The sequence below is a fragment of the Cibotium barometz genome, chromosome 3 (assembly GCF_041138505.1).
Source record: "Cibotium barometz isolate CiBa-2024 chromosome 3, ASM4113850v1, whole genome shotgun sequence".
NCBI classification, from domain to species: Eukaryota; Viridiplantae; Streptophyta; class Polypodiopsida; order Cyatheales; family Cibotiaceae; genus Cibotium; species Cibotium barometz.
This window is the reverse complement of record NC_141048.1, coordinates 21,786,713-21,930,891: the sequence shown is the minus strand read 5'-3', so window position 1 is coordinate 21,930,891 and position 144,179 is coordinate 21,786,713. Positions and strand designations below refer to the sequence as shown.

The window sequence follows — 144,179 nt, the reverse complement described above, 5'->3', positions numbered from 1 at the left end:
AATAAAGACAGGAATTTTTCTTAAAAATTGTATGTTGGTACAGTTGCAAGATAGGAAAATCATTAAAGGACACGAGTAGGTATGTCCTTACAAGTTTTTAATGAAATTTGTTGGTACAATATTAGGTATGCCTACCTCCAGACTCATACCTCCAAACTCATGTTTGTTAACTTGCCTCCAGACTCGCACCTCATGTGTCTACACACTGATGAGATATCAAGCTCAACTAGTGCATATATGGGGACACACTAGGATAATAGCTCTACACTTACACCACCAGCATGGTTGGTGAGATTATGGGTGCTATGCCACCAGTGTTTTAAAGGTTGTATGGTAGTCACTTTGATCCATAAGAGGTATGGCATAGTTATAGCACCAACTCATGTAGTCGGGTTCACACTATGGACCGCGACCTTTGTATGTTCTAGTAGGAGAGTACTTTCCCTTGTATATACTCTTATCATTATGTTATGGTTGTAGAGAAGAGAAGAGAAGAGAAGAGAAGAGAAGAAAACTCAGCCATCCATCACTCTTATGTGCTTGTCTACTTTTCTATATGTGTGTTTGCTTGCAAGGAGCTTAAGCTCACCCTCTCTCCCACATTCATCTCATGGTATCAGAGCATCAGCTCGTGGGAAGAGATCAAGAGGCAAGTAAGAGACAAGCAAAGGAAGTGGTACACGAGTAAAGATAACTCCATCTATTTCCCTTTGATTTAGAAGTAAATCTCCGTGATAGCTGCTTGGCAAGAGTAGCAGACATGCACAACAGTAAGGTGCTACCACATGAAGTAAAGAGGAATTATATTGTGTGGGTACTGTCCATAGGATCTCAGTGATTCAAATTTTGGATTCAAGGTGTTTTGACTCTACAAGTTTTTTGCAGGCACTCTGTCAAAGTGTCAATTTTGACTGTGTATGCCTAATTTATAGTTTCAAAGTTGCAACAAAAAACTTACAAGAAAGCTTATGCAAGGAATATGCGATTTATAGATTGTTAGTGGATGTATGTTTATGTGATTGTTCCATATATACTTACAGTAGTATAACAAGTTTACAATACTATAGGATGTGATTGTGTTAAAGATTACAGGTTGTTGTAAGTGTAGAAGTTTACACTACATAGAAGGTGATTGTGTTAAAGATTACAGGTCGTTGTTGTAAGTGTAGAAGTTTCTACAAACAAAGCACTATTTGGTAAGTTACTAGGTAATCATGTCTAACAGTGTATCCTAGATTGTGAGGACAAGAATAACTTCCAAGCATGGAAGTTCAGGATGAGAAACTTCCTCATGGAAAAAGGATACTCAGAGTTTATTTCAGGTGACAAGAAGAAGCCAAAGATTCTAGAAGAAAATATCACTCCTCAAACGGCTTTCATGGCATGGCATGGCATGTGAGAGAGCCAACAAAGTGATGTATTGGCTATTTGTTAGTATGTCGAATGCTATGATTGGTCATATACAGGATGCAGTGACACCTAACGATGTATGGGATACTTGGTTAAGCTATAAGTACCAAGGCAAGGAAGGTGCAATTAAAGCAAGAGGTGCATAATGTGCAGAGGAATGACAAGAGTAGTATTAGTGATTACTCATTGAAATGGGCTTTACAAAGAGTACGACCAGTTTTGGACATCTATCCCAACTTGGAAAAACTTCCCAGACTTCAAGGATCTTATAGCCCTTCTTATCACTGAGGAGATGAATGTCGAGAGTAAATGACATGAGTATTAGTGATTACTCATTGAAATGGGCTTGGCAAAGAGTATGACAAGTTTTGGACATCCATTCGAACTTGGGAAAACTTCCCAAACTTTAAGAATCTTATATTCCTTCTTATCACTAAGAAGATGAATGTCAAGAGTAAATCATCTTTTGGAAATATGCAAAAGCATACCTTCTACACCGACACAGGTAGAGGTAGAGGCATATCTTCATTAGAGGTCGAGATGCAAGTCATTTTGGAAACAAAAAATCATGGACAACAAAACAACCAAAATCTAATGTACAACCATGAGGAAAAGGCCACTCTAAAGGCAAGGGGAACTAGAGAGGCCGAGGTGGATGGCAAATAAATTAGAGTGAAAATAGCATAGATTGCTATTATTGTGGTAAACCAGGTCATCTTGCAAAAATAGCTGAAAATGGAAGTATGTGGAAACATGTGATAATACCCCGCATCCTATTGTGCATGTTAGTAAGGTGTTATTATCTATGTAAGATGGAAAAATGAAGTACCTAGCTAATGTTCCAAACATTGTAAGAACCTAGTGTCTGTCAGGACAAATGGTTGAGCAAGTTATACAAGTGAGATTTAACCCTCATAGATGTTATGTAGAAGATGTCAATAACTAATATCGTGTGGTTACAAAGGGCAACAAAATTTGCAGAATGTTTTCCATTAGATGTAAATATGCTTGAAGTGAAGGCTACAATGTTTACACATGGTACATATGTGATTATAGACATTGGCATTTGGTATAAGCATCTTGGTCATGTTAAAATTCATCCAAGCTAATAAATAATGGAGGCCCAAAAGCATTGTTACAGGTTTGCCAAAGTTCAAAGTATATGGAATGCCCAAAGCATTGTTACGAGTTTGCCTCATTATTTTTTGGACTAAAGTAGCAACTATAGTTTACATTATGAATAGAATAGTGACGCCTAAATAGAAGTTTACTCGCAGAAAATCAAATTTAGCACACTTAAAAGTGTTTGGCTATATTGCCTATGTACATGTGCCACATGAAGTGAGTAGTACATATGCCACATGAAGTGAGAAGCAAAGATCCCAAGGTAGAAAAATGTATCTTTATTGGATTCCTCAAATTTTTCCTATTTGACATTAAGCTCATGGTAAGGCCAGTTTATATGCTCTAGTGCCGTTTTAAAAATATAGATATATGTTCGAGCAGGTAAGATGTCAAGTCATGCAAGAGGTGAAGTGGATGAAACCATGCTAACTTACAAAGTGGTTAACACCACCCCATACCTACCTCGAGACCAAACATAGAAAAAGACAAGCTCAAAGAACAACGAATAATAGAGTTGAACTCAAAGCATCCAACCAAACTTTTTGGGATCCGCTCAATGTGTCTACACATTTGGGAATGCCTGTAATATCAGCCTCACTTACTACATCCTCTATGGCCAACCTCTGGAGCGAGACCTCCTCTCCGACCAATTGTTAGTGCAATACCTCTCCAGCAAACCTCTAAAGCAAGATCTCCTCTTCATAACAACATGGAACTGTGGTCAAGTACCGCCTCGCCCTCAATCACAAGACTTACATCTCACAGAACAAAAATCTCCACCAAGAAAGGACATGATGAAAGTGATCAATGAGCACACATTGCATACTACCACCCGTAGTAGGCGATTGCACAACGATCAACTAAAATGGTGCATCCCTTATCTCCTCCAATAAAATATTTGGGTCATGCGACATCATCTTTTGGGTCACGTCTTTTTGTATCCATTCTAAGTGTTGTGATAAGTGTTTCATGTATTAGATTTTGGGATATCTTCGAGCTTGCAATGTATGTAACTAGAATACCAAGCTTAGGACTTACTTAATGCCAATAGTATATATACATAGCCTAGGATTACTAAGCTTACGACTTGTGTAATGCTGGAGGATTGTCAGAATACAAGCTTAGGACTTGTGTAATGCTAAAATTATATATACGTAACATGGGAAATTAGCTTGTTAGTCTCACACATTCCTTGGGTGGCTAGGCACTCTGAATATGAGGCTTGTATATTTGGTCATTTTAACTAATAAGAAAAGACATAATCCCATTATCACAAAAAGAGTCTAGCTTATCTCCTCTAACAAAATGGGCACATCCCTTATCTCCTCTAACAAATGTACTAGGTTGAGCACCAAGATACTATAGCAAGTCCTTGGACAATACCTACCCACCATCGAATGTAGGTGAGGATGGAAGGACTTCCACACAATATTCTCTCCCTTGTAGAGATTTTTATGGAATTAGTCTTTTTTTTTAAAACAAAGCCTAGAATTAGTCTCAACCTTTTGCTCTCTCCACCTTGAAATGTTCCTTACATGGGTGCTAGTAGACAACCCTTTCTAGCCAACATAAGATAGATTCTTTGTAAACTAGGGGAGCCTATGCACCAAGCCATGGGTAACATGAACGTAACTAATAATGCCATGAATACCCTCAAGTAACACTTTATAATGCCTCAAGTTACTTCCAAGTAAGACTTTATAATCTCTCCAAGAACATTGTCTCTTTTGCAAAAGAGCTTGATCAAAGAATATGTGTGGGGACCAGGTCTAGATCATGTGTGCCAGTGGAGACAACTATAAAGGTTGTTATCATTGTTTTGAATGGATCTTTATTCACTTTTCCTTAAATGGATGCAAGACTCTACCCACAATTACTAACTCTAAAGTATGTGCATAGGCAAAGTCATAAGCTTTTGCATGGACATCCAAGGAATAAAATCCTAGCAATAAAATCCCAGATCGATAATTATAACTAGATTGCGAGCTTGTTTAAAGGTTCTCAATCCCAAAAAAAAATAGCCACCATCAAATTCCCTGAGGCGAGAAATAGTTCCACCAAGACTTCTAATCATCCTTTAATACAAGCATGTTATTTTATCGCCTTTGTAAACATAGATAATGCTCATGCAATCAAATCGAAGTACTTTTGTTTTAAGAAAAATCTTGATAATTGAGAAAATATTGTGTGATTTATTTTCCATCTTTGGCGAAAGGAACATGGTTGCATATGAAACTACTGAAACTAAGGTGTGTGCAATCTCTGCCAAGACATGATATGTCATGTGTGCAAGAGAAAAAGAGACTTCATCATTTGATGGGGCTTTTATCCTCTCTACGTAGAGAGAGAGAGAGAGAGAGAGAGAGAGAGAGAGAGAGGAGGATATACACAATGCTGCAGTGCAACTACCAAAAGCAAAAATATGAAAAGGCACCACTTAGTCTTTGACATTGATTGAATTAGAGAGACTGCATTGCATGCAAACTCACCACTTGTGGTGGGGGATTGCATTAGCTCCAAATGAAAGTGAAAAAACCTTGCAAAAGGGTAACCTTTGGCTTATTAGAAGTACATGAACTAATTACCTAATGAAAAACAAAAAGTGGCTTATTCACACCAATGAAAAGCCACCTTAAAAACACAATACACCTCCAAGTGATAGCCACCAATCCACCTATTTAGAGACAAATATAGGTAGCTAGGGAGTGGGGCATCGGCCATCTTGGCTATTGACAAACACTCTACCAAGGATGGGGTGAGTTCGAATCCTCGCTCCCTTCTCCTCCACAAGATGGGGTGGTGTGAGTAATGTCTCTTCAACTCAAAAAAAATTGACAAGAAGGATAGGTAGCTCTCACCCAAAATCAATATGTCCTCGCTTCTTAGCATGTCCTTAGCCAAGAGGAATTCATTGTAAGGCTTAGTGGAAGGCAATGCACTTATGGTAGAGGTTCATGGTCAAAGGATACATGAAGATACCCCCCTACTCAAATGTATAGTTTTGCTTTTTCTTTTTTCTTTATTTAATGACATAGGAACGTAAAAGTCTCCATGGCCTTCTAAAACAGTGCTTCAAGGTACACCTTGTTTTTTTCAAGGAACCCTTGATTACATATCATAGTAAATATTGCATTTCTGAGGAACTCATTTTTCCAAGGTAATACAAAATTTCAATTGCAAAATGCTTTAGAAAGTTATTTTTTTACCATGATGTGACGTGATAATTTTGGTCATATGGTATTTGTTGGAAAAAATTTATCACTGCCCAAAAGAGTAGGTTAAAATTTGCCTCTTCACTATTCGTCAAGGATGGGTTTTTGGCTATGAATCACGGCACTATTATAGTATAATAATAATAGTTATGCTCTACGAACAAAGCAAATTAAGCTGACTTGTCCTTTGATATGTGATGCATATGGGTTTTGCAAAATGCTTATATTGATTCTTATTTGAAATTGACATGGCATGATTGACGCTAGGGTCCCCACTTGTTACAAAATTAGACTCTTATTTAGAACACTGACACTAGGTCCTAATTATCAACCCTCTCAAGGGTCCCCACTTGTTACAAAATTAGATTCTTATTTAGAACATTTAACACTAGGTCCTAATTATCAACCCTCTCAAGGGTCCCCACTTGTTAAAAAATTATATTCTTATTTAGAATTGGCATGGCAAGCTTACTCAAAATAGAAAACAAAGAAGAGGAGAACCCTGTGTGTCCACAAGCCAAGGGCGTTACCATTTGGGTTGATCTCACCAGCAATTTACCACTTAGTTTAATACAAACAACAAAGCAGAGGACAAAAATGAGCCCTTTAAACAACAAAGCAAAGGAGGACATAAATGAGCCCTTAGGAGAACATGCTGCACTTTACCCACAAAACTTGCAACATGGACAAATCAGCTTGACAAATGCAAATTGGTTATCAAATCTTAAGCCCCGTCCCATGGAATGGGGCTATGAAACTGTGGCAGAGGTCCCACCCATATGCTGGACAAGGGCTATCCTACCTCATGCAAAGAGGAAGGGAAGGGTTCATCTCCACCCAACGTTGCTTCTCACACAATCAAGTCGTTTGGATCTCTCCTGCAACTTGGCCAATCAAATTTCTTCACATTCCATGAGGCAACTTGCTTCTCTCCTACTTTATCTAATCACCACTATGCTGCTCTCTCCTCCACCTGTGAGCTTGTATGGGGTCTACCCTCACCTTTCTCCGGCACTAACCTCAAAAAAGGTTCTGAAGGATAGCAATACTAACCCTTTATATGGATTCAGGCTTTAAGAAGGCAACAAATATGCCTGTAAACACTTCCAATCCCAAGCAATGACTGCTGCTTATACAGAATAGTTTATCAAATCCTACAGTTGTTTTTCCAGCCCTTCCTGTAAGATCAGTAAGCCCAATGAAATTACCAAAAACATTTTTTGTAACATTGGAATTGTATTAGACCTGTAGATAGGCTCCTAAAACAAAAACAGCCAATTGTAATGCCATCATTATCTTTCTACTAACATCTGCATGCAGTCCATAGATGTACACATGCAAATACAGACCCAATATGTAGAATATAATTCTTGTGAAAATACTTCACTCAAGGCAGCAATCTCGCTCAGGAGGTGTTAAAGATGCTGTCTACAAAATTGTCTTAACCGTGAAAATTAAGCTTTTTCATCACTGTGGCGTATGCTGCATGCACAACTGAAGGCCGCCTTAGTTGACGCAATTGCTTGTTTGTCTGCAACCACGACCAAAAATCGGTGTATATTGAATCCTTCAAATTGGTACACAAAAAGAGAAGTGCCCAAATCATGGGAGCAATCACACCTAGTTCACACTTTAAATAGAAAAGGCAATTGGTAGACACTTGATTGCTCATCGAATATATCATCTAGAAGGCATAACGATACCTTTGAATGTGCGTTATGCCGCTTCCCAGCTCTCCATCGTTTATACTCCCCACTAGCTTTTTTTTTGAATCTCTCCTTGTATGACCTTCATACGGAAGAGCGTTGTGAGAACGCTTGTCAGTAGGACATTCCAGAACCACCTACACTTAAAAGAGTGTTTCTACTTTAAAAAAGCAACTAGAATGATACTAACGAGTAGGCTTTGATCTTGTATTTCTTCACTTTGGATGCATACGTCCGCCGCTGTTCCACCTGTAAGACAAGACAGCAAAGTAGGAAAGATAATTAGATAAACTAGCTGTAATTAAGTGACACAAGCCAGTTAACAATCCAAACACTTTCAAGGATGATCGTCCAAAGATCAGTTTGAGATAGATTTTTTTAAATTTGTTTACTCATTAATCAATAAGTAACGAAGGCATGTGCATCAAGGAGACTCCAAGGAGGTTGCAACCCCGACAAAAAAGATAAAAGTAATTCAAGGGGACCCATTCAGCTAAATATGAGATAAAAACTGCACAAAAAAATAGAAAAACGTCTTATTGAAAACACCAATAGGATACCACTTAATCTTCATCCACACCAAGTTACCGCAACTAAAATCCCCAGCTAGAGCATGTACTAGCAAAGTTTTGCCTGAAAAGATGGCTACAGAACCTGAGCAATATGGGATTTATGAGTCAACAGGTTCACACATCATCTGAGTGTGCCCGGGCTTATTATAATTTTGGGCATGTAAATATGGACATGAGGAGGCACCTATAGCAAAAATTCTCTAAAAAAGCTTGGGAAAAGCATAAAACTTATATTTTTGGCACATCAGTTACTTTTGGCCATAAAAGGGAAAAAGCACATCAAAAATAGGGCAAGTTGACTTTATAAAAGGAGGGACAGGCCTTCGTGGAGCGAGGGGGTGTGCGCAGCCAATTTCCGGACTGATGGTACGGATATGGCAGGCTGGCAGCAGCTTATGATCTTCTTCTCTCTCCTACGCTCATATGTCTGTACACCAGGCAGCTTCTCTCTCTTCCCCTTGTGCTGGCCGTACAGTGGGCAGCAGTGCAGCTTCCCTCTCTTCCCCTTGCGCTCGCAGTACAGTGGACAACAGGCTGGACAGCTTCTCCTCTTCCCCTTGCGCTGGCCGTACAGTGGACAGCAGGCTGGGCAACTACTCTCTCTCTCTCTACCACTCCCTCTTGGCCATCGGTTCAAGGGCTGTTTTTGGAGGAATCTAGGACAATGATTTGAGAGCTTTTTCTAGGATTATTTTTGGAGACATCAGGGACCGATTTGAGAGCTTCTCTAGGGCAGATTTGAGGCTCTGTTCTGAGGGTTGTTTTGGCATAGATTTCGGGGCTGGTTTTGATACCATACCGGGCTGTTGTTCGAGGTTGATTTGCACTGGTTTATGGTGTTGATTGGTGCCTAGTTTCTTGAGCAAGTGTTTGGGGAGCTTAGTAGAAAATCCGGTGCAAGACTGCACCTACACCTCGGTTTATCTGTATCTATTTATTCGTTGGAATAAAACAGTTTCTACGAGGGCCAGCCGTTCCGGCTCAGTGTTGTGTGTTGATATTAATTATGGTTATTTCCGTTGTGTTTTCATATCTTTGTTTGGCATCAGAAGTGTTTGTTTATTGCTACGGATCCCCGTCTAGTTTCATTGGTACAAGAGCACAGTTTCTTGCCTATTCTATCTAGGCAGATGATCCTATGGCTATGGACAGGACCTAGAGTTGTGAGGAGCACAAGGAAAGGATTAGAACTTTCGAGCACATGGTGGAACAATACATCAAGATTATCGATGCACAGTTTAACCATCATAACTCTTTGACGAGGCAGCTTCGTCAAGAGCTTCACAAAAAGAATACAAATTTGAAGATGTACCGAGAAGATCCTCGTGTGAGGACAGTTATGGAAAGCAAAAGGGTTACGGAGACCAAGCATCAATGCTACAAATAAATCCCAGGAAGTTGACTTTTCACTATCTTCTTCAGGAAGAGGATATTGTCCCTGATGCACGGGGCAAGTATCAGGTAAAGCCAAATCTGGGGTTGGCTGAACCTCATCAGTCATTGGTGGCAGAGGAAGCTTCCAGATATTCTTCCCGAAAGAGAAAGATGGCTCCTGTTCTAAAACTACCTATTGTTCGAGGTGGAGATAGGCATTCTTTCAAGGAGGCGATGGCTCGGAAGATGTCTCGAAAGGAGCACAACAAACAGAAGATGCAAGTTTCTCTAGTGGAAGATGGACCAACGGGTTGTTCCAAGCCCGATTGTTTTGGGAGCAAGTGTTCCTGCCACAAAAAGAACAAAGTTCTGGAGGAAACTTAGACACTATTTTGGGTGTTGTGGTCTTTGGTTTTCTCCTCGATATTTATGGGATTTTATCCCAGAAATTTTTATTGTACATAAATATATTGGTGACAGGCTTTTTATCGAGATAAGTATTTATGTTTAATGCTTTTCTTTTGCCAATATTTGGGATTTTGTACATGTTGAACTCCCTTGCCGATGCAAGTGGAGAGTGTTTCTCATATCTATTTTGAGAGGTGTTTTAGGAAAATTTATTTTTCTGGAAGGCATTTTCATCGGAAAACATTTTGATTATGGAAAAGGCTTCTCTATGGTTTTGATGAATAGTTTATGGTTTTGGTCTTGTGTATTGGAGGCTGCTAGCATTATGGGATGCTAGAATTGTCACCTACACAAGGATCTCATATGGGGTGTATTCTAGTGGTATGGGACGCTAGAATATGTCGCATATCCAGTTACAAAACTATGAATTATTTATCAGTATCATGGATTGGCTGATTCTAGTCTATGAGTTGTTTTGAAGCGAACATGGCAGGGTTATCCTCGACAAGTGTGCCGATTGAGCTTCCCTGGCTTTTTGGTGTGAATATGTGCCTGTTTCGGTTTTGCGGAGAAGGATTTCTCACATCGATCATGCCATGGCACATTCCTTTTACATGTGTGTGGATGGATCCCCGGAAGGACTCCGATGTTAGCCCACTGACATGTCAACAGGAGTTTATGTCTTTTGCATGTATGTGGATGGATCCCCAGGAAGGACTTTGGTGTGAGCCCACTGACAAGGCAACAGAACATGTGTGGCTTCTGAGGCTTGACAGGGCAGAACATGTGTGGCTTGTGAGGCTTGACATGACAGATCACACATGGCTTGTGAGGCTTGACATGGCAGAACATGTGTGGCTTGTGAGGCTTGACATGACCAATCACGCATGGCTTGTGAGGCTTGACATGACAGAACATGTGTGGCTTCTAGGCTAGACATGACAGAATATGTATGATGTGTGGCTTATGAGGCTTGACATGACCGAAACATGTATGGCTTATGAAGCCTAACATGACAGAACACGTGTGGCTTATGAAACTTAACATGACCAGTACAATATATAACAGATGCAATCTAACATGGTGTGATTTTTCTCAGGACTAACAACCCTAGTGCTCACTTCGTATTTATGTTTTGGGAAGGATTCAACATTCTTGAACATTCAGAAAAGCGGCTTATGGATTTATGAATATTTGGGGGACACTCAAGATATGGAAACAGTTTCTTGATACAGTTGACTCTTGTGCCCGTATCTAACTTCGAATCGTGGATCTGGAATTATGTAATACTACTGATGGATAGTGGATCTACTATATTCGAAGAATATTTCAGTGGTATCAGGCTTATACAGTTGCGAACAACTATCTTATAAGACGGAGGTCGGCCAGCTCTACAGGAGCAATCAGCTTGCTGTATGGACAAAAATTCATAATATTATGCCTTCAATGTTGCCCACACCTTCTGCCATGCCTCAAGTACCTAGTCACCCGTTGATCTCTATTGGCTGCCGCCAGAGTGCCAAGCACTCCCATGATGCTTATGATGATGATGATGATGATGGTGAATGCTACTGATGGTGCTGATGATGTTGAGTTTAATAATGATTGTCTCATACTGATCCTTATGTTGATGCTAATGATGATGATGATGATTCTACTATTGTGGATGACCTAAATGTTGTGCTAACTAATTATCCTAATCACGGATTATGTTGTTCATGCCGAGGATTATGTTGTTCATGCCGAGGATTATGCCATGGCATGGGCGTGCACATGACATCCCCTCCTGCTAAACTTGATGAAGGGGTGGACACTCTTGTCATCCTTCCTCCGAGTGTGTGCAGAGAGAGAGAGAGAGAGAGAGAGAGTGATCGGAGTGTTGCACGACTCAATGATGATTCCCTATTGTGAAGGGCAGTGTTGAACATGATACTGAACAGCTGTAGTAGTAGCGACTTTAGACTAGACGGAGTTTTAACCAATTGTAGAGTTTTAGGGTTATGGTTTACACATGTGCCTAAGGTGGACGGAAGATATCCATGGTGTGGGTGTGTGCAAAGCTACAGATATATATATATATATATATATATATATATATATATATATATATATATATATATATATATATATATATATATATATATAGAGAGAGAGAGAGAGAGAGAGAGAGAGAGTTATATTAAACGTCTTCAAAAGACCCAATGGGTCTATAAGACCAAAAGTGATCCAATAGTGTCCATGTAATCTCATCATGGTACAAAAGAAAACAAAGACTAGAGCTAAGAGCTGGAAAGAAAGAAAAGAAAGACGGGTATATTAACGTCTACAAAAGGCCAAAATGACCTATCATGTAGCATCCGGAAGCTCAATGGAAGAATCGGTAACTTCAATGCTCAGAAATTCAGCAATCGTTCACAACAAAGATAACACACAGCATAGAGAAAGTTGTGCAGAAATAGAGAGAGAGAGAGAGAGAGAGAGAGAAAGAAAGAAAGAAAGAAAGATTTTATTAACGTCTTCCAAAAGACCGAACTCGGCCTATGAGACAAATCGGAGTACCTGTATGGGGTATCCTCTGTCATCCCAACAAAATGAAAAAGTACTGAATAAAAAAGCTGAATCTGGGTGTGCAGGGGATGGAGCTCTATTACTAGGAGAATGCAAAGCTATATGCATGGAGTATACAATCATGATATGCAACCTAGCTAGCTCCATCCTGTACCATACTGGGGGTATAAAATGGTATACATCAGTGAAGGGGGTGTCCACAGCTCCCTGAAGAACATGCCTGGGTGTGCTCTGAAGCGAGCCAGTCGCTCCGCACCCTCTCTGTGAAACTGAGCTCTGATCTCTGTCATCTCTCTCTGGTATAGGCGTGGTGTCCGAAAGCCAGGTGTCCTCTGTCTCCTGCGGGCTCTAAGTGTCTCTGCTCTCTGGAGAGTAATCCCCTGCCGTGTAGGGGCTGGGAGGGGTATGGATCTCTGGAAAAATGTAGTAATCTGTGTCTGTCGCCCCCCCTCTGGAGCTGTCTGAGCCTGTAATAATGTCTCTCTGTGGCGCTGTATGTCTAGAATGTATCTCCCTAGTATGCGCTGGTCTGCTGTCTCAAAGATCTGGCGTAGGGAATGTGGCTCTCTGAATAAAATGGGATATCTCTCTCTGATGGCTGTATATGCTCTGCATCTGCATACATAATGCTCCTCACTCTCCACCTCCTCTCTGCACAATCTGCATACCCTCTCCTCTCGGGGAATCCGTGCTGCTCTGCCAGTCTCAATCTCCAATCGGTGTGATGAAACTCTGAGCTGACCAATAGCCACTCGGGAGCCGTGTAGTAAAAAGCCCTCCATGTATCTAGGCCTCTCTATAAATCCATCATCAGTGATACTCATGAAGTGATCTCTGTAGTATAGCATCTTCGGTGGAAGAGGCTGTGTAGGCGATATCCATGTCTCTCGTGTATAGAGCTGCCATAGATCCTGTCTCAATACTCTGTTCCTCTCACTATGAGAGAGACGGATATGTGGTGCATCCCTGTCATACTGGAATGGTGGTAGATGATCCATGTCTAGGCCATGCTGTGAGAACCAATGTGTGACCTGTGCATACCATGATCCTCTGTCTCCTGCCTCAGCCAACTGTCTAGATGCCTGAAAAGCTCTGTATGATAATCTGTCATGTGGCATCTCTCTGAATCTGTCTAGCAGGCATATAGTCTGAAATATGGCCTCTACCATCATAGGAGGCGCAGCAAACTCTGCTCGGATAATGTCATGAGGTACTGACGGTTTGCTGCGTATCATGCATGCCATCATGAGGGCCTGTGGTCTCTCTATCTGTGTCCACCAATGAGTAGCAAGGCCTGGCGCCCATACTGCTGCTCCATACATCAATGCCGGTGTGACTAATGTGTCAAATAGCCACCCCTTCGTCCGGGGCTCCTGAAAATGCGCCTGGTGGCACTGTCTCTCTAGCATAGCCAATGCTGCATATCCCCGTGTCAATCTAGCTCTGGCTGCTGAACCCATGGTAAAGCGTGTGGCTGCTGCAGAGAAGGTAACCCCTAGGTACACGTATGATGTCACCACCTCCACCTGGCATCCTGCGAGAGTGAATGTCAGCTGACTCCTGCCCTGTCTCGATGTATGAAAGACCATAACCTTGGTTTTCCCAAGGTTCACAGTAAGACCCCTCTGCGTGCAGAAATCATGGAGTGCATGTAGATGCTGCTGTAGACCACCTGGGGACTCAGACACTAATACAATATCATCAGCATAGAGCATAATATGTACTGAGGTACCTGCTAAATCCACTCCATCTCCGCCTCCCCGTGTAATGAAGTCAGCCACCTCATCAATGTATAACCCAAATAGCGTGGGGGAAAGTGGGCATCCTTGCTTCACACCAATGGTGCTAGCAATAGTCTCGGACATACCTCCTGGACATCTGACTCGCCCAAAAACCTGCTCATATAATGCATAGATGCCCCATGTCATATCTGCTGGTATGCCAAGAGACTGCAGGCGCTGAAAGAGCCTCTCTCGTGGTACTGTGTCAAATGCCTTGCGGAAATCCACAAAGCAGCAATAGAGCTTTCTCTTCCTCACTCTGGCCTGATCAATCATACATCTCAAAGTGAATACATGGTCAGTGGTAGAGAAAGCTCTCCTGAAGCCTGCCTGCCCTGATGAGCGTAAGCCTGCTCGCTCAGCATATAAGCTAAGCTCCTGCTCCAGCACTGCACCATAGAGTTTGGCTAGCACGTGGCCAACCATAACCGTCCTGTAGTTGCTCGGATCGAGCATATCCCCTGTTTTGTGAATCGGCACAATGGTGTGCATCGTCCACTCCGCAGGCAAACCCTCTGCTAGTGCCCTGTTAAACAGGTGTGCAAGAAAAGGAGCTAAAGAATCTACTCCATATATGAGATGCTCACCCTGCAGGCCCATATGGTCGGCGGCCCGTCCATGCTGTAGGCGGCGGATAGCTTCCTGTACCATCGAGTGGGTAAAGAAGCTAGCTGTGGTAGGTCGAGGCTCCTGTGGCTGAGGTATAGGTGGCTGCTGTGGGGCATGGTATAGACCCTCTGCATATGTGTGCCATGTCTGTGGGTCTGCAATAGGCGTCGGGGTCCGGGGCTCTCTGAAGTGCCGCCATGAGACAGGGCTATCTCTACTCATGAAGAAATGAAAGATCTCTAGCTCCTGTATCTCTTCGAAGGCCCGCCTTTTGCGGCGAGTAAGTCTCCTCATCTCTCTCCTCGACTCCTGCTCTGTGATGGCTCCCAAGGCTCTCTGTATGCGGAGTCGTGAGTATAGGGCTCTGCACTCGTCATCATACCATCTGTTATGGGGCATAGTCCCAGGTCTCGCAGGCTCTCCTGAGTGTACACGATGTGGGAAGCTCTGTAATGCAGCCGTGTGTAGGAGTGATGCGAGCTGGGCTGTAATGGTATCCATAGATGCCAGGGGATCCATGAGTAGGAGTCCATCCTCTACTCTGCCAGTGTATATGTCTGCCATGTCGTGTGAAGTAGATGGTAGTGTGTGGCGTCGGTATGTGGGGGGCTGGTGATACTGGTGATCCGGCTAGTGAAAATGCCAAGTATGTATGATCTGCTCCAATAGGACGAGGTGGAATGGAGAATGAGGTGACAAGCTGTGATGCCTCCAAAGACCCCATAATGTAGTCTACCACCGTGCCTCCGGTCCGTGTATGACCCCCATGTGGGAAGCATGTCAGCCCTCCTGACCCCGGCCACTGTAGCATCCCGTTATAAATAACGAGATGATGCCTGGCTCCCAACTCTAGTAAGTGGTCCCCATAATGCCCTCTGTCTGGTCCAGTGTCTTCTGATGCCCGACTAGCCCCTATCTCCTCTGGATCCACAGGGTGGAGGATCTCCATGTCATCATAGTCATACACCTCACACTGTCTGCTCTGTGTGTGGGCATTGAAGTCGCCCGTAAGAAATACTTCCCCTAGTGTAGAATAATGCATAATCTCCTCTGACAGACAAGTGTATGGCGAGGCTCCTATCTCCTCCTCCTGTGGCATGTCCTCTGTAATGACGTAGGAGGATCCTGATGGAGAAAAGTAACATAGAGCTATGTATATAACCCTGTCCTGTGAGAGCTGTAAGCTGATCCACATGTATCTGGCCTCTGGATCCTGTGCTACCACTCTCAGTCTCCCCTGTAGCTCCCGTCTGAATAGGACTGCTACTCCCCCCGACCCTCTCGAGGTACCCTGGCGTGTGGTCCTCCTGTATGCTGACTCCCACTGGAATCCCTCTACTCGAGGTAGCCCTCTCTCTGGGCTCTGATGTGTCTCTGTCAGAAGTATGATGTCTCTCCCCACCATAACATGCTCCAGTCGTCCAGGCTGCACCCATAGTGAACCATTACAGTTCCATACTGCTATGTGTATCTCTGTCAGTGGCCTGGTCTGTGTCCCATAGGCCCCAAACCGCTAATCCATGGGCCGGCCATCAATGATGACCCGACCATCTCGATAGAAGGCCTTCTTGCCTTCTCTCCTCGCGTGTAAGACTCGTGGCATGCAAGTTCTCCTATGCTCAAGCTGCATCCTCGTGAGATCATCATCCAAGAAAATAGGAGCTCCCTCTAAACCCCGTAGTATGACCCTCTTCCTCATGAAGGTGACCCTCTCCGTCTCTCCTGCAAACTGTAGGATGAGGGCTCGCTTGCATGTTGAGTCTTTCCCGGCTCTCCATGCTTTGGTGAAGGGGAGAGGGTGCTCTTCCTTGTAACCGAGCTTCATGCATAGAAGCTGTCCATCTTTCTCGGGAGTGGAGTCGGGTGTCTCGGCTATACCTGTGACTCGAATGTTGAGGCGGCGGGCATGCCTCATCTTCTCCTCCTCAATGGTGGTGTGAATGATTTTGGCCAGGTTCTAAAGGTACCAATCCTCCCGAGCTCTCTCGCCTCAGCTTCCGCGGCCATTACGGCCACTCTTGATGGTGTACCCCGGGTCCTTGTGCTTGTTCCTGATCCATCAATTACTGATGATCATGTTATGCTTCAGAGGATGGAGATTGCAGGCAGACCTGACCAGTGTCGGATTTGTCGTCGACAGGGTCACATTGCTAGAGATTGTCCCAGATCAAGGGGCCATGCTAGGAGAGAGCGTGGTCCTGCCCATCAGAGGCCTTCTGCAGATGCCGAGACTCCAGCTGCTCCTTTGCCATAGCAGACCACACAGCGTTGGGTTGTGGTTAGGGATGGCAGGCACCCTTGGACCCCCGTACCTGCCCCTTCACCCACACCCCCTGTGGAGCACCCTAACCCCTATGCAGCTCTTGCCTCACAGGATGTTGATCCTTTTTTGGAGGATGAGGCCTTGCAGGCACATGATCTGGATCCCTCACAAGAGGATGCTGCATTACAGTTATACAGGACAATTGTACCCTTGAGGATGATGTTGCACATTCGCACTGTCATGGTACCTCTCCAGTTCTGAGGACTAGCCCTGGCTTTTCCCCGGAGTGGGAGAGAGAGGTAAGGTTTACATCGTCAGATTTTCCGTCCCTTACCTATGCGAGACGTACTTCCGCCTCTAAAAGGGGTCCTTCGTTGACCACGAGATCTGGTCGTTCCTACTCTGAGTCTTTATGAGGATTGTCTCTTGGAACATTCAGGGTCTTGGGGGTTTTTTTCCGCGTCGACGGAAACAAATTGTAAAAACCCAGCTTCATTGTGCAGTCACAAGTGGACCTACGGATATATTGCTCTTGCAAGAGCATAAACTGGATGCTAGTCAGTGTGGGAGATCAGGTAAGCTTCTCTCGGGACACACCTTTTGGTCACCAGCTGTTGGTACCAAGGGCAGTGTTTGTATCTCTGTTTTAGCTTTGATCTTGCCTTGCATCATGAGACATGATGTCATTTTGCCTGCGAGAGCGTAGTGGATCCTTCTTATGCACGGTACTACACGCATTGGTATTCTCAACCTCTATGCTCCTAACCATAGAGGTGAGAGGATTGCCTTTTGGAAATCTCTCACTACATTGATGCCTCTTGCCGACCATTGGATTATTGGTGGGGATTTTAACATATTTGAGATGCCAACGGATAAAAGAGGTGGGCATGAGGGCTTGGTGCATCCTCTTGAAAGAGCATCTTGGGAGAGGTTTATACTCTCCATTCATGGTAGAGATTGTTGGCATGAGGATGACATTTTGAGGAGTCCATCCACTCTTCTTTATTCATGGTCTAATAGGAGAAGAGATGTAGGATGTATCTATGCACGGTTAGACAAATTTTATGTGGATGATTGGGTGCTTGACAGAGGTGGACATACTTTGATTGCTACAGGCACCTCCAAATCGGATCATTGCCCAATGGTTTTATGTATTAGAGATCCGAATTGCCATGGATCAGCACCCCATGTACGCATCCCTATCATTTGTTTTCAAATGCAGAGCTATCGCGTCGTATGCTTGATATTTGGAGATCTCATGACTTCTTAGTACTTACAAGCCTCTCAAAGCCTGGCCTTTGCTCTCTATGACCCTCAGTCTTGAAACTTCGTGAGGAACTATCTTTGTCTTCGGCTTGGGCCATGCTTAAAGCGGTGCAAAAGGATCTGTTCTAGAACCATCACTTCAGCTTTGTCAACTCTGTCTAGTTCTGCTTCATCTTTAACTTTTGAAAGGATTGTATGGTTTTAGCCAACTGACATGGAACACATCTTGGATAGTCCAACTCGGAGGTAGTTTCAACTTCATTGACACCTCGTTGATCTTTCTCTGGATAGGAAAGAGTCTGAAGCTCCTGAACGACAACTTTGGGCATCGCTTGTCCATCTGTTTTAGTCTTTGCTTCATAATCCGAAGATGAACCCAGTCTCTTTCCGAGAACTTCACATCCCTTCGATCTTTATTGGCCTGTCCAGTGTAGGCCTCCTGCACTTTAGCCAACCTATCTTTAACTGATTCCAAAATCTCCTCGTAAGACTCCATCATTCTGTTCGCTTTAGGTACTGAAGACGAGGTTCTGGTCAATAGCAACTGGAACGGTCTTCCAAATGCTACTTCATAAGGAGTCCTGCGAATAGCTGAAGAAAATAGATCATTCAAAACAGCTTGAACTAAAGGTAAATATGATTCCCACTTACCTTGCTGATCATGGACATAACACTTCAGCACATCAAAGGCCAACTGGTTGTAGATTTCTATCTAGCCATAAGTCTGTGGGTGAAATGCACAAGAAAAGTTCGGTTTAGTACCAAACTTATCAAACAATGCCCTCTAGAAATGACCTCCATAGAATAAGCAAAACAAATTTGCTAAATCTATCAACAATAGTTAAGCACTGAGTATTACGCTTCCCCGGACTGGGAGACAGATTTGTGACAAAATCCATCGATATATCTTGGAAAGGTCCTTCGGGAATGAGTAAAGGCTATAACAACCCAATCTTCTTCCCAAGAGGAGCTTTCACTTTCTTACAAACGTCACAGTGTTGCACATGCGTGGATACATCTCGCCTCATTCTTGGCCAATAATATTGCCTTTCTAGCTTCTCCAGAGTTGAATTCATGCCCCGGTGACCACCAATGATGGCGTCTTGGGCATCGTCTTTCCTGAACTCGTGGAGCTTTTTGGGAGTGCCTGAGTGCCCATCTCTCATATTTGGCCTTGGTTCATTAAAAATAGTCCACCCTGATGTGAACTCACTTATAAAATTATAAGTGTGTCCGCCCACACTTTAAGTGAATGTGAACCCTGCACCCAATAAACCTTAGTAGCATGAAATAATGAATAAATTGGGTTAAGTGTGCACACTTACCACCTGCAAAACACATAAGGAAACCATACGAGTTCCAAACACGTGTGCACACGCGTATCCACAGGTTGTCTAGGCGTCCCCGGTGCCCGTGGACATTCACAGGCAAAATATGAAGCAATGTCCAGGCATCAAAAACAAGTCATCCATGCATGTGCAACTCACATACACATGCTGGTGCACAAACATAGTGGAGAAATCTCCCAACTTACATTGTACATCCAACTAGCCCGTTCACAGGCGCCGTCCACACAGGACCAAAAAGTACTCACCAGGGTAACCACCCTTCCATGAGTCCAGATTCACCAGGGTTACCACCCTTCCATGAGTTCATAAATCATGCCAGAAACTCACACCAGGATACCAATCCTTCCATGGAGCCCTTCCGCATGTATTCAATCATGACATCATTTCAGACGTCTGCCAGAGAAGTGATGACATTCCCCCCGGCTTCTAATCAGTTGCCCGCAACTGAAAAGCTTCCAAGTAGGCCGCAAGAAGATCTCGATAGTCTTTAAAATATGCCTCGTCCATCCACTTCGCATCAAGTGCTGGATAGTTCCTGAACTTCACAAGGTACTTACGGACAAGCTTGCCTCTAGCAGCTTTCCGCTCCTTGTGAAAAACAATCTGCTCAGGCTGCAATACCTCTTCCAGCTCATCAACCTCAGGTTGATCTTCCATAATCGGCTCCACCGGCTCAAGACCAACATATCTCTTCAAGAGATTGATATGGAAAGCATTATGAATCCGCCAATGATCTCGCAACACCAGCCTTTAAGCTACCTCATTGATCTGTTCCAAGATCTGAAATGGTCCATAATACCTACAAGATAGCTTCGGATAGTAACCATCTTTCCCAGTCTGCTTGCGAAGGCGAGTCTTTTGGAATTTCAATAAAACCCAATCTCCAACCTTCAAATCCAATTGCTTTCTATGCTTATCTGCAGCTTTCTTATGCTTATCTTGGGATCTCTGTATGGCTGTCCGGACCTATGCAAAGGCCGTATCCAAATTCCTTACATACTCATTTGTTGCAAATATCTCATCTTTCGTGCGAAGGATAGGTGGCAAAATAATCTTGCCATAAACAATCTCAAAGGGTGCCTTGCCCGTAGAAGTATGCACTGTATTGTTGTAAGCAAACTCTACCAGTGACAAATACTTCTCCCAATCTAATTTGCGATCAGCCACATAGCATTTCAAAAGATCAAGCACTGCTTAATTTGCAATCTCACTCTACCCATCTGTCTCTAGATGATATGCAGAAGAGAAATTCAGCTTCGTTCCCATGTTATCAAACAATGCTTGCCAAAACAAACTTGTGGTGCGAGGATCACGATCCCCCACAATCGTCTTTGGCATACCATGATGCTTGAAAACCTGTGCCATAAATATTTTTGCCATATGCTCTGACTTTATGGTCTTCCATACCGGAATAAAATGTGCCTGCTTACTGATGGTAATACTCTCCCAAGACTGATTCGAAATCGGCAACGGTTGACCGTTGAAGCAACCCCGGAGTCTTATGCCTGTCAAACTTAACTTTCTGGCAAACCATGCATTGGCGCACATAGTCATCTATGTCTTTACACATTCCTGGCCAGAAAAAGTATCTCTCCAAAGCCTGTATAGTGGCAAGGATTCCTCTATGCCCTCCATAAGGCGGTGCATGGCATTCATCCATCACTTTCTGCCTCAAATCCTTATGTACACATAAGCGACTATGAAACATCAAATACCCATCACGTATGGAGTAATTCGGGGCTGCTAAACCCTGCTGAAAACCAGCCCATATATGCTGAAAATCATCATCTGTATGATAAGAATTTCACATATCTGATAAATCCTGATGATAGGCTATTGTAATAGCACTTACTTGAGGCCTTCGGGATAGTGCATCGGCCACTACATTCTTCTTACCACGTGAAACCGGCCTTCAGAAATTTGACGGGCAGTGTCGCACACAAAACACTTCAACACCATCGAGGACCTAGAAAAGGAAAACAAACAGGGGAGCTAGAGTGCTCCTGCAAATAGTACACGGGCACCGATTGGCCCCAAAACGCAGTGGCGCCCCTTGCGGTATTTCTTTACTTGATTAAATTTGAGTACAAAGTACAACTTCTAAAATCCTCCACCAATAGGATCCCTTATAGTTTCACCCTGGTCTTCCACATGAGTGCTTAGTAGGCCTTACCCCATGTCTTCTTCGTCAAGAACCATTCGCAAAGCCTTAACCCTTGATCTTTGTCTTCAAAAAGCCTTCAAGCTAAGTGTTCGACGACCTCATACACATTCAAGGCTCAAGACTTGCTAGCCGGCACCTCTCGTGGCGCCCATGCTCTCTTGTAAGTCTACCTTAGATGTGTCCCATGATCCAAGTCCTTTCACTAGCTAGCCAAGACACTTTTCATAGCACCCTTGCTCTCTTCGTAAGGAGATAAAATCGGCTTTCAAAAGAGCTTCCATCATGGCCTTCCAAACACTGTAGCACTCCAAGACGAACAGATTTTTGTCTCCATAAAGGCTCATGCTGCAGCCCTCTGTGCGTCTGACCATGAAAGGACTCTGTAGTCTACCTCTTAGCCACCTCTCGCCTTCTCAGCCAGTCTCGAGAGCATAGATCCAGAGAGTGCCAAGCAGCCTCTTAAGCTCACGAGGCCCGGTGCAACTCTAGCACAAGGTAGATGAAAGCGCATGTGAAAAGAAGGGAGGGGGGGGGCGAAGGTGATGATGACGATGCCGGCTTGTTCCACGCTGCAGAAAGCCGCCCGCCTGGCTGCTTCCACACACGCAGCCGCCACCAGCATTATGCCTGCTCCACGTCCGCCAGCACCCGCCTGGCTCACTGCTGTGTGCCCATCCCTTGCACCGCCTTCCCAAACATGCGGTACGCCTGCTTGCTTTTTGGCGACTGGCTGCTGCCGTGCACCCCCAACCACGATGCCTTGCTTTTTACCAGGCTACCTCTCTCTTCTCGCCGGCGCCAACACCATGGACATGGCCTTGTCTTGCCTACAGCGGTGCCTCGGTTGCTGTGTGCCAACGACCATGTTTGCTTGTGCTCTCTGGCGACCAGCTATCCAAGAAGGAGCAACCACACGCCTCATCGAATTCCGCCACCCTTCTTTATAAGGAGGCGCCCCAGCCTGCTTTTCTCCAAAAACTAAAAGCAATAGTTTAAAAAAAATGCATCCTTTATTATTTTAAATCATCCAAGGTTTTAAACCCTCATAAACTTTAAATCCTTTTGTCCTCTTGGCCACACATGGGTTTCTTCTCGATTCCAAGCTGATGCCGTTCACACTGTCCATCCCGTGCCCGTGCCCACTTGCTTATGCCCTTCATAGAGTCTCGAAGTGTTAGCTCAGGTTGCTGCAGACTTTGAGCTCAACCAAACCATGCCATTCCAAAGGAGATCAACTCCACAAATAGCATCATCTCAATATCCAATTGACCAATCCTATGGTCAAGAACAGCCTTAACAATATGACAAAGATCAATGTCCCAATCTTCCTCAGTCATACCTTAGTTCCAAAGGCAAAAACCATCTCTATTACCCATAGATGTAGACAGAGTTATCCATAGTTGCAGTTATAGTTCATGGTGCGGCCGACTGTGAACCATACCCAACTTTACCATCTCATGTGACTAGTACACAATATCATAGAAGTCCCATAAGCGTACTGTCAACCTCCAGTACCTTCAGGTGAATACAAAGATGTCACCAAGCAACTCCTAGATGACAACTGAGTGTGTCTGTAACAAGGAAGCGGAGGTGCTACCCCCCTCTTGAGCATCAAGCAATGCTCTAGACCCTAGCTCTGCTGAACCTGAATGAGCCGTCGCAAGAGTTGGCTCCAACTCACAGGCATCAAGATAAAGCTGCAATACCTGAGGTGAATCTGCTAAGCCACCCTCCTCCATCCACTTCGCATCCATCGGTGAACAGTTCTTGAACTTCACAAGACAGGGACGGGAAACTTTACCTTGTACCTTTCTTTCCTTATGTGCCAGTATCTGCTCGGGAATAAGAACCTCATCAAGTTCCTCCACTTCCGGCTGAGCCTCATCTATTACATCCTCAGGCACCCAAAACCCGCTTGTACTCCACCCAAGTGGTAAGCACAAGTCCCCAATGAAGCATAGTAGACCACCACTGCTAAACATAGAAAGAAGCTACCTTCCGAACCAATGAAGCCTCCGTGAAGATACCACCGGTGACAAAGTGTCAAAAGCCATAGCCTTCAACCAATCTCTTGCACCATAACACTTCAGCTGCTTCTTGTTCCTGGCTCACTACTTCCTGTCCTTGGTGTCTTTTCTCCTGAGCTTCATCTTTAGCTTTTGCTCTTCACCTCATATAGGCAAAGACACATAATCTTGCACTGTCTCCTAACACTTCCTTTTCACTTTCCACATGTTGAGGCTTTTGATGTGACAACCACAGGCTCGCCTCCTTGAGAAAGTCGACGATATCCCAGCAATGGAACCATGAAACCGGCCTTCAGAAATTCCCGTGCCCATGCCCACTTGCTTACTATCCAAAGAAAAGCACAAGGTCGTAACACCAAGAGTATGTAAAATCTGAAAATGAAACATAGATAGGAACTTGGAAGTTTGCCCATCTCATATGTTTCTCAGATAGCTGAATCTGTGTAAGAAAATACCGTAGACTCTCATGATCAGTCTTAACGGTAAATTCAGCTCCCAAAAGATAATGCTTCCACATCGTGAGAGCATGAATCACTGCCAATAACTCTTTCTCGTAAACCTGCAAGTAGAGTTCGGCATGTTGCAACCGACGGCTCTCATATGCCAGTGCATGGCCTTCTTGGTTCAACACTGCACCAATACAACTCCCACATGCATCACATTCCACCGAGAAAGGTTTATGCAAATCTGGAATGATTAACACCGGTCCAGTCATGATTGCTTCCTTTAACTTAAGAAAGGCATTCCTTTGCTTGTCACCCCAGTGAAAAGTAGCGTTCTTCTTTGTTAAATCATGCAAAGGTGAAGCAATCTCGGCGAAGAGCTTAATAAACCGGCGATAATATGAGCATAATCCCACAAAGCTCTTGATCTCATGTAAATTCTTCAATTCTGGCCAATCTTTTATAGCCTGCAACTTGGGGGGATCCATACGTACCCCATCGTTGGATATAATATGACCAAGGTAATGAATTTCAACCAAGGAAAAATCACTCTTCTTGCCATTAATGTAGAGCTTATGGCGACGAAGCTCTTCAAACACTATGGCCAAATGCTCCTTATGATGCTCTTCATGTATAGAGAACACAATGATGTCATCAAAGAAAGTACCTGTGAACTTTCTATTGGATTTGAAGATACGATCCATCATACAATTAAATGTGGCAGGAGCATTAGTAAGTCCAAACGGAACCATCAAGAACTCATAAAGTCCAAACTGCATACGAAAAGCAGTTTTGTGAATATCCCGAGGGGCCACCCGTATATCTGATGATATCCACTCTTAAGATCGATGCGGCTAAAACATACTACACCCTCCAACCTATCCAAAATATCATCGATACGTGGTATCAGAAACCTGTTCTTTATCGTCACCTTGTTAAGGGCACGATAATCCACACACATCCTGTACGTCCCGTCTTTCTTTTGCACCAGCAACACAGTTGAGCAATAAGGAGATGAACTAGGGCGTATCAACCCTTTCTCAAGCAAGTCATTAACGTGCGCCATAATCTCTTCTTGCTGACTTTCTTGCACTCACCCTGTAAGGAGGTCTATTCGGGGGCGTACTCCCAAGTATCACATCAATACGATGATCCTCGGGACACAGCCCAAAATCATTGCGTTTACCCCCCGGCTTCTTAGACGAGTTTCCCTTTGTATCTTAGGCATCTTTCTGCTCACTTTTAGAGGGCTGTCCACCCTTTTTCTGGCCATAACCAGCCCGTCTCTTGCCCTTAAATGAATCTGAATTTGACTTGTTTTTAATCCACTTCATATGCAAATTTTCAGCTATGAGTGCCAAGTTTATCGATTGTTGAAGAGTCTGATTTGGGTACACCTGTAAGCTCTCTTGAATGATGGGGTGCAAACCTAATTCAAACTTCCGTTTCTTCTCCCCATTAGTGTCATGTGCACAGTGTGTATCTACCATGTGCTATACGCATGCAAGACTAGTTTCAAGGCTTGGGGAAGCTTGGAACTAGGCAGGCTGATTGACGAGCTGAGTTAGGGAAATACTAACGGGCGGGCACCCAAGTATGGACGGGCGGGCGGCCAAGTGTGGACGCCCGATGACCGGCCAAGAGCCTATAAAAGGGTGGCCAAGGTTAGTTATTGGAATATAGAGAGTCTCGCGAGTTTGTGAGAGCTCTATGGTCTTGGAGCCTGGATCTAGTGCAGACGTGCACCTGCTTTAAGCAGCCGAGGCCGACAGCAGTCTCGAGGCCCGCGAGGGCAGCTTCGTGGCGGTATGGGACGTCGCGAGGAGGAGATTGGTCGGTACGTCATCCTAGTTAGCTCAGCTCGTGGCTCGGTGGGGACAGCCAAGACTGTGGGCTCGCCCACGGCTGTCATGGTTGGGAGAAGAGTCAGGCCTACACCCCCTTGCTTGTTTGTTTGTTCGTTTGTTTGCAAGATTCGAGTTTCGAACCAAGATCGATCACGAGGGGATCCGTGGGGATTTGACAGTGGTATCAGAGCATACCTCGTGAACGAGCAAGTCTGTAGGTGGAGAAGAAGAGGTCGAAGAACGGTATGTGTTAAAAAGCTTGCTGTTTTTTCTGTGCATACTGCAGTTATCAGATTTGGTATGTGTTTTTTCTTCATCAAAGACACCCATGTTGATGGGGAGGTGGTAGTCTAAGTAGGGTTGATTGCTTTGCAAAGAAGAGGCATGTTTGTGTGTGCAGTCATATGCATGAACTGCAGGGAGAGAAACAGAAAAAAACGCAAGTTTGCTTTTCGTTGTTTTTTGGTGAACGAGAGAGAGAGCGAGAGACGTGCTGGATCGCTTATACGCGGGCAGATTGATGCGTTGGCACGTTTGCAGGCAGTGGTTACCGGCGGGCTGAAGGCGCCTAAGGCTAGGCGGCCAAGCGACCAGGCCACGTGGCCTTGTGGCCCGACTAGCGTAGCCAGCCCAGGCGGCGCCTAGGCCAAGCAGGCCGGCGCCCAGCCCAGACTGCGTCGCCAGTCCGGGCAGCACCCAGGCCAGCCCAGGCCTGCGTAGGCGCTCCAGCCAGGCAGGCGGCCGATTCTGTGTTGGTAGGCGGCCCAGCGCAGGTGACGCCAGCAGCCGCCAGGTGAGTTGGCCGACGGGAGACGCCTGTAGCCCGGTGGGTGACGCCAGCAAATTAGGAGGGAAGCGAAAAAAAAACACAAGGAAAGCATTCGTTTTTTTTAGTGCTTTCGTTTTTTGTTTTTTTTAGGGGAGTTTAAAATTTTTTTTAAAGGTTTAAAAGTCCTCTCCTCTCCAAGGTTTCCAAGGTGTTTTATTTTTTAAGACAATAGAATATATATATCCATATATATATATATATATATATATATTTATATTTATATTTATATTTATTTATTCAAGAAAAAAAAACACAAAAGCTAAAGCAAAAGCTAAGCCTAGCTTATGGAGATGTTTGGGCTTTTGGGAAACCTTTATAAACCCCCTCAAGTGGGCTTCTTGCCACACATCTCTCAAGTTCTCAAGTTTTCAAGCTCTCAAGTTCTCGTGCACTTTTGTTGTGCAAAGATCGAATTTTCTCTCCACGTACCCTCTTCACAATGTCGACCCAAGAATCAGAGTTGGAGCCCCTTGTGGAACGCGAAGGCTTGCCGGCTACGGAAGGTACCGATGCCGATCTTTTTGACGATTTTGTGTCAAAATCAGATTTCCAAGAGTTCAAAGTAGCTCTCGAAGCTTCTTCGACAGAACGTCAGGCACAAATCGCAGCCCAGATGCAAGCTTTGCAGAACTCCATCGCTCTATTGACCACTACCCTCTCTACTTTCTCGGGTATGGATACCTTGGCTTCAGCTTTAGGCCCCAATATTACTCCGAAACCGTTCGGGGGTGAGCAAAAGCAGCGAACCAAGGAGATCGTGGACACGTGGCTACATAAGTGGCAAGTTCACTTTCAGTTTCATCCATATAATGATGGAAAGAAGATCCAATTAGCAGCAGGTTTCTTGTCCGGCAAAGCTTTGCTTTGGTGGAAGGAACTCAACCCTAAGCCAACGACTTGGGTACAATTTGAAGATATCTTCAAGAAAGAATTCCTCAAGAAAGAGGATGATTATGATGTTGTTGCCCGGTTTTCAGCTTTGACCATGACCTCTCGCAGCACCTCACTTATGAGGTCTATCTCCAGAAGTTTCGTGACTTGCAGATGAAAGCTACAAAGATGGATCCCACTACTCTTTTGGGGTCTTTCGTAGCTGGTTTACCAGTCTCGTACCGATTACACGTAAAAAATAACAAATGTAAAACTTTGGACGAGGCCATTCATTTAGCTCGTATCTATGATGATACGATGGTCTCTTCCAAGTCGAAACCCGTTACCGAGCAGGGGAACAAGCATAAAAGAAAGTTCTCCGCACCTATGGCTAACACGACTGAAGGCAAGTCTTCGGACCAACCTTCGAAGAATACAAGTTCGACACCAGCCAAGAAGAAAAGGCTCCTTAGGGCTTTGAAGCTCAAGAAAGAAGGACGTTCTTTTATCTGCGAAGAAAAAGGACACATGCGTAACGAGTGCCCAAAGCAAAAGGGTACCAAGTCAAACGCACGACCCAAGCCAAAGGCAGCTAACCAGTTGTCTTTGACAGGTACGTCAATTACTGTACTTTCTCGCTGATTGTCTGTTCAATTCTAAGGTATTTGGTTTGCATGATCTTCTCCGAGTTTATGGAGAAGTGAATGGCCATAAAATTCACATTCTTTTAGACCCTGGTAGTTCGCATAACTTTGTTAACTACAAACTTGTGCAGAAATTGAGTCTTGATACGACACTTAGCGACCATACCTATGAGGTACGTCTACCTGCGGGAAGACAAGTTTGGGATCGCAAGGTGGAGATGCTTCCAATCCAGATTCAGGACTACAAAGATACTCTCGAATGCTATGTTATGCATCTGGAAAATGTAGACTTGTTATTAGGGATTGAGTGGTTTAAGACTCTTGACGTCCAGATAGATTGGTCTAGTCATATTTTTTCTTTTCAGCATAGGAACACCAAGTATAGTATTTTAGGTGATTGTATCCATCCCTCTCAGGGACCTCTTGTAAATACAATTGATTTTGAAAATATAATGGATTCTTCTTTGTATACCGCTTTCCCTTGTGTATTGATTCCACTTTCTTCTTTTCTCATCCCTTCCATGGATGTGAATGAATTAAGTGTGTTTGAAAGCAAAGAATTACAGAAGATACTTCATTCATTTCAAGATGTATTTCCTACGGAACTGCCATCGGGTTTACCACCTGAACGGGCAATAGATCATCGTATTGACTTGATCCCTGGTGCGATCCGTCTAAGTAAATCACCTTGGGGTGCACCTGTGTTGCTTAGGAGAAAGAAGGATAATACTTGGAGAATGTTACGACCCTGTGTTTTTCTCTGGACAAGATGCAGGTGTGCACGGGGACATGGTTGACAGTGTGAATGGCATCAGGTGGGAGTGAAGATGGAAGCCCATGTGTGGACAACCCCATGTGTGAAAGGGGGCAAAGAAATTTTAACTTAAAAGGTTTTAAAAACCTTTAAAGTCATTTTTAATGCCTTTATGAAGAAAACATGGCCCATAAGCTATTTTGGGGCCACGTGTGCTTTTTGGGAAGAAGAGGGGCTGGCAGGCAAGGAGGCGCCTATCCCTAGATGAGGCACGTGTGCTTTTTGGGGCCACGTGTGAGCTTTTTGGTAAAAGAGGGGCTGTCGGGCAAAAAAAGGAGGAGGCGCCTATCTTTTGAGGTGGGTGTGCTTTTCCAGTCAGGAGGGCTGCTCATCTGGATATACAGGCAGCCAGCGCTGAAGATCTGGGCTTTTTGCTGCATACTGAACTGGTACTGAACTGGCCGTACAGGGTAGGTGGCGGATGTGGCTGCAGGCGCCTACTGTGCAGGTACAGCGTACGGATGCTGATGGTACTGGCGGCGGCTGCTGCAGATTGGCTGGCGGCTGGTCCAGGTGGTAGATGCAGGCCTGTACGGACAGCAGGAAGGAACTGTTGGCGGGCTGCCCTACAGGGTCTATAGACGCAGCTGAGTGTCTTCCTGTGCTTGCTTTTTGGGTGAAAGCAGTGGGACTGCACATGCGCCTTGACTCTCTTTTTCCCTCCCTTGCTTGCTATGAAACGCCCAATAGCACTGGTGCTTTTTGGAGGGGGCGTGTTTTTGCAGAAGACAAGGGCTGGTTTTTCTTGACATAAAGGTGAACAAGGGCTGGATATTCATGAACATAGACATCATGTCGATGGCGTTCAACTGATGGAACTTTCAGCTTCTCTATGCTTGGATTCGGGACTGTTTTGAAACTGTTTATGGGCTGTTTTTGCTTGGCTGCAAATTCAGCTATGTACTTGGGTTTTTGGCTGCAAGTACAGGTCATTTGGTTATGTTTCTTGGCATGGGAGTGATGCAAGCTCGCATGGCTGTGTGCTCATGGAGCAGATTGTTTTCTCTTGCTAGAAAGGAACAGTGGGACCTACATATATGGGCATCTTTATGTTGCCAGATGTTTCATGAGGGAACAGGTAACTAGATGTATGGAAACAGGACAGTAGTTTCAAAGGGAAACAGGCCTAAGGGTTTCATGTGGAAACAGGTCGTAGGTTTTCTCCAAGAGACATGTTTTTGGGTTTCTCCAGGAGATAGGTCACATGCAGGCATAAGGTACAAGACTGGACACATGTTTGGTACAGCCTTGCTACTGATATGACAGGGGACAGGGAATCCATGACAGAGATGGATAGTACCCTTGGAAGGTAGAGAGGGTTTGTACAGGTGTGTTGACTGTATGGTATGCTGTGCCGTGATACTCTTGAGAGACAGTTTGGGAGTCTGTGTTGTGATGCAGAAGCACTGGATGTGTCAGGGTGTGATGGTGTTCATAGTGTGAGAGGCTATGGATGGTTGTGGCAGCCTTGATCATGAGGAGCACTCTAGCTCCCCCTGTTTGTTTTCCTTTTCTAGGTCCTCAATGGCGTTGAAGTGTTTTATGTGCGAGTGATTGTTTGTTTGTGTCACCGCCCTTTGGTTTCTGAAGGCCGGTTTACGAGAATGTGTATAGATTACAAGCGATTGAACAAGCTGACCATTAAGAACCGTTATCCTCTCCCTAGATCAGATAACCTAATTGACCGGTTAGCAGGAGCGAAATATTTCACGAAGATAGATTTACGTACTGGCTATCACCAGATACGTATTCATGAAAGGCATGTCGAAAGAACCGCCTTTCGGACTAGGTATGGCCATTACGAGTTTCGGGAAATTTGTGGTGGTGTTCCTGGATGATATTTTGATATATAGTCGTACTCTTGAGGATCATGTCAGACACCTCATGATTGTCTCATCTATTTTGAGACAGAATCAACTATATGCTAAGTTAAGTAAATGTGAGTTCTTTATGACCGACATCATTTACTTGGGACACAAGATCACTCAAGATGGGTTGAGCATTGACTATGACCGAGTTCAGAAGGTTTTGGACTCGCCTATACCACGAACAGTGAAACAACTTCGTTCTTTTCTCGGTTTTGTAGTTTTTCTTTGGAAATCTGTACGGGAGTACTCTCAGCTCACACTACCGATGACCGACTTATTGAAAGGTCGTGGACGTAAGTCAAATCAGCCTATCACTTGGAATAACGATTTGGATATGGCCTTCAGACTTTTGAAAGATAAAGTCAAGGAAGCACCTATCTTAGCATTGCCTGATCCTAGTCGGCTTTATGTTCTTGAAACTGATGCCAGTGACTATGCTATTGGGGCTGCTTTATTTCAAGATGGTAGACCGGTTGCTTTTGAAAGTAAAAAGCTAGACGACACTCAATCTCGTTGGCCAACCCTTGAGAAGGAGCTTTATGCTGTGATTCATGCTCTCAAGGTTTGGAGACATTATTTATATGGCTCCAAGTTTGTGGTATTGACTGATCATCAGTCAATCAAGTATGTGTGTGATGCGGATGATTTGAGAGGAAGGAAAGCTCGTTGGGCAGAGTTAATGCAAGATTTTGATTTTGAGATCCGTTATCGGAAAGGGTCCATGAATAGTATTGCAGATGCGCTTAGTCGGATTAGAGAGGTGAATTCTTTGTCGTTCACCGAGATTTCTACTGACTTATTTCAGTCATTGAGAGGGCTTTGCAGGACTGATAGTTATTTTGGTCCATTTTGGCAGAAGATCCAGGACGAGAGCTCATTGATTGACCAAGACTCGATGACTGAGCAGTCTACCATTCAGGCTGCAGGAGGCCAGTGGATGATTCGGAATGGTTTACTGTTCCGTAATGACAAAATTTGTGTACCACACATCTTGGACATTAGGTCCAAGATTCTTAAAGAGTGTCACGACGCCCCTTCTGCTGGACACCCTGGGGTACACAGGACACTATCATTAGTGAAACACACTTTTTATTGGCCAAAGATGAAAGGGTATGTAGAAGATTAGGTTCTCAAGTGTCAAATTTGTCAGGCAAATAAAGCTAAACGCTTTAGACAGGCTGGGTTGTTGCATCCTTTGCAAATCCCAGGTAATAAATGGGAAAGTATTTCCATGGATTTTATTACCGGATTTCCAAGAACACATCAAGGCCACGATTCTATTTGGGTTGTGGTAGATCGCTTGACAAAAATGGCTAGATTTTTACCGACCCGGAAGACTATTACAGCTACGCAATTAGCTCGGCAGTTTATCGAGCAATTGTTTAGACTGTACGGGTTACCGCAGGACATAGTCAATGATAGGGACTCTAAGTTTACGAGTGATTTTTGGAAACTTGTTTTTGAGAAGTTGGAAACAACTTTGAATTTGAGTTCCTCAGATCATCCTCAATCTGATAGCCAGACTGAAAGAGTGAATCAGATTTTGGAGGATATGCTTCGAGCATATGTATCCAAAAGACAGAGTTCATGGGAGGATTATCTTCCTATGTTAGAATTTGCATATAACAGTACTAAGCATACGAGTACAAGGTTTAGTCCTTTCATGCTTATGTATGGTTTTCAACCTAGATCACCTGTTACAGTAGGATTCTCGGGACTTCAGCATGATGCAGCACGTAATTTTTTGCAAGATATGCAGGAAATGTTACAAGTTGCGAAGGAATCTATTAGAAGTGCTCAAGACCGAGACAGGTTTTATTCTAATAGACATCATTCATCTAGAGAGTTCTCTGAAGGAACGATGGTGTATTTGCGAGTTTCGAAAGATACCGAGACTTTACGGACAGGTAGGTCTCCGAAATTATCCCCTAGATACTGTGGACCATTTCGTGTTACACGACGGATTGGTTCAATTGCATATGAATTGGATTTGCCTTCTCATGTGAAAGTTCATCTTGTATTTCATATCAATAGACTTAAGGAAGTACTGGGTGGAGCAGATCAATTAGTTACTCCTCAAGAAATTATAGATGTCCAGGACATGACATTTGTTCCGCACAAACCTGAAAAGATTCTTGGATTTCGTGAACGAAGATTGCGTCATACGCTTATCACGGAATACAAGATCAAGTGGAAGGATCGTGTTGAGGACGACACTACATGGGAGACATTGACTACTCTTCAGAGAGATTACCCTGGCTTTTTAGTGAGCTCAGGAGTGAGCTCTTAGAGGAAGAGGAGTATGTCATGTGCACAGTGTGTATCTACCATGTGCTATACGCATGCAAGACTAGTTTCGAGGCTTTGGGAAGCTTGGAACTAGGCAGGCTGATTGACGAGCTAAGTTAGGGAAATACTAACGGGCGGGCACCCCAATATGGACGGGCGGGCACCCAAGTGTGGACGCCCGATGACCGGCCAAGAGCCTATAAAAGGGTGGCCAAGGTTAGTTATTGGAATATAGAGAGTCTCGCGAGTTTGTGAGAGCTCTATGGTCTTGGAGCCTGGATCTAGTGTAGACGTGCACCTGCTTTACGCAGCCGAGGCCGACAGCAGTCTCGAGGCCCGCGAGGGCAGCTTTGTGGCGGTATGGGACGTCGCGAGGAGGAGATTGGTCGGTACGTCATCCTAGTTAGCTCAGCTCGTGGCTCGGTGGGGACAGCCAAGACTGTGGGCTCGCCCACGGCTGTCATGGTTGGGAGGTGAGTCAGGCCTGCACCCCCTTGCTTGTTTGTTTGTTCGTTTGTTTGCAGGATTCGAGTTTCGAACCAAGATCGATCACGAGGGGATCCGTGGGGATTTGACAATTAGAAAGAGACATAAAGGGAGTAACTTTCAGCAATACCTTCCAGTACTTAGCTATATATGTCTGCAATGTCTCCCCTTCATCCTGCTTCAACTAATCCCACTCTTTGCGTACATTCTTGGCAAAGTTTGGAGGCAAGAATTGAGCATAAAACTGAATTTTGAAGTCATCCCATGTGCGGGCAGCACTTGCATCCAAAAGCTTAGCCATCCACCAATCACTAGCTGTCTCTTTGAGATGCATACCCACATGCTTGAGTTAAGCCTTCTCAGAGAAATCTTCATTGCAAAAAGCAATTTCAAACTGTCTCACAAAAGCAAGCGCCTTCGTAGTATCCATCTTGCCATAGAAGTTCTCAAACTTTACATCTTTGTCTCCTGACTTGAACTCTCGGCTTTTCTTTTTAGAATGAGACTTGTCTCTAGCCCCATGTCTAGACTTAGGAGACTCATGCCTGGTTCTCTTCCCACGTACTCCAGACACGCTCCTGGAGTGGTGAGAATCTTCACTTGAAGAATGCTCTCGGCGTAAAGATGCATAACGGTGACGAGGATCTACATCTCCTGATGTGCTGGAATCTGCATGTGCTTCCACGCGGGGAGTCCTTTTTGTACCTGCATCACCCAATGTTAGAATATGCAACAGAGATGAAGACAAAATCTGAGAACACAAGAGCAAGTACAGTGCAGAAAAATCCAGCAAGAGAGAGAGGCATGTAACTCTTGCTCTATATACACAAGAAAATCCCGAAAACCTAATACAACAAGTGGGGGGCCATGGGGCCATTTTATATGGCCCCACATGTGCAGTCGGCCAGTAGTAGGACAGCTGACAGCACCCATATAGACACCCGACTGCTGCATCTCAAGTCGGCCAGCATCAAACAGTCGGCCTTCACACGTGTGAAGTTGGCCAGCAGCGCAGAGAGAAGAAGGGAGCAGTAGGACAGCCGACAGCACCCATATAGACACCCGACTGCTGCATCTCAAGTCGGCCAGCATTAAACAATCGGCCTTCACACGTGTGAAGTGGGCCAGCAGCAGAGAGAAGCAGGGAGCAGTCGGCCAATGTCTGAATACACAGTCCTGCAGTCGGCCAGCATACAGAGGTAGCCAACATGCACAGAACACCCTCCCACTGCAAAAAAAATAGAAAAAATATGGAGAGTGGGAAAAAATGAGAAAACACCTAATCCGGGCAGGCACACCCACAACACATTCCCTGGTGTAAATGTACAGACAGGAGATGACTTCTAACACCCAATACATCCTTTTTGCCTTTCAAATAAGATCCCATATAGACACCTGACTGCTGCATCTCAAGTCGGCCAGCATCAAACAATCGGCCTTCACACGTGTGAAGTTGGCCAGCAGCAGAGAGAAGAAGGGAGCAGTAGAACAGCCGACAGCACCCATATAGACACCCGACTGCTGCATCTCAAGTCGGCCAGCATTAAACAGTCGGCCTTCACACGTGTGAAGTCGGCCAGCAGCAGAGAGAAGCAGGGGCGGCCAGTGTCTGAATACACAGTCCTGCAGTCGGCCAGCATACAGAGGTAGCCAACATGCACAAAACACCCTCCCACTACAAAAAAAATAGAAAAAAATATGGAGAGTGGGAAAAAATGAGAAAACACTAATCCGGGCAGGCACACCCACAACAAAGACCCTGGTGTAAATGTACAGACAGGAGAGGACTTCTGACACCCAATACATCCTTTTTGCCTTTCAAATAAGATATGGCCAGGTCTTTAGGATCTTCACATCCCATCTCTGCTGCTTCAAAAGCTGCATCATCACCTTAGCCCTTCTTTTTCTTTTCATTCAAAACCCTTTGCACATCAGGGTCATTCTTGAGAGACCACAATTCAATTGTCTCCTCACGATAGCGTCTAACTTGATGCTTGAGAGCCTCTAGCTCTGAAAGTACATCGGCCTGGTCAGAATATGCACATTTAGCAGACCGCTGTGCATCTGAATGCTCACCAGACCCTGCTTGCATGCTCATGTTTCACAATCTGTATGCTCAACAAAATGCTTTCCATATGCCCAAAAATCGTCTTTCTCAAGCAAAGAAAGAAACCAATGCTCTGATACCGCTGTCACATACGGGCACGTGTATACGGAACCAATTCACTACCAAAACAGCATACATACATCAACCATTCCTAACATATACATGATTACCATCATTGTGAAACATTACATGAGCATATACATCCTGCAAACATAACCCAACTTGCACATGACATAGCACTAGGGACTGAAGTTGGGCCAGCCCCCCCTGAGGTATCTTTATTACCAACAGAAATATTTATATGTACAAGATGCGGTGCCCAAAGAGTACACTCATCCAGCCGACACCAGATTTATCCAACTGTGGAAACATAGGTAAACACATTACCTACAACTCCTCGGTCACCAACCAAGGTCGAGTGGTCACCAACCACTCCTGTTTGCAACACCCTCGGTCACCAACCAAGGTCGAGCAATCACCAACCGCTCCTGTAGAACACCCTCAGTCACCAACCAGGGTAGAGTAATCACCAACCACTCCTGTACTTTGATAAAGCGGTCACCAACCCTTAACAAGTTGCTGTCCCAAACCTACAAACCGGTAACCAGCCATGGTTTTGGCTCACTAGCCACCACCCACAGGTTCCACCAGATCACATCCCCAGGCCTGGTACTTGTCTAGGGACATGTTTGCTCAAGTTTCGTCGCGAGAAACCTCCTGCAAACCTGTAAAAACAGCCAATAATGGCCCTTTTAACAGTCGGCCAGCTCCTGTAGAGCCTCTGCTCACTCCGTCCAAGGCCTATTCTCAGCAGAGAAGCCCAAAAACAGTCCCAACAGCCATGCACAAGCTCCTGGAGCCAAATCGATCAGCCTGCAGCCCTTGTAGATGAAGTTGACCTGCCTTGTAGAGAGACCAGCCAGCCTTGGGACCCTTGTACTTCGCATGTATTCCACCTGTAGCTCATGTATATGAGTAAACTTTCTGTTTTTCCTGTCCACACAGCTCCTAACAGCCCACGATTTCCAGTTGAGTGCTCTACAAGTCAGGGCTTGCCCACTTTGGCCCTCCCACACCCAGAATAGCAACTCGTGAAGCTTTTTGGGAGTGCCCGGGTGCCCATCTCTCATATTTGGCCTTGGTTCATTAAAAATAGTCCACCCTGATGTGAACTCACTTATAAAATTATAAGTGTGTTCGCCCACACTTTAAGTGAATGTGAACCCTAACCCAATGGCCTTGGTTCATCTCTCATATTTGGCCTTGGTTCATTAAAAATAGTCCACCCTGATGTGAACTCACTTATAAAATTATAAGTGTGTTCGCCCACACTTTAAGTGAATGTGAACCCTACACCCAATAAACCTTAGTAACATGAAATAATGAATAAATTGGGTTAAGTGTGCACACTTACCACCTGCAAAACACATAAGGAAACCATGAGTCCCAAACAGGTGTGCACACGCGTATCCACGGGTTGTCCAAGCGTCCCCGATGCCCGTGGACATTCACAGGCAAAATACCAAGCAATGTCCAAGCATCGAAAACAAGTCAACCATGCATGTGCAATTCACATACATATGCTGATGCACAAACATAGTGGATGAAATCTCCCAACTTACATCTTGTACATCCAACTAGCCTGTTCACAAGCGCCGTCCACACAAGACCAAAAAGTACTCACCAGGGTAACCACCCTTCCATGAGTCCAGAGTCACTCACCAAGGTTACCACCCTTCCATGAGTTCATAAATCATGCCAGGAACTCACACCAGGATACCAATCCTTCCATGGAGCCCTTCCACATGTATTCAATCGTGACATCATTTCAGACGTCTGCCAGAGAAGTGGTGACACAGCTACCCCACCTGGCCATATAGTTGCCCGACTTGCCTGGCTGCCCGGATTGGTCCTGCACTATCCTGATGGGATGTGCCTGACTTGGGCATCCTGCCACTTGACTGATATAGGCTGATGTCTTGTGCCTGATGCCCCAGAAAAATTTGAAATCAAGTTAACACATCAACACTTGATAGAATGGTGTTAAGCAAGGGTTGAAGGAGAGAAAGAAGATCAGCCCTTAAATTGAGTAAAACCATGGAATTTGAGCCCAGACATTATTCTATTCACATTTTCTATTTCACAATACACACATGATTGCCCATACAGCCATATGCATAGTATATACATGATTGCTGCCCAGACCTACAACACATACACGTTAACTGCGCAGACCTCCACACAGCACATACACAATTGCTTCCTGGACCTCTGTACAGCACATACAAGGTTGCTGCCCGTACTTCCATACAATGCATACACAATTGCTGCCCAAACTGCCGTTCAGCACATACACAATTGTTCCCCATACCTCCACACAGAACATACACACATGCTGCCCAGACCTCCATACAGCACATACACAATTGCTGCCTAGACCGCCGTACAGCAGACAAAACCAACCAGCCCTCGACCTTCCACATCCGCTTCTTTACCACCTTCTCTGCTCCATGTCTTGGACGATGCCACATGGCTGGCTCCCTTCCACAAGTCCCCTTGGCATCTCCTTCTTTATCCATGTGGCCTAGGTTTGCCTATTGCTTAAAGCAAGTTGTAGAGAAAATCTGTTTGAACTACAATTACTGAAATTTATTTATTTTTAATCATGTTGTGATGAAAGTCCCCAAAAAAAAAAAAGATGAAACCTTAAATTATTTATTAAAAATAGAGTAGATTAGTGATTAAAAATATCTCAGTGGATACATATACGTGGTAAGACCTCTCTTTTGAGCTATAACTTGCAGCAAAAAGCTACAAAAACAAGGCGTCCCAAAAGTAAACACTCCTATTTTTCAAACACATGAAATTTTGCGTTTTTTATTGCATCTAGGCTGGCTCACTAGCTAACAAAACCTCTTAGGGAATATATAAACAAGGTGAGATCTCTAATAACACATAAGAAGTGAAGCATACATGGACAAACTTAAGGAACCAGATCCAAAGACCTCCAGTGATATTCAGTAAACAAATCTACATCAATTCCATGTGTGAATGGATTCCAGCGATATTAAATCCTTTGAGATCTAGCAATCCAGCTCATTTTATTTTATGAAAGCTTTTCAGTTTCAATTGCCATTCAACCACGGTAACACCCAATACTCCTTGCAGCAATCACTACTAGGATTTGGCTTCTTAGCTCACTAACTATGATCCCTTACGACGCAGGTCAAGTCTTGTATCCTGCCAATGCTAGCATAAACATGTGCCCAGCATGCACACACATCCTCTTCCTCCATCTGGAGGCACCCCAAGCTAGAAAGCCACTCAAAAAGGCACAATCCACCATGAACCAATGTCTTATACTCCTGGACTTGAGGTGTCCTTGGGCACTAGAACCATATCATCAAGCAAATCAAGTGTAGGGCCTCAACAAAAGAGAGGTTTACCATTTAGGCAATGTGAAATTGAAGTGTTTGTTTTGTGCGGGGTGTGGGTGGGTAGATGGGTGTATGTGGTGCTTTATTTTGGGGGGGGCGGGGGGGGGCAGGCAGGTGTTGTTTGTTCACCTCATGCACGTGCGCATGTCCCCAATACAATTTGGCTTCTTATAAGAATCTACTCTCATTCTTGTGCAACTCTTCCCCCACAGTTCACAACATTCTTATCTTCTTTAATTTCTAAAAATGCAGAAGTTTGCAATTTAAGATTAATTTCAATGTGTCCTACTGCCAAGAAACGCAAAGGAAGATCTTCCCGGCATGTTTTGAGAAAATGCCATGCAACAAGGGCAGAGAGAAAAACACTGTGCATTAAAAACAATAACCAAAAGTGTACTTGAGAAAAAATAGGGGAGGGGTTTTGTATTTTTAAGCAAATTGTTCTTTTTTTTTTGGGGTGTGCATACCTGATGGAGATGGAGGGGGGTGAAGGGAAGTAGGGGCCCCCATGGTGCAATTCTGCTGCTAACAGGTTGCTGAAGTGCTGGTTTCCAGAAGCCGCGGATGGGTGCAAAGGCGTGAGAATGCGCAGCTGGAAGCCCTCGCTGCCCTAAAAGGCGTAGAGAAGGTAGCAATCGCCATATCTGCCTCATGGCTCGCTATGGCACTGTCAGCTCATGATCGTTTTACATAGGCTTATTCCACACTCGGGCGCGCAGTTGTCTGCCCATCCACACTGGACCTCTAGTAGTAGAGGCTTCTTTTTAGGAAGCATACACCTCAATTTTACATGAAGCCAAAAAATGGAGGAAAAAATGAGTGCCTTTTTTAAAATTTAGTCATATGGCTCAATTCTTTTCAAAGGCACTCCATACTAGTGGTCTTGGTTTTTCAATCGACTAAAGGATAAGCTAACGCTACACTCTTTCTTGAACATTGCTTCCCCCTCCACATGCGTGCTGCCCTCATCAATATTCTTGCTAGCAGGCGTATTGAGGTTGGAAGTGAGTATGTATGTCTCGCCCCATTTAATGAAAAGACTTAATCCTCGAGAACATGCTTATCGAGGGTACGAGGTGGAAGTGAGCTTGTTTGTCACACACCCAATGAAAAGACCTAATCCATGAGGACGCGCCTATTTGAAATATGAACCTAATCATCTCTCTGTGTACTCATATGTCCCTCTAAATCCCTATCTACTAAATATTTAATAGCCCGAAGAAGGATCCTCCTCATGGGCGAAAATGTGCTTACAAACATCAAAAGTTTCCAAGTTAAAGAAGGAATTATGTGGGCCAACAAGAAGCTACATTTGTTCACACTATTTCGATTGCTTGTTCTGCCACACTCTGTGCCAACACCCTTGTAGGACCAATGAACTTGCAAGCGCCATGGAATCAATTCTAAGCATTGATCTCGTCATATCTTTTCTAAGCATTGACCTATGAGACACAATACATAAACCTCTTATATAGGTAAGTTTCACTCCATGTCCTCCTCAACTTTAGAAAAGCTCCGCCTTTGCTGCATGCTTGAAAGTAGGTAAAACTACATGCACATCCTTTATCCACAAGTGTGTGTGAATGCATGAGATTAGACTATGGTCTCTAAACCATACAATGTTTAACAATCCCTCCCTCAATCTAATGGATTCTACAATAGCATCTTGATGGAATTCACATAAGTCCTTCCATGTATGAGAACATCTTGCCTTAACTCCTTGATGATAACAAAAAAATAGGAACATCTTGCCCTATCCAAGCCAATACATTTATTCTTACATGCATGCTACAAATTTTTCCAAGAAATTGAAAATGGAGAATTGTCAAATATTTGCATTGTTACGATTCACCACATCTCAAGCTTTAATAAACAAGATTTGGCATCTAGAGTAGCTTTGTCCTTGCTTGAAAAAGTTGTCTCATCAAGTGTGAAGACATGCATATGAACTTTGCCTTTTGCATGTAAATCTCCTACATATAGATAACCATGAATAGTTGCTTGCACAGCTGACTATGTGTGAAGCACCTTTATATGTTAACATTAGTGTGACTCTCGATTGTAGCATATTCAATAAGCCATTATTGGACTTATTATTTGGATTTCTCCATTGGCTTAAGTAGATGTTTTAAAGTGAGATGTTCTTATCAATGAAGATCAGAATGGCCATCCCCATCCTTCTATCATGCCCCCCCATTCTTCCAATATGAGACACACATACACATACCTTTCAATGTCATTGGAAAGATCATAGTTGATCACATGTGCAACATCACAAAGTTGACTAAAAATAGAAAACAAAGAAGAGAAGGAGGAAGAAGGGGAAGAAGGAGATAAGAACATTGACACTAGGTCCTAATTATCAACCCTCTCAAGGGTCCCCACTTGTTACAAAATTAGGTTCTTATTTAGAATTGACATGGCATACCAACCTAGTGCAAAGCTGATCTTCTAAAGCATCAAAAACTGCTCTCCCCGTTCTAAAACAGAAAACAGAAAAGAGAAAGGGGAAGAAGGAGAGAAGAATATTGACACTAGGTCCTAATTACCAACCCTCTCAAGGGTCCCCACTTGTTGCAAAATAAGATTCTTATTTGGAATTGACATGGCATGCCAACCTAGTCTACAAATTTAAATCTTCTAAATCATTAGCTACTCTCTTCATTCCAAAACACCATCCTTCTAAAACAGAAAACAGAGAAGAGAAAGGGGAAGAAGGAGAGAAGAACATTGCCACTAGGTCCTAATTACCAACCCTCTCAAGGGTCCCCACTTGTTGCAAATTAGATTCTTATTTGGAATTGACATGGCATGCCAACCCAATCTACAAATTTAAATCTTCTAAATCATTAGTTTCTCTCTTCGTTCCAAAACACCATCCTTCTATGTCTTTCAAACCATATGCATGAATTTGTTTCATAAACTTATTTTTATTCTCATTCTCAACAAGCTATTATGGGTCTTCTTGTGGTTAGATTCCTCTATCAGCTCAACTTTGTGCCTGATTTTTCAATAGGTCACTCATATGTGGATGGTGACTCAAGTAGCTCTGAGCAGAGCCTTGATGAGGAGCTTGGTATTTTGTCTGTGGTTGCTCCTGATGTAAGGAGAACTAAGGTTATTTTGAGGACACCTGGCAGTGATCTAGGTGCACACACGTGTACGATGGTTAGATACCATGTTAACAAGTTGATATATGATGAATAGACAGCCCATCATTATGCTTACATGGTTAAAGAAATACAAGAGTTGGAGACCACTTGTTTTGAGCAGGCACTTGGAAATAAGAAATGGGAAGATGCCACATGAATGAGGAGATGGCAGCATTGGATGCAAATACAACATGGCAGTTAGTGCCTTTATCTAAGGAAAAGAAGGCAATTGGATGTAAGTGGATGTATAAGGCTGATGGTTCAGTGAGTAAGTATAAGACAAGATTGGTTGCCAAGGCTATGTGCAAACTTATGGCATTTTGACTATGAGGAAACATTCAACCCGGTTGCAAGAATGGCAGCCTTGAGAGCTATCATAGTTATGGATACAGCAAAGGGTTGGTCTTTACATATCAGATGGATGTAAAGAATGCCTTCTTGCATGGTGATTTACAAGAAGAAGTATACATGATGCAGCCACCAAGTTATGAGAGTGATGCAACCACCAAGTTATGAGGGTTGGTCTTTACATATCAGATGGATGTAAAGAATGCCTTCTTGCATGGTGATTTACAAGAAGAAGTATACATGATGCAGCCACCAAGTTATGAGAGTGATGCAACCACCAAGTTATGAGAGTGATGCACACCTAGATTTTATGTGTAGCTTACGTAAAGCCTTGTATGGCTTGAAGCAGGCACCTAGAGCATGGTCAAACAAGATCGGGGAGTATCTTGATACCATGAAATTCAGATATCCAATTTGCTTTATGTGAAAAAGACAAATAGAGGGATCATGCTATTAGTCATCTATGTGGATGACTTGATTATCACTGGTGATAGTGATGCTGACACACATGATGTCAAGAGGCTTTTGAAGTAGAAGTTTGAGATGAAGGATTTGGGTGAGCTAGGTGGTGAGATCACCTCATGGCATTTTGTTAATGCAGAGGTAGTATGGCTTGGACATGTTGTCCAAGTATGGTATGACAGGCTGTAAACCTATTTCAATGCCACTGGAGCAGAGCAAAAAGCTTTCTGTAGATACAGGTGAGCTTTTGGAGGACCCTATATAGTGGTGATATGGGTGATCCCGTGGATAGGGCAATTGTCATTTATTGTGATAACATGAATAGCATACAAGTTGCTAATAACCCAGTGTACCATGCTAGACTCAAGCACATCAAGGCACTTTATCACTTTGTGAGGGAGAAGGTAGTAGGTGATGTAGATCTGGTATATGTCAACTGAAAGGATTAGGTGGTTGACATCTTCTTGAAGGCATTGGGCAGATGGAAGCTTCACAAGTTTAGGAGCTTACTTGGAGTGCAGTGTGTGGAGTTGAGCTCGAGGGGGAGTGTTGAGATATCGAGCTCAACTAGTGCTGCGAACATTGATGACCCACCTGGGTGATAGCTTTCGCACTTATACCACTGGCATGGTTGGTGAGATTATGGTTGATATGCTGCCAGTGGGGATGACAAGCTGTGTGATAGTCACTTTGGAGTACTAGAGTTATGGCATAGTTATAGCGCTAGCTCATATAGTTAGGTTCACACTATGGACCAACCATTGTATGTTATTGTAGGAGAGTACTTTCCCTTTATGTATATACTCTTCTCTTTTAGTTATATGGTTGTAGAGAAGAGAAGAAGATAGAAGAACATTCAGCCATCCATCTCTCTATTATATCTTGCACTCTCTTGTGTGTGTGTGTGTGTGTGTGCGTGTGTGCGTGTGTGTTTGCTAACACTCAAGCTCTCCCTCTTCCCCACATTCTCTTTAACCCTTGTGTATATAAATGTGATTGGTTTCCCAATCACAAACTAGCCTTGCATCTCTCATGTTAGGCCTTTCAAGGATCATGGTGTATGACCCTCTTCTCTGAAAATCCACCACCATGAATGTGTGGTGGAAGCTTAGCTCGAACGTTTTAATTTTTGCATCTTGCAAGATGCCTAAGGGTTTGGATGTGCCTTTAGCAAGCTTGACCATGAGACTTATTCCTATGAGTGATGTGGGCTTCCCTAGGCCTCTCAATAATCCTTGGTGATTATGCTAATACTAGTAACACTATCCAAGATTACGAAGATCGACGTTTCTTTACACAGCATTTATTTCATTATTTAAAGTAGTGTCCCAGCTTGTTCATGGGTAATTTTGGCTATACTGTTTTCTTGGGTATCGAAGGAGAGCATTCATTTTGGCATGTCTACTCATCCTCCTCCTCAGGTTCAGATTCAGTAGTGTAGGCTCTTAAGTTCCCATTCATCCCAATCATATAAGAGAATTTTCTTATAAAAGAGAACTTATCGCAACTTGGACTTCTGAGGATAAGAAGGTTGTGAGGCTAGCTATGTCCCTCAATACTCCCAGTGCTCAATTAGCTTGTACTCACTTAGAGATGGGCTTGGACTTGCCAATGTGTAGCGGATGTGCACTACTGATCCTTTCTTAAGTGGCAATGCCTCTAATGGGGTCGAAACGAAGTCATCACCTATCACATCGGAGAAAATATTGTGGTGACTATCACGACCCATATAAGGCCAATGTTTTCCTCCCATTGAGTCCTCCTTGATTAAATACAGCAATGAGAAACTTGGTTGGATTAGGAGCATTAGCCATTTTGAGTGGTGGTAGGAGCATTAGCCATTTTGACAAGCCTTAACTTGTTAAGTGATTCTCAGTCTATTGGGACAATCCTCAAAAGAGTGTAAATCCACACTTGTAACATGTGCCTCCTTATGGGATGACACGACGGCACTGGATTTTGGGATAAAGTTGGGGTACTAGGTGTAATGATTCTATGAGAGGGGTCACTTGACAACATGGTGTGGGCTCGTATAATAAGACATGGCTTGCATGCCATGTTGTTGAGGTCTCTCGCTCTTTATTACACCATGGCTTCAAACAAAAATAGAGAGGCATATTCTATGGCTCGAGTTGCTCTAGATATCCGTATAAATCAATTTCTCATATGACTCATAGTGGCACTTCTCCTTCGCCGACATGACTTTGAGGTTACAAGCTCATTGCAGATGAGGACACGTTATGTGAATTCCCTTGTGGATCCCTTTGTGACAAGGTAGTCCCAGACACTGGCTCCTTACCTCTCCCCATGTTTCCTATTGCTTGCACTGTGTGTGCTTATTGTTACATGTATTATGAAACATTCATCCCTAGTGGTGTAGAAAAAGAGAGATGTCTTAATTGTCCTTATTTGTTGGTTCACAGGCGGCTTGTTGGGATTAACCCAAATCAGGATCGTCACCAAATTTTTAAAACATTGTGACGTCACTAGTAGGGATACGATTTGACTGCTTCCTGTGGGAGTAAACCTTGAGGTTCCTTGCCTTTCTCCTGCTCCTCCTTCATTAGAGTTGCATCCGCCGAAGATAGGTGCCTTCTTCATAAAATTTAAGGCACTGCTAAACAGAGCTAGTTAGTGAACTCAGAGCTCGGAGGCCTGTGGGTTCTGTTTTTCCGCAACTCTTATTCTCATAAGGGTTCCGCTTTTCCTACACTCATGAGTGGGCCAACCTGTACATGACTTCGTCATAGTCATGGACCTAGAGTAGGTGGGAAAGGTCCTTTGAAATCTCTTCTCGTACTTTATCCACCACCTCAAATAATAATTTTGTTAGGTTGAACTAAGAAAGTGTAGGAGTGTGTCCCCATTGTGACATGGTTCTCTTGTCTAATCCTCTTTCTTTGTTATAGTTTATTGAAAGCCTCAATATCTTTGTTATAGTTTCTTGAAAGCCTCGATATCTTTGGGTTGTTCTTCAATTATTTTACCTGAGGCTAGCATCCTTGGCCTCCTTGTTTGCTCCATCACTTGGTCCTCTAGGGCCTAAGTTGCCTGAGGGTCCATGCTCGTCCATGTAGTCCCATCTTTTAAGCTCTTCAATAAATTCTAGTGTCTCATCTCCCTCCGTCTAGTCAAATTTGGGGTAGGCCACCTATAATGTAGTGAAAAATAATGCGTTAAAGCTTCATTTTATTCTTCTATTTGTGCCATAATACAGTAGTGTCGGTTTACACACACTGATTGGGTTGTATGTGTGGCAGGACCACAATAGCTAGCTTGCAAAGCCTTCTAAGTGGCCCTCATGTCAACTAGGCCCTCTTCATGGATCAACGTCTCTGTATAGCCCATTAGGGCATCAATCATGGTAGTAGGCTCAACAAATTGGTCTACGTTCAAGATGATCTGCTCTGCATCAGCCTTTGCACATGGATTCCATAGAATGGCACACCAAGCATAATAATTAGAGACCATTGGGGGGTGAAATCTTTGGTTGTATATATCTGTTGGTTGATACTCTAGATAGATGTCCCCTTTGAATATCATCATGTTGACTAGGTGCATAAAATTAAATGGTAACTTTCTATAAATCTCTCTGAACATAAAAAAAAATAATGGTTGGTCTACAATATTGCTGGAAGCTCATGGTTGGCCCTCCATAAAAATAAACTTGAAAGGAATACTCAAGCTCAAAAATAGATGAAAGATTATGCATGCGACACAAGAACGGTTGGTCTACGATATTGCTGGAAGCTCACGGTTGGCCCTCCATAAAAATAAACTTGAAAGGAATACTCAAGCTCAAAAATAGATGAAAGAATTATATGCATGCGACACAAGAATGGGTTAAATCTCTCCCAAAAATTAATGGTTGGTCTACGATATTGCTGGAAGCTCACGGTTGGCCCTCTATAAAAATAAACTTGAAAGGAATACTCGAGCTCAAAAATAGATGAAAGATTATGCATGCGACACAAGAATGGGTTAAATCTCTCCCACCATAAGAGTGGCTCACATCCTCTTCATGGTGTATTTAAATATCTTTCCTTGTACAAAAAGCAAGAGCCAAAAATACATGTAGCCAAAAATATGGATCTCCAATTTGGGCTTGCACAAGCCTAAATACAAAAGTGTGAACACTCTAAGGTTCACTCATGAAATAGAACTAATGTATATCAAAATATTGCACACTAATGTACATATAAAATATCATTGCCATTGCCGATCATAAATAATCGCCACGCGCCATGAGTCAATAAATTTCTGTCGATCGAAGCAAGCCTAGTGGATCCATGCACATCCTGCACACTAAAACCCTGCCAGTGGATCCGCTAATCTACACTGACATTCACAATATAAGCTCAAAATATGTGACAAGTTAGAGGTGGGATCACTCTCGCTTACACATAAAATAAATATCCATCAAATAAATCCATAAATGCCAAATAGTTCGAATAATTCCAACATTCCTCCCTGGTGAAAAACAACTATCTTCAGTTGCTAAACATGTAATACCTCAAAGCCGGTACCTTTGCATATTTAAACAAATACGTGAAATACCTCAATTTGGTGACCTTTGCACGAAATAAAATATCAAATACAAAATATCCATCATAGAAAATCTGATTCCACAATATCAACACCTCGTGCAATACCTTAATTCAGTGACCTTTTGCACGAAAAATAACCACGTGTGATACCTCAAATCGGTGACCACACATATCAATATTAAATACCAAAATAAACTACCAATCGTGTGATATCTCAAATTGGATACCTTCACACAAATACACCGGTCTCAATACCAAGTGTAAAATTCACTGCAAACTATATGTGAAAGGAGATGATCAAGGCAGAGTGTGTAGCAAGGGCATGGTCTGGAATCCATTGAGATTCTTCTACAGGATGGTTCTTATACTTAACCAAATATCTAACATAAACATTTCCATTGCGACCGAGTAGTAGTTTGCTCATGATCAAGAATTGCTTCAAGAACTAAAATTTCTATATCAGCCTCTAGGAGAGGTGGGTCATCATAAACGGGGGTAGAAGGTGGTGTACCTTTGAAGGGTCAAAGTAGACTAATGTGAAAGGAATTATAAATATTCCAATGGTCAAGAAGGGACAAATGATAAGCACTGTCATTGATCTTAGCAGTAATTCTAAAAGGCCAATAAAATCGTGGAGATAATTTAATGGCTGAATGTTTCTCAGCAAACTTGAATCTGCGCTTTTCTATGCGAAGCAAAACTAAATCATTTTATTCAAAAGTCAGTCTTCTATACTTGCTAGCCTAATTAGTGTAAGCTTGTTGAGCCTTAAGAATAAACTCACGAGCTTTGGGCAAAATATGGTTATGAGTCACTGCAAAATCATCGGCTACTACTGGAGAAAGTCTAGTAATTAGAGTTGAAAGTTTCTTACCATAGACAATCTCAAAAGGAGCTTTGCTAGTGGTTGTACGAGGTGTGTTATTATATAAAAGATGCAAATACTGATCTCAATTTGTAGGCGATGAGATAGTGTAAGACCTTAAAAGATCTAAAATAGTGCTGTTTGTGGCTTCAATTTGTCCATTACTTTCTGGATGATATGCAAAACTAAAATCAATCTTAGTGCCTAAGTTTGAAAACAATGATTACAAAACTGAGAATCATCACTCAGGATCTAAAATAATGACTTAAGGTAAACCATGATTTGTGAAGACAGTTTTGATAAACAATTGTGAAACATTCAATGTTGCACGACATGCAATGAAATAAGCTTGCTTACTAAACCTATTAACAATTGTCCATATCATATCATTTTGAGAAGATGTGGTAGGTAAACTAGTTATAAAGTCCATAGAAATTTCATCCCATGGTGCCGTAGGAATATGTAAATGCATGAGTAGCCCATACTATTTTCCTTGGTGTCTTTTAAGTTGTTGACATGTCACACACTCCGATACAAAAGAAGCAACGTCATGTTTTAATTGTGGCCTTTAAAAATATTATTCTATGGTGCGAAGAGTAGTGAGAATGCCACGATGACCAACAGATGGGAGACGATGCATCTCTTCAAGAATAAAAGATCTATAAGGAAGTGTAATACATAAACACTTTTGAAAGAAAAGGAAACCATCATTATATGCATAATCATGAAGAGGCGACCAATTATTAGTTTCTAACTTGTGCCAAACATCAGAAAAATCAGGATCTATAACATATGAGTCATGTATATTATACAAAGAATGAATGTCAAGTATATTAGAAATAGAAGGTCATCGACTAAGTGTATCAGCCACTACATTCTCTTTACCAGGTTGATATGGTATAAGAGGATGAAAGCTCTGAATAAAAGATGCCCATTTAATGTGGCAGTCCGAGATAAGAGGTTGATTAAGAAGATATCGAACACTTTGTTGGTCGATCTTAATCATAAATTCAAAAACCATAAGATAATGTTTCCACATGCATAAGGCATGGATAACAGCTAATAACTCCTTGTCATATGTGCTATACGAAAGTTCAGAAGGTGTCAATTTTCTACTCTCATAAGACAAAGGCTGTCCATCTTGCACCTCGTCTTGCACGAGGACAGCATCGATTCCTGAGCCACTAGCATGAGTGACCATGAGGAAGAACGGTGGAGTAAAATCTCGAAGTTGGAGGATAGGGGCATGAGTCAACAAATATTTTAGTCTATCAAATGATTTTTGTTAGTTTTCACCCCATCGAAAAACTAGACCTTTCTTAAGCAACATTGTCAAAGGAAGTGCTATCAATGAGAAGTTACGAACAAACTTCCTATAAAAACCAGCCAAACCAAGAAAAGATCTAACTTCTTTAACACATGTTGGAGTCGGCAGTCTCAATGACTTTTACCTTTTTTGGATCAACTTTGATACCTTCACCCGAAACAATGTGGCCTAAGTACTCAATTTCATCTTAGAAAAAGAGACTTTTATCCGGATTAGCATAAAGTTGATTTTCTTTCAGAAGATTAAACACTAATGCAAGATGCTCTTCATGTTCTACATGATTCTTGCTAAAGACAAGCAAATCATCAAAGAAAATAATGATGCAATTCACGATTCATCATGCGTGCAAAAGTAGGAGGTGCATTGGTTAGACTGAAAGGCATAACCAAAAATTCATAATGACCACTTTGTGTACGAAAAGCAATTTTATAAATGTCAGAACTAGTCATTTGAACTTGATGATATCCAGATTTCAAATCAATTTTACTATAAAGACAGATGCACCTTTAAGCTTGTCTAGCAAATCATCAACACAAGGGATGGGATATCTATTCTTAACTGTGACCTTATTTAGAGCTCTATAATCAATACACATTCGGTAAGTCTTATTTTTCTTTTCAACAAGAAGAACAGGTGCACCAAAAGAACTACTAGGTCGAATAAGTTTCTTGTCTAATAATTCTCTAATTTGTCATTCTATTTCTTTTTGTTGAAGAGGATTTGTACGATAAGGAGCTCTATGAGACGGTTAGCTACCTAGAATAATCTCTATAGTATAGTCTTCAGGACATGAAAGAGGTAAGGTAGTAGGTAAATCGTTTACAAAATAATCTTAAATCCTAGCCATGAATGCTTGTTGAGAAGGAGTGAGATTATTTTCATATGCTTGCACTTCATATGCACGTGATTGCTTCCGAAGTGCACATTTAGCTTGGGTATGGGAGAGAATGATCACCAACTAATTGCATGAGAGTACCATTGTGTGTGAAATCCATAGTATGCATGGAATAATCAATATGTGGATTGAATTCATGTCTAAATGGCATACCAAGTATGATGTCACTAGAATGCAAAAGGTGCAATGAGAAAGATTCGTTTTTGTTTATAAGGTCCAATTTGCATCTCAAGGTCATGAAATTCACGATAAATGCACGACGGCTGATTTTGGAGTCTGTTATTGGGCGAGTTGAAAATGGATTTGAGAATCTTGCTTAAGCGATCATCTTCTGGAAGCATGACATCAGGAGATTCTTCGTGAACGCGCTGGTGTTTGCGTTGTTCTTCAAGTTCCATCTTGAGTAGAAGAATGCGCTCCTCCAAAGTAGGAGCGAGAAGAGGTGTAACATTTGAAATCATTGGTGGTTGAGTGCCGTCATTTGTAACATTTGAAATCATTGGTGGTTGAGTGTCGTCATTGGAATCCATGGCTGTAAATGCTTGGAAGAAATCAGAGATGTTGAACCAAACAAAGATTTGAAAGATCTTTGAAAAAAAAAGACCCCTTCAAAAAGATGAAAGATATATATATATAATTTTTTCTGCTTCTTCTTCTCTTTTTCTCTTTCTTCTTCTTCTCTTCTTTCTTCTTATCTTTTTCTCTCTCCTTCTTCTTATTCTCTCACGGTCTCACTAGAGGTTGCCACGCACGCGCCTATAATCCCACATAGTAAGGAGGGAATGTGGCGTGGGTATAAAGGAGATAAGAGATAGTTGTTTACCCTTGTCTCTTAGGAGACATCCACGCTTGCCTTTAGGGGGAAGGTGAGATGGGCCGGTTTTCGTGGCCGTCCCGTCCGCCACATCAGTGCTTTGTTATAAGTGCGTTGGCTGTACTATATGCTCCTTATGCTCATCGGTGTCCTTGCTTGTTGCCAGTGTGCTGGCGGTTCTGTGTGTACTTGCTAGCCTGTGAGTCGGTGTGCTATCCCCTATCACAGTGTCCACTGTAGATGCCTGTCTACTTTGACGGCACTCTGACAAATTACTGTCTCACTGGGTTTCGTGTCAGCGTTCCTCACCTTCATGCAAAGCACAATAGTCCCGGGCCGTCCAAGTGCCCAATACACAACCCTTTTTTTCTGACAGGAAGGTGCAACGGCAGAAGTACATCAGTTCTCCCTGATCCTAGCTCTGGCTATGATAGCAACGCTGGAAGCTCACGGTTGGCCATCTATAAAAATAAACTTTAAAGGAATACTCAAGCTCAAAAATAGATGAAAGCTTATGCACATGACACAAGAATGGGTTGAATCTCCCCCACCATAAGAGTGGCTCACGTCCTCTTCATGGTGTATTTAAATATATTTCCTTGTACAAGAAGCGAGAGCCAAAAATATATGTAGCCAAAAATATGGATCTCCACTTTGGGCTTGCATAACCCTAAATACAAAAGTGTGAACACTCTAAGGTTCACTAATGAAATAGAACTAATGTATATCAAAATGTTGCACACTAATGTGCACATAAAATATCACTGCCATTGCCGATCGTAAATAATTGCCATGCGCCATGCGTCAATAAATTTTCGTCGAAGCAAGCCCAATGGATCCATGGATGCACATCCCGCACACTAACCCTGCCACTGATTTGCACTGACATTCACAATATAGCTCAAAATATGTGACAAGTTAGAGGTGATCAATCTCGCTTTTGCACATAAAATAAATATCCATCATATAAATCCATAAATGCCAAATAATTCGAGTAATTCCAACATATATATTCTTAATATATGAACATGAGTGACACAATCTACAGAGCCATGTGGAGGTATTAGGTTGGGTTGTGGTGCTACAGCATCAAATTGGGCAAGAAAACCACCTCTAGGATTAATTGATCCTTCTCCACATCCACTCTAACTCTTATGAGTTTGAGCTTGCAAGGATTTTTACACTTTATTTTGCTAACTCTTGATGTAAGCTTCTGTATCCTTTTTGGTGTTCTCAAAAGGCGACGTCCTCAGGTACTACCCTCCTAAGGTGAGTAACTTCTTCAACTCTTTATATACTAGTTCTGTAAAGTTCTGTTTTGTAGCCTCCACATCTTACTCCTTATTATAAGCCTAGAAGAGTTTAAGAAGTATGCCTATGTCCACCTCTATAAAGTGGTTGAGCTTGTAAAATGAGAAGTATGTTTATATTGTTTTTATGGGGATAACAAGGTAAGGGAGCTGAGTGTTAGTCTAATGAGGCTTTACCAACTTAGTGGGGCTAAATAAAGTTGTCCTTTCCACCTCTATGGCATTGTGTTTTACCCACGCATGGCTTACCCTATGCAAATTTAGTGCATTATGTAGCATTGTTAGCCTTAAAATCACCCTCTACCCACCTTGACCTTGGGCTGGGTCCACATGAAATGCTTTAGTGGTTTGGTTGTAAGATGCCATTACCTAGAAGCATCTAAAGAAATACATTCCCCATGGCAGTAATTTGAAAAAGTTAAGGAAGCCTACTTTTCTAGGATCTACTGGCATTTGCGTCTTCGTGTATAAGCCTATGTGGCAGTTTAGGGATGGCACCATTGTGTAATAAGCTTTCTTGGTGTGACCATTCTTGACATGGAACTTCAACATATAACCACTCATCTTCTGGTCTAAAATACCCCCCTCTATCTGCAATGATTTGATAGGGGATATATGGGGATCCCTTCCTTGGGTGTGGAAGCATGTTTCCTTATGGGCTTGTGGGTCCTTGTTGCACCCTTGATGACTATCATCTTGACTCCCTTTGTACACTAATTCAACCATTGAATGCAAGAGGCCCTCTTGGCCGAGCAAAGTTTGGAATAGGAGGAATCGGTTGAGGTGGTAGTACTGGCAATGGATATGGAAATTGTGGGGGTCTATAAATGTCTCTTGATGAGGGGTTTTGGTAGACATACACTTTAGCGTATGCCTATCAAGGAGTGTATGGTGGGGCTAGCAAGGTTAATAGTTCCCTTGCTATGGGGGAGCACATTTATCATGGTGCCACAGTGACCTTGCCGGGTTTTCTTGGTACCAATAATGAGTTATGTCATGATTCACATGGTGCTCAATAGTGACCACAAAATTATTGATAGTAACGGACACTTTATTGTATGATTTTGGTAAAAATTGCACATGTTGCCATGGCCCTGCCATTGTTGTCCTAATTAGGTGAAATGATTTTCTACCAACTTGTCCATGATCATGTCCTTGACTAGGGCTCTAGCTGGTGCTGGTTAGGCACCCTTAGCCGATGATGTATCCCCCCTATCTCTCGGTTTGGGTGGAGGAATTCTACATCCTTTTCGTGTAGGTTATCCACCTATTAACTCATAACAACACTCATCAAAGATGAAGTGCCTAGACTTATAGAGATGGTCATGAAGACTCTTGCTCTTGAGATCAATTGATCAATCGATCAACGAATGGTAAGTTATTTGTGAGAACTGCATCTTATGTGGAGATAATTGACTCTAGCATCTTATAGAGATGGTCACGAAGACTCTTGCTCTTGAGATCAATTGACCAATCGATCAATGAATGGTAAGTTATTTGTGAGAACTGCATCTTATGTGGAGATAATTGACTCTAGCAATATAGTCCCGCATTATCTCTCCTTCATCTTGCTCTTTTCGAGTGGATTCAGAGACCTAAACCAATATAGTCTTGCATTATCTCTCCTTCCTCTTGCTTGAAGTTATAGATTTGTGCAATGCTCCAAGGGGTGAGAATCCCACAACGAATATGTGTCTAAAGACCTTATAACTGGCCTTTTTCAAGGGGATTTAGAGACCTAAACCACTTGCCTACTTTGTCTAAGGCAAAGCTCGAATAAGTAGATCTTGGTGGGATTATCAATCTTTTCCATGGCCTCGCAGACTTGATCAAACTTCTCTAGATACTAAATGAGATCTCTGGTTCCATTAAATTTGGTCATCATCCTTGAGATATGGATTGGCTTTGTTTTTCCCAACTTTGAGCCTCTAGGTGTTATGCTTGTGGCACACCCCCTTTCCCATTTCAAACTATCTTAAGCATGTCTATGTGGTAGTGGAACGTAAGGAAGTGGTTGCAAAAAACCCTCTATTCTAGGGTTTGGGATTTCTTGCCCCATGGGATTGGAGCAAGAAATCCCATGGGATTTGATTTCCCCATGGGATTGGAGTGTGAGATTTCCAAAGGCGCTTATCCTATGTGGGCTTGGCTTTGAGACTCCATACTTGTTGTAGTTAAGGACACATTATGTGAATACCCTTGTGGATCCCTCAGGTGTGAGGTAGTACGTGCCATTAGATCTTTTCCCTTTCCCGTGTTCCTTGTCCAAAAAATGGGCTCCTTGAGAAGGTGGTACTCTTGCTTGCACTGTGTGTGCTTATTGTTGGGTGTCTTGTGGAATACTTATCCCTAATGGTACAACAAAAGAGACATGTCTCGATTCCCCGTAATAGCTGTGGTTGTTAAGCTGCTTGTTGGCTGTGGTCAGCTTGGGATAAGCCTAACTCAGGATTGACACCATATGTTTGAAATATTATAGCTTTTATCGACATGGTTTGAGCACTTCTAGAGGGAGTGAACCTCGAGGTTCTTGGTCGTACTCGCACTCTTTCCTTGGAGCTTCACCCAAAGATAGGGTGGTTTAATGCCCTTTTCTCACAAAGTTGATGATGACAGAGCCAATTTGGTGAATTTGGAGCTTGGAGGATTGCGAGGGGTAGCTCCGTTTCGAGAGGTTATGCTATTCCTCTACTCACGTCTATGTTTAGAAAGCTTATCTCGTACCAAAGGTCTTCGTTTAAGGTAGATTCGAAGGAGTCTTGCCTTCTTAACATGGGAGCATTCTGTTATGAGTGTGGTAGTTATTTGCTACGATAGACAACATGTCGTTTTCAATAATTAGTAGATCGAGTTCACATCAAAGGTTTCACTCTAGAGTGGGCTCTAGTGCTTCTTCCTAAAGTAGGTTTGAAAACTGATTCGAGACACATTTGTTTTGCTCAAGCTATGAAAAATATGACATTTTTGTTAGAGTTTTTTGGTTTTTTGAACCTTTTTTTGGGGGCTAGGCTCACATATGTAGGCTCACGTCTATGGGCTCACGCCTCTATACTTATGTTTGTAGGCTCACGCCCTCTTTTTATATGAAACAAGTTTGGTGAGCTGGACTCATGCCACCCATGTGGGCTCATGCCTGTAGGCTTACGTTTCTAGGTTCACACATGTAGACTCGTGTCACTTAGATGTAGGCTTACGAGATGACTGTAAACTCACGTCTTTTTTGTATGATTTAAGCTCATAGGTTTGATTTTTTTGAAACAGACATACCATGTACTGACTCTTATAAAGGCCTATCACACAACTGGTGTGTCATTTTTAGGTAATAGTTGTACTTAATCCTCCCATAATTACAAAGGACAAGTATTTTCTTTATAATTTATTTATAGTATAGGTTGTATGACTAAATCCTCCCATAATTACAAAGGACAAGTATTTTCTTTATAATTTATTTATAGTATAGATTGTATGACTAAAAGGACAAGTATTTTTCTTGGAAATTATTATTGGTATATGTTGTATAATAAGAAAATCCTAAAAGGACAAGTATTTTTCTTGAAAACTATTATTGGTATATGTTGTATAATAAGAAAATCCTAAAAGGACATGATTGGTATTTTTCTATAAGTTTGTAAGGTAATTTTTATTTGTTGGTATAACACCAAGGTATACCTATCTTTAGACTTATGTTTGTTAACTCACGCCTCTAGACTCACAGCTCACGTGTATAGACTCAAACGGATCATGTGTCCAAGCTCACATTTGGTTACACTCATGTTTTCCCCCCCCCCACAAGACTGTGGGGTTATATGTCCCAACTCGAGAGATGGTATGCCTAGTTTTTGAACTTTTTTGAGGTTATTTGGACTCGATAAGATTTTTAAATCTTAATTATTGATTGTTGTGGAAGTGGTTGAGTGTTTTTAGATTGTTTTTGGTTGATTTTGCATGCTTTAAGCTACCAATTTCATCAATGCACAAAAAAGTATGAAATGCATGAAAACAAATTAACTATCCCACTCTAATCCACACCTAATGGAACTCAATGCTCATGTTTTTGGAGTGGATTCCACTCCTAGTTATAAATGCTAAGCTATTTTTGATTCAATACAATGAAATCTAAGCCTTGTGCGCTCTAAAATCATGCAAATCACTAAGAAACTAGGGTTTTCCCATCCAAGATATGAAACTAGAATGTCCTAATGCAACAAGTTTCTAAATAATAAAAAAAACAACAAATAAAATACATACAAGGCTCCAAAACTGTATGCAATTCGGAGTGTAACCTTCTAATTAACAACAAGAAATATTTGGTGATCCCAATAGCTAGGAATGGATGGAAGAATAGAGCTATGCCTTAGGCTGGTCCTCGGTAACGGCGCTAAATATGTCAAGTCAAGAGCTTACCTAGTCTTTGCTGAAATATGTATGTTGGGTTTTGCCTTCGAGCCATAATGTAACTCCCTGATGTGGGTGCGCTAGATTATCCTCGCATCCTCACTCTGTTTTACCACACCAGATTGGTCCTTTGTTTAGGGGGTGAAGGAATAAATCTTTATGCCTAGATGAAGGCGATAAGAGATAGCCTCCTTTGCCATGGTTTTCTCTCACAAAAGGTGGATAGGGAAGAAGTTAATAGAAAAGGGAAACCTACAATCAAACCTATCTAGCATGCATCCATCAAGTAAGCAAGATTCAATATCATACATGCAAGTAAGAGTAGAGGAGAGAAGAGCTTACAAGTATACTATTGCAAGGAAATGAATCTCTATTACTACTGTCAAAATTATCTTATATATAAGTGACTAGTTTTCACACTAGGCTGGGTAAACATAAAAATGGTTCGGTCACTATTACTAGTCTTAAGCAAGTATGTACTTGAAGTCCTTGAACTTTCTCTATTTGACATTATGCTCATGTTAAGGTTCCTTTATATGTTCCAACACCGTCGCACAAAATATAGGCACCCGTTCAAGTAGGTAAGATGGTAAAGTGTCTTACGGTAGGTCAGGTGGGTGAAACCATATTAGCCTATACACTTGTTTAAACCTTGTAACTAGTGACGAGCATCTCGGGTCACTTACTCCTCGATAGCCCATTAAGAGATGGCTAATAAAGCATACAATTAATTTCCTATCCAATTTGGTGTTCTCGCTACTTTGTTGCAACCCTCTCTACTATGTTGCAACTTTCTTATGAACTAACATGGTAACTCTCTTGACCCTCTTGTATCTCTCTCATCATGAACTATAACACAATAGTATAGATTGAGTGAGGTCAGAAGCATGCTTTGCATTGATCAGCTTGTTTCCTTTTCATTGAGTGGTTAGACATAGTGTAGCGATCGAGTCTTGTAAAGGCTACCATTTCGAGCTTTTAAGAGGACGGTTGCATCACCATTGGAAAAAGAATTATGGCGGTGTGACAATGAACATGGGAAGAATGTGATGGACGAGCTCTCCATACACTAGGGTGAAGCTATCCATCTCAACTCGAGCTTGGCTTAGCTTGGCTTAGAGGCAAGTAGTTCCATGATACATGTTGGAGAGGTAGGGAGACTATCCCTTCATAGCATAAGGTTTTTGATGGCTTTGTAAAGGTTTTGGCACTTTACAAAAAATAAACCACATGCCCAAGTCAATTTGTGTATTCACACGCTATTTGAAGGCATGTTTATGGGCGTCGATGGTGTTTAAAAGGTTGCTCAACCTCTTAAATTATTTATAAGCATGGAGAAAAAAAAACTTGCATATGGCTTGATCAAAATGCCTCGACTAGTTTCACACTCCGATCCGTGGCTGATCCCGTGAGTATACACGCACGCACCCGCGCGCGGAGACGGAGGGGCTTGAGCTGTGGAGTCTCTGTAAGCGTCCAGTGCGATCTAGGGTAGTTGGGAGAGATGGCGAGCCAAGACACAGGGAGCACAACGCTCATGGATCTCATCACGTCAGATCCGGGGCCTCTGTCTGGCAGCTCCTCCAACCTGCCCGCACTGGGCAAAGGGGTCCCCGAACCGCCCAAAGCCTCCAAGAAGCCTGGGTCCCTTCAGGTCCCCACCTCTGCAGAATCCTTGTCGCCAGCTAGGCTTCTCTCTCCGGTTAAAACTAGCCTCGGACCGCTGGCCAAAAAGAAGAAGGTATGAGATCCTTGATTCACTCTCTTTCTCTATGTGCTGATCACACATGTACATGTGCACATCACCTGCACCATAGTAGAAAATGCTTTACTGCACATCATCTGAACCATAGAACAAAAAGCTCTACTTCACAGTGTCTGCAACATAAACATATCCACGAGGACCCCCCCCCGGCCGGGCAACACACCCACCCACCAACCCTACCCCCCACCCCCACAAATTGAAAGAAAGAAAGAAAGTACTCAATACACCTGGGCGCAGGAACAAAATAGTAATCAATTGTTCCAATAGGATCAAATATTACAATAGGACCTCTGCTTTACCCTTCCAAATATTTGCCGCCAGTATCCCTTTACTAGAGATGACAAAGCTTTGAGGAGCTGGGTTGCATGGTGGTGTTGTCGCACAACATTGTTGATGAAGTTGGAGAGCACCAAAGATGACGTTCCATAATGTTCACACATTAGACTATGCAAATCCCCTCTCACAAGTTGTAACATGCGGAAGCTTCGGAAAAGGATCGGTAACTTCAATGCTCAGAAATCAGCACTCTTTTCTTGATGGAATTAACACACAAACTGAATGAATATGTGCAGAAAATAGAGAGAGAGAGGGAGAGATGGAGAGGACACAATATTGGGTCCCAAATACCCTCTGTAGGGCCCCCACCACGGATGGTGTATTTGCTTTATTAGAATGATGTGAATCTGAAAAGAAAATACAGAAAACCTTGACCTTTCTTGGCTGGGAATTCCCTGCCCTTGACCTGCAGTCGTTCACCCCTTTGCTTAGCACCTTCTTGGCTTGTCTAGCCCCTTTATACTTGAGCTCTTGGTGAGAAATGAGATGAACAAATGGGATTATGGACTCTCCTATTTATACTACTCTACCTAGAGCAGTTGGCCAGCTGAAGTCCAGGCAGTCAGCATTAAATGTCCCATGATTGAGTTTTTCAGCATTTAATGCTGAAAAAAATCACATAAATTGCTGCGCATTTTTTCCTAAATGGCTGGGCATTATGCGCATGCTTCTACATGGCTGGACAATGCTTTTGCAAACATCTTGATGGCTGGGCAGCCTGTATGGGCTGCCCCATACCTGCCTTACAGCCATACAAAGGCTGCATCTTGTGCATGTCTGCCTTTAGACTGCCCCTAGGGCTGTACTACAGCCCCTCCATGGCTAGTGGGTTCAACCAGGGCCTTCCTGGCCCTCATGGGGGTGGTTTCACACCATCCCCATTTCCACACAAAGACCCGGGGTAGCCCTATGGGCTGGCCCCTTGTTCTAAAAGTAAACCCTAACTAACTACTCAGTGATCTGGCATCCGGTACCATACCATATACACAGAATCACTGACATCATTCCAGAGGGAGACTCACAGCACAGACTGGCATTGTTTCATGTGCAAGACAGTGCACACCTGACCTTGGACTCATGTGCAGGACAATGCACACCTGACCGCGGCGGACGACTGAGATGGATCCCTGGCTGACTCGTTCCGGGCTCACATGGGACCAGTTCACCATCCTAGGTCCTGCACCTTCTGTACAGATATGTCTACGTGGCATCCAAGTGCGGGATGCACGTGACACAAGTAGGGTCTAAGAGGTTTTGAACTCACAACTTTTCCACTGAAAAATGTTGGACATGTCATCTCCAGCCCATTTTTCTCCATTTTATGCACCTTTTTTATCCAAATATTTATATGATGTAATGAGGGAATTTTTCCATATTTTTAAGCTATCTTAGCATTTTTAATGAGTCGTGGACATTTGCCCTCCAGGCCGACTGGCTCTACAGATATGTATATAAGCATGGACATTAATCATTCATAATCAATCAATACTTTTCAGTTTCTGGCTTGGTTGTCTACTCTCTCTTGTGTGATCACTATTTGCTTCCGCTTCATATTCACATATTCTCACATGGTATCAGAGATCTTGTGCTTCCAAAGATCAGCAAGAAGAGTTTTTAGCTTGCGTTTTTTTCTCCTTTGCTCCCTTGGTGGCTGCATTTTGGAGATGTACTTCGAGCACAAATCAACATTTTTCTGGCATTGATTCGGGGCTGTTTTTTGCCTCTTGGATAGCACTTCTTTGGTGCGTTTTGTATTTTGTCCCTATCGTGGACTAGTGGTTGCACCGTGCACTTGCTCCATTAGCCTCTCCCCCCCTTACTTCATCGCGCATGAGGTTGGCTCCTGTCTTCACCCGTGTGCCTTGATCTCCCGTAGGAGTACAGCTCTACATCTTTCTTTTACCTCACCTAGCGTCTAGGGAGGCCCTTAGATGGAACCAATTATCTTGATTGGGCACTATAAATGAAGACTCTCCTTTGGTATCATCGGCTATGGGGTATTGTGTCAAATGGTAGTCCAAGGTTTCTACAAGCAACAAAGGTAGCCATGGAGAATCAGCTCTCCAATCTGTAGATTGCTGATACTGTTAACATCATGGATTCTGTTACGGAGTTCATAACCATTCAGAGGCTGCTGGTATCTTTGGGGGGCAGAGCTACCCACGAGGACTTTCCTTGTCAAATTGCCCGAGACTTTCTTTACTTTTTGTGATTCTATATCACTTCTTTCTTCTACTCATAATCTACATACCATTAATGGCATGCTTCAGGATAGGGCCATGAGAAGAGACCAGCTAGGGTACTTTCGAGATGGTGAGACCCTTCTTCAAGCTAAGGGCAAAAGCAAATGGTAGTCCAAGGTTTCTACAAGCAACAAAGGTGACCACAAACCTGCCAACAAGGATGCTCATAAGGAGCTTACTTGTCATTATTGTGGTCTCAAAGGTCATATTTAGCCTGATTGTCGCAAGAAGAAGAGAGAAGGTAGTTTTGCTAAGAAACCCCCAATCAAACCTCTTCATTCACCAACCAAACTCAAAAATCCTCTTCCACCAAGGAGATTGTCTTCATCGGTATTGAGGAGCTTCCCTTAGGCTCTTCTGTTTCTTCCACCTCATGTCGCACGGATTGGGTGGTTGATAGTGGGTGTACTACTTGATAAAGTTGCACAAATGTGGAAGCAAAACATAGGAGAGAGGGAGAGCAAAGGAGAGAGAGACATCAAACAATGAAAATCATGTTATGTAGCAAGAGGCTTTTACAATGGCAATATTAGCTAGCAAATGGTGTAGAACATGTGCCTGTCAAATAGGTCAGATGATATGACAAGTGAATATGGGAGGGCCCCTTTATAGTGATGCAAGAAGGGAGCTCGCCGACTACTTATGGGAGCGGGCCGATCACCCACACCAACTAAAAAGGAAGAAAAATAGGATAAAACCCATAAATAGGCATTTCCCCAAATGCACTGAGATGCACAATTTCTAACACCCCCTCTGCAACTCAGTGTGTGCAAAAAAGTTTGAGGAAAATAAGCTGATGAAGATGCAACCATGGATGCTCCAGTATTGCGTAGTACCGGATACACCTCGGAAAGAGCACCCGCCAACCTGTTTCCTTGAAACAAAATGCCACCATGAACAACAATGAACTTTGCTTGGCTCCGAATTCCCACACAAGTGTGCAATGAACTCTAAGATTAAAATGATGAGTTGCTGGACACACTGCGTCCATAATCCCCAAGAGTGGACTGTGAACACATCACGTCCCAAAAACCTTGAACAATGAACTTGGAACTCATCCAGTCCATAATCTCTGCTACACCAAGCAATAGACGTGGAACACATCCAGTCCACAGCTCCAAAAAAATGAACTTGTCTCAGCAGATATTTTTAATGCTTGGAACTCCAACTCACGGTTCCCATGCACCATAAATGGAGCTACTACCAGTCCCCTCTCTCGCCCACAAGCCTCCTTTGGTTGGAAGCACATGGAGGAGAACTGTTTGTATAACTATAGAAGCTGACCAAAAAGATCCTCCTTGGCTTTTGTAGCCTTGGGGACACTAGAAGTATCAGAGTCATATCCTGTATATGATCATTAACCATCTTTGAAATCTTGGTCCTGGCTTGGGTTGTACCTTTGGTCTTGCAATCCTTGGCCAAATGAACCTGCTTTCCAGAAGAGTAGCAGTGATACCGTCCTGTCTGTTGCACTGTAGCAAGTGTCCGATCTTGTCCACTAGGAGGGAACCATAGTCACAAGGGACGGGGGACGGTGACGGGGGACGGGGACGGGGATGGGACGGGGGACGGCCATAAGTAGGGAACGGGGACGGGGGAGGGAACGGCACTCAAAAAATACTTTTTTTTAAAATTTTTCTACTCTGCACTTATTCTACTTTGGAAGTACATCAAAATGAGCACAAATTTACACTAAAATGGTAAGATTTTGAGTCATATTAATAATTAAGTAGATACAAAATGAGTCATGACTCAAGAGTCCTGACTCAGGAGTCGGGACTAAGCCTTAAAGGAGGCAAAATACAAGGACGGACTCAAATGAGTCAATGACAAAAAAGTGCTGAAGACTAGAGGCTAGAGGCTAGAGCTAAGTAGTAAGGCCCATGAATCATGATCCATGAATGATCATCCACGTGAAGTGCTCGCCTCATGGTCATGGGTAGCTTGTGCGGCTGCTGAAACCGGCCTCTGATAGAAAACCAGAGTGTGGTAGACTAGCAGTCACCCGTCCACTTGTAGTCTAGATGATAAAACAAAACAGATTGGAGCTAGAGTGCCCAAATCTGAAAACAAAGCGACACCTGTTGGCCCCAAAGCTTGGCGCCCCTTGCGGTATTTCTTTATTCAATTATAATAATATGAATGGCTGAGTACAACACAAAAATCAGCCAAGAGTTTACACCTGTATATCCAATCTGACGGCCCACAAATCCTTCTTAGCACAGAGGATCTATGCACACAGATCTGTGTCTCCAAATAACACACTGTGCCTCCCCCCCCCTGACCCCCACCAGTGTTCTGAGAGGCCGGCCGGCCTCTCTGAGCCCTCGGCGGGCTCTCCCCGCAGTTTTCTCCCCTCCCAGCCTCAACACCGACTTTACCCGCCGCAGTTCACTCCGCCTTGCCTTCATCATCCGAGCCCTCCCTCCACCCCCCCCCCCCCCATCTGCCTCTCCATAGCACTCTCGTGGTCGCCCAACAGCCCCTGACCCGGAGCGGGGGCAGCCGGCAAGATCTGTCCGTCACTTCTGATCAGCCAAGATCACTAAGCAGGCCAGCCATGGGCATACATCTGGCATAACTCAAGTGCATGATACATCATCTCAGCTCAAACATACATGCGCTGTCCAAACTCTGTCTCAACCCTTGTCAATCTGCCATACCCCTCCTCTCACAAGGGGCCAGATAACTCATATCTGCAACAGACATCAAGCAGTAGAAAGAGAGATAGATGAACAGAAACGGAGCTTACCAAATTCAGCTCGTGAAACAGCACTGGAGGAAGCAACAGCACCAATCTGTACTTGCAGGCACTTGTATCCACAACCCTGCTTCACACGTGCTTGTACTTGCCTGTACCCTCCTCCTGATGTTCACTCTTATGCTGTCCTTGAAAGTACAGATCTGAAAAACAGCCCCGTACCCGTCTGTACCACCTCGGGATACGTGCCAGGAGTTGTACTTGCACAAGCAGCCTGCTGTCCTGATTCTGGTCGCCTGAATCTGTGTAACCAGGCCTGTCCAGCACCTGTCTGCACCGCCTGCAGCAACTGTACTTGCTGTACCTGGCTGTCCGTACACTGTATGGCAGCCGTACAGTATGGTACTGGTTGTGTACTTGCTGGTACAGCCTGCACAGGACCTGTGCGCAGAGAATCCAGCAGAGAAAGAGTGCTTACAGCAGATTTCAGCAGCCGCCTGTGTGTAGCGTGGACCAAGAAAGAGCCTGCAGCCTGTCCGTACAGGCTGTACGGCTGGTTTGCACAGAGAAAACAGAAGCAAACAATCTCCAGCAGAGCCGCCGCCTCCTTCCACAGCTTTTCCACGCTTGTAATCTCACTTTTGCTCCACGACTCCCCCAAAAGGGAAGAGAGAGAGAGAGGAGAGAGAAACACTCCAAAAGTGGCTCCTCCCCAAAATAATCCCTAGGGCCCCAAACTTTAATTAGTTTCCCTAGGGCCACTAAGGCCTAGGGGCAAACTTTAATAAACATTAAAGTTTAATGTTTCTAGTTCCCCCCTTCACACCTAGGGATGTCCACACATCTTAAACTCTGTCCGGGCACCCCCCATGTGAATCATAAAATATTCTGACTCTGCAACCACCATGCCCACACTTGTACTGTTCCATTTTCACAGGGCCATGACATACCCCCCTCTTGAAAAATGGCAAGCGTCCTCGATTGCATTCTGGTGATGCATCAAAATATCCAAAGTGAAATATACAATATGGCAAGATCAGCGTCCCAATCTCTCTAAGCCATACACATGTATCAACATTCACTGCAAACCAATGGCATAGTAATAGTCCAAGTTGTATACCACTGTGAACTATACATATCGACAAAAATCTCATGTGACTAGTACACATATATCATAGAAGTCCCATAAACAGATGTACTGTCAGCCTCAGTACCTTCGGGTGAGATAAAAACTGCACCAAGTGACCTCTAGATGTCATCTGAGCCTGTCTGTATCAAGGGAGTGGAGGTGCTACCCCCCTTTTGAGCATCAGGTAATGCTCCAGACCCATAGTCTGCTGAACCTGAATGAGCCACAATAAGAGTCGGCTCTAACTCAAAGGCATCGAGATAAAGCTGCAAAACCTGAGGTGAATCTGTTAAGTCACCTTCCTCCATCCACTTCGCATCCATCGGTGAATAGTTCTTGAACTTCACAAGATAGCGACGGGAAACTTTACCTCGTACCTTCCTTTCTTTATGTGCCAGTATCTTCTCTGGAATCAGAACCTCATCAAGTTCCTCAACTTCCGGCTGAGCCTCATCTGATACATCCTCAGGCACATCCCCACGGAAAGGTCTAAGAAGACTCACGTGAAAAGCATTGTGAATCCTCCAGTGATCTGGTAACTTCAAACGATAGGTTACCTCACCAATCTTTTCCAAAACCTGAAAAGGCCCATAATATCGCATGCTCAACTTAGGGAATAAGCGCTCTTTACCCTTCATCTTCTTGAGTCTAGCCTTTTCAAAGCGCAAAAGAACCCAATCACCCAATGCAAACTGTAAATCACGTCTGTGACGGTCTGCGGCTTTCTTTTGCTTTTGCTGAGTTTTCTGGAGGGCCAACTAAACTCTCCGATAAGCTTCATCCAAGCTCTCCACATACTGATCAGCCTCAAAGATCTTTTCCTTTGTATGCAAAATGGGTGGAACCTTCTTCCCTCCTTCTACAATCTCAAAAGGCGCCTTGCCTGTCGAGCTATGTACAGTGTTGTTATACGCAAACTCCACTAAAGGAAGATACTTTTCCCATTGTTGCTTGTGCTCTGACACATAACACTTGAGAAGATCCAACACTGTAGAGTTAGCCTCTTCTGACTGACCATCTGTTTGTGGATGAAATGACGATGAAAACTTGAGAGTTGTACCCATGTTGTCAAACAACCCTCTCCAAAACAAACTCGTCATCCGTGGATCACGGTCACTAATGATAGACGTAGGCAAGCCATGATACTTGAAGATGTTCGCCATGAACAATTTCACCATATGATCCACTTTGATTGTCTTCCGCACGGGAATGAAATGAGCCTGCTTATTGAACCTGCATATGATTGTCCAGATGCCATCATTTCCCGTTTGTGTCCGTGGAAGATCAAATACAAAATCCATGGCAATGCTCTCCCAAGGTCTATCCGGAATAGGTAAAGGCTGTAATAACCCAGGTGTCTTCTGACGGTCAAACTTTACCTTCTGACATACGATGCATTGCCTCACAAAGGCATCAACATCTCTTCTCAAGGTTGGCCAATAAAAGAAAGTCTCCACTGCTTTGACCGTGGCGTCAATACCTCTATGACCTGCATACGGTGGAGCATGACTTTCAATCATAACCTTGAGTCGCAATGGCCTGGTAACACACAGTCTGCCATGCATCAATAAAAACCCATCTCTGAGAGTGTAGTGCTCATGCCGCTGACCCTCAGACATCTGATCATACAACCTTTCAAAATCCTCATCATGGGCATACTGCTCTTTCATTTCATCAAGCTCATGATGATAAGCAAGTGAAACTGCAGAGACCTGTGGCTTGCGTGACAAAGCATCTGCCACTACATTCTTTTTGCCTTCCACATGCACAATCTGGAAGTGAAACATTGACAAAAAGTTTGCCCAACGCATATGCTTCTCTGAAAGCTTAGTCTGCGTGGGGAAATAACGCAAGGTCTGATGATCTGTCTGCACAGTGAAATCAGCCCCAAGCAAGTAGTGTTTCCAAGTAGAAAGAGCGTGAATTACAGCCAACATCTCTTTCTCATACACCTGTAAATGCTTCTTAGCATCTTGCAAAACTCTACTCTCATAGGCTATGACATGTCCCTCTTGCATGAGAACTGCACCAATGCTACTTCCACATGCATCACACTGGACAACAAAAGCCTTTCGGAGGTCCGGTAACACCAATACTGGGTCCGAAGTAAGCTTTTCTTTGAGCTTTTTGAATGCTGTAATTTCCCGATCAGCCCATCTAAACGGAGTTGCCTTCTTCGTCAAAGCATGAAGAGGCGAAGCAATTTCAGCAAAGTGCCGTATGTAACGCCTGCAATAGGAACACAATCCTAGAAAACTGCGTACATCATGCACGGTCCTCAAAGCTGGCCAATTAAGTATTGCTTCCACCTTTGCTGGATCCATACGGACTCCATGACCAGACACAATATGCCCCAAGAAATGTATCTCCTGCAAAAAGAACTCTCTTCTTGCCACTAACCACCAACCTATGGTTTCTGAGTTCTGCAAACACAATGGCCAAATGCCTTCTATGCTCTTCCTCAGTTTGTGAATGTACAATCATGTCATCAAAGAATGTGCCCACAAACTCTCTATGAGGCCTGAAAATCCTGTCCATCATTCTGTTAAATGTGGCAGGCGCATTCGTCAAACCAAAGGGCATAACCAAGAACTCATACAACCCAAACGTGGTTCGGAATGCTGCCTTATGCACATCCTCGGGTCTAATGCGTATCTGATGATACCCGCTTTTCAAGTCAATACGACTGAAAACTGTGGAGCCCTGTAAGCGGTCCAAAATGTCATCGATCCTCGGTATGGGGAATCGATTCTTGATGGTATTCTTGTTCAGCGCCCTGTAATCAATACACATGCGCCAAGAACCATCCTTCTTCTGCACTAAGAGCACAGGTGAGCAAAAGGGTGATGAGCTAGGCTGAATCAACCCCTTATTTAGAAGCTCCTGCACCTGACTCATAATCTCTTCCTGTTGGGCTGCACTAACACGGTACAGCGGTCTATTCGGTGGAGTACTACCAGGAATCAGATCTATGGCATGATCTTTTGGCCTCTCAGGAGGTAATTCTCTTGGCAATGACTCGAAAAAACAGTCTTGAAACCCACTTAAGAAATCAGCCCTGTCCTTATCTAACATTGACAAATTAGACTTAGACTCATCATCCTGTGCATCCTTTACATAAATCAAATACGCGGAAAGATGCTTTTTCATTACTGATGAAATCGCCGAAGCGGATACAATAGGAACAGATTCCCCTTTGAGTTTTACATCCAATACATGCTCTTTCCCTCTATGAGTCAGAGTAATTTTCCTATTGTAAGTATCCACCACCGCATGTACCCTGTGGCACCATGGCATCCCCAACAAAACATCACAGCCATCCAAAGGCATGATGAAGAACTCCTCGCTGTCCACATAACCCTGCAAATGAAGCCGAAGCTTCCCAATGATAGGAGTAACGGGTTCTGCATACCCTGGACAAGCCATATTTGCCTCATGTAACGGCCCCATCTCCTCTGCGCGAATCCCCAATCGGCCAGCCAAATCTGGTGAAATGAAGTTGGCTCTAGCACCTGTGTCAAAGAAGATCAAAGCATTCTGATCTCTCACTTTGCCCCATGCCCTGCACAACTCTGTAACTTCACCACCTAGCTGCTCCCCCACAAGATCAGGAACTAAGCCTGCAGAAGGCTTTGGTTTCTTTGGCTTGGGCTCTCCTTTATTGTCAGGGTCCTTTTGGGACTTTCTTTTGGGACAATTGAATGACATATGCCCCTCTTCAGTACAGTAAAAACACTTTTGAGCATCTCTCAAAGCTTGTCTTTCCTCAGAAGTCCTCTTGGGCATTGGCAACTTCTTATACTTTGTCTCTGAAGACCCTTTAGCATCACGAGAAGCATGCCCAAATTTTTCAGCTTTCTTGCCCAATTTCTTACTGCCTTTAAATCCAGATGAACCACCTGTGAGTAACGCATTAGCTGTCATAGCATTTTCAATCATCTGTGACATGTTCGTTACTCTTGTCTTTATACAATAATCTCGTACCTCTTTGGGCAGCCCACAACAATATTTCTCAACCTGCTCAGATAATGGCACGGCACGATAAGAAGTCACTGGGAGTAAAGCTTCCCAAAACTTCTTGTTATAATCCTCCAAACTATCACACTTTGAAGCATCCAGCTTGTGTCATGCGGTCATAACATCCACCTCAAATGTAGATGTGAGCCATACGGAAGAGAAAACCTGTTTAAATTGGACCCATGAAGTGGGTGCTATGCCCTGCAAAAGAAGAGTAGACCACCACTGCAAAGCATTGCCCTTGAGAAAAGTGGCAGCTTTCCTCACCTTAGAGGACTCTGTGTAATTCCCACCAGAAAAAGCAGCATCAAACTGCTGTAAAAAGGTAAGTGCTTTAAGTTTATCCTTGGCCCCACTGAAAGTGTCAAACTTCACTGCAGCTCCCCCTTCCTTGTAATCCTTCGCCTTTCCCATAGGCGTTAGATTATCATATGGAAGTGGTTTCGCAAGATTGCTGCCCCCAACATTCATACCCATCATTGGGTCAACATTTCCCATTCCCACACCAGGCATACCATACATCCCAGCCATGTTTCCAAACATTCCATTATGCATACTTGGCTGCATACCACCAAACATATTGCCTTGCATCCCAGGTTGCATGCTTCCAAACATATTTCCTTGCATACTGGACTGCATACCACCATACATATTCCCTTGCATGCCAGGCTGAAAATTGGCTCCAAAAGGCCCATACATACCCATGCCTCCCTGAGGGTATCCCCCAGTCATGGATTGGAACACCGAGCCACCACCAAAATAACCTGGATGCATATTCTGCTGAGGAAGCAGCTTGGGCGGGTGCCCGTAATGGTGTTACGGAGTATTTATGGTGATTTTCGCTTTAAGATAGAGTGCGGTAGACTAGCAGTCACCCGTCCACTTATAGTCTAGATGATGAAACAAAACAGATTGGAGCTAGAGTGCCCAAATCTGAAAACAAAGCGACACCTTGCGGTATTTCTTTATTCAATTATAATAATATGAATGGCTGAGTACAACACAAAAATCAGCCAAGAGTTTACACCTGTATATCCAATCTGACGGCCCACAAATCCTTCTTAGCACAGAGGATCTATGCACACAGATCTGTGTCTCCAAATAACACACTGTGCCTCCCTCTGATCAGCCAAGATCACTAAGCAGGCCAGCCATGGGCATACATCTGGCATAACTCAAGTGCATGATACATCATCTCAGCTCAAACATACACGTGCTGTCCAAACTCAGTCTCAACCCTTGTCAATCTGCCATACCCCTCCTCTCACAAGGGGCCAGATAACTCATATTTGCAACAGACATCAAGCAGTAGAAAGAGAGATAGATGAACAGAAACGGAGCTTACCAAATTCAGCTCGTGAAACAGCACTGGAGGAAGCAACAGCACCAATCTATACTTGCAGGCACTTGTATCCACAACCCTGCTTCACATGTGCTTGTACTTGCCTGTACCCTCCTCCTGATGTTCACTCTTATGCTGTCCTTGAAAGTACAGATCTGAAAACAGCCCCGTACCCGTCTGTACCACCTTGGGATACGTGCCAGGAGTTGTACTTGCACAAGCAGCCTGCTGTCCTGATTCTGGTCGCTTGAATCTGTGTAACCAGGCCTGTCCGCACCTGTCTGCACCGCCTGCAGCAACTGCACTTGCTGTACCTGGCTGTCCGTACACTGTACGGCAGCCGTACAGTATGGTACTGGCTGTGTACTTGCTGGTACAGCCTGCACAGGACCTGTGCGCAGAGAATCCAGCAGAGAAAGAGTGCTTACAGCAGATTTCAGCAGCCGCCTGTGTGTAGCATGGACCAAGAAAGAGCCTGCAGCCTGTCCGTACAGGCTGTACGGCTGGTTTGCACAGAGAAAACAGAAGCAAACAATCTCCAGCAGCCGCCGCCTCCTTCCACAGCTTTTCCACGCTTGTAATCTTACTTTTGCTCCACGACTCCCCAAAAGGGAAGAGAGAGAGAGAGGAGAGAGAAACACTCCAAAAGTGGCTCCTCCCCAAAATAATCCCTAGGGCCCCAAACTTTAATTAGTTTCCCTAGGGCCACTAAGGCCTAGGGGCAAACTTTAATAAACATTAAAGTTTAATGTTTCTAGTTCCCCCCTTCACACCTAGGGATGTCCACACATCTTAAACTCTGTCCGGGCACCCCCCATGTGAATCATAAAATATTCTGACTCTGCAACCACCATGCCCACACTTGTACTGTTCCATTTTCACAGGGCCATGACAGCTGCCAAAGAAGCATCAAGCTCATCCTCAGTCTCATCCTCACTGGCATGCTGCTTCTGCACCTCATCCTCCCGTTGCTCTTCTTGTTGACTCACTTTGTCGGCGCCACCCGTTCGCCGGTACGGGCAAAGCTTGCATACCCATGGCCGAGAACCGCCTCCATGAATGGATGTGGTGTAGTTTACCTCCTCCCACCATGTCCATCCCGTTGTCCTTCTACGAGAAGCCCCGGCACGTGAGGAGGATGCCATGGTTGAAGATGGCTTGACTCTTGAGCCTTGAGGAATGAGAGAGAGAGAGAGAGAGAGAGAGCCTTGAGGAATGAGAGAGAGAGAGAGAGAGAGAGCCTAGAGGCTTGGAAGTTGGAAGACTCAGGAGGCTTGAGGGAGAGGTGAGAGCCTAGGCCCTAGAGCTTGGAACTTGGAAGTTGGAAGAGAGAAGATTCAAGAAGCTTGAGCCTTGAAAGCTTGAGCAATGAGCCTTGAGAGTTATGAACTTGTGTGTGCTTGTAGCCTTGTAGAGGTGGGCTCTTATATAGATAGGCAAGAGAGAGAGAGGAAAGCCTCAAGGGCAAGAGAGAGAGAGAGAGAGGGCCAAGGCCCAACAGCCATAAACGGCTAGAAGAGCCCAGGCCCAACAGCCATAAACGGCTACGAAGGGGCAGGCAGGCGCAACGGCCAGAAACGGGCGCAGGCGCAGGCGCAACGGCTCTCTGCCGTCCCCGCACAGGCCGTCCCCGACAGCCGTCCCCCGTCCCTGTGCCGTCCCCGGTTTGAAACGCCCGTCGGGGGACGTCCGTCCGTCCGTCCCCGTCCGTCCCCGTCCCTGCGCCGTCCCGTATCGGCGTCCCTGCGTTCCTAGGCTCCGTCCCCGCCGTCCCCTGTGACTATGGAGGGAACCTTACCTGCTCTTGAGAAACAAGGATAGATGCCTCCTCCAAGAGGAACCCATATCCATGGCAATAGCACACCTTTGCAAGCAAGCCACTGATGATCTGAACACTAATCTCCAACACTTCTCCAACGAAACGAGGTACGAGGAACAAGCAGCCCCTTCTCAAAACTTAGAGAGAAAGGGGCTGGACAGTAGCAAACAGCCCACCAAAACTTGCTGGAAAACACCCACAAAGGAGGTAGATCTGGAACCGGCCTTGAGTAGAAACCAAAGTGCGGTAGACTAACTGTCGCACAAACACAGATGTAAATCAGCAGAGAAAACAGAAAAAAGGGAGCTAGAGTGCTCCTACAAGAAAACGACACTCGTTGGCCCCAAACCTTGCCACCCCTTTCGGTATTTCTTTATTTACATTCAAGGAAGAGTCCAACTCAGTACAACATGGCCCATGTCACACACGGGCATGTGTATACGGAACCAATTCACTAGCAAAACAGCATACATACATCAACCATTCCTAACATATACATGATTACCATCATTGTGAAACGTTACAAGAGCATATACATACTGTAAACATAAACCAACTTGCACATGACACAGCACTAGGGGCTGAAGTTGGGCCAGCCCCCCCTTGAGGTATCTTTATTACCAACAGAAGTATTTATATGTACAAGATTCGGGTGCCCGGAGAGTACACACTCATCCGGCCGACACCAGATTTATCCAACTGTGGAAACATAGGTAAACACATTACCTGCAACTCCTCGGTCACCAATTCAGCACTAATTATATATCCCAAGTAATGTACCTGGAACAGATAAAATTCTGACTTCTTTTCATTGACGTAGAGCTCGTTGCTTTCCAGCAACTTAAGGACTTTCTCCACATCAATGTCATGCCGCTCAACTGTAGCTGAAAATATGAGTATGTCGTCCAGAAATATGAACACACACTTTCCAATCAAATCCCGGAAAATACGCATCATCATGCGGTTAAATGTAGGTGGGGCGTTCGTCAAACCAAATGGCATGACCACAAATTCATAGTGGGCCCGTTCTGTACAGAAGGCTGTCTTGGGGATGTCCCCCTCTACGATCCGTACCTGGTGGTACCCACTCTTTAAATCCAGTTTGGAGAACACCATTGCTCCATTCAGCCTCTCGAGAATATAGTCAATTGGAGGCCATCGGGAATCTGCTCTTGATAGTCAGCTTGTTGAGTGCACGATAATCGACACACAACCTGGAAGACCCGTCTTTCTTCTTGACAAACAAGATCGGTGCTGCAAATGGCGACACACTGGGGCGAATGAAGCCAGCTTGCAACAATTCTTGGAGTTGGCGGTCCATCTCCGATTCCATTGCCTTGGAAAGGCGATACGGAAACTTGCTCGGGGGTTCCGAGTCTGGGAGGAGGTCAATCCTGTGATCCTCCAGTCTGGACGGGGGGAGCTGGGGAGGGAGGCTGTCCCGAAGAAAAATCTTCTGGAACTTTTCATGAAGAACCGAGTACTTCTCGGAAGCACTGGCCACCGTCTGGGCTGTCTGGATGTAAATCATCGCACACTGTGCGCCTTTCCTGACTGCTCGCTTAGCCTGCAAGTGGCTTATGAGCGGAAAGTTTGGAATACCTGGCTCACACTTAATGGTCACCGGGGTGTTTGACACATTTCGATTGATCGGGAACGTGTGCTTGTCCCACTTGACATCAAGAAGAAACTTGTGAAACCATTGGATACCCAAAATTATGTCTGCTCCTACAAGAGGGGCAACCATAAAGTTATGCACAAACTCTATGCCCTGAATTACTAACTTAGCACCTAGAGCTTCATACTTGACGCTCGTCATACCTGTGCTAAAACCCTCAACTTGTTTGTCCACCGGAGTCAACTCGAAACGCGCACCCCTAGTTGCGTGTTCCGTGACCACATCCTCCGTGCTGCCGCTGTCAAACAAGACAACGACTCTCTGGCCACCTATGTAGCCAAAGGACTTGAGCAATTCGTTGCGCTCATACTCCTGGTCATGGGCGCCCTTCTGCTTATCTTCGAGCTCCTGGCTAATAATTGCTCCAACTGAAGCACCGGGGGTTGAAGAACTAGGGGTAGCCGCTGGGGTCTGTGTGGGAGCTGAGCTCACCACGGAAGCTGTGGAGGCGGCGGTGGCATTTAGAGGTTTCTTCGGACAATCCCGAGAAGTATGTCCTTTTGTATGACAAAAGAAACATCTATCCTCCTTCTTGTACTGAGAAAGCTCCTCAGCACTCAACTTGCCACCTGTCTTGCTTGCCTCCGCTTTTTGGTCTGGAGTAAGCTTAGACGCATTGTTCGAGTCTTGGAGCCAGAGGCTCCCGGGCTCTGTCCTGGGGAAGACCTTGTCTGGTTCTGGCTTTTGCCCCCCGAGGTGTTAGCCCTGGGGGAAGCCGGCTGGGAAGTCTTGGGCTTGCCACCATTGTGTTTCATTTTTGCACTCTGCGCAAGCGAGAGTGCGTCCTCAAAGGTGGCTGGCCTAAACATACGCACCTCCCATTGGATTTGTGTGTCCAGGCCATACAAAAACTGCCCTTTCTTGTCCGTATCAGATAAGCCTAATTGTAGACACAAGGTCAAAATTTTATTGGCAAGTTGAAGGACTGGTTGCGCGTTCTGACGCACTCCCCTGAACTCGTCTTCGAGTCGCTCAAGGTAGTGGGGTGGTAGAAACCGCTGCTTAAGGTCGCGGACGAACTCGTCCCACACATAAGTTGCCATACCTGCTCTGCTGTGGGCATGAGCCCACTGAGTCACCAAGGAATGGCCTCACCTTCCAAGTACCAACTAGCTAAGATCACTTTGTCAGTATCTGTTTTCCTAACTGCGGCAAAGTAAGCTTCAAATTGATGTAACCATGAATAAAGAGTTGTGGGATCGAGTTTACCATTATACTTCTGAAATTCATTTTCTCGGGAAAATGATTCGAGGGCGCCGTTGGTGTCAATCTGGCATCCAAAGCTCGGAGGTAACGCTCGTGTTCCACGCGTCGCATGGCGTCGTCTTCTCGTTGTCGGATCTCCAATGCACGCATCTGCATCTCAAGCAAGGAGCTTGGCTGCGGCTGTGACCCCGCGAGAGGGTCCCTGTGACGAGGATCTGGTATCTGGGATACGGAAGGAGAGGGAGGAGGAGATGGAAAACGCGACGCTGGAGGGCGGGTACGCTCCTCCAGAGCCAAGATCCGCACTTTCTGCTCATCCAACTTGGCTGTCTGTTCTGCGAGTGCTTGCATCATCTGCTGGAACATGTTTGTGACACTCAAGCCGGGTGCCCTAGCTGGGCTGCCTGGTGCACTCTGGTCCCATGGTTCTGGTTCTCTCTCATCGCCGAAGCTCGCCATAGCGGGAAAATGCAATTCCTTTCCGGAACGCAATCTGACCATCCACTATCTGTGTGGGAGACTTCCGGAGGCTAAAAACCAACCGTCCTTCGAGGGACAGGAGTCACTCCGAAAGGGGTAGTCCACCGGCGTCTAAAAAGCAACCACACGAGCGAGAATTTTTTTTTGGTTTTCTTTGCTGAATCTTTGTCCTTGAAGTAGGCTCTGATACCACTGTAGTATGCGGAAGCTTCGGAGAAGGATCGGTACTTCAAAACTCAGAAATCAGCACTCTTTTCGCGACGGAAATTAACGCACAAACTGAAAGGAGATGTGCAGAAAATAGAGAGAGAAGGGGGAGATGGAGAGGACAGAGTATTGGGTCCCAATTACCCTCTGTAGGGCCCCCACCACGGATGGTGTATTTGCTTTATTAGAATGATGTAAATCTGAAAACAAATACAGAAAACTTGACCTTTCTTGGCTGGAAAATCCTGCCCTTGACCTGAATCCTTCACCCCTTTGCGTTAGCAAGCCCTGGGCTGTCTTGGCCCCTTGGTTTGCTTGAGCACTTGGTGAAAAATGAGATGAATGATGGGATTGTGGAGCTCTACTATTTATACTACCCTTCAGGGGCCGTCGGCCAGCATAAGAGCAGGCGGCCAGCATAATATTCCCACGACTGAGTATTTTCAGCATTAAATGCTCAAATAAATCCCAATAAATGCTGCGTAAATTCCCTAGCAAGCTGGGGAGGCAGGCGCTTGCTTCTAGAAGGCTGGGCATAGCCTTGGCCCACAATCCATGGGCTGGGCAGCCTGTATGGGCTGCCCCATACTTGCCCTACAGCCCTATGAAGGCTGTAACCTCCTGAAAATGGCCTTAATTCTTGCCTTAGGGCTGTCCCACAGCCCTTCCATGGCTGGTGGGTCCAGCCTGGGCCTTATTGGCCCACATGGGGATGGTTTCACACCATTCCCATGCCCATACTAAGCTCCGGGGTAGCCCTATGGGCTGGCCCCTTGTCCTAAACATAATCTACTCAATGATCTGGCATCCGGTACCATACCAGATACACAGAACCACTGACATCATTCTAGAGGGAGACTCACAGCGCGGACTGACACTGTTTCATGTGCAGGACAGTGCACACCTGACCTTGGACTCATGTGCAGGACAATGCACACCTGAACTCGGACGACTGAGATGGATCCCTAGCTGACTCGTCCCGGATTGGGCTCACATGGGACCAGTTCACCATCCCAGGTCCTGCACCTTCTGTACAGAAATGTCTACGTGGCATCCAAGTGCCGGATGCACGTGACATGACATCTCTCCAGTTATACAACGTAGATATTGGGATAGGCTTTGGCATTCATACAGAAGGAGCCAGATCTCTCATTTCTTTTGGTTATTTTTACATGTTGGTCTCCCCGCTAATCAGTGGAGATTGGTTTTCAGTGTAGCAAATTCCTGCCCGAGATGTGTGGCAAATTTTAGACTGTACAACATTGTTTATGGGGATGTAGCATTGCACAGTGTATTTGGGGTTCTATAGCCCAACTTATGGGCAAATTGAGTGGCTGCACCATGCATGTTACTTGGGAGGCAGGTGCTTTGCTTTCCGAGTTTGGTTTGTAGCTTTTCTACAATGGCAGTGATACAGACACTGCTATTTTCATTCGTAGAGGTGTTGCCCAACATTATTTGTTGCAGGATGTCCCTCACTCTCATTATGCAGCCCCCAGACAGATTATCGACACCAGTTGGGAGATTGTTGCCAGTATTACAGCATGGTAGATCTGGAGAGCTAGATGCACGGAGGCGATTGAGGGTGTCTAGATTTTTGAGTCTCAATGCATTAGCACTATAAGGGGTGATATCATCCATACTCTCATGGCTACTTGGGCTCGTATTCAGGGGTCCTCTCGTTTCGCGCAAGCAAAGCACGTTGTATTTATGCAGGAGTGGGACCATGGCATTTTCTTTTCCTCTAGTCCCATAGGTCTTTCATGGCACCATGATGCTCCTTAGTGGTTGAGATCACCTTACGTATTGGGGTGTTTCTATTCTATTTGTGATTGTTGTATGCCTTTTTTCATACTTAATAGAAGTCTCTTTCTTGATTTTTTTTTATTTTTTTATTTTGTTATTTTGTTATTTTTTAAAGGACATGTATCCCACTTAAAAAGGTATGAAACATTTCTAAAACATTTATGAAACGCATTGCATGGAACGCCTCGTAATGATGTGCTTGATAGCTGACTGTAGAAGGCTGAATGATTGATGATTGAAGAGGAGGGGCGGGGGTGATGGGCTGGGGGGCTATTAGTTTTTTATTTATTTTAAACATTCATTTTCTTTAGAGGTACTTATTGTATTTAATCCAGCCCTTGGATTTGCTGGTCGGTTGATCAGCCCACTCCGTGGCCAAACTAACCTGTTCAGAGGTGTCGGCCTACTACCTAGACTTGTTTGACCTCGCCAAGTTGGCCATCCCCACATATGACAGATGCCCGGTGGCGGTCATACACCAACTTTGCTAATCCTGAGTGTATTTTGCAGGTGCGTCACACCCTTTTAAAAGATGGGAAACACCATGACCGGTTCCTTATCATGTCATATGGAATTTAGGATTGGTAAACGTTTTGGAACTTGCTTAACATATTGCCCTATATGCGTGCAACATCGTTATGATTTGATGGAACATTACTAATTTTAGATTGTTAAAAGACTTGCTCACACTCTAAACGACACAATTGACTTTTGTGAGACCATATGGCTTAAGATTAGAAGATGTATGGAGAACAAATGGTTCACAAGCTGGAGATGGCTCTTGGAAGCAAATGAGCAAGGTCAAAGTAGGAGAACAAATGGAAGAGGGAGGGATATAGGCTTTAGGATGAGAAAAGAAAGAAAGTTATATTAACATTTACGAGGCCAAATCAGCCCTTGAGACCAAGACTAACACGTATTGAGTGGTATTACTGTGATAAAAGATGTAGAAGGCATCTCAAAGTCCTACTAAATAACATTTAATTTCTAGTCTCTCCCTTCTGTGTCCATCAATCATCTCAAAGTCCTACTAAATAACATTTAAAGAACTCAAATTTCTAGTCTCTGCATTCTGTGTCCATCAATCATTAGAGCAAATAGGGTGGTTACATGGTCGTCCGTTAATGGTGATGAGCCTTCTCTTTGGGCACTGGTGATGTGAGTAGGGATCTGATAGATAATAATGTAGTCTGTGCTATACATGATGGAGTTGATGATTTTAACCTTTTTGCGAGTAGACTCCCATGGAGTCAAGATCGCACTTTGATTTTTGTTAAGCTAGGGAAATAAATTGAACTTCCCATTGGCATACGTAAGACCCTAACACTGCTGAACTTACAACTTTTAAAATGCTAAAGTTTTCCTATGTTGGTTATCCCCAAGAGAGTTCCTGATTTCTATCTAGGTGCAAAGGTATGTTTTTGAGTGCTGATGGCTTCTGTGCTGATATGCAGCCCGTGTCTTATTCTCAACTTGCCAGAAGCTTGCACGAGTTGGCAGCAGCATCTGATCAGGTCTCTTAAAAGCCAGTTTATACCGCTTTCCAGCCATTGCTTTGTTTCCAAGTGTTTTGACTTTTAACTGTTTAAATGATTGCTGCAGAAAAGTTCTTCAAGCCAGCTTGTGCATCAAATATTCCCAAAGCTGGCTGTTTACAACTCTGTTGACCCATCTCTGGCCCCATCCTTATTGATGGTAATGCCTTTTCAAGCACTGCACCATGATCTTCACATATTAGAGCATATAGTCCAACTTGCAAGTTAATGATGTAATAAGCCACTTTCAAGCATCAGATCAGTGTTTTCGGGCTGGATACAGAATTGTCCCCTCCTGTCAACCGGGGGCCATCCTGGCTGTGTGTCAGAATGGACACTGGATATGCAATGTTGCCTGTTCAACTCCCTGCATGTCCCATGGATATGGACGTTTCTGTATCCAGCCTCAATGTAAACTGTTGAACTAGTATGCGGTTTTTAAGTAACAGACTTGCTTACAGACCGTAGTCTGTTTGGTCCCTGTGATTGTTGTGAGAACCTGGTTCCCTTTTGCATGCAGTTACACCAGCAGTGTGAAGACAGACATGTTCTGCGATATGTGTATTATTATCTTGCTCGCATTCTTTCTGACAGTGGAGGTCAAGGTGTAGCACCGGGCGGTGGAATTTCGACTCCCAATTGGGATGCACTTGCTGATCTCAATGCAACTGGAGGAGTCACAAGGGCTGACGTTGTGCCTCGAATCATAGACCAGTTGACAAAAGAGGCTGCGAATGCTGATGTGGAAGGTATTGCTTTCAAACTTCTCTTTTTTTCTGAGCACCTTGCTTCCGTAGTCTCATTGTGCTATGGCCAACGTGATCTGGTGTGGTGAGGGGAAGAATTTTGCTAGTGAATCACACCTCGTGAGCAGGCCAAGAAGAATCTGATTTGCACGCAGTATACCTTATATTGTTTAATTTCCATATATTGGGTAGACGATGAGAATTTACATGTCGCCCCAGTCTGGAGCGGGTACTAAAAGTGGAATTTGTCACCATTTGGCCGCCCATTTGGTCCATCTCCATTTTTGGTGCCACTTCTATGGGACTGTCACTCCATAGAGTGGCTAGATTTGTGCCATGTTCACATGAGGTCAGGGTTTCTTCAAGACAGGTAAGGGAAAGGAAGGCAAAGAAGCCAGAGAGATCGGAAGATCATCAGATTGACATCATGGCAGGAAGTTCGACAAATGGTTTGCATTGGTGCTTAGCCCATTGCATGTTTCGACAAATAAAGCCATGGGATCTTTGTGGACCAAAGCTGAAACAGAATCCTTTTGAAGCATTGAGACTTTATGCTAGCAAAGGACCAGTGTTGGATATTCTAGACCTTTTTTTGTGGTTGAACATGATGAGATTGCATTGGAGCAGTCTTGAACGAAGCAAGCCATGTTGTGGCCGATGAATGTCAAATCCAACAAGGAAGCAAATGCATTATCTCGGAGACCCTTGAGCCATGCGGTTTCTATGGGTTACCATATGGATTTCACTTTGATGAAGGATCCTTATGCTACCAAAGAGGATTTCAAAGATGTTTTGAAACAGATTGCAGAATAGAAATTTAGTGACTTTTTATGTCATCAAGAAGGGTTTTCTTATGATACAAACCCGAAAATAGGCTTTAGCAGTTTTAACTCCTTTGGCTTCAGTGGCTCAATCCTTGATGAAATCTGCTAACATTTGAGCCCTTCTTTGCTCCTGTTCTCTTTTGGTTCTCCAAGAAATAAGTTCTTCGTCTTTGAGAGGTCGTCTGAACCGCTGAAAATCATGACTCTGATGTCATGGCCGCGGTTCCCATCAAGAATTTCTGTAACAACCTCATGGTTGTTCCCTTCATGAGGCCCATGGTCTCCCTTTGCTCTCGACATGGCTCTATCACCCCGAGAAAGTTTCTTCAAGAAAAATCCTGCTTTGATACCACTGTAAGTCCAACGGGGCGTGCAGTGACAGACTCAACCACGTGTCCAAGAGATAAAAATATAAAGAGAGAGAGGGGAGAGAAAAGAGAATGGGGGTCTATACACCACATTGAGCGGGGAACAGGCCCCGCCCCCTTTCAGGAATTTATTCAGGAACAATCCACGGGCACGCTGGCCAGGATCAATACAATCAATGAATACAAAACAAACAAATATGCTGATGTATGATATCCTAGTCTATGTCGACGCACAAGATCTCTGATGTCGAGCACACCACGGGGATGACCCACAAGTATCTCTCACCAGTTAGTACCAGATCCAATATCCAAATCCAATGGATCCCAAGTCCAGTGAATCCAAATCCAAGTCCAAGTCCTAGTCCAAAGTCCAAGCTCCATGTTTAAGCTCTGTGTTCCATGTTCATGTCCAAGCTTCATACCCAAGCTCTATGTCCAAGTTCTTCATGTCTATGCTCAAGTTCAAGCTTCCATGTCCAAGCTTCATGTTCCATGTCCAAGCTCTAAATCCACTCGCTCATCCCATGAATAATCTCCACAATTCTTATTACCTTGTCGATGATGAAAACCCTAGAGAAGCTCTTTCTGGCAAGAAAACTGATATAAAACTTGTTTTAATGGTTTTGCCCGTACAGTCCATACAGTTGTATGGACCCGTACAATCGCATGGAAATATGGTGACGTGGCACTGCAGTTGCTGGAGGCGCTCTGAAATCAGCGCGGGTAGCGATGAAAAACTCCACGATTTGGTTCATAGATGATGAAGAAGAAGATAATCTTCACGTTTGAACGAAGATGGCAACGCGATGAAGAGGTTCTTCTTCAACTTGATGCTCAAGAGAGGCTCATGCTTCTTTTATACTTGGGGAAGCCTTGCTTTTTGCCAAAAAGTAATGCTTTTGCTTTGCTTTTGTCTTTTTATTAAATATTATTAATAATAACCAAAGTTCTTGATTTGTGCTTTTACAACTTCAGGGCCTTGCTTTTTGGCCCTAGAGCTGCTTATTGAGAATGCGGCTTTTAGCTTTTTGGTCCGGCTTAGTCTCCTCTTTCCAATGGTGCCCTTGGCTCGTGGTGGTCAACCTTGTTTGACTTTTTGCTTTTTCTTGTTTTTTGACCAAGAATGGTGCTTTTTCTTAATCAATCCTCATGGACCCTGTTCCCATGTCTTCTTCCACCTGTCTGGTGTCCGGGCATGGATTTCATTATGTGAATAGAGCTAGGATGGCCAAATAGTTACACAGTGAGATTTGGGAAAACTATAGCCTATTGAGGCTGCATGACAACACTCAATAGGTGAGCATATTCAACAACAAAACACGGCAAAAGGGCGTCTCCAAGGGGGTGCTACAGGCCGGCGAGTTCGTGGACAGAGGAGGGAGATCGGGTAGCGTTTTATACATCTGGGTGTATGTGGCTTCTGTGAGTGAGTTGGCTACACCCTACCTTCCTCCATACGCACAAGGATGAAACCTTCGCCTGATCCTTCAAAGGTGTGTTTGTTTTCTTCGATTACATTTGTGGCAGGTTCAGAACATGGAGTTTCGGCAAGTATGGTCCACCAACGTCGATCTTTACAAGAGCATAGTGGCATCATATAGGATAGAGAGGAGTGAGGACTTTATCCAACTGTTAGGGAACAAGTTGGCAGATTGACCGACAAGAGATCCAAGCAAGAAAGGTAGCACATAGAGTGGTAAGGAAGTGGTATCGATGACGGAGTCACGAAGAAAGGGACATATTCTGGAGGATAAGCCCAAGGAGAAAACACTACAAGGCTTGAAGGTGATCGAGATAGATGGAGGTTCTAGAGCCCATTCCAATTTCCGAGGACAAAGAGGAGTCATCATGTTAGTAATACATGGTAGATTAGGTCATCTCTCTACTGTGTATTGAGCATGAAGAAGCAACAGTTTGTGCATGGGTTTAAGTCTCTGATTCGGTACTAATGGCAATCAATCAATTCATAAACTTGCCGTAAGTACCGGCTGTCCCAAATATTGAGACGGTAGAAGTCACATGTACTTGCCCGAAGAGGTGCCTTTGCAGACTGCGTGGTAGTATCGTTCACGACATCATAAGTAGATGACATGGTTGCGGATTGGCCACCAAAAGCATCCACATGAACTCCCAAAGTTGAATTTTGGAGGCCCTTAAGTATGCCCAAAACAGCCCCCAGCTGTGCTGGTCAGCTTGTCCATTCATAAACTATATTTTAAACTTGCCAAAGGTTTCAGACCAGATCGTGTCCATACCTGGCTGTAACTTTGCCTTCCAGCCGTCGGTTCCCAAACCTTTGGTGCATGACTAGATCAAGTTTAGTTGCATAGGGACATGCTGCATGGGATTGAGGTTGGAAGCATTTTGTTGGGAGGCTTGACGTTGTTCCTCACTTTGGCACAATGACGTCCCTGAAGAATTACTTCTGTTTTTGTGGGGTCTCCTTGATTTGACCAAATTATACTTTCTTGATGTCCATTCCTTGTGATGTAAGATGGGTGCTTGTGGAACTGTGTTTATGTATTTATTGGATTGCGATTAGCACCTAATCAAAGACTCAAACCTGTTGGATATCATGGTGGCTCATATGTATCAAGTTCCATGGACGGTTGGACTAAGGGAAAGTGCTCAATCCAGTGGAAGTTGGTCATCCGCAGGTTTCTTTGTGGGTTTTTGTGCAGAATTTGAGCCTTTGTAGAGGATGCAAAGTGGTATGGCAGTGTTTGGGATCTTGGGTATCGTGGATGAACTTTGGTTGGGTCTTGTCCTTTTATGGAAGGGCACTTTATATGGACAGTGTGCAGTTGAGGACACAATGCAAGTAGGGGAGAATGTGACACACCTACGAGTATGCAGGCAGGGGCAGACATCAGATAGCAGCCGACGGGCAATGCCAATTAGCGTAGGTGACGTGTGGCACTGCCATGTGGTAGTGATGATGTGGCAGTGGTGACATGACAGTTGGGTAGAGCTGGCCGACAACAATACTATTGGCTGACTAGGAGAATTGGTGTGTATATATACGTGGGTAGCCAAATTGTCATATTCATCTTTCCTCAGTGTTGCACTTCACAGAGTGTTTCTTTGTAGGTGAAGTGCTAGCCAGGATTGTATAGGAGGTCTCAGGGCGGTTATTAGACGTCTATATTCTCAGCCACATCTTGTACTTGAAGAATTTCAGTTGCACTACTTCTTTCTTGTACATAATATAGAGCAGTAGTTTAGGATTCGTGTGTGTGCTATATGTGTGATTCCGCCACACTCATCTTTCTATCTTTGGAAAACCCTAGCACATAGGTGCAAGTGTTCTACAATGCATGTGACACAAATAACCCAAGTACGAGGGCTGGTTGCCCAGCACCATGACCTGCTTTTCCTTATTAACTCCCACAAGTGGATACACTTGTTTGCCCATCACTGACCAACTCCTGGCCCAGCCGGTCCACATGTAGGTTCCTATGTCCTATTGGCTTGGCCGTCTAAAATGGTGCCCAAATCACTCCAAAGTGGTCAGCCAGATCTGTAGGGGTTGTGTGTGTCAGCGCGCGTGGGCGCATGCCTATGTTTGCATGTGTAAAAATCTATTTAGTGGACAACCTGGTTCCCTGCTGCCTGGAGAAAGCCTTTGCATATAAACAAGCTGGTCCAACTGCTGCTCTTCAGTAATTGAAATGTGCTTGGATGCTTGGAAATCCGTGTGATGTTGTTTTTGTGGGAGAAAACTGGAATACTAGTCATTCTTTACAGACACTTTGCTTTTACGTTGGCATGCATTTTGAAATGTTCATTCAAAACAAATGGACAAGAATGTAAAACATCTAGGCTGTACGAAGCTGACTGATGAGAAATGGTGTTGTAAAGCTGAGCTTGATGATTTTTTTGCAGCTCATCCGAAGCGGATCGCTGCACTCAAGGCACTCACTTATGCACCAACAAATAAGGATGACCTCCTGAACAAACTGTATGAGATTGTTTTTGGCATATTGGACAAGGTTTGAACTACAAGACTCTCCATGCTGTTGTAGTTGTGCTTACTAAGAGGTTTGATGATTCCCAAGATCAAATGCTGTAATGGGTTCTATAATCAAGTGCTCTTTTGGTGACTGAAATATACTGATTTGCAAGGCAGGTTGCAGATGCTGGGAAAGTGAAGAGAAAAAAGGGAATGTTTGGAAGGCAAACTGTTGACAAAGAAGTATGTGCTTGGCTTTAAGTCATGAGGTTTCTAAAACACCTCCCTACCCCCTGCCATGCATCTGCCTGCCTGCTTATGCAATCATGTTGACAGACAAAAAACGTACTTTGACTTTGTGCGGCTGCAATAACAATGGGGGTTTCATTGTGTTGCAGTCAGCAGTACGTAGCAATCTCCAGTATGCAGCTTTGAGTACATTGAGAAGGCTTCCTCTGGATCCTGGAAATCCAGCATTTTTGCACCGGGCAGTCCAAGGGTAGGTTCTTGCTTTATTTACGAATTGTTTATGGTTACAGTGCTTCCATCATCCATCACAAAAAATCAAGGTCGTTTGGGGCATTCGGGACTAGTAGCAATACACATTAGTTCTTTTAAGAACTATATTGATCATCAGATGTTCAATATAATGTTAGGTGGTTTGTCATGTTTCAGTATAGCGTGTGCAGATCCAATTGGAGTGAGGCATGCCCTGGCTATTGTATCTGAATTGGCTACCCGTGATCCATATGCAGTTGCAATGGCTGTGGGTAAGTTGATATTGAACACCATGAAACTTTATGTGAGGTAGCATGCTATGCCTCGATCAAGCCCAGCTCTATGATTGTTCCTGGATATACAGTCTTCTTTTTACTTTTTGCCGAGATACAAGTTTATGATTTAACTTGTACTGAGACATTGTTTGAACTGTTTTGTGTTTCTTCCCAGCCAAGATAGCTCTCAGTGGAGGTATATCGAGTCTCTTACACATGCATTTTCTTTTCAAGACATTCTGGTCCTCAGTTTGTTGAATGTGCTTAGAACAACAGAATAATGGTCACTCTATGCCTGTGTACAGGTGCATTACAAGAGGTGTTGCAGCTGCATGATGTTTTGGCTCGCGTTTACCTTGCACGGCTTTGCTTTATTCTGTCACGTGCACGCGTTCTGGATGGTAAGAGAAGAACTCTCTGCTGAGCCATGTACGAAAGAGTCTGGCCTGATTATCTTGTATCATCTTTGTGTTCTCATATACTGATATGAGTGCAAACATTGCCTGACTGCAGAAAGACCGGATTTAAAGTCGCAGTATCAGACCATTTTGTATCAGCTTCTCCTTGACCCAAGCGAACGGGTTTGCTTTGAAGCTATCATGTGTATTTTAGGGAAGTTTGATAACAACGAAAGGTATGAATCTACATGTGGCACGTGGGGTTCCTCGAAGAAGTTCAAGCATGCTCGTTTGATCTTATGTGTTGTGTGTGGTTATATCCTTCTACACAGGCTGGAAGAGCGTGCAGGTGGTTGGGCTATGTTGACCACCGCAATCTTGAAGTTTCCAGATGCTCCTTCTCCACCGACAAATAATCCCCAGCAGGTGAAGGATGGCAATGCGCTCCCACCCAAAGCTCCAAAAGAGAGGCCAGCTTCAAGACCACGGCGTCCGCAGGCTTTAATAAAACTTGTGATGCGAAGGTAAACAGGATCAAGTGTGTTTGCGCTTAATCAAGACATTTTGAGATACTTTGTGGCATAGAAATCTTAAATTTGTTGTTTTTGCAGATTGGAATCGGCATTCCGAAGTCCAATAAGGCCAGTCTTGCATGCAGCTGCTAGAGTCGTACAAGAAATGGGGAAGAGCAGAGCTGCAGCATATTCATTGCGAGGGTATGCAGTTGATGAGGACAGTCACCCTGAGGCCCTTGTTGACAGTGGAGTCATGTCTACAAATGCATCTGATTTAGCAAGCTCTGAAGTAGAGCAGTCTGAGGCTGAAGGTTAGTACAACTTTTGCTGTATGTTTAGCTCTTACCTGTACACAAACTGATTTGCACAATTGAGCAGTGGCTCAATCTCTGGGTCATGGTTACAAAAAATCTGTAAAATAGTGTTTGAATAATGAGGCGATGAGGCATGCATATATACTTAACAAAAGTGGGAACCATAGAGGACCGAAGGCATTTGTAAAGAAAGTCCATATACGGCATCACTCCTAAGGAAGCCCATGGTATATGGGCTTTCTTTGGAAGGATTTCCAGCTCTTTATGATGCTCAAGACAAGACCTAGATTGACTTTGTTTGAGATCAAGAAGTAGCAACCCACTTGCGTCACCATGGTAAGTTTGAGCATCCAGAAGTGGGGGATGGCCATTTCGGAGGTGGTATGGTTTATATGTGATGACTTGTTACTAAGACCACGGGGAGGTCGTTGGGCTTTCGCCACTAGCAAGTTTGAGCATCGAGAGGTGGGGGATGGACGTTTCAGAGGTGGTATGGTTTATATGTCATGAGTTGTCACTAAGACCACAGGGGGGTCGTTGGCAGGAATATGCAGTCATGAGACACCTGATTTTAGGAGATCACAAGACATGCAGAGTCTTTGTGAGGGAGGCTGATTCGTTATATCCCCGGGGATGGAGGAGATATGGCCTAGAACAGCATGGTGTCCTATTGTTCTGCATAAGAAGTTTTAACTGAGGTGCATAGCCCTTGGATGAGGTTGCTTTGTAGGGCACATATTACACTGGTTTGGGAACAACAGTTACACATTCCAGGTGGTCACCAGCAACCATGCATGTGCAGGATACGAGGTAGGCTTTTTCTGTCCTGAATCATGAAAAGACTCATGACAAATCTGGTGGGTGTTTTCTCTGCAGTTCCTCGGAACAAAGTTGCTCCTTTTCCTTCGGCATCTGGTGGGAAGGAGTCTATAAGCAGCATGTTGTCATCGTTAAAAGAAGCTGTTCGGACCACCGTAGCATGTGAGTGTGTTTATGTTCGTGGTGCGGTTATCAAAGCACTCATATGGTTGCAAAGTCCGTATGAGTCTTTTGATGAATTAAAGTCAATCATCGCTGGAGAGCTATCTGACCCTTCATGGCCGGCATCTTTGCTCAATGAAATACTGCTAACTCTCCATGCACGTTTCAAGGTCAGTTTGGCTTCAATGTAAAATAATAAGTGGTTTTGAGCATGGTAAACAGTCAAAGGAGCCGCAGCGCTATAGAACGTAACTGAGGCTGCTCTGTGAGAGGTTAATGAGATGTGCTTTTGTATGCAGGCCACTCCAGATATGGCTGTAATTCTTCTAGAGATAGCAACTCTTTTTGCAACGAATGTTCCAGGCAAAATTGACTCTGATGTTTTGCAACTGCTTTGGAAGGTGATAGTTCTCTTTCCTTTTCCTCTTTTGTATTTTTAAAATATTGTCCTTTAAGCCTTGTATTTTGCAATATAAACATCTAGTATGCTTTATCTATTTAATTACGGCATTTCCTTCTCTAGTCACAGTATTCAGTACGATACCTCTGAAAGACACAGTTCCCTTATCTCTTCCCTTTTTATTTTGGGGTTTGAGAGATTTGAATGCCAGGGATTGAACTCAGGATCTGCATTTTGGCAGCCTGGGCCAATACCACTCAAGAGGGCCTAGTTTTCAAGTACTTCAGACCATATATCTCAACATGGTGAAAACGCAAACACCCAAAACAATTTGAAAACAGGAGGAATGAAATCGAAAATGAATCTCAACGCCATCTCATCACGCCACGCCACAGGGGCCATGTCACTTATTTCCATAGACAGGCACATAAATGTGAGCAGAATCAAGTTGATGAATACTTGATTGTTTCAAGTGTGATTTATTCCTTGGTGATATCCAACTAAAAAATATATAAGATAGCAGGTGAGTTTGCTTTATTTTCTTGTGGAATTACAAACATTTACTTGCATTTCATTCAAAATGAGAAAAAATCCTTACGAAAGGGGTACTAAGATGGGCTTCTTTCATTCGCCTCCACTCTTGCTCAAATCAAGCATGGTGACCCCCAAAGACCCGACCTTTGTATTGTGACACATTCAACAATCATGCTTTCCCACTCCTCTATGCATGGAATTTTCAACTTTATCATGGACTTCAAGCAAAGGAAAAGAGAGCACTAAGATAAGTGTTTCTTTCATTCTCCTCCACTTACTCAAATCAAGCATCCCTCTAGTGTCAATTCTATTAGAGTTTCCAATGTTATTGAGATGTTGAGTTGGTCAAGCGAATGAACCATTTGGTGAATTTGGGGACAGGGACTCCTTCGCTGTCGGTCATGTGAATGGCATCTATTGTCACGTGCACACCAGCCAGGTGTACAGTGACATGGCATCATTCTAGCATCATTAGCATCATCAGGCATTGTTCAGGCATTTATGCAATTTTATAGGCATTTATGAGGCAGCCGACTAGCATTATTGGTATTTTATGGGAGATATGTACTGGCCGACTGCAGCCAATCTGGCCGACCAGCCCTCTCACCCATATATATTCAGGCGCCTCTCGATTCAGCATTCCAAGCTCATCATTCAAGCATTCAGCAGTGTGTTCTCCAACGCATCTCCTCCAGGAAGCATTGGAAGCAGCAGAACCAGCAAACGCATCATCCTCAGCATCATAATCAGCAAACGCATCATCCTCAGCATCATCATCAGCAAACACATTCAGTTCAGCCCTCGGATCTGCAAACGCATCAGCGTTTCATCATCAGGTCAGCATAACATCTATTCCAAAGCCTCCCTTCAGCGTTTCCTTCCCAGGAGACAAGGGAAAGATAGTGGACAGCAGTTCCTTCAGCATATTCAGCATATAGGCAGCATATTCAGCAGTATAGATCCATTTGGATCTCATTGTAACCGCATTCATCATCTAATATAGCTGCATTGCATTGACACCTATTTGTCTGTCTCTTAAACATCATTAAGTGCAGTTTAGTTAGACTAAGGTTGTGATTACGACGGTCTTAAGCCCTTACATGTCACATCTATCATGCTGACTATGCGTGGGTGTAGAATGATAACTGTTGGACTAAGAGTGAGGCTCGTCTAGTACATCTTTACTTGCATCCAAAGGAAATAAAAAATCCTCCTCCATAAAGTTTCATCACTTCATCCTAGGAATTGTCATGCCCCTGTTGAAGAGCAGGAGTCTTGGTGGAATCCAAATCCGGGACACTAGGCACTCGGAGTGCCGAATCTATCCGATCGAGATGGTGAGACATGGCCTAATGCTTGGGTCATCCTTTTAGGCTCATGGGCGAGGGTAGAGAACTTGGAGTTAGATGTGTTTGTCGAATAAGTGAGTGTTGATGCTGAACACATATGCCTTGAGATAGGCATCAATGCTCAATCCAGCATAGGAGGTAGATCTTGTGGTGGTCACAGCATCATAAATTGAAGCACCTATTTGTGTTGCATGTGCCTCCTCCTTGAAGGAAGCAAACCACTAGAAAAGCTTATGATCCATTAAACTTCTTATTATAGAGCTCTGAATAAGCTTACCATCAAGAATCGGTTTCCGATTCCACGCATAGATGAGATCCTTGACAAGTTGGATGGATCGGCTTGCTTTAGGCGAACTGATCTCAAGAGTGGGCATCATCAAGTGCATGTGGTGCCTGAGTATGTACATAGAACTGCTTTCAGGACAACATTTGGGCTTTATGAGTATCTTGTTATGCCTTTTGGTCTTAAGAATTTTCCGGCAACATTCAATAGAATGATGGATCACATATTCCATGGATATAGGAAATTTACACGTGTCTTCTTTGATAACATCCTAGTCTTCTCGAAGACCGGAGAAGAGCATAGAGCTCATTTGGCTATTGTTTTTGAAGAACTCCATAAGCATAAACTCTTCATAAATGCAAAGAAGAGTGAGTTTTTTTTGTTAGAGATACACTATCTTGGGCATATTCTGTTCAAGGATGGAGTGCGGATGAATCTTGCAAAGATTGACGCAATTCGGAATTGGCGTGAATTGAGATCAGTTCATGAGACTCGTAGTTTTCTTGGATTATGCTCTACTATCGTAGGTTCATTCTGCACATTACATGAATTGCTTGTCCTTTGCATGATTTAATAAAGAAGGCGGCAATATTCAAATGGACTGATGTAGAGAGAAGCATTTCTCAAATTGAAAGATGCTACTACACATGGTCCAATGTTGATCATTCCGGATTTGCAAAAGCCATTCAGTGTAGAATGTGATGCATTTGGAAATTGCATAGGAGCTGTCCTTAATCAAGAGGGACATGCCGTGGCTTATGAGAGCCGTAGATTGCATGATGCTGAGCTCTCTCTTGGAATTTATGAGAAACATCTCTTGGCTGTAATTCATGCATCAACCATATAGAAACATTACCTTCTTGGGACAGATCACCAGAGTTTGAGGTATGTTCTTATTCTAACTAAATTGTTGAAGAAGCATATGAGGATAGTCAATTTCTTCTCTATGTTTCATTTTCAGATGTTGCACATCCCAAGAAAGAAGAATGCAGTGGCAAATGCGTTGTCACAAAAGCCGTGTGTAGCAGCTATCTCGGTTGTCTCTCATGGAGAATTGTCTGCCATGTGTGATTTATATCATATGGATGTTGATTTTGCCTCTATTTGGGTTGATTTGATGGCTAGTCATGCACATGCCTCATATGCAATCAAAGAGGGTTATCTTATGAAAGATAATTGCCTATGTGTGGTGTCTGACATGAGGCAAAAGATTTTGGATAAGTGCCATGCTCCTCCATATGCTGGCCATAGAGGCATAATGCCTACTACGCACATCTAAAGGTGACATTTGATAGGTAAAAGGCAGTAGGTTTGTTTCAGTCATTGCTTATTTCCATGCAACCATGGGAAAGTATTACAATGGATTTCATTATGGACTTCCCACCAGGGTAATGATGCTATTTGGACAATTGTGGACAGGTTTAGCAAGCAAGCTCACTTCTTGCTGGTCAAGAAGACCATCAAAGCTAAGCATATGGTTAAAATATATCTTGTAGAAGTGTTCAATCAACAAACTGATAGGTGATAAAATTGACATTACGTTTAGACCCAATGTAATTTGATGAAGCTCTCTTACATGGTCTTGTGCATTGTCTCGGGAAATAAATTTTTGTTGTACACAAGGTTGATCCAATGGTTGAATTTAAACATATTTTGGTATTAATATAGGTAGGTATATGGAATCCATCGCCATATAAGAGGTTTATTGAAAGCAACGATGTCTCTAGATTTAGATAGAAATCCAATGATCCAAACGGTAAAATTTCAAATGGTAGTGAGTACTACAATTTATCACTTTACTTTATTTTGATCTAATAGTTTGATTTAGAGTTATGGTCATTGTTTTTAAAAAAAATTAGTTTATAGCAGTTAGATTTTGAGCCATGAAAATGACAATAGTTGTCATTTTCAAAAATTCAGATCATTACCTATTATGGATAATGATGAATTTTGGCATGTCAATAACGGATGTTACACTCCCACAAAAGAGGCTATTGTTGATCAATAATAGCTATTTGAAACTTCAACCTTTTATTGTTTTGGTCGCTCATGCAATGCAGCCCTTAAAGATGCATATATTTGTTGACATTGACATGGCTTGGCACAGATTCGCCACTCATTGTAGGCTATTATTTTTGGTTATGGCAAATGGTTCTTGGGAGAAGAAAGAGGATGCAAACTTGTGGCTCAACAACTCATTGAATGTAGTCATCAAAGAATTCTGGATGATTCAAAGGAAGAGGCTTTGATGCATTTGTATTAAGAGAAATGATGAAAGAAAGCTGCAAGAATGGCACATTGGTCGAGACAAAAACCTCTAAAAGACACGGTTTGCTTGTCTAAAGGATATTTCAAGGGCTCACATGCCTCTAGGACTTTGCAATGCATTCATAGAGTTAAGAAGCATGATGGTTGTTGGATTGACAAGAGAAAGGGAAGTTTTTGGGTACTTAAGTGACCTTTTTTGCAGCCCCAACAAACCTACTTAGAGAATTATGGATGTACGGCACTTGCTGCTTCGCAATGTAAATAGAATTGTGTCTCAGCAGCAGTAGACATCTGATTTGGAGGCTGAATTCACCATGGAAGAACTACAACATGCACTACACAATTTGGGCAAATGGAAATCCCTAGGCTAGGATGGCCTGATGATAGATTTTTTTTTTTGGCATTTTGGAATATACTAAAATGTGAGGTGCTTTTTATGATTGATTGTTGTTGGCATTCGGGGGTACTCCCTTCTTCCTGGAAAGAGGAATTGGTTCGTTTAATTCCCAAAAAACATCTTTGTGAAAAGTTATTAGATTGGAGACAAATAACTCTTATGCCTATGGTTTACAAATTGGTTGCAAAAATGTTGGTTAACCATTTGAAGAACATCTTATATGGGGATCTGCATGTAACTATTTGGCCTCCCTAGCTCTATTCACATGATGGAACCAGTGTCTGGACACTGGACATGTAGATGAGGCATGGGAATAGGTACCATGAAGTTTGCACATGGAAAAGCACCAGTTTTGGTCAAAAAATAGAGAAAAGCAAAAAGTCAAACTGAGTTGACCGCAAGCGAGGGGCATCACTAGGAAGAGGAGATTGAGCCGGACCAAAAAGCAAAAAGGCGTTTTTTCAAAAAGCAGCTCTAGGGTCAAAAAGCAAGGCTCTAAAGCCAAAAAAGAAAAGCATAAGAACTTTGGGAAAAGTTGGCCATATTTGAATAATATTTATTGTATAAAGTGAAAAAGGGAAAAGCAAAGTAAAAGAGGGAAGCAAAGCAAAAGCATAGCTTTCTGGCAAAAAGCAAGGCTCTTCTTAGGTATAAAAGAAGCACGAGTCTCTCCTGAGCACCATCGACAAGGGCGTGGATCATCGACTGAGGTTCAAAGTTTATCATCGTCATCATCAAAGCTTCGTTGGTTGCTTTAGTACACTTGCTGTCGTTGCTGACTGTTGTTGTACTTTACGTCGCCTGCTCCATCTACGCCAGCCAGCCAGCCAGCCAGCTGTCGCTTGCAGCCAGTGCCGTCTGTCTAGCGCTGCGTCCTGGGCTGCACCACCCCTCAGCGTCGCCTCTCTGCGTTTCTTTGTGCGCCATCTGTGCCTGCTGACTGTTGTTGCCAGCACCATCTCCACCAGCTGCTGCTAGCGCCGCCATCGCCAGACAGCGCTGCTGCTACTTGCGCTGCCTACCAGCACCGCCTAGCTGTTGCTTGAATAACATTGTCATTTGCCCGGCTGCTGTTGTCTGCTGTCGCTTTTGCATGTGCGCCAGCGCCACCTGACAGCTCCGCCGCCTACTAGAATATTGTTTTGAGTGCTGGCCGACTCTGCTGTGCTGCCCGTGGAAATTGATCCAGTTCATAGGCTTCTTTACGACCCTTTGTGGGTTGTTACTACCCACGCTTGGGCAACAATCTTACAAGTGAACACCCTAAGCTTCGTCCTATATGAATCCTCGATGTACCTTATTTTTAAGCTTGGAGGTTAGCCCGGTGAGAGATTCTTGTGGGTCATCCTTGTGGTGTGCTTGGCATTAGGAGTCTCGTGCCTTGACATCGACTTCGGTTTCTACATCTGCATATCTGTTTGCTTTTGTATTCATTTGTTGTATTGATCTCGGCTTGTGAGCCTGTGGATTGTTCCTGAATAAATTCTTGAAAGGAGGTGGGGCTTGTTCCCCGCACATTGCGTGTGTCTTGTGCAAAGTTCTCTAAACCCTTTTCTCTCTTCCTCTCTCTATCTTCTCTCTATACTTCTATCTCTTGGATACGCGGTGAAATTTGTCACAACACGCCCTGTTGGGCTTACAGTGGTATCAAAGCAAGATTTCTCTTGAGGAATCTTTCTTGGGGTGACAGAACCATGTTGAGAGTAGAGGGCAACCAATGGCCTAATGAAGGGAACATGGCTCTCCAAGCATGGAATTCTTCATTTATGAGTAGGCGCCTGAATTGTCGAAAATCATGGTACTCTTCTGATGATATGGCCACCACTTGGCCACCCTTTTATAGGCTTTTGGTCGGTCATTGGGCGTCCACAGTTGGATGCCCGCTCGTCCATACTTGGGTGCCTGCTCGTTAGTCTATCCCTAACTTAGCTCGTCAATCAGTCTGCCTAGCTCCAAGCTTTCCCAACCTCGAAGCTAGTCTTGTGTGCGTGTAGCACACGGTAGATACACACTGTGCACATGATATACTCCCCTTCCTCTGAGAGCTCACTCCTGAGCTCACCGAAAAGCCAGGGTAATCTCTCTGAAGAGTAGTCAATGTCTCCCATGTAGCGTCCTCCTCAACACGATCCTTCCACTTGATCTTGTATTCCGTGATAAGCGTATTACGCAATCTTCTTTCACGAAATCCAAGAATCTTTTCAGGCTCGTGTGGAACAAATATCATGTCCTCGACATCTATGATTTGCTTGAGGAGTAACTAACTGGTCTATTCCACCTAGTACTTAAGTCTACTGACATGAAATACAAGATGAACTTTCATATGAGAAGGCAAATCCAATTCATATGCGAGTGAACCAATCTGTCGTGTAATACGAAATGGTCCACAGTATCTAGGGGATAATTTCGGAGATCGACCTATCCGTAAAGTCTCGGAATCTTTCGGAACTCACAAATACACCATCGTTCCTTCAGAGAACTCTTTGGGTGAACGATGTCTATTAGAATAAAATCTGTCTCGGTCTTGAGCACTTCTAATAGATTCCTTTGCAACTTGTAACATTTCTTGCATATCTTGCAAAAAATTACGTGCTGCATCATGTTGAAGTCTTGAGAATCCCACTGTAACAGGTGATCTAGGTTGAAAACCATACATAAGCATGAAAGGACTAAAACTTGTACTCGTATGCTTAGTACTGTTATATGCAAATTCTAACATAGGAAGATAATCCTCCCATGAACTTTGTCTTTTGGATACATATGCTCGAAGCATATCCTCCAAAATTTGATTCACTCTTTCAGTCTGGCCATCAGATTGAGGATGATCTGAGGAACTCAAATTCAAAGTTGTTTCCAACTTCTCAAAAACAAGTTTCCAAAAATCACTCGTAAACTTAGAGTCCCTATCACTGACTATGTCCTGCGGTAACCCGTACAGTCTAAACAATTGCTCAATAAACTGCCTTGCTAATTGCGTAGCTGTAATGGTCTTCTGGGTCTGTAAAAATCTAGCCATTTTTGTCAAGCGATCTACCACAACCCAAATAGAATCGTGGCCTTGATGTGTTCTTGGCAATCCGGTAATAAAATCCATGGAAATACTTTTCCATTTATTACCTGGGATTTGCAAAGGATGCAACAACCTAGCCTGTTTAAAGCGTTCAGCTTTATTTGCTTGACAAATTTGACACTTAAGAACATAATCTTCTACATACCCTTTCATCTTTGGCCATTAAAAAGTGTGTTTCACTAACGATAATGTCCTGTGTACCCCAGGGTGTCTAGCAGAAGGGGCGTCGTGACACTTCTTAAGAATCTTGAACCTAATGTCCATGATCTGTGGTACACAAATTTTGTCATTACGGAATAGTAAACCATTCTGAATCATCCACTGGTCTCCTGCAGCCTGAATGTTAGGATGCTCAGTCATTGAGTCTTGGTCAATCAATGAGCTCCCGTCCTGGATCTTGTCAAAATGGACCAAAATAACTATCAGTCCTGCAAAGCCCTCTCAATGACTGAAATAAGTCAGTAGAAATCTCCGTGAACGACAAAGTATTCACCTCTCTAATTCGACTAAGCGCATCTGCAACACTATTCATGGACCCTTTTCTATAACGAATCTCAAAATCAAAATCTTGCATTAGTTCAGTCCAACGAGCTTTCCTTCCTCTCAAATTGTCCGCATCACACACATACTTGATTGACTGATGATCAGTCAATACCACAAACTTGGAGCCATATAAATAATGTCTCCAAACTTTGAGAGCATGAATCACAGCATAAAGCTCCTTCTCAAGGGTTGGCCAACGATATTGAGTGTCGTCTAGCTTTTTACTTTCAAAAGTAACAGGTCTACCATCTTGAAATAGAGCAGCCCCGATGGCATAGTCACTGGCATCAGTTTCAAGAACATAAGGCCGACTAGGATCGGATAATGCTAAGATAGGTGCTTCCTTGACTTTATCTTTCAAAAGTCTGAAGGCCATATCCAGATCATTATTCCAAGGGATAGGCTGATTTGACTTACGTCCACGACCTTTCAACAAGTCGGTCATCGGTAGTGTGAGCTGAGAGTACTCCCGCACAGATTTTCGAAGAAAAACAACAAAATCGAGAAAAGAACGAAGTTGTTTTACTGTTTGCGGTATAGGCCAGGCCGGAACCTTCTGAACTCGGTTATAGTCAATGCTCCATTCATCTCTAGTGATCTTGTGTCCCAAGTAAATGATGTCTGTCATGAAAAACTCACATTTACTTAATTTAGCATATAGTCGATTCTGTCTTAAAATAGTTAAGACAATCGTGAGGTGTATAACGTGATCCTCAAGAGTACGACTATATATCAAAATATCATCCAAGAACACAACCACAAATTTTTCCAAATGTTCGCGAAAAAGATCGTTCATCATTTGCTAGAAAGTGGCTGGAGCATTGGTTAACCCAAAAGGGAATATGAGAAACTCGTAATGGCCATACCTAGTCTGAAAGGCGACGTGCCTTTCATGAATACGTATCTGGTGATAGCCAGTACGTAAATCTATCTTCGTGAAATATTTCGCTCCTGCTAACCGGTCAATCAGGTCATCTGATCTAGGGAGAGGATAACGGTTCTTAATTGTCAGCTTGTTCAATCTCTTGTAATCTATACACATTCTCTAGGTGTTGTCCTTCTTTCTCCTAAGCAACACAGATGCACCCCAAGGTGATTTAGTTCGACGGATTTGGCCCATCCTCAAATAATCTTCGAGTTGTTTAGCCAACTCATCTTCCTCAGCTTGGCTCATTTTGTAAGATGGAATACTAACAGGGTGAGCACTAGGGATTAGGTCAATACGATGATCTACTGTCCTTTGAGGTGGTAAGCCCGATGGCAGTTCCTTAGGAAATACATCTTGAAATGAATCAATATCTTCTGTAATTCTTTGCTTTCAAATACAGTTAATTCATTGACATCCATAGAAGGTATGAAAAATGAAGAAAGTGGAATCAATACCATAGTGACAGGGGGACGGCGGGACGCCCACGTGGGACGTGGGAACGCCGTCCCGAATAACGGCAGTTGCATAACGGCGGCGGGACGGCCGGGACGTGACCAGGGGACGGGCGTCCCCGCCCGGGGGGATGGGGGGACGTTGTCAGTCGGGGATGGGGGGACGTCTGCAACGGTGCAACGGCTACAAATTCGAGCCGTTTTTTTTTCGGGTAACGGCTACTAGCCGTTGGCGGCTGGCCGTTTGAGAGTTTGAGAGAGAGAGAAAGAGAGAGAGAGAGAGAGAGAGAGCTGCCATATGCTATATAATGGGCTTCCTGCTACTCCTCTTCTACTCAAGCCTTCCAACTTCCAAGACTTGAGTACCTCTCCACCATCTCCCTCTCCTACTCAAGCTTTCCTCTCCACTATCTCCCTCTCCTACTCCACCACCTTCCTCTCCACCCTCTCCTACTCCACCACCTTCCTCTCCACCCTCTCCTACTAGACTACTTCAATCTTCCCTCTACCTCTTCTCCTACTCTACCCTACCCTCTAAGCTCTCTCCACCCTCTTCTACTAGACTACTTCAATCTTCCCTCTACCTCTTCTCCTACTCTACCCTCTAAGCTCTCTCCACCCTCTTCTACTAGACTACTACTAAGTTACTAACTATTCATGGCATCCTCTTCTCGTGCGGGCGGTAGGAGTAGAACGGATGGGTGGTCATGGTGGGATGAGGTCAACTTCGAGCCTCCTACTCATGCGGGGGGTGCACGTCCATGGACATGCAAGCTTTGCCCATATACGCGTGTGGGTGGGGCCAATAGGGTGAGGGCCCATTTGTTTCATGAGCCCTGTCATGAGGTGAAATTTTGTGAGCGGGTCACACCAGAGATAAGAAAGGAGCTTCTTGCAAAGCTTGCCGCCCATCAAGCTTTGAGTGCAAGCCAAAGGGTGCGTGGAGTGGATCCCAACACTTATGTCACTCCAACCCAAACATGAGGTTCTACATCGGGTGGTGGTGCATCTTCATCTACCCCTCTATCACGTCCTCCTCGTGGCACTACTCGAGGCTTCACACAAGCCGCCTTCTCAATGCCGCAACCTAGTCCACCCTCTCTCTCTCGTCGGCAAAGTACTCTTGAGGGGAGTTGGGATCCCAAAAAGAAGGAGGAGGTTGATGCCGCGGTGGCCCGCTTCTTTTTTCATGACCACATTGCTTTTCGTGTGGCACGGTACGTATTTCACTCACATGATTTCATCATCATGTCTCACGAGTCACGATTCACGGGTCACCATTTTGCCATTCTAATTACATACCCTCTTTTTTTTTTTGAAATGATAAATAGGTCCGACTACTTCAAAACGATGGTGAAGAAGATTGGCGAGTACGGTCCTCACTACACACCTCCATCCTCCGAAACCTTGCGGACCACTATGCTTGACAAGGAGAAACGCCTTGTTGAGCAAGCGACGGCAAACACAAAGAGACAATGGGCTCGCAATGGAGTCTCTTTGATTGCAGATGGATGGAGTGACACGCGGAAAAGGTCTATCCATGGCCTTGTGGCATACTCACGGGGGGAGATGTACTTTGTCTCCTCACATGATGCTGCAGGGACGGGAAAGAGTGCGGATGTACTTGCTGCTGAGTGGAGTAGTGCTGTGGAGATTATCGGCCCCGAATGTGTGATCGGTTTCGTCACGGATGGTGAGGCGACAAATAGGGCAGCGGGAGCTATTCTTGAGAGTATGTATCCTCAAATCACCGTCTCTTTTTGCATGGCACATTGTCTCAATAATCTTTTGAAAGATATTGGGAAATTGTCATGGATTGAATCGGTGATTGATGATGCATGTGCAATTGTGACCTTCATCAACAATCACACATACCTTCGATCCGAGTTTGGGAAGAGGTCCACAAAGGTCCTTCTCAAGTACTCGGACACTCGCTTTGCATACAACTTTCTTATGTTGCATCGCTTGAAGGATTGTCAGGGTGCCGTGCGGCAACTATTCATCAGTGATGATGAGTTTTGCTCCTCATCTTTTGCACGTACACAGGTAAGGATTTCATGCAAGAAAAAGGTCGACGATGCTGATTTTTGGGAGGACCTCAAGCGCACTGACGCCATGGTGCATCCCATTGTCCGGATTGTTGATGCTATGCAGCCATGCATCGGCAAAGTATATGAAGCCATGGACCAGATGATAGAGATTCTTGAGAAGCTTGAGCCAGACGTAGATAGATATGAGGAGATCCACTCGCTTTGTGTGGCGAGATGGAGCTCATATTCCTCTCCTTTACATGCAGTTGCTTTTATGGTGGACCTAGAATTTCAGGGAAAAGGGCAGGAGGGTGATAAAGAGGTGAGCAACGGTTGGAGACTGATCTTGGATCGCCTCACGCCGGATGCAGAAATCAGGCGCAAAATTAGAGACCAGCTCTCTAATTACAGGGCATTTCAAGGCTCATATGGATGTGCAGATGCGCAGCAGGACAGATTCAAGGTTGGTGCAGCATTATGGTGGGAGGACTTCGGATCAGATGGACCAGAGCTACAATAGTTGGCGATCCGGATCTTGAGCCAGTCCGTTATCTCTTCTTGCCTAGAGCAATTATGGTCCTTCTACAGTCACATTTCATCAAAGAAAAGAAATCGGCTTGGGGTGGAAAGAGCTAATGATCTTGTCTTCATTAGCGCAAACTTGCGCATGCTTGGCAAGAGTGCAAGATGCAATGCCGATACTTTTACACAGTGGGAGATGGAACAAGAGGAGGCAGCTACAACTATTGCACAGGAGGGTGGGACAGATGGTTCTCATCATGAGCCTTCAGCGGATGACACAACCCCCATCCACACTTCACGCACTCATGATCATGAGGCTAGCACCTCTCTTATTGGGAGCGCAGAGTATGAGAGCGAGTGACTTATATTTTGTATCGCCTAGGTCCCAACATATTTTGAGTATGTCTATTTAATGTTATCAACTTTAAAGTCTTTCTTTTCCGACTTTGCAAGTCTTGACTCTTGACTCTTGCACCTCGTAGCGTAATTTAATTTTAAATATAATGTGTATCATGATTCATAACTTTTGGAGTTAGAAAGCTTGTTGTTATTGATTGATTAATCTTGATTCTTTACTCCTCTAAAATTAACAATTTTGAGTGCCGTCCCCGTCCCCGTCCCCTGGTAACTATGATCAATACACAATGGAAAGCAGTATACAAAGAAGAATCCATTATATTGCCAAAATCAACTGTATTTACAAGAGGTCCCTAAGAGGGACGTATACAATCACCTAAGATACTATACTGGGTGTTCCTATGTTCAAAAGAAAAAATATGACTAGACCAATCTATCTGGATTTGAAGAGTCTTAAACCACTTAATCCCTAATAACAAGTCTACATGTTCTAGGTGCATAATATAGCATTCCAGAGTATCTTTGTAGTCCTGAATCCGGATCGGTAGCATCTCCACCTTTTGATCCCATACTTGCCGACCCACAGGTAGGCATACCTCATAGGTATGATCGCTGGGTGTTGTGTTAAGACCCAATTTTTGCACAAGTTTGTAATTAACAAAGTTGTGTGAGTGTCAGGGTCTAGAAGAATGTGGATTCTATGGCCATTCACTTTTCCATAAACTCGGAGAAGATCATGCAAGCCAAAAACTTTAGAGTTGAACAGACAATCAGAATATGTACTAGGGTGAGAAAGTACTGTAATTGACGTACCTATCAAAGACAACTGGTTAACTGCCTTTGGCTTGGGCCTTGCGCTGGTCTTTGCACCATTTTGCTTCGGGCACTCGTTACGCATGTGTTCTTTTTCTTCGCAGATGAAGCAACGTCCCTCCTCCTCGAGCTTCAAAGCCTTGAGGAGACGTTTCTTGTTCGCTGGGGTCGAAGTTGAATTCTTCGAAGGTTGGTCCGAAGACTTTCCTTCTGTTGTGCTAGCCATCGGTGCGGAGAACTTCCTTTTGTGCTTGTTCCCCTGCTCGGTAACGGGTTTAGACTTGGAAGAGACATTGTATCATCATAGATACGAGCGGAATGAATGGCCTCGTTCAAAGTTTTGCATTTGTTGTTTTTAACCTGTAAACGGTATGAGTTGGGTAAGCCGGCTACGAAGAAACCCAAAAGAGTTGTGGGATTCATCTTCGTAGCTTTCATTTGCAAGTCCCTAAATTTCTGGAGATAGTCCTCATAATTGAGGTTATGCGAGGTCATGGTCAAAGTGGTAAACCGGGCAAGAACATCATAGTCATCCTCTTTCTTGAAGACGTCTTCGAACTGTGCCCAAGTCGTTGGTTTAGGGTTGAGTTCCTTCCACCATAGCAAAGCTTTACCTGAGAGGAAACCCGCTGCTAATTGGATCTTTTTCCCATCGTCATATGAATGAAAATGAAAATGGACTTGCCACTTATGTAGCCAAGTGTCCACCATCTCCTTGGTATGCTGCTTTTGCTTGCCCCCGAACTGTTCCGGAGTAATATTGTGGCCTAAAGCAAATGCCAAGGTATCCATACCCGAAAGAGTAGATAGGGTAGTGGTCAACAAAGAGACGGAATTCTGCAAAGCGTGCATCTGCGCGGCGATTTGTGCTTGACGTTCGGAGGAAGAAGCTTCGAGAGCAACTTTAAATTCTTGGAAATCTGATTTTGATACATAATCGCCGAAAAGATCGGCATCGGTGTCTTCCGTAGTCGGCGGGTCTTCACGTTCGATAAGGGGCTCCAACTCGGATTCTTGGGTCGACATCTTGAAGAGGGCAAGAGGAGAGAAGGAGAGTGCTAGAGAGCTTGAGAGCTTGAGAACTCGAGAACAACAGCCGGCTGGCTTTTCGTTTTCTCTCTCTCTCAACTATTCACACAGTTCAAGAACATACATCTAGCCCTTCTTCTTGCTAAGCAAACAACCCATACAAGACCAACCCTTCTTCACGGGTTCCCACGATGAAAAACAACATGCTGAAATTGAAAAAACAACAAGATACTCTGAAAAACAGCAAGCTTTTCGAACTCATACCTTTCTTTTGACCTCATATTCTCTACCTATCGACTTGCTTGTTCACGAGGCTTGCTCTGATACCACTGTCAAATTCCCATAGGATCTCCTCGTGGAATGCTCCTGGGTCAAGACTCGAAACCTGCAAACAAACCAAACAACGTGAAGGAGGTGCAGGCCTGACTCACCTCCCAACCTCGACAGCCGTGGGCAAGCCCACAAGTCTTGGTTGTCCCCACCGAGCCACGAGCTGAGCTAACTAGATGGACGTACCGACCAATCTCTACCTCGTAACGTCCCATACCGCCACGAAGCTACCCTCGCGAGCCTCGAGACTGTTGGCCGGCCTCGGCTGCATGAAGCAGGTGCTGCATTAGTTCCAGGCTCCTGACCATAGAGCTCTCACAAAGTCACGCGAGACTCTATATGACTAATTACTAACCTTGGCCACCCTTTTATAGGCTCTTGGCTGGTCATCGAGCGTCCACACTTGGATGCCCGCCCGTCCATACTTAGGTGCCCGCCCGTTAGTCTATCCCTAACTCAGCTTGTCAATCAGCCTGCCTAGCTCCAAGCTTCCCCAACCTCGAAGCTAGTCTTGTGTACGTGTAGCACACGGTAGATACACACTGTGCACATGACACACACACACACCCAAGATAGAGTCATTGAAGCCGAAGGAGTGGAAGCTGCCAAAGCCTATCTATGTGCCAAAGGAGTCACCATTGGAGAAGGATCTAGAGCCACCAAATCGATTTCTCGTGGAGGAGACAGGGAGGCCACCCCTAGGCCTGCTCTCTCGGATGTAGCCTCTTCGGGACAAGCAAGGGAAAGGAAGGCAAAGGAGCCTTCAACAACCAACAAAGTGGAGTTGGATGCTTTTTATGGAAAGCGAGACACTCAAAAAGCTTTATGCTTTGTTCAGCAATTTGATGCTGCTTTTGGTGGAGAGGACTTTTTCGAAAAGTCCAAACTTCGTATGGTTCTCATGCATTTAAAGGAAAGGAAAAATAGATCTCTCATGGAGATGGCAAGATGCATGGTGAAAGCACAAAAGTTGCCTCCCAAATTTTGGATGGAAGCTATAATGTGTGCAACTCATGTGTTGAACAGGTGTCCAACAAAAGCTTTGAAAACCATTACACCATTTGAGGCTTGGTATAGCCGAAAGCCAACAGTGGATTATATGCGTACATTTGGGTGTTTGGCATATGCACATGTGCCAGAACAACTCCGAACAAAACTAGATGACAAAGCAATTACATGCATTTTTGTGGGCTACAGCAATGAGAGTAAAGGATACCGTCTTTATAATCCAACTACACGAAGGATTTTTGTGAGTAGAGATGTGGTATTAGCTCTGAAAATTCAGAACATCCCATGTACAGCTTGTATAAAAGCAATGATACAGGCATACAGGACATGTTTGATGGACTTTTACCCATTGCAATTAGGGGAATTCAGATCAGCCAGCCCCTACACAAGAAAATCCTCATGTAGAACATGTGGAACAGCCAGCCATTCAGCCCCCTTCTATGGAAGAAGTGGAAGATCTTGTTAGGGAAGAGCAAACAGCCATAGACACAGCCAAGTCAGTGCCAAGATGGTTGCTGAAAAGTTTGCAAGAAAGCAAACTTGCAGCTCCACTCACAGGTAGAACAAGGGCTAGTTCCAGCCATTCTTTGAATATACATCGTGGGGAGTCTGCATTAGCAATGGGTGGTCTCTTTGATTCAGAAGAGCCTTCTTCTTATGAAGAAGCACATGAGAATGAGCATTGGTTGCAAGCTATGCAAGCTGAAATTTCTTCTATCATGAAGAACAATACATGGGATCTTGTGGAATTGCCTAAAGGCAAGCATGTCATTGGAACAAAGTGGGTGTACAAAGTCAAAAGAAAGTCTGATGGTACTATTGACAGGTACAAAGCAAGACTTGTGGCTAAAGGCTACTCCCAAAAAAAGGAAATAGATTATGAAGAGACTTTTGCTCCTACTTCGAGAATGACCACAATAAGATCAGTGATTGCATTGGCTGCACATAAAGGATGGAAAGTGCATCAATTGGACATCAAAACTGCATTCTTAAATGGGGATTTACAGGAGGAAGTATATGTAAATCAGCCCATTGGTTTTGTAGTTCCTGCTGAGGAACATAAAGTATGCAGGTTACACAAAGCATTGTATGGTTTAAAGCAAGCTCCAAGAGCTTGGTACAGTAAGATACATGCTCATCTAACCAGCCAAGGTTATGAGAATAGTCCAGCTGAAAGCACATTGTATGTGAAGAAAACCGATGCCGATATTCTCATAGTCATCTTGTATGTAGATGACATGCTCATTACAGGTACTAGCAAAGCACAAATTTCAGATTTCAAAGCTGATTTGAAAGCTGAATTTGATATGTCAGATTTGGGGCCTTTACACTACTATCTCGGCATACAGTTTATGCATACAGATGATGGCATTGTTATGCAGTAAACTAAGTACATAAAAAGTTTGCTGAAAAGGTTTCACATGGATGAATGTAAGCCCATTTCTACTCCGGTAGAACCAGGTGTACGGCTTACTATGCATGATATTGGAGAGCCTTTTGAGGCCGTCATTTACAGCCAGGTAGTGGGATGCCTCATTTACTTGTGTAACACAAGGCCAGACATATCTTTTGGGGTGTCTTTGTTGAGCAAATTCATGCATAGCCCAAGCACAAAGCATTGGCAAGCAGTCAAACGCATTTTTCGTTATCTTAAGGATACCCTGGATCTTGGTTTGTTCTATCCCAGGGGGGGCAGCTTTCAGCTTTATGCATACAGTGATTCAGATTGGGCTGGTGATAATGATACCAGGCAATCCACCAGTGGGAATTGTTTTTTTCTTGGCAGTTCATGCATATCTTGGTTGAGTAAAAAGCAACCCACTGTTGCTACATCTACTTGTGAGGCTGAGTACAGGGCAGTCTTTACAGCTACAGTAGATTGTGTATGGTTGAGGAGACTATTGGTTGATCTTCGTGAGTGTCAGCAGCAGACACCCACCACCATTCTCACTGATAGCCAGAGTGCTATGCCGTGGCACGAAATCCAGTATTTCATGCACATACTAAGCACATTGAGATTCATTATCACCATGTCAGAGAGAGGCTACATGCAGGGGAGATCAGTTTATCTTATTGCCCTACACAGGATAATGTTGCAGATCTATTCACAAAGGCTTTACCTCGAGAAAAGTTTGAAGCTTTCCGCAAAGCTTTGGGCTTACTCTCATACAGAAAGTGATCTGCTACCTTGTACAGGTTCACACTTCCACTACAGGGGGGATTTGTAGGCATATGCTCACTTATGGTAGTGCTATGTGTGAACAGGGCTTAACCAAGGGCACTTTTTCCCATGTGGTTTTTTCCCTTGGACATCAAGTGTGAAAGGACACATAATATTTTGTACTTCTATATTATATGGATGTGGTACACATGCAAGGGTTGACTTGCATTTTGTGGATACCACACTTTTGGCTCTCTTTCTCTCTCTCTCATTTCTATGTGTGAGCTTCTCTACCCTGCACCTAACCCAAATGTGCAGGTTCGTGTGTGTGAGTGTGTGAGTCCAACACCCAACAAATGGAACGGATTGTATTCCATTCTGTGAGAAAAAGAGGGAAGATAGTGGTCAGAAAGTTCCTCTTTGAAATCCAAGAATTATTCTCCTTTGGATGCGAAATGGATGCCAGAGAAGTGCTTCAAGGACTATCCAGAGATGCTTCGAGCTTATGAGGAAGTGGTTGGTCTCGATGTATTGGAAGTATGTCTTGCGAACAATGCGGATTCAAGACGGAGGGATTGTACCCCTAGCCCTCTTCACTGTATATACATTTCGAAATATGATTGATTATTATTCATCATATGTAATGGTTAATTGGACATGCTCTACTTTGGGTCAGTTGCATACCATATGACGCAAGGAGCAAGATTTGTATTTGGATGGCAACGATGCCAGATAATCCATTGGACGGCCTTTATGCTAGATACCTTGGATTTCATAGTCGGGCGATCAATGCGACCAGATATCCAAGAAGACTATTGATGAACAGTCGGGCGGTCAGTGCGATCAGAGAGCCCAGATGACTGTATTGGATTTCATAGCTAGGCGGTTAATGCGACCAGATGGCCCAGATGACTATTGATGAGCACTAAGGCGGTCCTAGTGACCAGATGGCTCTGAGGATTGACTGACCGTTCTGCTTCGGAACCCAAATAGCTCAGCATCGGTTTTTGATGAGACCAGATAGGACAATCCATGAACATGAGGATCTCTACTTGTGCATTGCATATTGATGTATGTTTGAATTTCTTTGACTCTGTGCTATTTTTGATGTGTGGACAATGCTTGGATTTATGGCATGTGATAGTCTATTGGGCTCCAGACTACCTGGCCAGTACCTGGAATACCTAGTAGAGGCGAAGGATGCATACGTGTTTGTTGACTAGCTTCTGTCTAGTTTTTGTAGGAGGTAAGAATGGATTTATTTTATCTAACATATGTGACAGGCCATGAAGAAGAACCATCAAGAATAAAGAAGAACCATCAAGAATAAAGATAAGGCATAGAGATGTTACCAGATGAGCAGATGACACCTTGGGTTGCGCCACCCCTCAGTGCGGCTCTCTATGCGCCATCTGTGCCTGTTGACCGTCGCTGCCAGCACCATCACGACTAGCTGATGCTAGCACCGCCATCACCAGATAGCGCTGTTGCTACTTGCGTCGCCTGTCAGCATCACCTAGCTGCCGCTTGATCAACGCTTATTTGCCCGGTTGGTGTTGTTCGCCGTCGTCGTTTTGAGTACCGCCACTCTTTGTGCACCAACCGCCGCTTGACAGCTCTGCCGCCTACCAGCCTACTGTTTTGAGTACCGGCTGACTCTGCTGTACTGTTTGTGGAAATTGATCCAGTTCATACGCTTCTTTACGATTTTTTTTGGGTGTTACTACCCTAGGCTTGGGCAAAAATCTTACGGTTGAACACCCTAAGCTTCGTCATCTACACAAATCCTTGGTGTACCTTATTTTTGAGCCTTGGAGGTTATTTGGATTTAGACTTGGTACTAGCCTGGTGAGAGGTTCTTGTGGGTTATCCTCGTGGTGTGCTTGGCATGAGGAGTTCGGTGCCTTGACATCGGCTTCCACCTTGGGTTTCTACATCAGCATATCTGTTTGCTTTTGTATTCATTTGTTGTATTGATCGTGGCTTGTGAGCCCGTGGATTGTTATTGAATAAATTTCTAAAAGGGGGTGAGGCTTGTTTCCCACTTAGTGCATGTGTCCTGTGCAAAGTTCCCTAAACCCTTTTCTCTCTTCCTCTCTCTATCTTTTCTCTCTATACCTCTATCTCTTGGATACGTGGTGGGATCTGTCTCACAGAACACCCCGCTGGGCTTACACTACACCCTGCACAATATGGTTTTGTGCCCAGAAGGTAAATTATGGATAACATTGCCAATGCTTACATCGGCATAGAATATGTGAAATATACTCAAGAGGATGTACTTATAATGCAGATAGACAGAGAGAGATAGTACAATGGTAGTTTATTGCCAGTGTGGTGGAAAATATGGGGTTTGGGCCTAAGATGAGAAATAGTATTACTGGCTCTATGAAGGAGGCAATGCTCGATGTATTTACACGAGGGGTCTTTCGTATATTTGGTCTCTTTGCAAATCAGTGCGACAAGGTTGTCCCCTCAGTGCATCACTTTATGCAATAGCCACTCATCCCATGCTCTTATTATTGGACAAACTGCTTACAGAGAACAAGCTGCATGGCATACGGATTTCGGATGTAAATCACTTTGTTAGCCAAGCTTATGTAGATGACTCATTTTTCTTTCCAAGGAATACTGAAGATGATGTTAAAATAATCATGGATGCTTTGGATCTATTTGGTCTTGTAGCAGGCTTGAAAATTAATTTTTCTAAGTCCAAGCTTCTACTGCGTAAGCGTTGTGATTGGCACTTTGTTCTTTGGTCGGGGCAGATAATCTCACCAGTACAGATAGTCAGACATCTTGGGTATCGTCTGAGTTGAAATCTCTCTGTGAAGCGAGAATGACAATGGGTGTTAGACAAGCTGAATTTCAAAGTTCGATATTGGATAGCCGTTGCATGGTAGATTGAGAATAGTGCAATCCATTTTAATGGATTATGTTCAGTTTCATTTGCCTCTTGTTCCTTGGTCTTCAGTAGATTTGGATACTTTCATGTCTGCAACATTAGCATGTTTGTGGCGTACGAAGGTAGATAGAAAACCCATTAGGCTACTCACAAAGCATTTGGTGTGTACTCTGTAACTATTTCACCCACCCAACTCTATTTCACATGATGGAAAACATACTCGGACACATGGACAGGTTGATGAAAGCATGGAAACAGGATTCATGAAGTTGGCTCAGGAAAAAACACCAGCTTTGGTCAAAAAGTAGGGGAAATCAGAAAGTCAAACTTAGTTGACTACGAGCCAAGGGTACCATTGGAAAGAGGGGACTCAGCCGGATCAAAAAGTTCAAAGCCGCTTTTTTGAAAAGCAGCACCAGGGCCAAAAAGCAAGGTCCTGAAGCTAGAAAGGCAATAAATCAAGAACTTTGGCAAAAGATGAGCTATATTTTATTATTACTAAAATATTAAAGCAAAAAGAGAAAAGCAAAGCATAAAGTATTTCTTTTGGCAAAAAGCAAGGCCTTCCTCGAGTATAAAAGAAGCTAGAGCCCTCTTGTTTTGGGCATCAATCTTGTGGAGAGCAAGGAGACCCTCATCTTCATCTACTCGCCGTTGCCGCCTTGTGCCACCAACTGCCGTTGCCACCCAGCTCAGCCGGTGGCCGCTGCCACTTAGCTTAGCCGGTTGTCGCCGCCTAGCACCGCCTGCCGCTTGTGTGCCACCGCCGCCCGCTGTCGCCACTGTGCAGTGCCGCCGCCGCCCATAGCCACCAGCGCTGCCAACATTGCCGCCAGATCCTGAGCAGGGGGAATTGGCTAACATACTCATATATTTGCCACCATGGTGTTTACTTTTTCGAAGAGCTTCTTGAGGATCTTTCTACAGTTTAGCTATTGAGTTTTCTTGGACATCATTGAGACTTGTGATTTTATATTTGGATTTGGACTTGGACTTGGACTTGGATTTGGATTCATTGGACTTGGAATCATTGCATTTGGATTTGGATACTGGATCTGGTACTAGCCCGGTGAGAGATACTTGTGGATCATCCCCGTGGCGTGCTCGGCATGAGAGATCTTGTGCCTCGATATCGACATCGGCATCGACTTGGATATCCTACATCGGCATATCTGTTTGTTTTGATCCTGGCTAGCATGCCCGTGGATTGTTCCTGAATAAATTCTTGAAAGGGGGCGGGGCTTGTTCACTGCTCAGTGTGGTGTGCTCTGCAAGATCCCTATTCCCTTCTCTCTCTCCCCTCTTTCTCTCTATATCTTTATCTCTCGGACACGTGGTTGAATCTGTCACGGCATGCCCCGTTGGGCTTACATACTCCAAGAATGCATGGTGCCCTCAATATTTTGAATTTACACTTTCATGCTGTTGCAAGGAAAGCTTCTCTTGTTTTGAGTTTCTTGGAGCAAAAAACAGCTCTGGACTTTAATGTTATTAAGTCTTGTTTTGCAGCAACAAAAACTCCAACCTTTGGGCATTGGAGGATTACTCATGCTGAAGTTATATTTGGATGTTGAGAGGGGCTCATTCTTGGATGCCCATTTTCCACAAAATTGATAAGACTTTGATGGCTCAAATGAAATGGTTTGGTAGGCCGCCAAATCAAGGCAACTCCCTTCGCAGAGAGAGCATTCATTGGAGTTGTGCATTTCAGCAGCCTCTTGCTCTTTAACGGCTAAGAAAGGCTCATTTCCTTTCTACCAAAGCAGTCAAATATGTTGAGGATGTGGTGAATGATAGGGGCTATGTACTTTCTTTCCACAAGCTATGACACTTCACAATCTAGGTCTACATCACAGACCGATATGGCGAACCATAGCTTCTATACTGCATGATTTTCAGCCTGTACCTCCTCTAGAAATGACTCATAGCCTGGAAGATTGAATATTGGTGTGTCAAAATGCAGGCTACCGTGTGGTGCCCTTTTGCAATCTGACTGCAGCGAGTGCATACAAATTGCTTCTTCCTTCACCTTGGATACATGCTGATGGTTCACTATGGCACATTGACAAGCCTTCTAGCTGGTGGAGGGCATCCCTCTCGAAGATCTGGAAGAGTAAATTACCCCTCAAACAAAGAGTCTTCTTCTGGAGATACCTCATTGGTGCTTTACCAGTTATAGCAGTTTTCTGGCTAAAAGATGTTTTGCTCCTGCATCTTGTAGGTGTTCACATCCATGTGAGATAGTCTGTCATCTTCTATGGTCTTGCCCCTATTCCCGTGCTCTTCTAGATAGATTTTTAGGATGCCTTTGTGGCAGATTTGTGGGGAGATCTTTTGGAAATATTTTTTGGTTGTTTGGCAGCATTTCCCCCCTTTCCAGAATTTGATGCTCATTGCATGGACTAGATTTTGGGCCCTATGGTCCATTTATCGTGCAATAAATCAGTTGATCTTTACCACACAAGATATTCCATGTTTTGCTTTCTTTAGGAGATCCCTTCTTTTATCTCTTCGGGTTTCTTTTGACCTTGGAGATCTTTCCTTGCACCAGCTACAAGTGTTCTTTGATTGCTTTTAAAATTTAGCTGTCTTGATGTCGGGCAGCTGGGCTTCTAAATTACCTCATGTTTTATGTATTTTGATTGGGGGTTTTCTCCTCCACTTGGAGGTTTCCCAGTAGTAATATAAAGTATTGCAAAAAAAAAAAGTATGTTCACACACACACACACACACACACACACACACACACACACACACACACACACTCACTCTTCACTTAACATGTCCATGGTTTGCAGCCCATTGGCAGGTGAGATGCCAAATCTTGGAATCAACATGATCCCGTGCAACATTGTCCTCTTTTGAGAACCAGTGATCGTTGTGGGTAGTACCACCTGCATATGCTTCACAAAGTCAACATATCTCAAGAGGTCCTAAAACCTTCGAGCCGCCAACTAGTCTTAGGCACTAAGTCCCGGACCGAGAAGTTCTCATCCTTAAAAACTTCTCATCGTCAGGACCCGGAGAGAGAGAAATGAAATGAATGAAATGAAATGTTATATTAACGTCTTCAAAAGGCCATAATGACCTATGAGACCAAAAGTTACATCATGGTGGATCTGATACAATGTCCGGATAAAAAAACCCAGAAAATGAAAAATAAAGATGATACTACTGGCACCTAGAAAATGAAACTGGAACTGGAAGGTACACTATGGAGGTACCTCCATCTCATAATATGTGCCGCATCGGACACTGGCGGATCTCCTCAATATCCTCTGTGGTCAGCACCCTGACTGGGTGTCTCGCATGCCTCGCAAGAATAATGGTGCGGGTAGGAAGGGGGGGGGGGTGCTTACAAGGACACAACGAGCTCCAGCATCTCTGAGCAAGTTATTCATGTAGTCTTGCATTGTTTTCAGGCATCTTAGTGTGAAAGGTAGTGCATCTATTTATGTACTTGAAATTGCCAAAAGAAATAATCTACAAGCATTTAAATGGTGCAGAAACTTCTTTACAGTGGTTTTGAAGAGGCTGCACTCTGCTTTTTGTATGAAGCTAAAAGCTGAAGGTTTCCTTTTTTCCGTCTGTTTTGCTAATTGCCTCTCAAGGAGCTGTTTGTTTTATTCTGCTTGTACATGTGGTATCTGGATTGATATACTAGTGAAACATTGCAAGATTTTTGTGCAATATGCGAAAGTTTTGTTCATTTACTGACTCACTGCCTGCAAACCATACAGACGTGCTTGCTGGGTTGTGGACCGAGTGGGAAGCATACAGCATTGGAGGCAGTCACTGTTGTTCTTGACTTGCCACCACCACAGCCTGCATCAATGCCGGTTTATCATTTAAGCAACAGAGTATCTGCGGCAGATCCAAAATCGGCCCTTGCATTACAGAAGCTTGTTCAAGCAGCGGTAAAACAAGTTCTTCCATCTTGTATATTCAGTCTCTGTGTGTATGCTACTTAAAACATGGGCACACTGTAGACAGACCATCGCAAAGGTTTGACTACTACGAGTCTCTCTCCTCTAACAGTGACTTCTACTTGGCATCTAAAAGATAAAACTTACATAGAAATATTGGAAAATTTATTTACTAAGTTATAGAGGGTAGTAACTTGTAAGTGTCGAATAGCTTTGCTACAAAATACATCATTAAAAGGACACAAATATCGTAAGCATATGTAACGTTTTAATTTACTGATGATTAAATTTATGGAAATCGGAGAAACTTACTTAGGTCGGATTATTGCAAAATAATAGTTAGAAGAAAATGAATCGACAAACAATTTTTATTTTATGCAAGTAATCAAATTACACAAGGCAAATACTTAACTGGTAAATCATTGGGAATTTTGCAGATACTAATCTGCATGTTAGTTTCAATTCATAATATAATATCAATATATAAAATTTAGAAAATGTAGTTATAACTTAGCTTGAACTGCGAAGATATACACTTGTAACAAAATACAACATGTATTAAGCATTATAATCGAATTTATATATATAGATGTTTGCAATACTTATCTTATGCAAAGGTTGTTGACTTGAGCTATAAAATAAATGGTTAAACAAGGCGTTGTGCAACTTGATTGATGCTTATACATAACTTCCTTATGAGATTGTGAGCCTAGTCATCATCTGAGGGTCCTCAGAACTCAGTTGCAGGTTTGATGTATTGTATGAAAATGGGGTTCACTTACATCTTTTCATTTGTTGCAAATGTTAAAAGGTGTGGTTTTTGGGAGAGAATGCAAATTATGCTGCTTCTGAGTATGCTTGGGAGTCGGTTACACCACCTGGTACAGCCTTGATGATGCTTGATGTTGACAAGATGGTAGCTGCAGCAAGCTCAAGAAATCCAACTCTTGCTGGTGCGCTGACTCGCCTCGAACGTTGTGCATTTGGTGGGAGTTGGGAGGTATGGATGTAATTATAATGTACACACTTGCATTGTTTATGAGTGCCTGTGTGTGCATGCATGTACATTTTTTCTTCCTGAATCCATGGTCTTCATGAACAGGTGAGAATAGTTGCTGCACAAGCTCTCATCACAATTGCCATCAGATCAGGGGAACCATACAGATTGCAAATCTATGAGCTTTTGCAAGCGTTGGCACAAGGAGGGTCAAGCAAAAACATACTTGATCTGGCCAGCAATGGGGAGGACCAGGGAGCAAGTGGTACTGGTCTTAGTTCTATCTTGTCACCAATGATTAGGCTATTGGATGAGATGTATAAAGCACAAGATGAACTCATCAGGTGAGATTTGGGAGTAGTCTACTTGTATGACCTCTTGATTAAGCATGGGAAGGCATATTTCTCAACTTGGTTGAATGTGCAGGGATATGAGAAATCATGATAACAAGAAGCAGGAGTGGACAGATGATGAGCTTCGAAAACTGTACGAGACTCATGAAAGGCTTTTGGATTTAGCATCACTTTTCTGCTATGTTCCTCGGGCAAAGTATCTACCTCTTGGGCCAACCAGGTACACCTGTAAAACATAATTACATATACGTCCAATTCCAAGACTTTTGCAGATCATTCCATGGATATGTGTATTTGGGATAGTATGGTCTGCAAATGTAAGGCACCTACATACGTATGTAAGCGCACACATGCACGCAGGCCTTGTTTGTTTTCTTTTTTTGTGTGCAAGCATCCAAAAAGGTAGAGAAACACAGATAACCATTAATGCATTTTTACTGATTGATTTTTTTTAAAAAGAACAGTGCAGGGCTTATCAACATTTACCGAAATCGCTACCGTATAGATGCTACAAGTGGATTGAATGACCCAGCTGTTGCAACAGGGATATCTGATCTGTTGAATAGCCAGCTTCAGTTTCCTCCTGTACAGATTGAAGCAAATGAACCACTTGTTGCAGGCCTGAGTGATGGCTTGTGGACAGGCAGCGCGCCAGCAATAGACCTGGTGAGTTATGTGTTTAGTTAGAGGTTTTCACCTTCCAGGTCTTGTGGGGGTGGGCAGGCCCTCTTTTAAATATTAGAGACTACAGTCTAAAAAAATCTTTTGAGAAATTCATTTCACTTCAATTTTGATTTAAAGGTCTGAGTTCTAGGCCCTACACAATGCCTCGAGTCAATTATCAAAATATCAGCTGGGATGTGTTGCAGGTCAATGAGTTCTTGGTAGGAGCTGGTACAGATGCTCCTGAGGTAGAAGAAGAAAACACCTTGCCGAGAACATCTATCAGCTACGATGATATGTGGGCAAAACAGTTATTGGAAACTTCCGAAAATGAGGTATCTTGTTTACATATTTGGAGAGATCAAGCAAAACGTAACTCTCTCTCAAAGGATAGACTTTGGTCGTCAACTAACATGTTATAGAGAGATAATTTGCTTTTCTGTGGTGTTCTAGGATGTTGATGGACAGTCATCAGGAACATCATCACCTGAGTCAGTTGCATCTTACAGTACGACGACTTCTTCTCATTTTGGGGGAATGGGCTATCCCTCATTGTTTGGAGGCTCAAGTGCATCTCGCTTCTCACCCTGGGTATGCGTGATGTTTTTGCTTAGAAGGCATCCATCCATGGAGATCTGTGTTTTTCAACCTAATTGGATCAACTGTAAACAAATATTTTTTCTAGAAAATCACAAGTTGTGCCAATCATTGTCGTTTACAAGTTGCTTACCCCTTTTTCCTTGACTGGCTGTTATTACAGGAGAAACAGTCATCATCTCAACCTACAGGCAGAATGAGCAATTTGTCGATGGACTCGTCATCTTCAAGCTTCCAAGATCAGCAACCAGATTATTTGGTAATAATTTGAGTGTAAATGAGTTGAATATCTTTGACTACAGATTTCTATGGAATTGCAAAATAGCCTTTTTGTGCTAAGCCTTCTTCTTTATGCAATTCACCTCTTCATGCAATTTGCGTGCCTAACCTTGGCAGCGTCATGAATCTTTTCTTAGTTGCTACTTCACCAAGTTATAGAAACTTGCTATGCTGGTATATATATAGACTTGAGATTTTCCTTTTTAATTAGATGACATGCACCTATTGTCGGGCAGTGTGCAAGATGCCTTTGTACAGATCTTGTCACTGTAAATCAAACCTGTTTCTCTTGTTAGCTGTGTTCTAAGTTTTCCCAACTCCACTTATGTGTGGGTCTAGAGGATCACAAGGTCTGGTATGTCGTCTATGATCCATTGCTCTAGCTGGCTCGGTGGGGCATATGGGACACCTGATAAATCTGTCTGGTGTGAGACAGAAAAATCTGAAATGGAATCTGGTTAGGGTCATGTAGCTCTTTCCTCTCTATGTGTGGCCGCATCAGAGCCTCTGCAACTTCAGCATATATGCACCCAAGCATCCCTGATCGATGTATTGCATCACCCTGGAAAGTGGTCCGAAACCATCTCTGAAGAGGCAGTGAAATCTCTTGCGTATCTTATAATAAACTGGGCAATGGAACAAGTAGCGCTCCTCATACTCTTATCTCCCGGGTCGAGCATAGTTTGCATATTTGTATCTCGTGTGGCATACATGTTTCTCTAGAGATATCCGAGTTTTTCAATGTTATCATCCTTTGTAACCCAGAGAAAGATCTTTCTATAGAACTCGAGCTTCGTGGGAAGCTCCAGGTTTGCCAACCATGCCAGATCCAGACAAATGATGCAGTTGATCTCTTGCCTCAGGAAATGCAAGTTGTATTCATAACCCATGTGCGGACAAAAGAGAAAGAAATAAGATGTTATTAACGTCTTTAATGTCTACAAAAAACCTGAAGATTCTATGAGACCAAAAAGATGTCAAATGTGATTCTTGAGTAAACTGGAAGTTAAGACATGATGCAAAAATAAAAACTAGCTGCCGAAAGAAAATGCAGGACCCATGTACTGCGTACGCCATGTATGTATAATATAGCAGGCAGAAAAAGAATATAATATAATATTGTAGGCCATGTACTACTCAGGCCATGTATGTATAATATAGTAGGCAGCAAAAGAACCTCATGTGTTGGGACTCACAATGTGTTGTCCGCCTCATGGACAGAGTACATGGCAATTCTCAGTATATTGGCTCCACATGGACCGCCTACCACCTCTTCAGTATAGTATGAACTCCCCTTTTCTCCAGCTCTCTCATGAGGACACCGACTGGGTTATCCAATTAGATCTTCTCAGCCTCTACACCCACTGCACATGGATCACACCTTCGGAGCTCCCAACCAAGATGCACTTCTACAAAGATCACTTCCTCACGTTCATTGAGGATGGATTCATCTAGCGGCTGGGCTACTTGAGTGTTCACATGTCCCATGCCATGCAGGTTGCGATTGGCCAGATATGGGCTTCATGCCACCGCTCAGAGTGGAGACAGGTAGAGCTGAGCGTGTCTTCAGAGCTGGGGAGCTCATACGGAGACCAGAGAGGAGAGGACCTGCCGATTATGCCACACAGAGATTGAGACAGAGGAGCATTACATATGCGTTGCCCAATATACTATGAGATCTCGTGGGAGGTTTCATGATCATCGACTTCCCGGACCAGCGTTGCCTAGGATCGTTAACTTCCTGGACCAGCGTTGCCTAGGCCTCTTCTAGCTTGAGCTCCGCAAACACAAGGACACTTTCTTGACAGAGCTTCGGCCCCAGCCACCCCGACCCGTGGCAGATGCTTGTGCGGCGGTGAAGAAATCGCTGATGGATCTTTGGGAAATGTCTTGTATGGGCTGGCCTTGTGTCTCGATATGTCCTATCAATACTCCGTCCCTATGTTGTGTAAGCTCTCTTAGGTACATCCCGAGACATCTCTGGTCCTCATACTACATTACTCATGCTAGTGGCCTGAACCCCTTTTGCCGGAAGAGGCAGTGAAATCTCCCCCATATCTCATAAGATGCTGGGCATTTGAACATATAGTGGGCCGTCCTCTTCCTCCCCTATGGTGCGTACTCTGCATATCCGCTCCTCTCGTGGGATGTTCTTGGCTCTCCCAGTCTCTACTCGGAGGCAGTGGGAGGATACTATGAGCTGACCAATCGTGAATCCAATAGCATGTGATATGTGGATCTACTCATGTTTTGTTTCTATGCCTGATGATAACACCCAAGTTTGGTGTATGTGTAGGCCAAGTAGATCCAATGGGATGATCCGGTTGATCTCCTGTCATGAGAGGTTGAGGTGTGGGGAGTCTAGGTTGTACTGAAATGGGTGGAGGCGATCCATCTACAATCCATGTGCATGAAACCATTCAACTACCTCCGAGTTCCATACCTACTTTTGTAAGGGTGGGGGTAGTCTTTCATCTTCTCCGTGAGAGAGGGAAATCTGGCCTGTCTGTTCCGTTCTATCTCCATCTCATGATACAACTGCATAGAAGACTAGTGCTAGCCGTGGGAGTCGGTCTATGCCCAAGGAGTATATATGCTGAATGTAAGTAATGATCTGGAAGAAAGCATTTGTGACTAGTGGGGATACCTGAAACTCTGCATGTATTATGTCATGGGGCACCAACAACTACTTTTGACCATGTTTGAAACATCAATGCCTGTAGCCTCCCTCCACACATCCTTCCCAATCATGGCCCCCAAACGGCTGCTCCATACATAGGTGCTGGGCGCTCTGAGGTGTCAAAGAGACAACACTTAGTGGGGGTTTCCTGTAGATGTGCCTGGAAGCACTCTCTCTCCAAACGGGCCAGGGTTGAGCTTTCATGGTAGAGATTGGTATAAGTCTTTATATTGGCCCTTAACATGTGCTCGTTTCTTATGTCCTGGAAGCCTTCCAAAAGAGCCCGGCTGAACATATGGGCCAGGAGGGGTGCATGGGAGGTGTGCTTTGCCAAGAGGCCCTCGTGTTCCTATGATCTACCGTTTTTGAGTCTCTGGATGGCTCGAGCTTTCATGGTAGAGATTGGTATAAGTCTTTATATTGGCCCTTAACATGCTCGTTTCTTACGTCTGGTTGTGTATTGGTTAATCCTTTGAGCATCTTGCTCTCGGATTTACAGTTGCAACCTTGCGTACGAGACGCTCATGTGTTGTGCGGCATTCCTCGTCATACCAATTGTTCTGGGGCATGGTGCCGGTGGGGGGTCTGGTGGTAGATCGGTTGGTGGATGGAAATGTGGCTATGGCCGAGGTGTGTAAGATTGTGGTGAGATGAGAGGTGAGGTTGGCTAGTGGGAGATTGGGGTCTACATATGCTAGATGTCAGTAGAGATGGTCAGAGTCAGTGGAGTCCCCATCATGGTGGAAGTGAATTTGGGTGTAGTGGTAGCTGGGGGTTGGTGGTGGTGAGGATGGTTGGGAAAAGCATAGGCTGATGGAGAGATAGGCATGGTCAGCTCCAAGGGGACAGGTGAGAATGGTGAAGGCATGTATGCATATGGCTAAAGCCGGAGATCCCATGAGGTAATCCACTGTACTCGAGCCTTTGCCATGCGGGAAGCATGTGAGAGCTTTGGAAGAAGGCCAACGGGACATCTCATTGTGAAGATGGCTAAGCCATGTGTGGTCCCCACATGAGGAACTCTCCCCCTGATGCTGTAATGTCCCCTCTGTCCTGTGATTCCCGTTGAATGCCAATCTCCTCTGAGTCGATCTCTTGCATGGTCGGCTCCTCTTGGTCATATACAAATGCTTGCACGCTCTGAGTCCTGGCGTTGAAGTCCCCTAAAAAGGGAGGGGGGGGAGAAAGAAAGAAAGCTGTATTAACGTCTACTAGAGACTGAACTCGACCTATGAGACAAATCAATGTACAACTGTCAATGTCTTCTGGATGTCCATAAAAAAAAAGGACAAAATGAACATGAAATAAACTATGAAAGTACTGAGGTAGTGGGGGGGTGTGATGGATGGAGCACTACTGCTAGAGGCTTAGTATGCAACCTATATGCGTAGGGTATACAAGAATGCAATGTAGATCTGTCTAGCTCCAACCAGTACCATAATGGGGGTGTAATATGTGATACATAGGCGTTGGCGAGGCAAAAATACCTCGGAGCATGATCTCCGGGTGTGAGTGTAAGTGAGCTAGCCGCTCCTGGATATGGTGCTGATGTCGAGCCCGTATCTCTGTGATCTCCCTCTGATGTAGTCTGGGAGTCTGGTAGCCTGGTGCTCTTTGTCTCCGTCTGGCTTGGAGGTCCACAGCGCGCTGAAGTGTAACCCCCTCCCGTGTCAAAATAGGCACTGGGATAGATCTCTGGAAGAAATTAGTGAGCTGGAACTGTCGCCCACCTCTCCCTGTGGTATGAGTCCGTAGCAGTGTCTCTCTGTGGCACTGTCTCTCTAGCAAGAACTGGCCAAATCTGCGCTGGTCTGCAGACTCCATGATCTGGCGGAGTGAGGGATGTCCATTGAAGATGGTGGTGTATCTCTCTCTAATGACACTATATGCTGTGCATCTGCATACATAATGTTCCTCACTCTCAACCTCCTCTTGGCATAGTCTGCATATCCTCTCTGCTCAGGGGATCCGTGCTGCCCTACCTGCCTCAATCTCAAGCTGGTGTGATGACACTCTGAGCTGGCCAATCACCACTCGGGCACTGTGAGGCATGTACACATCCATGTATCTAGGTCTCTGTATGAATCCATCCGCTGAGATACGCATAAACTGATCTCTGTAGTATAGCATCTTCGGCGGTAGAGGCTGACTGGGTGTAATCCAAGTCTCTTGAGTGTATCGCTGGCATAAATCCTGCCGAAGGACTCTGTTCCTCTCACTGTGAGAGAGCTGGATGTGTGGTGCATGTATATCATACTGGAAAGGTGGCAGGTGATCTATGTCAAGACCATGCTGAGTGAGCTACTGTATCATCTGTGAATACCATGATCTCCTATCTCCACTCACTGCGAGCTGCCTGGACGCCTCAAAAGCTCTATGTGAGAGTCGATGTGATGGTATATCTCTGATCCTCTGTATGAGGGTTTTCTACGGATCATCCGTGAGAGCATGAGAATCTGAGGCCTCTCTATCTGAGACCATGTGGAGGTGGCTAGCCCAGGTGCCCATACTGCCGTAGCATACATCAAAGCAGGGGTGACTAGTGTGTCAAACAACCACCCCTTCGTGCGGGGCTCCTGGAAGTGTGCCTGGTGACACTGTCATCGAGTGCATGGAGATGGTGCTGTAGTCCCATCTGCGACTCAGAGACCAGAATAATATCATCTGCAAATAGCATAATGTGGACGAAATTCTGGACTGCGTTCTTTGAAGCAGTAGGAACTTTCTTGGATCTCAGCACAGCCTATCACCCCGAAACTGATGGCCGGACGGAAAGGGTAAATTAGGTAATAGAAGATATCCTTCGGTCATGCTGCAGGCAGGGAACCCAAGAAGTGGTTAAGTCATCTGCATTCGTGCCTTGGCCTGATCAATCAGGCACCTCAATGTAAAAATGTGGTCGATGGTCGAGAAGGCTCGACGGAAGCCTGCCTGGCCTGCTGCTCTCAATCCCCCAATCTTTGCATAGAGAGAGAGAGAGATATTTTTATACCATCTACAATGGACCCAAAGGGTCTATGAGAAGATTAAAAAAAGTGACCCATGAGTAAACTGGATTAAAGAAACATGAAAATGAAAAAAAAAAACCATTCTCCAAAGGAGAGAGAGAGAGAGAGCAAAAAACCAGAAAAGATCAGCAAAAATTGCTAATCTAGGGAGCCAAAATGATTGAGCATATGCTGTTCTAGCTTTCCCTATGATTAACACAAGCGTTTGGTGACCGTAGAACTATAAATGAGGCAAAATCAACCAAAAATTAGATTTAAGATTCGCCCATGGAGAGAGAAAGAAAGTAATATTAGCGTCTACAAAAGACCCCAAGGGTCTATGAGACCATGAGTGATACAATGATACCATGGGTATACTGAGCCATGGAAAAAGTAATTGAAAGGATGAAAAACAACTATCGCTAGTGTATATACATGTGATATCATGGGTGAAACAAGAAGGCTAGAGATGTCGATAGTCTGCTGTAAGGATGAGGCTGCTCGATGGCCGGCCAGGATCTCCTGAATCTGGGGCTGATGAGCTGGGGGTGGTCAGGGTTCGAGGGGATGAGAGAGAGAGAGAGAGAGAGAGAGAGAGAAGTCTTATAAGTCACACACATCGTACTTATTGGTCTTATAAATCACAGAAATGGTACTTATTGGTCTTATAAATCACACGCATGGTACTTATTATGACAAATACTGCACTATATTACAGGCCACTTCAAGGATGGGCTTACAGAAACATGGTGCAAGCTTAATGCAGCATATGGATTCCTTTGACAATCTACCTGAAGATGACATGGTTGGGAGAGGTAATGATGATGATGAGCCACCACATGAGAATCCACAGTTTGGAAAAGCTTTGTATGATTTTACAGCAGGTGGCGATGAAGAGGTGGGTGATTCTTTACAAATCATTTTTCCATTCTGGATTCCAACTCCGTGGTTTTTGGCATGTTTTCTGAGATTTGTTTTTGGTGCTTTGGCCATCTCAGCTAAACCTAACAGCTGGAGAAGATCTAGAGATAGAGTATGAAGTTGATGGATGGTTTCATGTAAGCATTCTCGTTAACCAGAGAGCACTTTCAGTTTCTCAAAATAATTTTCCATTTTTTGTAGCCAGCATTGTGCCAATTGCTTATAAAGGCTGGCAAACTTTTTCTTGGCTTATTTTGCAGGTACGCAAAAAGCGGCCTGGTCGAGATGGTAAAATTGCAGGTTTAGTTCCGATTTTGTATGTTACTTCATAGGGGGATCCCATCTATAGTTTTTTTTTCCCCATCTCTGGCATCTCTTCATGTTTTTTTGTTTTTTTTTGGGGTTCAATTTTGGTACAATTCATTTTATAAATAAATATATATGTTTACATTAAATGCGTTGTAAAGACTTTGTCACTCTTATGCATCTCCTAAGTGCTAGTTAGGTGACAAAACATCATGTCACTTGCCTCACTATCACAATACAACCAAAGTCTCTCTCTCTCTCTCTCTCTCTCTCTCTCTCTCTCTCTCTCCATGTAGACACACATTATTTGTGTGGCAATGAGTGGTGAGCCACGAACATCTTTCTTGAGATTGTTGGAAACAAGCCCGATCCCTTTCATGAGGGCATAGAACTTAAGTCGTGCAATCCCATGCGCTTACCATTCTTGTGCTTTTACTTTGGTAACGTAGTGAGCCCTTGTTAGTCCATACTAACTAAGATGAGGAGATGAAGCTCAAAGAGACGCTACCAACTTTTGTGTGGATTATGAACAGTGGGGAAACTAAGAATGGGTGCTTTCACCAGAATATAAACTTCTTTAGTGTCTTCATTCGTTTAAAGCATAACAAAACCTGCTAAATTGGAGGTGACGGTTAAATTAAATAGTAAACTACGTAACCTTTGTAAAAGTCCTTAGTCGCAATGGTGGGTTCTAGGGTGAACTGTACACATGTACATTTAAAATGTATAGTACCAGGGAGATGGAAAGAGGTGAGATTATATTAGTTTGTTTATTAAAGCACGTCACATGTAGCCTTCATTAAATCATATTCACACAATAGTTCAGAAATATATACTGTATTGCTTCTAAAGATGGGAATGATCATGATGTGATTCGCTTTGACGAGCAACTATCATAATTGGGCTATGATATATACAAATGCCGATCTGCTTAGAAGCTGCTATGATCCTCATGCTCTCAGGTGCAAGTGACTGGTTTGTAATTTGGGACGTGCTAGTGATTGTATCTTGATCACATCTAAAGCACTTAGTTGATGGACTTGCATTAGCAAATTGTTTATACAACTTAGTCACAGCTAACTATGACAAAGATGAAGATTTGTAAGGTAGCTTCCTAATGGAGTGAGCTAATTGTTTTGTTATAGCACTACTGAAGGGAGAATCATGTTGAATGGTGGTATTAACACAGAACTAACACATTGAGCGTTGATTCGTCAATCGTTCATTGTTGACTAACATTGTTATAAACAAATGAACGCAGCTTAGTGATTTGTAGTTATGGTAAGCTTGCGTAATGGTGGCATGGATATTGTTTTAAGTATACAAGACACTAAATAGTCAAATGATTCATTCTTATTATTAAGAGAAAGAAGGATTATAAAGTTTTTGAAATGATGTTCAAGTTGAGAGCCTACCTTAGGCTTGTTGACACATACGCCGTTCATTCTTGCCTTATAGCGGCAGTTACAACTTCTTGATGTGGGTGTGTTAGCTTTTGCATCGTGTCATCTCTTGCTTGTCACACCAGAATGCATCTTTACCAATTGGGTGTGTGGAAACTGAATTGAAGAAGAGGTTGTATACATGGAAGCTATGTGGAGGGACTTGCAAAGTCCATGGTTTTCAGGCTATGGGTTGTGCTGTGGGCCATGCTTGCATCTGCCATGATCCCTCAAGTCAAAGAGTATTTGAAGGGTTGGCGTTGATGAGATGACATGAAATGCAAGATGTGAAAAAATTGTGATGCTTGTAGTGAAATATGCAAGTGGCGTGCATGCGCAATGGGTAGAAGGTGTGTCCTTGTGTGTACTCCCAACTTGAAGATATTTCCAAGTCAACTATTTTCTTCATCTTTGTTGCTTTCTTCGACATTTACTCGATATGTATTTTCTTAGGGAGTCAAGCACAGCAGAATGTCAATGCATGGCGGCTCGCTTTATCCATAGCTGTAGTGGAGCTAGGTGGTTCTGTGGCTCGAAGGATTTGGTGTTAGCGAGAACTAGGGACAAAAGCAAGGTGGATCAAGAGTTAGTGTGGTCGAAGAAAAGCACGAGAGGTTGGTACTGATTTGAGGAGGATCCAGGTGATGTATCGTACCATAGGTCGGGCTTACCGAGATGGTCCTTCCATCAAGAGATGTACTTGGATGCTTGTAAGTGATGAGACTTAATGCAAGTACTTGAAAGAGTGCTTGTTAACCACTCTGTAGGTTAACATAGTTTCACTCGTCTGATCTGTTGCAAGGCATTTGCCATCTTACTCGCATAAACACATCATTCATTGGAAGAACACAGTGGAACTTAAAGCGGCCTTACTCTATGATTAATGTCAAAGAGGGAAACTCTATGGACATGTACATAGTTTCTCAAGACAAGTAAAAAAGGTCGGATCATTTTTAAGTTTGATCGGCCTAGTGTGAAAACTAGTTATTTGTATATAAGCCATTTTTGACAATAAGGAATACACAATCAATCCCTTGCAATAGAATACTTGTCAGCTCTTCTCTTCTTTACTCTTGCTTGCTTCTATGCTATTGGATTTACGCATACTAGATAAATGCTTGGTTGAATAGGTTTACTTGTAGGTTTTCCTCTTTTGTAAGATTCTTCTTGATCCATCTTTTGTGAGAGAGAAGAACCATTGCAAATTTATTTGCCTCCATTTAGGCGAACAGAGCTCTCCCTTTATCCCATCGGTAAAGAGCATTTCGGTGTGATAATGAAGTGAGGATGCGACGGATGATCTTGCGTACCCACATCGCGAAGTTGCATTTGGGCTCGAAGGGACGGCCTGATGACACATGCTTTGGTAAGGCTAGGGTAAGCTCGTAACTTGAATACATTTGCCTTCATCTAGACAAAGAGGGCTCTTCCTTCATCCCATTGATAAGGAGCAATTTGGTGTGACAAACAAAGTGGGGATGTGACGGACGACGTGTTGTACCCACATCGAGAGGTTGCATTTGTGCATGGAAGACAAGGTGTGACAACACATACTTCGGTAAGGCTAAGGTAAGCTCTTAACTTGAACACATTTGGCATGGTTTCCGAGGACTAGCGTAGGGCTTAGCTTCGTTTATCCACTCATTTTAGGTTTTTGGGACCACCCAATATTGCCTAGTAGTGTTGATTAGGTGACACTCCGAAAAACATGCGGTTGTGGAGTTTTTAGATGTGTTTAGTTAATAATTTTGCTTTTGGTTTGAACTTTACTTGCATTAGGGCATTCTAGTTTTATCTGTTGAAAGAGAAAACCTTGGTGCATTGGTAATTTGCATGAAATTGGAGTCCAAGGAGCTTAGATTTCATTGCTTTTAGCTAAGGAATATATTAGCAATTGTGATTAGGAGTAGAATCCACTCTGAAAACATGAGCATTGAGCTCCATTAGATTAGATTAGAGTGAAATAAGTCAATTTCGTACATGCATTTTATAAATTTTCATGCATGTTGAATTGGTAGCTTAGAAGCACATAAATCCATCACAAAACAATCAATAAATATTTAATTACTTATATAACAATCACTTGTTGGGATTAACATCATTAATCATACCCATGGAGTCTAAGAAATCTCAAAAATCATAAAAGTTAAGTTAGATCAGCTCTCGAGTAGGAGACATGAACTTATAGTCCTGTGCAAAAAGATGTGAGTTTGGACACGTGAGCATGTGGATGTGAGCTTGGACATGTAAGTCGCAATTTGGACGTGAGTTTGCAGATGTGAGCGTGGGAGACATGAGTATAGAAGTAGGCATACCTAACATTGTACGAATGAATTATTACTACCTTAAAGATTCGTACAGACGTACCTAATCATTCCTCAAAAGATTTTCTTGTCATACAATCTTATAAAAAAAATTCTTAGTCCTTCGCGATCTAAAGTATATTTATTACCCAATAAATGCACACCAACCCTATATAGGCGTAGTACATAAATTTTTGTATCCTAGATAGATATATTTCATTAAAATAAACTACATGAGCTAAGTTCATATAAAAAGGTGTGAGTCGATTGACGTGAGCTTGGAGCGTGAGAGCTTAGAAATGTGAGGCTAAAGTTGTGAGTAAACACACGTAAACCAATTTTAAAAAATCAAGAAAGTTAAAAAAACTCAAAAATTATGGAATATATATATATATTTTTATAGCTTGAACACAAAAGCTATGTTAGAAGTCAGAGCTACTTTAGGAAGAATTAGAGATCATTTCACGAAAGTGAAACCTTTGATGTGGACCCGATTTGGACTAATTATTAGAGAAACGATAATACAATCGACTATTGTCTGTTAAGAAGACACTTCTTTGGATCGACCTCTACTGAGGAGCTTTGGGAAGAATTGAGCCAACAAAATGCAGACATGAGTTGAGAAACACCGAAACACTTGGAAACAAGAGTTGCCACGGTCTTCTGAGTCCCAAATTCAACAACTAGCTTTGTAAACAACACCATAAACTTCATGAAAAAGGACATTATACCACCACAGTTTTGGGTGAAGTTTCAGTGAAAGGGCCAAGAATCTCAAGGTTTTCTTCCTCAAGAAGTAGTCAAACCATGTCGACACCACAATGTTTCAAAGATTTGGTATTGCATCTTAAACTAGGATTACTCCAAGCTGACCATGATCTCGACAAGTAGGCCAATAACTGTAGTTACGACAATCCAGACATGTCTCTTTTGTTGTACCATTTGGGATAAGTGTTCCTCAAAACACAGAACGCCAAGCACATAGAGTGCAAGTAGGAGTCCCACTTTTCACTCGAGCTTAGTATAGAAGCGTTTTTAGCATGACCAAGTTCCAATTCTTCTCCATTCAAGCGAGGAACATGGAATCTGGGAATGGTAAATAGCCAATGTCCGAGATTACCTCAAACTAAAGGGATTTACATAATGTGTCCCTAGCCGCACAGAGCGACCCAACTTTGCCTTAAAGGCAACAAACTAGTGCTTTAGTTCTCTAAGTCCACATGAAGAGATCAGCTACGCGGTCTTGAGAGACACGTCCATTGTGGGATTCTGGCCCAGTGGAGCCATCACAAAGATCTATAACCTCAAGCAAGAGGAGGGCAAAACAATGCGTGGTTATATTGCTAGAACCAAGTATCTGCATATAAGATGTAGCCCCCCACGTGAGACTAGATGAGTTATCGCTCATCGATCGATTTATGATCGTTCTCAAAAGTAAGAGACTTCATGACAAGTTTCGTGACCATCTCTATAGGTCTATGGAAGGTCTTGGCACCATGAAGGGATACAGAGAACATCGCAATATCGTGGGGCTTTGTCCAACCGTTCTCGAGAGCACAAACAGCTCAACGGAGAAACTAGTATGCTGTGGCCTAGCTCACAAATGCAAAGTCGGGGTGTGTCACTCACCTCGTGAAAGCAGGTTGCCTAGAATTCTTGTAGGTAGCATTGTCTTGTCGTGTAGAAGCACCCAAGAGCTCCACTCCACTGCCTCCACACACCAAGGAAGCTCAATCCTCCTCTTACTCACGCACACACTCACACATGCAATGAGCATGCAGGAGCTCTAATCATAATAGGCAAGAGGCAAGAGAGTAGAGAAGAAGAGCACTCTTAGATTATGCATAAGAGAATAAGAGGTTTTGGTTACAAGAGGCCTTATCTAATTTGTTTTTAGGGTTTATACACTTGCGCGGCCAAAGCTTAAAAATCAGGTCCTCGAGCATCCTAGGTCTCCCACACTAGTGTAAACAATATAATAGACAACTAACAATAGCAATACACATAAAATAGTATGTTATGATGCTCAACAATGAAAACTAGGCTTCCATACGTCTATGGCCAATATGAGGTAGAAGTTGTTTGGTGTGTTTGACAGCAGTGCCAAGAAATTCTCTGGCAAGGGTAACAAACCTCCCGATACAGATTTTTTCCTTGGAATATGTCGATGAAGATGCATCGATGTTGTATACTAGATTGGTATTTTGTTGTGTGTTGGCATTGGAGAAGCTTGTGGAAATATTGGAGGTCTTGTAAGATCTACAAGGCAACATGGTATAACCAGTAAGATGTTCCAGTCGAAAATAATTGAACTTTAAGCACAATGCAAACTCCTAATCAAATAGTGAGGAATTTTTTGTTGTGATTGGTAAATTTTATCTAGTTATTACAAGGGTTATATTAAGAATGGTCTAAATTCTATCTAAACCAAAATTGAGTTAAGAATATGCCTATGGTTATGATCTTAGTCTCTACATACTATCACTTTTGTGAAACCATCTCTAGCTATTGTCTAGCCTCATAAATATCTACAAGCTTTTCTTCCTTAAAAAAAATGTAATTATAGTTTTAAATTCAAAGATAAAAAAGTAGGGCACCACCCTACAGAGATTAAAAAAAATGGCCCAATGACCTTCTTTTAAAGATTTTCTAAGGAACCGTTAAGTATCTTGACATCGATTTTTAAAGCCCTTTATTGATACTTTTTTAGCGACAAGGTCCCTTCCTATGAAGATGAAGGTGACGGTCCCAAGGCTTTATCACTAGGAGCCAAAAGGCCGACTAGGATCTCACATGGTGATGTTTATCTTCTTGGTCTCTTTTTTTGTTTGTTTTTATTTATTTTTGTTTGTTTGTTTGTTTTAGTTACTTTCACTTTCACAATTTACTTAGAAGGCTCTACTCTAACTAAAGACTGCATAGTAAGGAAGGTGGAGTACTTTGCATACTACTTTGGCATACTTTAAGGTTGATCTAAGTAAAGATTGAACTAGGACCAATTCCAAAGGAAGGATTTGGCCTTAATGGTCATCCAAGTAATACCTAGAACAAAGTTGGACTAGTCTCAAAAGAAACACAAGCAAGCACTCAAGAAAATATTAAATTGAAAATTTATAAGAAAGAATGAGAACAATAGCAACATTTGAGGATGGGTTTAGATTTAAATTGAAAATTTAAAAGAAAGAATGAGAACAATAGCAACATTTGTGGATGGGTTTAGATTTAAATTAAAATTTATAATAAAGAATGAGAACAATAGCAACATTTGAGGATGGGTTTAGAATACACTTGGTTAGTTGTATGGTTGGGAAGTCAGTCTTATAGAATTATACTTGTAATGTTCATTCCTTTTCATTATTGCTTATTATTAAACTTTAAAAAAAATTCTTCACCAACAACAGTTTGTTATCAGATAGCCATAACTCATATGTCGGGTCGGACTCAGTGTCACTGAGCTAATCCTCCTCCTTTTACGGTTTAGTTCTAAAATGTATGTGTCCTTTTGGTACAAGGCAACGGTCTGAGTGCGTCGTCACTATGATATGCCATGGGTACTATAGGCAAGTGAGCTAAGTAGCTATTGCTAGCTAAGCTGTCAAGGAAATAATCCACCATGCTTTATAAGGAGCAAGGAGTCGGTAATATTATTTCATAGAATGATGGGGGTGTAAGTGCATAAGCTCTGTCCCTCCTCTCCTACTCTATGAGCTCTTCTACTTGATGGGGTTCTTCCATTGGGTGAAGTACACTCACTTCATCATGTCGTGGGGTCCCTACCATGGACTTCAGGAGTCTTGTCCCATAGTGCCTCAAATAAGTTATACAGTGCCAACATAAGTAGAACACTGTAGTTAACATGTGATGCTTACAACTAAAACATGGTGCAAGGGGATGAAACTGTAAACAGAATATGTCCATGGACTTTAGGAGTCTTTTCCTTAGCACCTAAAATAAGTTCTACAATGTTAGCATAAGTAGAACGCTGCGAATAACATGCGACGCTCACAGCTAAACCATGGTGCTGCAAGGGGATAAAACTGTAAATAGAATAGGTCCACAAAGGAGGCTCCACATCATCGCTTCCCTAATGGTGAATAAAAATATCGTGAGTCTGTTTGGAAAGGAGGAATACTTGCTTCCCTTGATAGTACTAGTCTAGACAATTTGGGTCCAAGATAAAGTCACTTGTATCAGTCCACAAAAAGTTTATGCTCAAGGCTTAGACACGTATATTCATTCTCTCTTTTGGGTATGTGCTCATTCTCGTCATAATTTTTACTTTTTATTGTTATTTGTATGTATATGTGGTATATTGCTGTACATGGTGTAAGGATTATTGTCATAGGACTAGCTTTTCCCAACAAGCACCCTTCTAATATGAATAAGAAATTTGTTGGGAAGCGAAACGTGGGGATAAAAGTGATGATGTTAGTATAAATCTCCCCTTCCTACTTGCTATCATACCTTGACTTCACAGAAGGTATTGTAGGTTTTATGTAACCATCCTTTCCAACCTTTCTCCATTAGCGTTTGTTGGTTAGGAGCGCCCTTTGTTCCTTGTTACAACATATCGATCTCCTACTTTAAGGGGCCTTCATAAGATCGGATGGAGCTTATGGGTTCTTCTTTACAGAGATGAACATTGGATATGACACTTGTGGGAAGGCAATTTCTATTTGCGTAGTGGGTTGCTCTAGGGAAACCAATGGGATTTGGGCTTGGATAACCAACAAGGATTTTGTAACATGTTGTGAAGTAGAAGCTTTCCCACCATCAATCACCCTATCTCTTGAGATAGGGTTTCTCTTAGGGATCCATTGTTTGGGTGATGGTGGGTGAAGGTTCATCTACAATAGAATTCCCTTTGTTTGAATTTGAGCCTATGAAGATTTTGTCCACCACTAAGGAGACTTGGGAATTGGCAAGCGACAACAGTGAGGCTAGTGGTATACATTTTTGTTTTGGGATCGAAATATAATGGTTACTCTCGTAGTAGTAGCCTCTTCCAATAAGCATTTAGGTATCCATTTTGGGGTAGCTTATAGTTTGGACTTTCAATGTTGATTATCTTGTTGAGGCCTCCTTCGCTTGGTTGGTTGAGGTGTACGGAGGGAAAAATCTTGGAAACCAATTTCAAGGTAGATTTGGGTTGCCACTTTTTAGCTTGTTGTATCGGTTGGTCCTTTTGGCATGGAGGTGTTAGCCGTATGGAGGGAAAAGAATGAAGAGTACTTTGAACATTAGATGATGAGATGGAGAGGAGTGGAGGAGAGAGACCCAAAAAATACAAGAACAAATCTTGTTTATTAAGTTGCTTATGCATACAACTTGGCCTTTGCACACTACATAATGCCTTCTAGCTTCACCTTTAAATAGGTGAGCTAGTGGACCATAAGTCTGTTAGAATTTTGTGGTGCTCATGCTAGATCAAATATGTGGAGGAGAGAGACTCACAAAACACAAGAAAAGATCTTGCTTATTAAGTTGCTCAAAATACAACTAAGCTTCATGCTCATAAAATGCCTTTTAGCTCCACCTTTAAATAGGTGAGCTAGTGGACCATAAGTCCATTCACACACACACCCTTCTCTTCCCCTTTTACATAAACTTTAGTCTCTTAATACCCCCCCTCAATACCAACTATGAAAAAATTAGAATAGGTGGTATTGGACATAGGATGCCTTTATAACATTAGGCGTACAAGGTTAGGAATATAGGTGTGGTTACATTGAGATTTAAAACAATTTCTCAGTGTGGAGTTAGAGGCTGATACAAAGTTAGCTTCTAACTCTTTGTTAGGACATTTGAAAGTGATATGTCCCGTTTGTTTACACTTGTTAAATTTCATTTTATTGGGATATTTGATCCAACAATTATTTACCAAATGACCCACCTTTTTGCAATGGACACATCTTACTTTGATCACTTGATGTGACAAAGCTTGTTCGATATTCGATGAAGTTGTTGCATTTGAAGATTTAGCTCCTTCCTTTGGCCTCTTTTCTTCATCATCAAGACAAGATTGAATGACTCCTTCAAGGGTGGGATTAGGTATGTTCTTCAGGGTGGTAACTAAGGTGGGGTACACCTTCTTGACTGCTTTTAGCAAAACAACCACTGCATCATCTTCATCCATTCTCGCATTCACTGATGCAAGCTGAGCCATAAGGCCCTTCAAGTGAGAGATGAAGGCTCCAATGCCGTCTCCCTCTTTGAGTCATTCAATTTTAAGTGAGATCTTGGAATTCTTACCACGAGCTCCATAGAGCTTGTCAAGCTCATCCCATTTCTCCTTTGCAGAGTCGGAAGCTGGTCCACATAGAGCCTCATCACAAGATGAAGCATGATGATGGCTTGTGCCCTCTCATCATCTTCAATATCTTCAGCCTTAGTTTGATCAATAACCTTAGTGCCGGAGATGAATGGCCAAAAACTATTGGGCATCATCTTGTACTTGACAAGGACTTGCCAAGTGTGGAAGCCCTCTCCTGAGAACTTCTTAATTTGGGTGTTGTCCTTTGACACTGGGTATTGAAGGAGATTAGTAGAGATTAATGGGCTGATTTATGAAGAAGAAAAAACCAAAAATTTGTGATGTTTTGGCTTAAGTAGAAAGAGAAAGGCTTATGTATTGGAAATATGTTGGAATTTATGATCAATGTCATGGTCTAAGGTTAAAGCACTCAATAAAATGTAAAAGGACCATGTAATATGAAGGGAATCCAGGTGAATGAAGGGTAAACCCCCACTTGAGATAGGCGAGTTTCATTAGATGCTCTGGAGGCTATATTCTAGGGAGCCATGTGGGGGGAGATGGCCTTGGATGCCTTTGATATTATGTAAGCAGTGATGTCACTCAACCATGTACAACTTGGCTATAAAATGGTGGCCTTCCTAATGAGAAAAACACGAATTTTATATGCTATGTAATGCCCCTTATTGTGCTGTCATTATGCTCTCTTAATCTTGGATTAAGTACTAGTTAATCACTTTTTGTTCATGTGACCATCATGGGTTATCTTGAACCACCATAGCTCTTTCATCACTCCATGAACTCATTAAGCTTTTATCATCTCTCATTATGCTATTCCCAACATGGTATCAGAGCCAGGTTACCCCTAGGCATAGTAATTAACCACATTGTTCAATTTTTCATTTTTTTCAAGCTTTCCATTAAAGCTTCACTGCCCCCCTGCTGGTTTTTTGCCTCATGTGAGCTCTATACTCCACCAAATCTCACACTTTTTGATTCAAAAGAGAGCTAACATCCGGCGCTTCCTACACCTAGCTCCATTGGAGCTCCCACGAAGCAGACGCGGCGTATTTCTCTCTGCAGCAGCCCGCCTCTGCGCTGCGAAATTGGTAAAATTGAAGTCCTACAAAGCATGGTTTACAAATTCCTCTTATGAGCATTACATTGATGCTATGAAGCTCCTCCTTGTTGATTTTCATGAGCAATGGTCCACTGTAGCTGCTGTTTGAACTAATTTCTCAGTGACAGTATATGCTGTGTTGCAGAGCAGTTTTACAGAGATTGAAGCAACATCTTGGCATGTTTGAGTGCTGAGATTAGAGCCAATACCTTGGTTCTCACTTGGTTTAAAGCATTTTATGTTTCTCATTTGGGAAGAGCCTCATTCAATTGCTCAAAGCTCACTCTATATTTGGGGGCAGTTTTTTTCTCTTTAACTAATCATCTCCACTAATCACCATATAATTATCTATTGAGATGACATTCTAATATGCATATTGAGTTGAATATCTCTTTGTAGTCATGCATTCGGATGCTGAATCATCTAATGAAGATTATATCAAAAAATCATTAAAACCCAAAAGCAAAACTAGAAAACCTAGGATCAAGTCTAGGCCCCGCTATTATCATTATGCAAAAGCTTATGGGTTTGGGGAATTCTTGAGTAATTTCATGCATATATATGGTGAAGGGGGATTCTAGTTTTTAATCTATTGCATTGTTCAGTTCCAATCATGGAGTCAACTTACATATCATCTTCTTTCATCAAGAAATTCAATGGTCATGAATTCCACACTTGGCAAGTCAAAATGAGATTTTTACTAATGAAAGAAGGAGTTTGGGGCATAGTCAATGGCACTATACCTAAACCTGCCACACGAGAAGGAGAAATCTCTTGGCAAACCAAGGATGAGAAAGCATTAGCTCTCATTGCCCTTGGAGTTGAAGATAGTTATATACATTACATTGGTAATGGAACATCTTCACAAATTGCGTGGAATTCACTGGATAAATCTTTTGGTGCTCAAGGCCTCCACAGCAAAATCAGTCTCAAAGTAGACTTTTATAGTCTAGAGTACAAGATTGATGAGACACTTGCATCTCACATCAACACCATGAAGAGCTTGATGGCCCAGCTCGAAGCCATCAATGAACCAGTCAAGGAGAGTGATGCCATAGCCATCCTCCTAAAGTCAATGCCATCCGAGTATGATACACTCATGCCGACCTTAAAGTATATGCAGGATCCCACTTTGGAGGGAATAGAGAGTGTTCTCTTGGAAGAAGAGAAGAAGCTGAAAGGTAGAGCCATTGATCTTGTCTCAAACCAGGCATACCTTGTTCAAAAGCAAACCGGCAAATCACTCCAATGTACACATTGTGGAAGGACAGGACACCTTGCCAAGAATTGCTACCACAAAGACAAGCCAAAGCGAATATGCACCAAATGTGGAAAGCCAGGTCATCTCGCCGACAAATGTTACACCAACCAGGCAAATATGGTAAGCATTTCGAATGATTCAGCAGAAGAAATCCAAGCATGCAACAATGTTACTACCTCCTTTGATGCAGAGGTAGATGCAGAATGGGCTTTCTAAAGCCAACAATGTTTATGCCCTCTCTTACCCAAATGTTTATGTATGGACACCTCTAACCACCGATGATGTAGGTTATGTGTTTCTATGATGCTCACAATATCTCTCAGTAGGCCATGTAGCCCTCAAGGGGGGATTGATGGGGAGTTGGGTCTCCATGACCAACAAATGATGATGATGCCCATGGATATGATAAATGATGATGCTATGATGATGATGGGGTATGGGAGAGGAATGGAGGAATGTTTTCATGTAGGAATGTTTTCATGTCATTTTCTTTTCGCAATGTAGAAGCTATGCTCCCTATGAGCGATGCTAATTTCCTTTTGTACTGTAGAGCTATACTCCTTATGAGTTAAGCTTTTTCTTTCATGTAATGTTTTGATCAAGGGAGGGCAATATACCATGCCATGATCAAGGGAGGGTATTGGAAATATGTTGGAATTTATGATCAATGTCATGGTCTAAGGTTAAAGCACTCAATAAAATGTAAAAGGACCATGTAATATGAAGGGAATCCAGGTGAATGAAGGGTAAACCCCCACTTGAGATAGGCGAGTTTCATTAGATGCTCTGGAGGCTATATTCTAGGGAGCCATGTGGGGGGAGATGGCCTTGGATGCCTTTGATATTATGTAAGCAGTGATGTCACTCAACCATGTACAACTTGGCTATAAAATGGTGGCCTTCCTAATGAGAAAAACACGAATTTTATATGCTATGTAATGCCCCTTATTGTGCTGTCATTATGCTCTCTTAATCTTGGATTAAGTACTAGTTAATCACTTTTTGTTCATGTGACCATCATGGGTTATCTTGAACCACCATAGCTCTTTCATCACTCCATGAACTCATTAAGCTTTTATCATCTCTCATTATGCTATTCCCAACATTATGAGAGTGCAACAACCCTTAATCAAGCCGAGGATGTTGCATAAAAAAGGAGATTAAGATGGTGAAGTTTATGGTTTAGCACTTAGGGTTTGTGCCCAACCACTAATTCTGATGGAGATTAGCTTTAGTGTTAAAGAACACTTTGTTTGGTGATTAAGATCACCATTAGTGTTTAGCAATACTATTAGTGCTTAAGAGCACATTTCTAGCGTCTAATGACACTTGCATTAGTGATTAGATTCACCATTAGTGTTTAAGAACACTCTTAGTGTTTAGAACACTTTGGAATGGCTCCCCTTTGCTGGATTAGTAGCCTCATTAGTGTTAATCAATACTATTAGTGCTTATAAGCACACTTTGAGAAGCTTTGTGCACTTGAAGATGTTGATGAAGCTTGATAACAATGAGGCTTATGAACACCTCATGGTGTATGCCCACAACATCAGAGAATCTAGAGCAAAACACTTTAAGAAGCACTTAAGAGATTTGAAGCTAAGAGGAGAGGATTAGTGTAAAAAGCACACTTGATTTTGAAGCTTTAATGGAAGCTTCAATGGCTACCAAGTGAGCAGCCTGGTTTTTTGATTGTAGCGCACGTGTGGAGCAGCCATTAGGGCTGAAATCTTGACTGTAGACCCTTGATACTTATGGCTTAAAAAGCCCTAAGCTTGTGTGGCTTGAGGTCGCCCACAAGCTGCGCATTATTATACGACAAACTGTGCTGCTGAAATCGTACGTCGGCTTGCTCAGTGTGCAATGGCACGGCTGAGGGGAGTGTAATCCAGCAATTAGCTGTATGATTCTGAGCGCCCAGACCTCCTCTACACTTTCCTAGATGAGAGCTCGCCGAGTTCTTGCCTCCACGAGATGCTAGAGCTCCTCCACTGGCAGGAGGTTCAGCTCCACAAAAAAAAAGGGAATAAAATTGACCTATTCTACACCACAAAAATGACCTAATCTTGCCAAGCTCTATATACCATGTTAGAATTTTGTGGTGCTCATGCTAGATCAAATATGTGGACGAGAGAGACTCACAAAATACAAGAAAAGATCTTGCTTTATTAAGTTGCTCAAAATACAACTAAGCGTCATGCTCATAAAATGCCCTTCTAGCTTCACCTTCAAATAGGTGAGCTAGTGGACCATAAGTCCATTCACACACACACCCTTCTCCTCCCCTTTTACATAACCTTTAGTCTCTTAATAAAGTCCATTCACACACACACCCTTCTCCTACCCTTTTACATGACCTTAATCTTTTAATACCCTCCCTCAATACCAACTATGAAAGAATTGGAATAGGTGGTATTGGACATAGGTTGCCTTTATAACATTAGGCGTACAAGGTTAGGAATATAGGTGTTGTTACATTGAGATTTAAAATAAGTGCTCAAAGGAGTTAGAGGTTGATACAAGGTTAGGAATATAGGTGTTGTTACATTGAGATTTAAAATAAGTGCTCAGAGGAGTTAGAGCTTGATACAAAGTTAGCCTCTGACTCTTTGTTAGGACATTTAGAAGTGATATGTCCTGTTTGTTTACACTTGTTGCATTTCATCTTGTTGGGATATTTGATCCAACAATTATTTGCAAAATGACCTACCTTTTTGCAATGGGTACACCTTACTTTGCTTACTTGATGTGACAAAGCTTATTCGATATTCAATGGAGTCGATGCATTTGAAGATTCAGCTCCTTCCTTTGGCCTCTTTTCTTCATCAAGACAAGATTGAATGACTCCTTCAAGGGTGGGGTTAGGTATGTTCTTCAGGGTGGTGACTAATGTGGGGTACACCTTCTTGATTGCTTTTAACAAAATAGCCACTGCATCATCTTCAGCCATTCTTGCATTCACTGATGCAAGTTGAGCCATAAGGCCCTTCAAACAAATGAGAGATAAAGGCTCCAATTTCGTCTCCCTCTTTGAGCTCGAAGCTAAAAAATTTAATTTTAAGTGAAATCTTGGAATTCTTACCACGAGCTCCATAGAGCTTGTCAAGCTCATCCCATTTCTCCTTTGCAGTCGGAAGCTGCTCCACATGGTGAATAAGAGCCTCATCAAGATGGAGCATGATGATGGCTTGTGCCCTCTCATCATCTTCAATATTTCCAGTTTTAGCTTGATCAATAACCTGTTCTGGAGATGAATGGCCAAAAACCTTTGGACATCATCTTGTACTTGATAGAACTTGCCAAGTATGGAAGCCCTCTCCTGAGAACTTCTTAATTTGGGTGTTTTCCTTTGACATTGGGTATTGAAGGAAGATTACAAGAGTGTAATGGGCTGATTTATGAAGAAGAAAACCAAAAAATTTGTGATGTTTTGGCTTAAGTAGAAAGAGAATGGCTTATGAGAGTTCAACAACCCTTAATCAAGCCAAGGATGTTGCATAAAAAGGAGATTAAGTTGATGAAGCTTATGGTTTATCACTTAGGCTTTGTGCCCAACCACTAATTCTGATGGAGATAAACTTCATTAGTGTCAAAGAACACTTTCTTTGGTGATTATGATCACCATTAGTGCTTAAGAGCACATTTTTAGCATCTAATGACACTTGCATTGGTGATTAGATTCACCATTAGTGTTTAAGAACACTATTAGTGTTTAGAAACACTCTGTAATGTTGAGAGGCTCCCCTTTGTTGATGGCTACACCCACCAATAGTGTTTAGCAACACTTTTAGTGCTAATAGCACACTTGGGAATGTTGAACACTTGATGAATCTTGATGAAGTGTTTGATGAATGAGACTTATGAACACCTCATGGTGTAAGCCAAGACCATCAGAGGATCTGGAGCAAAAGCACTTTCAAGAAGCACTTAAGAGATTTAGAGCCAAGAAGAGAAGATTAGTGCAAAAATCATTTTCTTTGAAGCTTTAATGGAAGCTTCAAATGCTACCACAGTGGGCAGGCCTGGTCTTTCCTCTATTGCGCGCACGTCAGGCCGCCATTAGAGCTGAGACCTGGGCTGTAGGACCTTTAGGCTTAGGGCTTCAAAAGCCCTAAGATTATGTGGCTTAAGCTTGCCCACAGAAGGTGCAAAGCTGTACGAAATCAGCACTGCACAAAAACGGGCGCCGACTTGAACCAGATGCAATGCTGCTGCTCTGACAGGTAAAAACACCAAATTGGCTGTACGAATTTGAGCGCCCTGAGGTTCTTCACACTTCCTTAGTTGAAAACTCGACAAGATTCAGCCTCTTCAAGCTGCTGGAAGGCCTCCACTGGCTGGGGGTAGATGAGATGCACTCAAGAAACAAATTTTTGACCTAGTCTAGTTGCCTAGCTCTAGATACCATGTTGAAATTCGTGGTGCTTATGCTAGATCAAGATGAGTGGAGGAGAGAGACCCAAAAAATACAAGAACAAATCTTGTTTATTAAGTTGCTTATGCATACAACTTGGCCTTTGCACACTACATAATGCCTTCTAGCTTCACCTTTAAATAGGTGAGCTAGTGGACCATAAGTCCATTCACACACACACCCTTCTCCTACCCTTTTACATGACCTTAATCTTTTAATATCTCTTAATATTGTCAGCTCTTTTTAGCTCATAGTATCTGAGGAGTGGTGTTGCTTCCGATCTATGTGTGGTAAGGGTTCCTACTATTATGGTGTATTTGAGGGATGATCCACATCCCCATGGAAGGTGTTTAGATAGGAGTATGTATGTGTGGTGTGGAAAGAGTTCTTATTATGGTTAATTTGACATTTGAGGGGAGGCGATAAGTGGTCCTCATAGATTCTAATTGAAACAAGGAATGATGTAAGTTATTTAATGTCCTAAAGACATGATTGAGAGAATCAAGGGATATATAGATGATTGTGGATCTAGATTCTCCATAAAGAGCTAAAAATTGTTGTACTCCTATGCTCCTTACACATAGTGGAATTGTAACGAGATTATAGTCTTGTTTATGCTATCATTGAGGCTCTTCATTTGTGTAGGTGTCCTTAGTTGTTTGTTTAAAAATAATGTAGTTAGGATTTAGTTAGTAGGTGATTAAGGTATAAATTAGGGATTATTATCTTTCTCACTAGCACACTAAATTTCCATTCTCTCAAGCACAACATAACTTTTTGTCTTTTTCTTCTTGTATTCAAATCTCTTAGAGAGCTAGATTATGGTGGTTCAAATAACATCACAGGGAAGTTGTTAACCCTATTTTTTGATTAACTTAGTATCTTTGCATTACATAAAAGAGATAGCACAATAAGTGTCATGAAATGACACTTATTAACTTAGTATCTTTGCATTACATAAAAGAGATAGCACAATAAGTGTCATGAAATGACACTAAACATTGTAATTATGAGAATAGCTAGCTAGACCATAAAACTATGTAATTTGTAAGCATCTAGTTTATCTTTCATTAAGTTTTGGATGCCCAAGTGTAAATAAGGGCCAATTGTATAAATAACATTATTATCATAATGTAAGACATAATCCTCCTTTGTATGAATTGAGTCTAGTATTATCTCCTTGCTCTCTTTCTTGTCTATGGTGTGAGAGAGAGAGTTAAGACAAGAGAGAACTACATTCTTGTTTCATGTTCCTTTCATGCTTGTGTTCTTGAGTGTGAGAGTAGAGAGGAGTGAGTGTCCTTGTATATGGAGGATGGCAACCTCATGGTGATAGCTTGAGAAGGAGGCAAGAGAGTGGTGCTAGCTACCACTAGCAAAGCTTGGAATCTATTGAGATACAAGCTTGGGTGCATCGACAAGTTCTCCACGACAAGTTAAGGTGAGCATTGCCCATTGTACTAGGAGAGGGATGGTGTAGCTTGTAACATTTTTGGTGTTGGGGAACCACCGGTCTTTTCTACTCTATTTTCATTCCATGTCATCTCCACAAGTCTCTTTTTCCTTAATATGGCTATTGGAAGTTGTGTGATTGGTAGAGAAGAGAATAAGATGTGAATAAGGTTTTGAAGAAAGAGAAAAAAAGAGGTGAAAAAGGATTGTTTTGCAATGTTTTAGCATTTAAGGTTGTTATTTGCATCATTTGAAGGATAGGAAAGCAACCAAAAAAACATTTGCATCAACACTAGTATGAACTCCATAATCATGATTTTGAATGTGCAGGAACACCCATTTGTTGCATTTTCAAAAATCTTGGAAAATATAAAAATTAAGAGCCATTGATTTCATTGCTTGTTGTAATTTGAATATTCATGTTGCAAGGTATCATACTGGAAAATTTGAATTGAAAAAATCAAAGATTTTCGCCCTTGAATCATTGATTTTTGATCTACATCTATAGAATCACGCCGCCATGATTCTACAGATTGCAAAATCATAGTCAAGATTCTCGTTCACACAGTGTGATTTTTTGACAAACTTATTTCTTCCGTAATTTTTGGGATTACATATTAAGTGCACCTTATCTTTGTAAGATTCCATCTTATCCAATCGTGATCACTGATAATGAATCATGGTCCATGATTATCAACCACGCCTGACACTACCATGTCACCAATCATATCGCTAAAACCACGGCCATGATTCTCGTTCGTGTGATTTTTTGACAAACTTATTTATTCCGTAATTTTTGGGATTACATGTTAAGTGCACCTTATCTCTGTAAGATTCCATCTTATCCAATCGTGATCATAGATAATGAATCACGGTCCATGATTATCAACCATGCCTGACACTACCATGTCACCAATCATATTGCTAAAATCACAGCGTGTGATTGTCACATCATAAATCATGCTTGTGATCACCAATCATGCCGTGATTATCGCGTCACCAATCACGGCATGTGATTGCTATGCCACTAATCACGATGAAAAGACTTGACCGTTTGATAACATAGACAGATGAAACAGTGAGTGGGGATATCAGGAACCTCATTTGAACAATCTTTGGCTTGGTTTGGGTAAAGACCATCACCGTAATTCTACAAAGGATCATGGTCGTAATTCTCAACCACCCTGTAAAATCATGTCAATTAATATCTCCAAAAAAAATAGAAGAAGTGCTCAGGGATGTTCCTAAGGGCTTCTTGACACTAGGGGAAGTTGTGAGCAATTGAGAATAAATTAAAATTTTGACGTGATTTCTATAGTGTGATCACGCGCGTGATTTCTAATCGTGATTGTTATTCCTGTAGAAATCTGTCATCTACAGGTCTGAGAATCCCAAGAATGCAAACCAAAAATTTTGGCCAGTTAAAACCATTTCATGCACATAAGGTCGGGAAGGCTTGTTGGAGACAACACCCTTGACGATAGTGCATCCAACCAGAGAAGCTTAGGGTCAGCTCGCACGATCGGCACACAAAGGAGGGTGTTTGCCTTGCACACGCTAAATTCTTTTATTATTAAGTAGTAAGGAATCCACAGAGAATCCTCTTAATTATGAGGAAGTGGTAGGAGAGAAGGGAACTTATTCTCCAACACTCCCACCAAAGAAGCTTAGGGTCATCTCACACGATCAACACACAAAGGAGTGTGTTTGCCTTGCATACATTGAATTCTTTTGAATCATCAAGTAGTGAGGAATCCATGGGGAATCCTCTTCATAAGGAAGTGGCATGGGAGAAAGGCACTTCTTCTCCAACATTGTGTGGAGGGTCCATGGGCTTAGCCCAAGAGGAATCCTAGGATATGGATAGGATCTTGAAAGGGAAGCTCTGTAGGTTGCCAAAGGAAAACCGTTGAAATCTAATCGAGAAGTGAGAACTGAAAGACCTGGAAGTATAGAACATTGTGTGGAGGTTTCATGGTCTTAGCTCGAGAAGAATCCTAGGATATGAATAAGATCTTGAAAGGGAAGCTCTACGGGTTACCAAGGGACAACTGTTGAAATATGATTGAGACATGAGCATTGAAAGACCCGGAAGTGACAATAACTAAGGGAGGAATCATCACCAAGG

General features: G+C 43.2%; 2 protein-coding genes and 1 long non-coding RNA gene across 3 annotated transcripts; 1 reads left to right on the top strand and 2 right to left on the bottom strand.

The window, feature by feature from the left end:
* Positions 1–7,007: 7,007 nt before the first annotated feature.
* Positions 7,008–40,225, bottom strand: LOC147639836 (Ribosomal protein L35). The gene is made up of 4 exons (XM_086822559.1): positions 39,936–40,225; positions 7,644–7,702; positions 7,451–7,535; positions 7,008–7,278 (listed from the first exon to the last, which is right to left on the bottom strand). Exons 1-4 carry the CDS (start codon positions 40,119–40,121, stop codon positions 7,189–7,191), a joined length of 420 nt encoding a protein of 139 aa, XP_086678685.1. The 5' UTR covers positions 40,122–40,225; the 3' UTR covers positions 7,008–7,188.
* Positions 40,226–58,829: 18,604 nt separating this feature from the next.
* LOC147639834 (SH3 domain-containing protein) lies at positions 58,830–124,065 on the top strand. Its single transcript, XM_086774553.1, has 26 exons — positions 58,830–59,324; positions 79,767–79,826; positions 79,915–80,007; positions 80,368–80,596; positions 85,671–85,777; positions 85,915–85,980; positions 86,136–86,236; positions 86,413–86,507; positions 86,686–86,706; positions 86,816–86,911; positions 87,024–87,144; positions 87,241–87,432; positions 87,520–87,734; positions 88,614–88,888; positions 89,018–89,119; positions 113,838–114,014; positions 114,835–115,023; positions 115,126–115,364; positions 115,447–115,593; positions 115,838–116,039; positions 116,243–116,371; positions 116,490–116,627; positions 116,797–116,892; positions 123,298–123,477; positions 123,578–123,637; positions 123,761–124,065. Exons 1-26 carry the CDS (start codon positions 59,088–59,090, stop codon positions 123,830–123,832), a joined length of 3,639 nt encoding a protein of 1,212 aa, XP_086630679.1. The 5' UTR covers positions 58,830–59,087; the 3' UTR covers positions 123,833–124,065.
* LOC147639835 (uncharacterized) lies at positions 99,177–99,559 on the bottom strand. The gene is made up of 3 exons (XR_015269555.1): positions 99,527–99,559; positions 99,405–99,451; positions 99,177–99,374 (listed from the first exon to the last, which is right to left on the bottom strand). It is a non-coding gene; the product is annotated as an uncharacterized LOC147639835 (long non-coding RNA).
* Positions 124,066–144,179: the final 20,114 nt, after the last annotated feature.

Bases quoted from the DNA above. Each gene is read 5' to 3' on its own strand.
- LOC147639836 (XM_086822559.1), bottom strand. From the start codon at position 40,121: ATGAGGCAGATATGGCGATTGCTACCTTCTCTACGCCTTTTAGGGCAG. The intron at 7,536-7,643 runs GTTAGTATCATT...TTCCGTATGAAG, and splicing joins TACAAGATCAAAGCCTACTC to GTCATACAAGGAGAGATTCA. The intron at 7,279-7,450 runs GTATCGTTATGC...TCGTGGTTGCAG, and splicing joins GGCATAACGCACATTCAAAG to ACAAACAAGCAATTGCGTCA.
- LOC147639834 (XM_086774553.1), top strand. From the start codon at position 59,088: ATGGCGAGCCAAGACACAGGGAGCACAACGCTCATGGATCTCATCACG. The intron at 80,008-80,367 runs GTAATGCCTTTT...TTTTGCATGCAG, and splicing joins TGGCCCCATCCTTATTGATG to TTACACCAGCAGTGTGAAGA. The intron at 87,433-87,519 runs GTAAACAGGATC...TTGTTTTTGCAG, and splicing joins ATAAAACTTGTGATGCGAAG to ATTGGAATCGGCATTCCGAA.